The 141721-nt window shown below is 41.0% G+C and overlaps 12 protein-coding genes across 12 annotated transcripts; 9 read left to right on the top strand and 3 right to left on the bottom strand.

The window, feature by feature from the left end:
- Window positions 1–3670: 3670 nt before the first annotated feature.
- lpar6a (lysophosphatidic acid receptor 6a) lies at window positions 3671–6018 on the bottom strand. Its single transcript, XM_069668532.1, has one exon. The coding sequence runs from the start codon at window positions 5178–5180 to the stop codon at window positions 4110–4112; it is 1071 nt and encodes a 356-aa protein (XP_069524633.1). The 5' UTR covers window positions 5181–6018; the 3' UTR covers window positions 3671–4109.
- Window positions 6019–12673: 6655 nt separating this feature from the next.
- rcbtb2 (regulator of chromosome condensation (RCC1) and BTB (POZ) domain containing protein 2) lies at window positions 12674–22483 on the bottom strand. The gene is made up of 12 exons (XM_069668278.1): window positions 22283–22483; window positions 20923–21057; window positions 20099–20249; window positions 19246–19412; window positions 19002–19160; window positions 18398–18505; window positions 18159–18301; window positions 17660–17850; window positions 16805–16931; window positions 14904–15043; window positions 14685–14815; window positions 12674–14570 (listed from the first exon to the last, which is right to left on the bottom strand). Exons 2-12 carry the CDS (start codon window positions 21046–21048, stop codon window positions 14430–14432), a joined length of 1584 nt encoding a protein of 527 aa, XP_069524379.1. The 5' UTR covers window positions 21049–21057; window positions 22283–22483; the 3' UTR covers window positions 12674–14429.
- A 1828-nt stretch (window positions 22484–24311) lies between these two features.
- On the top strand, window positions 24312–68041 carry fndc3a (fibronectin type III domain containing 3A). Its single transcript, XM_069668408.1, has 26 exons — window positions 24312–24712; window positions 27870–28013; window positions 39048–39123; window positions 49458–49534; window positions 49641–49887; window positions 50102–50392; window positions 51560–51618; window positions 52770–52936; window positions 53027–53086; window positions 53164–53302; window positions 53886–53939; window positions 54048–54172; window positions 54359–54533; window positions 55052–55138; window positions 57081–57219; window positions 57777–57845; window positions 57966–58084; window positions 59155–59260; window positions 59485–59660; window positions 59802–59915; window positions 60089–60238; window positions 61675–62021; window positions 62684–62896; window positions 63188–63354; window positions 64418–64542; window positions 65549–68041. Exons 2-26 carry the CDS (start codon window positions 27903–27905, stop codon window positions 65870–65872), a joined length of 3717 nt encoding a protein of 1238 aa, XP_069524509.1. The 5' UTR covers window positions 24312–24712; window positions 27870–27902; the 3' UTR covers window positions 65873–68041.
- Window positions 68042–70998: 2957 nt separating this feature from the next.
- mlnr (motilin receptor) lies at window positions 70999–73799 on the top strand. The gene is made up of 2 exons (XM_069668729.1): window positions 70999–71782; window positions 73501–73799. The coding sequence occupies exons 1-2, from the start codon at window positions 70999–71001 to the stop codon at window positions 73797–73799; spliced, it is 1083 nt and encodes a 360-aa protein (XP_069524830.1).
- Window positions 73800–78781: 4982 nt separating this feature from the next.
- Window positions 78782–91930, top strand: LOC138597197 (capZ-interacting protein). Its single transcript, XM_069668763.1, has 6 exons — window positions 78782–78874; window positions 88252–88338; window positions 88506–88577; window positions 88888–88956; window positions 89989–90201; window positions 90775–91930. Exons 1-6 carry the CDS (start codon window positions 78869–78871, stop codon window positions 91210–91212), a joined length of 885 nt encoding a protein of 294 aa, XP_069524864.1. The 5' UTR covers window positions 78782–78868; the 3' UTR covers window positions 91213–91930.
- A 4538-nt stretch (window positions 91931–96468) lies between these two features.
- Window positions 96469–101009, top strand: LOC138597219 (TPA-induced transmembrane protein homolog). Its single transcript, XM_069668789.1, has 8 exons — window positions 96469–96785; window positions 97320–97394; window positions 97676–97753; window positions 97964–98044; window positions 98261–98384; window positions 99046–99206; window positions 99795–99865; window positions 99982–101009. Exons 1-8 carry the CDS (start codon window positions 96717–96719, stop codon window positions 100163–100165), a joined length of 843 nt encoding a protein of 280 aa, XP_069524890.1. The 5' UTR covers window positions 96469–96716; the 3' UTR covers window positions 100166–101009.
- A 3174-nt stretch (window positions 101010–104183) lies between these two features.
- On the top strand, window positions 104184–105826 carry guca1c (guanylate cyclase activator 1C). Its single transcript, XM_069668983.1, has 4 exons — window positions 104184–104378; window positions 104928–105077; window positions 105454–105541; window positions 105690–105826. Exons 1-4 carry the CDS (start codon window positions 104184–104186, stop codon window positions 105824–105826), a joined length of 570 nt encoding a protein of 189 aa, XP_069525084.1.
- Window positions 105827–108194: 2368 nt separating this feature from the next.
- On the top strand, window positions 108195–108786 carry thrsp (thyroid hormone responsive). Its single transcript, XM_069669106.1, has one exon. It carries the CDS (start codon window positions 108195–108197, stop codon window positions 108612–108614), a length of 420 nt encoding a protein of 139 aa, XP_069525207.1. The 3' UTR covers window positions 108615–108786.
- Window positions 108787–108937: 151 nt separating this feature from the next.
- ndufc2 (NADH:ubiquinone oxidoreductase subunit C2) lies at window positions 108938–110579 on the bottom strand. Its single transcript, XM_069668779.1, has 3 exons — window positions 110332–110579; window positions 109511–109654; window positions 108938–109127 (listed from the first exon to the last, which is right to left on the bottom strand). The coding sequence occupies exons 1-3, from the start codon at window positions 110468–110470 to the stop codon at window positions 109078–109080; spliced, it is 333 nt and encodes a 110-aa protein (XP_069524880.1). The 5' UTR covers window positions 110471–110579; the 3' UTR covers window positions 108938–109077.
- A 770-nt stretch (window positions 110580–111349) lies between these two features.
- Window positions 111350–115411, top strand: rab30 (RAB30, member RAS oncogene family). The gene is made up of 5 exons (XM_069668355.1): window positions 111350–111468; window positions 112724–112822; window positions 112913–112996; window positions 113094–113277; window positions 113704–115411. Exons 2-5 carry the CDS (start codon window positions 112730–112732, stop codon window positions 113952–113954), a joined length of 612 nt encoding a protein of 203 aa, XP_069524456.1. The 5' UTR covers window positions 111350–111468; window positions 112724–112729; the 3' UTR covers window positions 113955–115411.
- A 1395-nt stretch (window positions 115412–116806) lies between these two features.
- On the top strand, window positions 116807–127097 carry prcp (prolylcarboxypeptidase (angiotensinase C)). The gene is made up of 9 exons (XM_069668642.1): window positions 116807–117267; window positions 120036–120176; window positions 120261–120362; window positions 120587–120768; window positions 120916–121073; window positions 122533–122705; window positions 124595–124762; window positions 124881–125068; window positions 126146–127097. The coding sequence occupies exons 1-9, from the start codon at window positions 117088–117090 to the stop codon at window positions 126357–126359; spliced, it is 1506 nt and encodes a 501-aa protein (XP_069524743.1). The 5' UTR covers window positions 116807–117087; the 3' UTR covers window positions 126360–127097.
- A 3186-nt stretch (window positions 127098–130283) lies between these two features.
- On the top strand, window positions 130284–132218 carry LOC138597339 (protein FAM181B). The gene is given in 3 exon segments (XM_069668928.1): window positions 130284–130315; window positions 130317–130384; window positions 130387–132218. Coding segments are annotated over 3 exon segments (1227 nt in total). The 3' UTR covers window positions 131514–132218.
- Window positions 132219–141721: the final 9503 nt, after the last annotated feature.

The raw sequence follows: 141721 nt of genomic DNA, 5'->3' as shown, positions 1-141721 counted from the left end.
GACTGAAGCAAAAGAGGAAGATGTCTCTCACATGTACGTACAGTGTTTGTATTAGCGTCAGAAACACCCTGCAGTGTTCAGAGCTCTGATAGATGAGGATGCTCCTAGGAATCTAATAATAATAAATCTGTCACCCCGAAAATGAGACAGTGTGTGTCATGTGTAAAAGTGTGTGAGCGAGTGTGCGTGGGAATTCTCAGCTGGATTTACTAAGAAGTATTAACCCCTCTTCCTACAAGTGTAATTTCTTGCTGGGACTTGTGGCTTCTCTGTATTACAGGAAACTGCAGATACACTTCTGAGGTACCTCAACATTTTAAATGACACTCTCATGCCCACACATGCAAAGAGAACAAAGGTAATGACTAAATATGCCCTTCATTTAACTCATGCATGACATTTCTTTTACTTTTTCCAGCAATATTACGTCAGATCTATGAGTCTTATGTGACACATGCTCCTGCCAACGCCCCAAACACAAGCAGGCTCTTAATTCTTGCCTTAAGGTAAAGACTCATCCGGTCTACGGGTGACGAGAAGAATGACGGGCACTGTGCACACTCTCTTTGTGAAATGCCCCAATTTCACTTCCTGTCTTCTTTGAATCTAAAAGAGAGCAGCCTGAACTTTACACATCTGAACACGCTGCATACATGTTTTTGTAAACATGACTGCACCCACATGAAGGGAGTGTTTTATCAACACTCTGTTTATGCTTTCCGTTTCATTCCTGAGATGTTGTGTAACCAATAGCTGATCTGGTCAAATAACTCCTGCAGGGATTGATAAGGCCTGTTTATGGAAGGAGGCGACAGGGAGTTAAGGAGGATTACATGTGAGTGGTTGGTGCAGTTATTTAGCCTACCTCCCTCCTCGCAGACACTGAGCTCATTCCAGCGCTGGTTATTAGTTCAGTGCTGTGTCTGATTTTAGAGAGAGCCAGGCTGTTGTGCTCGCACAATCGAGAGCCTTCTTTTTTCTTAAACCACATCCTGACAAATGATTACTTAACGCGATGTTCTGTCTCCCGCATTGTGTGTTTTTATTGCCTTCTCCTTCTCAAGCAGGAAAGTTGTCTTGCAAGCAAATATTCTGCCCCCACAATAGGATGTCTAGCTTTTTATAGAGAAGTGAATATAATACCTGTTTACCCACAAACCAAGGTGGGACTGTAAAACCACGAGATGAGGAATGTGATTCTGGTGTAATTGTGGGAAAACAGCGCAGATATCTAACTGGGCTGCGGCCGTATCAGGGTAATAACGGCCATTTCCTCCTAAATTCATCCTGTGAGCCATGCAGGGAAAATGGTTGATTATCCTCTTGCAGAGACCCCCTTCCCCCCCAAGATCCATTTAGTGCGACAGGCGCTTCCCTTGTCATGTGATCAGAGCTGTGGAGTGAATCTGAGGACGAAGGCCTCACCCCAATCTCACCCCCTACCCTCTTCCCCGAAAGAGCACATTCTGAGGTCCCTGTAAATGCCCGAGCAGAAATCACTCCTGACACCAGTTCTCAACACGCCAGAGGATCTCCGGTCAGTTGGGACTGACAGTTCAAAGCAGCCATGAAGAGGTTCATTGGAGAGAACGTGCTGGATTTACCACGGGGGAGACAGAACCTATACAGCTATGAGTTAGAGGCAGGATCCAGACTTGTTTTTGTCTCCAGTAAGCCTGACTGTGATGACCCTGATGGAGACGGCTACTCAGCCAAAACATTGTTTTAAGTAACCTCGGATTTCAGCTGTCAAAAACGCTGATTGATGAATCCCTAATTTAAGCAGTAAAGAAATTAGAGTATAAAATATTAGATGTCAAACTAAATAATAATTTACACACATCCTCACTCCCTCGCATGATGTACAAGAGCACGTTGATGCACACAGCCTGCCTACATTACCAGAGGATCGTGGAACAGAATGTATGTGACGGCAAACAGTGAGCGTCTGTGTTTTCTCACCCTGCAGCCTGCTGAGAGGAGAGGTCAGGCTGATTAGATAACTGTTGTGTACGCAGAGGAGCCTGCTGGGCTCACGTGAGGGGTCCCAATCCCTGATTCGGAGAACTCATACAACCATGATACTTTAGTGTATACACAACTTCGTCTTTCCGACATTAGGCAACATGGTCATTGTGAAATGGGAACAGGTTAGACACTCGTTACATCAGTCACTGTGGATGGGGTTTAGTCATTTTCTGCAGAAATGTGGAAATGTAACTCAGAATGAAATTTTTATTTCCTTCCCTTATTTAATCACTCCTGTTGCCAAATGCAATAAAACAGTGTAGATAAACAGTGTTTTTACATAATGTTAACTTCAGCAATACTGTGAGCACCTTTGCTTGCTCCTCTGTCTCTGCCCTGACCTTTAACCCACATGACAACAGCTGTGAACAGCTGGTGATCAGATAAGAGTTGTATGTGCTGAATACACACCGTCTGACCCATTCATAGTTTATCATAATGTGATCTTCTAAACAGAGATGTTAACATGTCTGATCACTGCTGAATAAGAGCGACTTCATGATCCTCAATCACAGCCAACCAATCAAGTCTCAGCTTTGAGACGGCCTCCTGACATTTAAGACGAGATCTGCCCCAGTGTCAAATTGTTCTTGTTTGTTTTCACAACAGCCGGGTCTTTAACCCCGTCCTTGACTGGCTCACATGGCCTCAGAAGCAGAGTTATAGGTGGGGTCTGAATAAAGGGCCGCCGACTGACCTTCAGGCTATGTCAATAAAGTTAGAGCACCATGTGCTTCATGTTATTCACTCTCACGCTGCGTTCACTCCTTGCTGATGGCATATCACTTGTCCACAGCCAGACTCTAGTAAACTGCAAACAGGACTTATTCATACTTTTTGTTCATTCAAGACTATAAAATCGTTTTTTTATGCACACAATGCTGTGTGAAAATGCATGATTGTTTTAAGCCACATGGCTGTTTGAATCACAATCCTTTGTTGATCAAAGGCATCCTGACTGATTGTGTAGCTGTACTGACTGTACCGTGCTGCTGCAGAGGAGCAGATATTAAAAACACCATGTTCTTGTGGAGGAGGAAAGAGCATGATAAAGTTGAATTCCTCTCTGGGTTAAGTTAAACATAAGACTGCACTGCTTTATATCCTCTGTAGTATATCAGCTTTATGTTTGAGCAGACATGATGGCACACAGAAGAGCTAAATGTTTGTATGAAAACATGAATAGTCTGTTTATCTGTTGCTCTTAATAAACACTTCCTCTCCTCCAGCACTGGTTGCCACACAGGAAGCTGACAGACTCCAGCAGACTTCTTACTTCCACTTCTTCACCTCTGCATACAAACAAATATTAGAGCGGTTTCGCGGGTTAACCAAAGTAACACCACACCTAAGGAGCCACAGATAGTATACAACAACAAGTCCCTTTTTTTTCCAACATTTAAATGTAATATTCCAGTGTCAAAAGATAAAAAGCACAAGAGGTTCCAGTAGTTTGTTTAGACAGTACATGACTTTTATTCATTACTGTGGCACGAGTGCAGTATGTGGAAGTCTGTGTCAGTGCATTGAAAGGTCCATGAAGACAAGGAGTCTACAAAGAAATGCCGGCAGAACAAAAGAAGGCACTTCTGTGACAAATTTGTGTTCACAATTTAAAAAAACAAAGCCCGGAACAGTCAAAAGCTTTATATAACTTTATGTTAATTTAATAGATACTATTCTACAGTTAGCACCACAACTTACCACAGAAATGTACAGATACAGAGGCACATGTAGCATTCAATATATCACAACCGTCCTGCTGCTCAGTGATCACATTCCCTTCCAGGTCACTGGCAGAGTAATTGTGCTTAACACAATTACAGTATATTCCACAGGAAAGGGAAATTAGTAAGTAGCAATAACAGATCCACAGATGTGAACAAAGGGTCATGTAGCATTAATACTGCAGAGCTGAGGCTGTCAGTGACAGGCCCAAACTTTTGCCCTGAGATGAAGATAATACTTCTTTGGCAGGTGCTTCACAAAGCACTCCAAAAAACGCCGTTCCCATTGTCTCAAGGAGGTCTGTTTTTCTATGGAAGGATTTCAATATCTTCACTGACCGCAGAACTCCTCTGTCACACTGAGGACTCATTGTGGAAGACTTTAGCTTTGAGATTCCTCAGGCTGCACTGCAGGTTGGAGCTGGTTTCTGACTGCAGGGCCTCCGAGAACTTGACGTCATACAAGCGGCTGACCTGAGACTTCCTCTTCATGGAGTTCTGGATGGTCTCTGAGGTGAAGTAGTAAACAATGGGATCAAAGCAGCAGTTGGACACGGCAAGGCAGAGCGCTATCGGGTAGATCGTTCTGACCACCGACTCCACAAAGCAGCCTTTTAAAGTCTTGGTGCGAACCAGAGCATAGAAAACCAAGTTTACGTTGTAAGGGATGAAGCAAAAGCAAAAAATAAAAAGGTGCACGATTATCATGCGCAAGATCTTTGTCTTGTTCAGCTTCCCCCCGCGACTGATGGTTTGGGGTTGACGCAGCGTCTGCAGCACCATGATGGAGCAACAGACGTTGAGAAGAAGCGGGATGATGAAGCCCACTGTCTCAATGAAGATCACCACCTTGGACAGATGAGATTTCCACTGCTTGGAGGAGAAGTTCTCAAAGCAGTAGATGGCATTAGAGTCATTGTTGCTGAGTGAAGTGGTCTGTAACAGGAACCCTGTGGGGAGACTCCCCGACAGCACCAGCACCCAGACGGCAATACACACTATCTTCGCATTGCGCTTGGTCCTGATCCCCCTCGAGCGAAAAGGGTACACGATGGCTAAAAAGCGGTCCACGCTGATGCAGGTGAGGAAGAGGATGCTGCCGTACATGTTGGTGTAGAAGAGCGAGACGGAGAACTTGCAGAGCACGCTCCCGAAAGGCCAGTTCTGGTTGATGAAGTAGAAGACCCTGAGAGGCAGCGTGAAGACGAACAGCAGGTCAGACACCACCAGGTTTATCATGTAGGTGGTGGTCTCGTTCCTCAGCTTCAGGGAGCAGGCGAATATGTAGATAGCCACAACGTTGGTGATGAGTCCCACCACAAACACAATGCTGAACACAGTGCTGTACAGGGGGTACTTGAAGCCATCGTTCTTGATGCAGGCGGAGTTGTTTGCTGCATCAGTCTGGAGGGTGGTGTTGTACATTCTGAGAGAGGACGGATGTTGTCTAATGTCTGTATAATTAACGGGCTTCCCTGAACAGTTAATATACCTTGAACGGAGAGTCAATCACAGAACAGCCCTACAGCAGGATACATTCAAAGACTCTCTGGTGATTCCATTGGCACAAAGGTTTCTTTCCAGCACAGCTGTCCATGTAAGAGAGACCTGCTGCACATGGTCAACATGTTTCCCTCCTCTTGCTTGATGTAGTTATTTGGGAGTTACCTCATGTTGAAAGGACCCCTCCCAGAGGACAGAGATTCAGGCTTGAGTGTCCTCCCCTCCCCCTGCCCTGTCTCCGACCAGGCTGCACCCCAACAAGTGGCAGTCTGAGCTCTACTTACTCAGATAAATCAGTCAAACAAATGTGTCTCCTTTCCTCTCAAGAAGTCTTCAACCACCACGAGCTGCTGGGTCCACAGAAGGAGAGATGGTATATCCACACTTAGGTCCGTCCTCATGGCAAAATCCTTTCTCTTTGTCAAAACTCAGTCCTGTTTTTGTCCTTTTCAGTCCCAAAGCAGCAAAGTTGTCATTAGCTCTCCAGCTCTCACAACACCCTGCCCACAAACCAGCAGCTTCTTCTCAGCAGCACAACTGAAGAGTGGAGCTCGTGCTCTCCGTCTGTGTGTGACAATGTGAGTGTGTTTGTCCCTCGGGTCTGTTTCCTGTCCCCCCCCCCCCACTCTTTCTCTCTCCTTTCTTTACTAAATGACTGAGTCACTCAGTTTCAACTTCTCCCTCAGTTTCCTCAGTCTGTCTCTCCCTCTGACAGCCTCACGAGCTTTGACTCAGCACACATCACGCTCAGACAGCTCCAGTTCTCCTTTGTGCCGGTTTCCCAGACAGTTTTTGTACTTTGAGAGCAGCTGTAGTAACCCCTCCTACTGCCTCCCATACAACTCCTCCTACTCCTTTGTCTGCTACTACAGTTGGAGGAGGAACCGTCCGTAACGGCTCTGCATCGTGGGGAAATTCATCAACATTTTACAATACGGCCTCATAACTACCTGGAATACTATCAGTACTGGATCAACACATTTTGATGCATGGATACACATTTAAAACAAAGGGTTTGACCTGTTCATACTTTAGTAGTGAGTCAGAAAACAATGAACATATAATATTAAGTGTTTTACCACTAATATTGGGCTTTTTAAAGAACTAGTTTTTCTTTAATAAACTTGTGCACCTTAATGTGTGCAAGAATCTCTGATTAAATCCTTTTATTTACAATAACATTTAAAGTAATAATCTGGAAGATTTTCATTTAAATAAATGTCTGTTAAGCCACTACCTGTTGCTGAATGAGGTAACACAATGGTGATTGAGCCTATGGCCCACTGATGAAAGCCTTTGCATTTGCAGTATTACAGACTGGGTGTCTGTGGTGACTTTCGCAGAAAAAAATCACAAGTGGCGCCCAGTTAGTGACGCGTTTTCCATCAGCCAGCAGTGGTTGGTCTGCCAGGGAGGGCAGGCAGATCTCTGCAAGTGTTGCGAGGAAACAGTAATCTACTATGGCTGAACAAACAAAGAAAAGATGGATGACTACAGATACAACTTCAACAATAAGTGAAAATCCAAAGAAAAAGAAACAAACTGGACGCTCAGATGAAGGCAAACAGTCTAAAAAGGAAAGTGACCGTCAGCGAGGAAAATCAAGAGTTACAACCGGAGCCAACCATCGACGTCACACATGCGACGCTGTCTGGATATCTGGGAAGTGTGCTCCTGCAATTACCGTTTATCGCCATAGGTGGCGCCAAAGAGAACAAAAGTGAGGTCTTCAAGATTACCACTTACCATCACCACTTTTATCACTAAACTGTCATGTGATGAGTAAAGATTTAGGTTTGTGTTTTTTTTAACCTTTATTTACACCTTTAATTCCCATACAACAGTGATGCCACATCATGTCAGTCGAGAACGTTTATTTAAACTTTATTACATGTATTTAACGGCTTCAGTTACTAGTTACTTCCTAGATCAGGTTTTTATATGTAAGATCTATGATGAGCAGATAAAACACAGCGTTATAGTTTCATTTGCGTCACAGCATACAAGATGAAATGAACTCTACATCAACAAGCAGCATCTTATTACTCTGCTTACACATTAACATATGGCTGATAATAGTCCAATAATATGACTTAGTCATAATATGAAACCGTATAAAACTGTCTGGATTCATTCTATGGAAAAACAAGCACTTTTACTTTGAGCAAGTACATTTTACTGCTTTTTTGTATGCAGGACTTGTAATGGAGCATTTTCACGTTGTGGTTTTGGTACTTTAAAGTAAGTAAAGACTCTTCTTCTTGTACAGCATAGCAGGGACAACAAGAATCAGAAAGGAAGCACAGGGACATTGTATTTAAATGGAATGCAACTTGATTAGTTTTTTCTTTATCAGTCAAGCTGGAGGTCAAAGTGTCTGAGAAGTGAGCCTGAACCTGAGGTGACTGCCTCCACAGGTCTGATGGGATGCGTAAGAAAATTTAACTGTCTCCTTGTTTGTGACAGCCTGTGTGGGCCGCAGCCGGCTACAGAGGAACAGAGTTTTACTCTGAAAGTCGATGTCGGGAATGAGGCAGAACAGAAAGCTTTCTCTATTCAGCCCGTGTCCGTCCAGGCCCACAGCTTTCTCTCTGCTCTGTATGTAGCATTCAAGTTCTCCTGTGGCAGAAAGTCCCCTCTTGGCAGTCAGTAAAAACATTGGAGCTTTTGTTGTGAGAGAAGTAGCTTAGCATGGAGGAATGTGAAGTTATAAATAATTAGTCTCAGACAACTTAAAAGTGTTCCCAGCTTCTTGATCAGCAGCGAGGGAACACTGTAAACGTTCGAGTGTGTCCTTGTTGGATGTCTGTTACTGTGTGAAAGAGGAAGTACAGTACCTGGAAGGGTTTCCTGTCAGTGAACGAATGCTTGAGTGGGAGATAAAACATGTTTTTCTCTCAAATCCTCTCTTTGTAGTTTACATCTCAACAAAACCACACAAATATTGGAGAACTTGTTGGGCTGCTGTCGTACTGGTTACAATAATATTTCCCCTTTTGGAACTGACTCCAGTCATACAAACATGTGGGCTCTAGCTCAGGAACATGACACTAATCCAAAGATGGTTCATTTTGGACTTCAGAGAGTTTCCAACAATAGCCAAACAAATGAAGGAAAATCTTGCAGAGAATCAAAGAGACAGTGGGTGTTTTATGGCCAGTGTGCCTCTCTTTGTCAGGTCACCACAAAACAAACATCATCAAGGCTAGAGTGTAGCGCTCGAAAACATAGAAAAACCTGCACTATTGTCTTTCTCTCGAAAAATAGTTCCATCCAGCACATAAAAACAAGCTCTTCACATGCAAGTATGTGGTCGCTAAGCAAACACATGTGCCCGAAATCCCTGGACTGTTAAAATTCTCACAATGCCAGGAAGCTGTCTGGCACCCCCAAGGCCAAGACTGAAGGCTTGTTAAAAATACCAGAGAAAAATGCATGTGAAGGATAGTAGGTGACATAATATCGTTGTGTAATGATCATCAATGGCAGTCAGTGGTGTACTCACAAATACGATCACAAGAATGTTTCTCCAACAGTAACCTCTTTGATTCTTCACACAGTCATTGGATAGAAGTTTAAAGATGTATTATTGTTCTATTAAGCTGCAGTTAATTAGTAACAGTCTGCCAGGCTAACAGTTTCCCCCTGTTTCCTGTCTCTGTGCTAAGCTAAGCTAACAGGGTACAGTAACACAGGTTGCTTTATATTTAGGACACAGCCATTATAGTGGTGTCAATGTTCTCATCTTCATCTAAGCAAGAAAGCAAACAGTATCCGCCAACTATGTATTAAAATAGGAAGCGAGTAGTTATGTAACTTCCCTCTGATGACCACAACCAGAATGACAACTTTCACTCGCTGTCAGTATACATTTCATATATCCCACAGTGACCAATAATGGCAGTCTTCCTATTGGCTACGTAATGTGAGGGTGATTAGTCACATCTCAAAAGGTCCTTGAATTGAATTGAGCAGAGCTACTTGTTCAGTTCTTTGACTTTGGACCTGACTTGAGTTTCAAGATTCAGACCCACGTGACTTTCAACACAAGCACCTAATCCCATCTCTTGAAAAAGTATCTAAAACACATCCTTCAGTAGCGAAAACGTGCTGTGTTGGGGCACAGCAACATGAAAAATGAGCAGCTCAAATGAAAACTGCTGAACAATTGTCTAACTTGGCAAAAGGACGTGCTGGACCACGGACAGCCTCACAGCGACTCAAAAGGCCTTCAGCTCATTCTCCTGCGTTCGCCTTGGAAACAGAGACTGCACCAGTGTTGTGCTGGTGTCCACAAACAAACAAGTGAAACCAACCTGATGCGAATGCAGTCCATACACCAACCGATCAGGAGGAGGTGGTCCAGGAACTACTTCAACAACAACACGTACCAGGGAGTCTAGAGCAGAGGCCTTACACTATACCACACCTTTCTGTAGAGATTAAAAAATGAAGCGATGTAAGATAACAGTTTACCAAAGAAACTAAACCTTAGAAGAGATTGTATCTCACACTTTAAACTGTGTATCATATATTTCTAAGCAAACTGATTAAAACACATCATGCCTACAAGAGCTATAAACAGAGATAGTGAGAATGCCAACTTAATGATCTTTATCTTCATCCCTCCTCGGAAAAATGCTCACTTGTGCCTACAGTTTCATTTATCACGAAAACTAAACCAGAGACCTGACATTTAAAAAAGGAGTCTGCTGCTGCTGCAGGTCTTTGAACATACGTCTTATCAACTTTTATAAAACAAATACTCCCCACCCACGAATACTTCCCCCCTTCCCCAACCACACACTGGCTGTGTAGGTTTATATAACGATCTTTTACTGCATTTCTTACCACCTCAGGGTCGACTCAGCACCAAAATACTATGTAAAAAACATACAGAGGTAGATTTAAATGACTTCTGAACAAATCTGTACTTTGAATAACAGAATGAGGAAGTAAACAACCCTGAATGAAGGACACAGTAGATACCAAAGTACTTAAGACCAGGTATTACATGAACCAGTGACTGGGGATCCTGTGTAGCTAACTGTAAAGTCTAACCTACAGTAATTGTGCTCTAAATGTAGCATACAGTGTTGCATGTAAGTAAATGGTATGCGCCTTAAACCACAAGTCTTAAGTTAAGCTCTGCTTCATTTAAAACCAACATGAACAGGGTCGTCCAGTTTCCTGGAAGCGCCAGGCCAAAGTCCATGTTTGGAATTTTAAAACTTGACTGTCGGTCCCCTTTTCTGGATGAAGCTTGGTTTTTATGAATTGAGTAATTCCTCACCGACCAGAAATAGAAGTGCAGATGGTTTCACTTTCCAGCTTCTTTCATTTACATGTCTCAGAGCAAACTGTCACCGAACCCACTGTTAAACCACTGATTTTAATTTAGTCTCCAGGGTAAAACAAGCTGAACTGCATGCTTGAACAGCGAAAGACAGCCGATGTTTGTTTGCAGGTTTCACAGACACTCAAGCATGAAATTCAAAAAGTGCGCCGACATATCATTGCAGCCAGAGAAGTGTATGCTAATACGATGTGGTTATTACTTTGCACTCTCTTAACCAGACCTCCACCTCTCTTCCGTCAGAAGATCAGAACCACTTCTCACATATGAAAGCATCAACACAGAGGCTGATATACTACACAGACTAAACTTTGCTTCAGGCAGAAATACTGTTCTTTATCTCAAATAAGAGGAAATCAAGTTGGGAGGAAGTGTAGAGAGCCCAGTTTCTCATGACTATATATAATTTTAAGGTACTTGTCCTTGTTACCCAAGCATTTACATTTAACACTTCTTAATAATTGTCCTACTCATCGACATTGCAGATGGAACTGGACCTTTTTTGTCTTAACTGTTTGTCTGATGGCTTTGGAGTCTTTGCTGATGGACATTTTAATCGTAAAATGTAAAGTTAGAATTGACTCCAAGCCTAGCAGATACATTTTACTGTCCTCACACACAAATGCATGTTGCAAAACTTCGACTTCTAATTAAGTATTTTTACAAAGTTGTACTGCTTTTCTAAAATTTACAAAAGGATACACACCTTTTTTTTAAGGAAAGTTAACAGGCTCTATTGTGACCAGATGAACCCATAATTAATATCCTGCTTTCATCACAGTTAGGAGGCTTCTGCACATGGCAGAGAGCCAGTCACCGTTGGAAGCTGTTTGCACTTCCTCATGTGAAACCGTTGCGCTTGTGTGTCAGACATGTTAAGTCATTTTGTGTAAATATGCCTAAGACTTATTTTTAGCTATAGGCTTCATCTATATAATAACAGTAACTTGAAAGAGAGACTTATTCTGCATGCTACTATTTAAAGGGCCCTTGCACTAATCTGTTTTCTGGCAACTGTAATGCAAAAGAGAAACTAAAAAGCCATAAAATACAAAATAACCTGCCATTAAATTTGTGTTTTGACTCTTGATGCTGCAGTATTTACAACAGCTCAATCGGAGAATGTGACACCAAATAGTCTTCTACAGTCTGTATCACAGTGGGCGTAATCTGAAAAGCCATATGCAGCACAGAAATGTAACCTCATTTGTTTTTCGGAGTAGCCATTAGCTGAACCAAGTAACTGAATTATTGTCTGTGAGCTGCTGATCTGGTTATCATCACACTACGACCAGACGTTGAGGCTGAGGTTTCCTTTTAGTGGGCGTAAAATCCAAACATTTGTAGACAGCCTATAAAAGCCCTAATATATTAAAGTTAATGTTTACAGCACAGTAACTATGTTGAAGTGCTTTATCTTGTGAGGTGTCCCTCTTACTCTGACTGGATAATGGGACACTTAAAAGCTGCACTTCAACACGAATAACAGACGCTTCCTCTTGCAGGAAGACTTTGAAAATGAGTGAATGTATTTCATTTGACAGGTTCAAATCACCGCCACTACTTCCTGTATAAGTGGCACATGCAGTATTACAAGCTGTGTATTTAGTTTTACATGTCTTTTAAACTGAACGTTCTGCAAGTTTCACCTGCAGTTCACTGACTGGACAGGCTTTAACATCATTTTATATCAAATGTTTTTGGGTAATTTTCAAAAGGAACTGCATTATAGCTGACAAAGTATGTGTAAGGTCAAATTCGTTCATGTAACATGCACTTTGGGTACTCTGCAGGCTCTCAGGTGCAAAACAGCAATATGAAAAGAAGTACAGCACACTGCCCCCTGCTGGCTGCTGCTGGTTAAACTGCTTTCACTGTTAAAGTGTAGCTTAAAGCTAGCTGTACATTTGTCTAAACATGGTGTTGCGTGGCTGGGGTTTTATCTTCAGCATTTATATTGTGCATAGATGAACTACTGTATATATATCAATAATCCCATCAGTGACCACCAATGCTAACAGCAATAACACAAACATCGAATAATATGGTTATTGATTTTAATATATTTAACATTATCAAATGTAACCATTGACGCCACTGCTAGCAGCTTACAGCATTTTCTGTACAAAATAAAAACAGGCATTCGTAGTAATTATCAAAATGTTCCAAAAACAAACAATAATTGGCTTGTTAAAGTAAAAGCATTCTGTTACATCATATTTAGAGGTATTTAAGAATTTAATGTGGAATTCTCTGGTAACTACATATAAAGACCTTGTGGTCCCATATGAGACTTGGGATACATTCAACACAGCTGGTTGGCAATTACACTAAGCCTGTGCCATGTCATCATTACAAGGTGCTACCAGGGGAGAGATATAAAGAAACACTTGTAAAAAGAACCAGAAGATTGCTGCCAACATATAAACAATTGGAAAAAAACAATAAACAAACAAACTTTTGTAAACAATCCAAACTGCAATGATCACAACTGTAAAATCAGCTGCACTTACAGTGTAACATCAAAGATGGGCTACACAGGAATCAATATTATGCTTGTGTAAGTCAGACAGCAGCTGCTCAGACAGGGTTTATCTGAACACAAGTAAACACGCAGAAGGATGTTCTTATCTCTCCTGAAGTGTAACGGACTGCCTCGTTCTCTATCAGTCTGCTGATGGCGGCTAACAGGGACTGTCTACAGCAAAACAGTGCAAATGTTAGTCAATACAAAAGTTAAACAGTAACAATAGGTTTGGATGGCGAAGGCGAATAACTACAAAATAAACAAAGTTGCAAAACTTAATATTAAATTAAGCAAAACAAATATTTTCATTCATCAGATGCGACCCATAATTGATCAGAAAAAAGTGTCAAACACAAGATGCAGTTTTCTAAAACAGAAAAACAGCCCGAGTGTTTTCACTCGTTAAATACTTAAGTTCTTAATCTAGAAAGTTTGAGAATCAAGGCGTCAAAGAAAAGCAGCTCAATGAGGTCAATTCATGGCTGACTGTTTTGGTCTGATCACTTCCTGTGACTACTGATGTTATACGTTGCAGAGGTATACAATGGCATGAAACTTGACCATTTATAATTAAAATACAATTGCATATCTACGGCTTTATTTAATTCTATTAGGACTTAATAGTTAAGTGAAATTATACTTAAGTGTTTATTCAAGCATTAAAAAAACAATGTTTACTACCATAAATAAGAAAGCAAGTGATGTTTTTTGGAGATGGTTCTCGCCCAGTTGTAGCCCTACTTCTTTTAGGGTTCTTTTAAGCATTATTTGTTTTACTAACTGATAAAGGGCAGCGTGATAGAAATGTATAATGTCTCCGTGCCATGACCCTTATATTGAAATGAATTATAATAAGTGTTCACAATGTGGAGCATCCTGTCTGAGCTGGCTCTTACTGTGAGGCCTCAGCACTCCATCTGTCTGTTGATTAGCTTGAACAAACAAATCCGACACAGAATTAGCCAAGCGTATTGTTAGCAAGAAATTCGACAGGAAGAAGACCACTGTAGCAGATCTTTCTCTTCAACCTCTGAGCTGCCTGCTTGTGACTGACAGAGTGGTGTAACCCAATATTTACCCTAACATCAACCTCTGTGTTCTGCCAGTAACACAGAAGCATCAGTTAGAGGGTGAAACCTCAAACCATTTGCCTATCTGTTGCTAACAGCCCCAGAGACAAGGCTTTGAAGTGGTGAAAAACCTTGTGTTCACTTTGGTCTTGGGTCGACTCTCAGGAGCTGAGCTTAACCCTCATTGTGTTACATCCGTCAGTACAGGGGTGTTCTAGTCAGTTTTTGAAGGCCCCGTAGCGGCTGGCTTTACTAATGAAGTTCTTGAGCAGGTCGTGGTCCATGTCTGCAAAGGCCTGGGTCTGCGTGACGGCTGTTAGGTGGTTGACGCAAAACTTGAAGCAGAACTCCTCCAGATCCTAAAAATGAAGAGGGCTGTCTGGTCAGTGCTGAGGAGAACAACTGACTAGCTACTGAGAAGGCCCCCACCACCACCAGGGTGTTTGACTGTGTGCCAGGGGCTATAAGCTTACCCGCGCCTCATACTTGACTGCAGCAGAGAGCAGTGTGACGGCGTTCTCCTCAGAAATGCCCCTCTTGATGGTTTCCTGGCACAACCTCTTCAGCCTCGTCTCTCGGTAGAACGTGGCCAAGTCTAGTAACCCTGCACACACAAGAACAACACACAGGTGAGTGTAGCACTTCTGCACAGACTTCAAAGCTTTTCTTACTGTGGTCCATGCATGGCTTACCAATAGCATCCTCTGGTGGCAGGTTAATAGTATCTGTGTAAAGATACTCCAGAAAGGCTCGGTACACCAGGTATGAGAACTGGTGAATTTCTATGGTGTCGTCGTCTGTTTCATTCAGCAGTGCACGGAAATGCTCACACCTGGAGAAGGAATAAAAGGGGCTGACTACTCACCGGTTAAAGATAGCACACCAATGATTTAGCATGTGTTAGCCTATTTAGAGTACTTAACACTAGTATTTTGATATTCATGCTGGAGTCATTAAAAAACCCTCTCCTACTTTTGAAGACCTCACACCAACATTTGAAAGTTGCATTGTCATTGTGATGTGATAGTGCATTCTACACTTACAGCAAGTATATTACCAGAGTGGAAACCACATTAAAAAAGGGCTGAAACTTGCAAAATAATTTGTATGCTCTGTCAAAATGCAAATAGATACACTGAGATACAATTGTCCATTTATTTTCATTTGTTAAATACAGTGTCAGAAGTGTGTTTGGTTGCTGTAGCTCGCTGTGTGATCAAACATTAGTCATCACTATTAGTTTGAATTAATGTCTATCGTGTTCTCTTCTATCTGAGTCACAGCAGTTTATAACCCTGAACAAATATTCAGAAACAGCTCTGGGTCTGTTTTAGCACACTGTGATTATTACTGCTACAATGCGTCAAAATGAAAATAAAATATATTAATTTATTCTTGCGATCTTACTTAAGATTCACTCTAATACACTTCCTGAGGCAGAGCAGAGGCACTTTGCCAACAACTACAGCCCACAGTCTTTTTCCATAATTGTTCCTTGTGGGCCTCGGCATTATAAATACTCATTACCATTTTTCCTTTTTTTCCCCTCTTCAAATTTCCCTCACTGTTAATCTCTGCTGCCTCAGAACACTGCCTCTCTGCCATTACTTCTCAGGACACGCTTGAACAAACGACAGAGTTTTCATTCTCTAAGTGCATCTCAAACATATCATTTGCATGTGATCTGCGTGTGCGCTAAGGTTGACGCCGCAGACAGTCTGGCTCCGTCCGACTGACAGTGCAAAAGAGCAAGGGACTGGAATGCAGATACTTTGTGGTTATAAAAAGACAAGCGGGAAACAATAGGTCTGTCTTTGTTTCCCGGTGACATTAACAGGAAAGACGAGGAAACACTGTCCCACAGATGGAGTTTAAATATAGGCAGCAAAGCCTTCAGCATGGATACCTTAAGATCATTTTTACAGAAAGATGGCTCAGTGTGTTCGTGCTCACGATGGCTGCACAATTAACCAAACATTCGGTCTTAATTTTGTGTTTCTATAATTAGCAATTATACAATCCTGTAATTTCAGAGTCAATTTCTGTTCCCCTTTATATCCCAGTGTGGTTTACCAAGCGCCTTTATTACTCATGACTCTGCACTCTGGATGTGAAGAACAAACTCATGTGACCAAAATGAAAGTCAGGATGGAGAAGCGGTCTGCTCAGGTGAGGAGGAAAGGAAATTATAGCTTAAAAAAGATATAACAGAAGAGTGCAGTGGGTCTACATCAGAGAGGAAAACCTGGAGACACTGCCTCAGCTCCTACAGGGACTGTCGCATGCATCCAAAAGTCATGCTTAATGTGGTTTTTGTATTCACGCACCATAATGAGCAAAGAAGTTTCCTCTTGTAAGCTAGTATAGTACAATTTTGTACACGTTACAGCCCAGCAGACACACAGAGGCTACCCAAAATGGCATGTGAATGGTTAGGAATTGAGTTGTTTTGTTTGTTTTTAATCAAGATTTCTATTTAATTTCCTATTTTTAAAGAAAAAAGCATATCTTTATTTAGCAAAATAAACACAAGAACCAAAAAGAACCAGTTCAAAAGTTGAGTTTGAATTTTAAGCGTCCTTATTTTCTGTACCTGATTTTCAGCAGGGCTTTGTGAACATGGATACACTTCCCATCAACCAAGAACTTCAGGTCTGAAATCTCTGGGCTGTCAAACTCCTTCTTCAAAGATTGGGCCACAGTCAGGTAGTCATCACCATCTGGAAAATAAATAAGAAAAGTATGTTTTTGTTAAGTTATTTTATAAAGAACGAATAGGTGACAAAATGTATTGTTTAATGAAGCCTGTTTCAAAGCTAGATAAGTGCTAAATACCTTGCTACATGTGTTTTACAGTCCTCTAATGACTGCGGCGTTTCAGTGTAAGGACAAAGCGCTCCTGTTTAAAGGGTCGACAATTACATTCTATATTATTAATAAATCAAATAAAAATACGTTAGACCCTATAAACATGCCTTTATGTTGTTCTCTTTGTAAAAAGAAGATAATCACAAATTTAGTTGGAGTCCCTATTTGTTCCTCTAGCATTAGACAAGTAACAAGAGACTGAATCAGATGCATTTATTACTGTTTATCACAGCACTGAGTATCTCAGTGTTAAGTGAACTGTTTTACAGAGGGATGCTTCATTAACTTAACACAATGAAGTGTAAAAACAATGACGCTCTTACAGCAACATGTTTATGCACCTCAGTCTGAGCTACGTTCAAATGAGATCAAATGGTAAAAATATGTTTGTTTGACACGGACAGGAAACAGAGTTTCCTGTTTGCTTCTTAGACCACTTCTAGGAATGTTTACCGACGACAGACATGTGTCTACAGCATGTTACAATGACTTCTTACCAGCCACAGATTAAATGTGACAATGTGGAATAGTAAAAATCATTCAGGACGCCAGGATTTACATTCCCATCAGCCCCTCTTACCCACTGAGAGGAGGTGCCACGTGACTGCTGGTGTGGCGAAGCATGCAAACACATCGTCTGTGCTGCTGAAATGGGTGAGGTGGGGGCTGGCCACAGCCTGACCCCGACACTGACCCCACATCAGAACCTGCCCGCTTTGGGTCTTGGCAGCTGACGTGTGGCTGGTGTGACATGCAGCCACCTCCACCATCCTAGTGACAAAAGCAGAAGTCAAACCTTTAAGCACTCATTATTTATAGCCTCCTTGTGCAGACAGCAGAATGAAATGACCTGGCTGATAAAGAGGCAGAACAGCATTCTATTATAATAAAATAAAAAAATTGTTTCTCTCGAGTAATAAGTCAAATTCTCATGATGTTAAACCATACATGCTTTTGAGGCATTTAACACCTAAAAAAAAGTCATCTCTGAGGATCTTGTCATGCAGCCCTCAGTGACCTGTTGTCATAGCAGAGAGGTGTCGCTGCTTATTGAGGCGGGTGAAACACAAGGTACTAACCTCTCCTTGTCTGTGTTTATTAGAGTGGGGAGAGCTTGGTTACTCTTATTGCCTGTTCCCAACTGTCCGTACGAGTTGGCTCCCCAGGCGTAAACAAACCCCTCATCTGTAAGTGCCAGTGTGTGTGCATATCCACAGGAAACCTGTATATGGAAGGAAGAGTGTAATCCAGCTGAATGTTAACGGAAAAAAATACTTAATAACAGAGATTTATGCAATGTTTCTCTTTAGGCTCTCACCTGGACAATGTTGACACCTTGGAGAGCAGCAATCCTGCAGGGGGTCTGCTGATTCCCATTATTGCCCAAACCTAGCTGTCCATTGCAATTGTAGCCCCAACCATAGATCTACAAGCAGGGGACAAATTAAACCAAGACATTGTTGGGGGATGGAGTTCTGTTTCTATGTAACTGATTCGTTTAAGTTTCTAGAAGCTTTTACCTGCAAATATACTTTAACACAATTAAAACACAACTGGAGTCCCCATTGCAAGAAAATCAGGGTAATAAATAGTTCCTAACAATCAGCCCATTTCAAAGAATAACAAAAAAAAAAAGAAAGAAAGAAACAAGTAAAAATAGTCAGTAATGTACAAACTGCTTGACTCATGAACATGTTATGTCAATATGTTATGTACAAGTATGCATTAGCCAAGGCCCTAAAGCAACAGGAAAATTTTTTTGAGATATTGCATGAGACGCATAATGGTTTTGAAGTTGTTTAAAATATTGACATAATGTCGCCATAAATAACAACTGAGAGCTGCAGCCAAAATGTGGACCCAATGAGAGCACTAATTCCCTTGTTCATGCTAAACCTCTGCAGATCGATGCGGCCCATTACCTCTCCGTTGTCCAGTACAGCCATAGAGCAGAGCTGACCGCAGGCTATGTTAACCACCACTTTGTTCTGCAGGCAGCTGCTGACCCGCCGTGGTGTTGGCTGGTTGGCAGTAGAGCCTGAACCTACTTGGCCTGAGTTGTTGTAACCCCATGCATATACCTGAACACAGAGAGAAATGTTAAAGGGCCACAGAAATAAAGACATTTACCAAAAGTAACTAAAGAACAGACGCAAGCTAGGTTACCTCTCCATCAGTTGTGAGGGCAATAGTGTGATGGGAGCCACAGGCCACCTCTGTCACTCTCTTGCTAAGGAGGTTGGTGGATACTAGGGCAGGGGTCAGCCCATGGTTGGTCGTGCCGTTGCCCAGCTGGCTGTAGCCATTATGCCCCCAAGCAAACACTTCTCCATCTACACAGAAGTCAGCAAACTTTCATTCATGTTGTCTGAGTGGTTAATATTTCATTAATGGATAGGAACCCGTTGACTTCCAATGATTTACAATAGAGTAAAGACATCTGAATAAAATGCATCATCTGTTTTCCAAATGTGAGTAAGATAAGCCCCATCACAAAAAACAGCAACCTAAAAATGCTGTAGTAAAAGTAAAAGTAAAAAGTAAATCCTTGTTTCTAATGTTTCGAGATACTGTTAAAGTTTTGTTTTTAACCTGTAACTGGAGTAAAATAAACAATATGTGAAATTTGATTGGTTGTTTTATGATTAAATTATGTAGTTGAATATAGCTCTAATTCCATGGTCAAACCTCAGTTGGACCACTAAGAGTTACAGAAAGTGTCTACTGTTTGTGTAGTTTACCCACAAATAGCAAGAACAGAACCTTTGTTCCAAAAGACACTTAACTAAGCTAAGCTAAAATGCAGCATGCAAACCTGTCTCTTGAAACAGACTAAGTGGATTTGCACTGTTTGTTTTAAATGAGGTGATTTTTGCTAGCGTATGTTCAGCAATAACACAGCGCTATTATAAAATCAGGTTTATTTGCATGTATTATCACATTGATTGTGATGTCATTCCTATGCCTCCTGGGGAAATCTCCCCTCAGGGACAAATAAAAGTTTTCTGAAACGGATTACCTGAAGTAGCGATAACCACATGTGGTCCTGTTCCATAGCTTAGGGACACAATCTTCTTTCCACACAAAATATCAATCCTGCGCGGCTCAATAGTGCTTTGAAGATCTCCGAGCCCTAAACAGCCACTGCAGTTGGTGCCCAGAGCAAACACCTGGAAAGAGCAACCATCACTGATGAAATTATTCTGTTTTTTTACCAATAATACATAAACGCTACATTCTGATGTTTACTGATAGTTACAGATACAAACAAAATATTGCCTACATGATTAATGGACTATCCCTTTCAGCATTATTCTTATCCAAAGTAAAACTACCAGTGCAACTGAAATGTAATCTTTAGTGAGATTATGTTTGCAGAATTCTTCAGCGTCTGACTTCCCAGAATGTTTGTGAGTTTTAAGTAATGTAATCTAAAGTAATGACTGTGCACACAGGAAAGGTGGAATGTTATGTACCTGGCTATTTCAAGAGAAACCCCATCTGACTGCTCCAAAACATAAACTGTTTGGGCCACAGGGACAAACACATGAGAGAGGGGAAGAGATGAGGCATGCTCAACACCTCTCCACAGGATAAAAATGGAGCTTGCTCGGGTATTAGGCCTGTATGCCTAAAGATAGCCTCATTCTATCTGCTTATCCCTGGACCTGGAACTGCAACCTGTATCGACATGAGAGTAAGAAGCCTGCAGGATTTTTATTTACACTTCTGAATTAAAAACAATCAAACTGTTATTGTGAAAGGAGAGTTTATCATGTCTCCCAACACATGTTAACGTAAACAAAAGGATTAAGGCATCCCTGCTTAAAGCCCAAGTCTTACCTCATCATTAACTGTGACATAGAGGGCTTCATTCGCAGCGCTGCCAAAGACACAAGCCTGCCGGATAAGCCGTAGTTCCTCAGGAGGAAGGAGTGCAAACACTGGCCACTTCCCCACGTCCAGCATACTACTGAGCTGTGAAACAAAGAACAACACACAGTGAAACAGATGTGCATTTAGTCTTACAGAGATTTTTAATTAAAAAAAAAGGTGTACAAAAGGTGAAAGGGTGGGAAAGATAAGAAGCAAAAAGACTGTCTTTAAAATGTGCATCTTCAGCACTGAACTTTATGAATTATTTAAAGGACGGGATAGATTCATAAGATAAAATAAAAGTCTCAGTCAAGCAGGAAGCAAGAATATGAAGTTGACATGTAAAAGACATTCCTGCTCTGGTTAATACATTTTTGATCGAATACAAATGAATGCTGCTGTTGTAGTTTTTATAAAACAGTTGTTTTACAGAACAACACAAAATTGGCTGCCCTAAGGAAACATTCTGTCTGTAGCAATAAATGCATAAAGTAAACATGAGGGTGATTTATCCACAAGGTTTTTCATGTTTCAAAACTACCCAGCACAGTCTAGAAAAGCTGGGCACAGAGCCTAGTAATGTAGACATTAAGATTAAAACACAAGCTGTTGACCGAGGTAAACCCATTAAAATGTGTTAACTGATGTAATAAATGAAGTCCACCTTAGGTCAACTCTACATCCTTCTTTGGGCTACCATATCTAAAGACAGACATAATATTTTAAGTTAAACATCCAACTCATAGGTCAGGGAAGCTGTCTTACACCATAATGTGCTCAGGGAGGTATAACCACCTAAAATAAATTGATTTTCAATTGGTTGCTTAGGCAGCTGTATTTAAAAGATTGTTAAACTTGATTTCATTATTTTCAGAGTTCAATATATGTTAATAAAACCTACTTGTCTTCATAAGTATAATTGCCCTCTCCATGCACGTCTTACATTAGCAATTCCAAGTGTCTAAACGCTCTTCAGGATGCCCTGTTTTCTTAAAGTTGCTGTTATATTTGGCAAAACTACAGTGAGTGTCTCTAAGTGAACAACTGAATGAATTCCAACACAATTCAATACTGTTGTGACATATCCAACCCTTCAAACCAACAAGTGAAGAGGATACAAACAAACAACGCAAAACAAACAGGGCGTGTTGCGTTGAAAGACTTGCAACCTGGGTTTACCAGCTAGCAGCATACACGTAGCTAATTTTGCAATTATCAGCAATAGCCTAACTGTTAAACTTTCTATAAGAAACTATTAAGCTACGTTAATTAGCGTACAGTGTTGCTGCTGAGGGGAGCCGCTAACGGTTCAAACTGTTGACGTTACCTTGCTGTTGTTCTAGCTAGTGTTTCGTCCGCGATGTCGTTTTCTAATAACTGAACACTGAAACATTGGAAAATTGTCAGAACACATATTTGTCGAATCAAGGTTCTAGTAGAATCATCTCGGCAGTCAGGTGTGACTATAGCTCCATATAAGTTACACCTTGTTCTAGTTAGCTTTAAACGCTACTCCACCGACTGACAAAAACACACCACTGCCTTACTTCCTGTAGTTAGACGGTGCGTTCACTGACAGTCGGAACTGGGAAAATCATATTTTTATCATTGGAGAAAATACCAAAGGCTCAGTATCTTTACCGAATCTTTAGTAGGTCTACACTAATAGGTCTTGTTATACTTAGTCATGGTATGTGAAGAAGTTTTCTGCATATATAAGTGCTAAGATACAATAAAAATCATTGTTTATATTGAAAATTTACAAATAATTGTGAGAAATGGATGTACAATCCATAAAACAAAATATATAATTAATAATTGTTAGCATTGCTGATTGATTGACTGACTTTATAAAAGGAATAGGTTAATGATATTCCAAACCATGATTGAGACAGGACTTGAAACATTTTATGAAAAGCCCATATTGAAAAATTGTTGTGCAGCATTATAAAATTGTATATGGTCGTATTGATTCAAGCGTCATAACAATTCAAATCCAAGACACTACTGTATTAAATTTTGACAATAAAAAATGTGTAAAATCAGAATTACACAGAATATTATATTTTGTTTGTATGTCCTCAGGTGTGCAGGAGCACTTTCAAGACTTTCAAGATGTCTCTTTGCTTACTCAAGTCACTTTGCTTTTCCTTTGCAATGACTGTTTCATAAAATAGCACTGGAATGGAATGGAAAATGGGGGTGTGGGGGGTGGGAATACTGGATATTGTACAGACCAGAGCAATACAAATGTTTTGATGGGAAATAAGACACATGCAGAAACTGTCATCAGTTTGCTCGTATGGATCATCAGGAAATTGAGCTTTGTTTTCCTTTATATTCTAAATTTCTTCTGACTAATTTGGCAAAAACACCACTGTACGACTTAATAGAGTCCAGCAGATGGAGCCATGGATAGCCTAGTTTAATGCATGATGGTGCATTTCACTTTGTATTCTTTTATGCCAAAGCTTTACTTTGACATGCTCATTTTAAATAAAGGTAAAACTCATACATGTTGAATTTGTGACTTTCAAAATATACAGTAAATGTATATTACAAATACATTTATTTCCCTTTTCGTGTTTACCTTTGGATGGATAAATGTATTACAGGGTATGCAAATGTATGTTTCTTGGGTAAAATAAAATCATGTGAATTAAATATGTAATTTTTATGCTGCTAACTTAAATGCTGTACCTGAAGCTGTTTTTCTGTTCCCATAATTTGTAATAACATCAATATTTTTCGACTAAAGGTTGCGATTTAATTAACCGTTTTTATGTTCAAGTGTGTATCCAAAATTGACTTTTAACTAATTTAATCCAAGTGAACTTATTAGTATTTATCATTACTGCACAGTAGGCTACTTATGATTTCAGGACACGGAGATAAATATGAATGAACAAAACATAAGAGCACTTAAAAAGGCAGTATGGTGCATTTAAGGTGGACCGGATATTTTCAACAACAACCTGGCCACGGTTCCTCGTTTTCTTGGGACGTCTGTAGCACGACACGGCAAGAAGGAGCGGTGAAATGTGAAATACACCTGAAACAAACGTACTGTATATGATACCGAAGTTCCTTTACGACTAGCTTGGTGAGCAACCCCATCAGAGACACGTCAACCTTAATGCCTTCCTTAAAATAATGAAAATGGAAGCGGATAGATAAAGTTCATTAGAACGGTACTGGATACTGTCCACGTCCACGAAAGTAACAGAATTAAAACAAAGTGAAGCATGTTCAAGATTAAATATATTTATGATAAATGTTTCTCTTTGCTATCTTGGAATTTGGGATTCGTCATGATTTGCTGTAACACGCATGCGCACAGAGCCCTGTAAGCGATGGCGAAATTCCTGACTTTTATGCAAGGAGCAGGGTTAGATGGAAAGTTATCTCGATAAAATTGGAAATCAGGCTAACATCTATCGATACTTGGCATCGTCAATGTCGCTCGCTAGTTACTTCGATCTGTTTTAGGAGTAGTCAATACGAGCGATCGTCGTTCATATTACGAGTAAAGCACATCTTCATCTTGCTAACTATTAGCTGGGTAGCATTAGTAGCTAACGCTAGCATGTCACATTTTGCCTTGTCTTGTGGTAATCTATGTAGCTAGCAAGTTATCCGTCTCAGGTGTTGCAGAAAATAGCTGGTCACCGGAGCTCGCTGACGTGAAAGATTTCTGGTATAGCTGCATCAGAATCATCACTCAGTGAAGTCTACTGCTGCTGTGCTGACTGACTGGGTGAGTAACGTCAACGTAAGCTCGCTATTGGTACTAACTGACTTGTGTTACTGACTGAATACGATGTATTAACTGTGTTAAATGTAATCTGAGGTTTGTTAATTAGCTGATTACATTGTTACGTTACAGTTGGATAGGGAAAAGCTATGATAACGCTAAACATACACACCTGTAGCTGGAGTAAACAATTGTCTTGGCTGCAAGGGAGCTAACCTAGTTAACTTGGCTATGGCAAATAAAGAATACAAAGTGTGAACATTGGCTTTAGTATTAATAGTGTTACATGTGTAATACAAATGTGTTTGTGTCTGTATGTGTTTGGAACCTGGAAACAATATTGTATATCAGGCAGAGATAGAGTTAGACGGTAAGGCTAAGTTAAATACATACACTAAATTAATAACCAGCTGTTACACCGTGCGAAGCTGGCTGGCATAGGAAAACATTTCTCCAGGTGTTTCAGCTTAACAGCCACATTAGGCTAAAACGTGGTGTAGTACTATACGTTATTATAAACTGACCAAGTGACAACAATTTCCAAATCTTTGTTATGATAAAAAATATAATGTTTAAACGTGAGGTCTTATTTCTTCAACATTATTAACTGTCTGTCTGTGTGTTTGTTTAATACCTGAGACTACACAAAGGTGTTGGATACACAGACTGTCCTATTATTCTACTTATTCATGGTGTTTTCCCCATCTCACCAAAACTGAAAACCAGCTGTGTCCTTGTAAACCGCTCTCTTAGCCACAGTCAAATATGATGTACAGTCAGGGTAACAACAGATGTTAACCACAATTTTCGAAATAGAAGTGATGTTTATTGTGCTGCAACAGGAAAGACTGGGCACAGGCTTTAGTGCAATGCACCTACAATCAGAGTAACTACAGGGTCAGCTGAATCTTTTCCTTAAAGGGAGAAAGTAATTACACTACGTGTTCATATTTTAGCAGAGGTAACGTGGCACTCCTACAACCTCCACATCCTCTCTATAATTACCTGTTTATCCCAATCAAATAGTTTAATATTTGGAAACACCATCAAATCTTCATTTCCTGTGTGGGAATATAATTCCACGAGGTTATGTCAAGTTTCTGAAACGTGGGTGGTCAGGGATCCCCCTTTGTTACTTTTCTCACAGACCCCTAAATAATTTTATTGAGTTGTCCTGTCCTGACATATGCCGAGTGATTTCACTGATTTACCTGAGGGGAAATTACAGCAGAAGGAGCCTGCCATCATCTGAAGCCTAGTGATAACAGGCTAATCTCATGTAGGTCCTCTACTGCAGTAGTTCCCTCAAACCCAGTTCATTGACCATCACACTGTAGACTGACTATGTTGGTTAAGCTTAAGGAGGGAGTGGCTAAAGCTAACAGATAAGCCAGATCACTGTGAGGTTTAGGAGCGCATGCGCTGGATTGTAATTAGGTTCAAGGACACATGTTACACTCTCGTGGTGCTCGGTTGTTTTTTTGACATAATTTTGTATTCTTTTTTTAAGTTTTTAGTCAGTGATCAGTCATTAATATGGCCCTTTTGATTTTTAATTTTCATTTCATTGTGTCTTAAAAGGTAGTGTATTATATACTTAGTTTCTATTGGTTTTATTTTTATGTATAATCTGTCTTGGCCAATTTGTGAATGATTTGTTGATTGAAAATCAAAATCACATGCCTAATTGTCAGCTTTTTGATATTTGTGTTTGTTTGCTATGTGATGGATGCGAGAACACATCTGACAGCAGTCAGTACTTGTACTTTTTATGTGGCCAGAGAAACTGTGTTTTTCCAATGAAGGAGTTATTATTTTTCTATAAACGGCAAGAACTATTTCCCCTCTCATTTCTCATGTGCCCCTACCGCTGAATTATCTTATAAACGTTATAAAGAGCTATTGTTATGCTTCTTTCTAATACATGTCACCTGACAGACATCATGCGCAACACAGTATGTCACCTGATGCCTAGTTTGTCTTTATGACATGAAGGAAATTTATTTTAATCCAGTGATAAGAAAAAAATGTTTTAGTGGTTTTGAAAAAGTTTCCTTTCCTTTTTTCCTATCCATCACCTCAACAAAAAGTGAGAAACACTGAGAGAGCACATTTGTCACTATTGATAAAGTTTCCCTCTATTAGATTGCCTCAGGTACAGGAGCAATAAACAAGCACTAACGTGAGTTTCTAAAAGTCTTTGCCTACATGACATGTCTATATCATAGAGGACACTACACCCAATCTATCCTCTTATTTGTCTGTGATCAGGCCTGTTTAGTTTGCATGAAGCAGCTGGCCAAACCCGACCCGCTCATTGATGCCATCAGAAAATATCTTTCAGAGTCAGCAATCGGGCTTCTGTGCCAGAAAAAGCTGCCAGTGAATGACTGGCAGTGGAAAACAACGGATGTGTTTGGAAATTAATTATGATGTGCGTCAAATTTCCACTCAGTGCAATTCAGCTTCTCATTAAGCCTTTACCGGACACAGTTATACATTTGGAGGTTATTTCTTAATGTCTTCTATAGTAGTAGGCATAATTTAGATCACTTAATATATGATTAGATATTAGTATAAGAGCAGCAACAATGTTTTTCTGGAGTCATTGTTGTATGTATAAGTAGCAATAAACCCTTGCATCATTTCTAGGAAAGATATTTGGTAGTGGTCAGTTATGGTCCTATCACCTTGTGGAACACAAAATCCATCTATCCTTAAACTTAGCCTTCCCTCATTTTAATGACCTTCTTAAAGCTTAGAGCCAGAAACAATAAAGTCCCAAGAATGCCCGTTTCTCTCTGTATTTTACAAAATTCCTGCAGAAAAACCTGTTTAAAAAAACCACATTATTTTCATGGTACTAAGCATTAACATAGTTGATCAAATTTTAACATGCATGTCGCAATACAGATTTTTGTGTACTTGTTTTTCATTATTTTCAAAGCAGTCACATCCCAACAATGTCCAGTTGTGGGTTTGTATGTGCTCATACTGTGAAGTAGGAGAGGGGAGAGAAGCTGCATCCTGTGGGCATTCTGGGTAATTGTAGTCTTCAGCACAGGTCAATTGACCGGCTGGGAGACTCAAGACGATGACACCACAAGTCTTTGTGGTTTACTTTGTACATTTCCACTGACCATGATTGCCTTTGTTGCAGGAGCACCTCTTCAGTGGTGTGAATGAGGGAGACATGGCAGACCACACCCCACCTCTGGAGTCCGGCCAGCTTCTCAGCCCTGAACTCCCAATCCTGGCCTCACCACCACCCCCAACTATGGTCAACGGGGAGGGCCCCCAGCAGGTACTTTCAGACCCCTTTGCCCTTATGTCTTTCTGACTTATGTCACACATGCTGAATCAAGTCTGCTATGTTGCCGTTTAGCAAATGTATGTAGTCTGTTGTGGCGTCCGGTCTACAGTTGTTGAACTGTTGTGTCTTCAAGGAAAATAGGACTACAATATGAAAAATGAGGCATGTGCTTTTTTCTTGTCAGAAAAATATTCGTTGGAAACTGATGCCTTAAAATGCACTACATTCATGGATAACAATTAGCAGGCACACTTAAACACTCTTAAGTAGTAAGACTAAAAGCAGTAGCATAGTTTTTGGTTTGACCAGCACAGTGTGGAAACACTTCAGTCAGTCTGATATGTAGTGCAGCAGAGGCTGAAGCCAGGGTTGTGTGTGTGTCATGCAATAATAAATCCCGAAGGTGTCTGACATCCTGCATGTAGAGTTGTTTTATAATATGACTTTGGAATATAAGGTGTCGCTGTATAAATTGGCTTAATTATGTTATTTTCTCATGAAGATTACAATACCCCAAAGCCAGCTGTATTGTCCATAAAAAAGTCTCTCTTTGTGTTGCCATAAAATTGATCTCCTTTAGTCTTGTAATTGCTGTAACTGAAAACAGCACAAAGTATCTCCCTCTAGTGAAACCTCATGTGTTCAGTGGCTTGTAAACATTTTCAGATGCGGTTCTTACTCAGATCAGTAATGAAAAAAACAAATAATTTTGCTGTTCTCACTTTAGCTGCTAATGGGACATATACATTGTTTCATAGGCAACAGGTGCTCGTTGGTTATGAGCCACATCTCTCTCAGTTTTGATAGCAGTGTTAGTGGATAGCGGTGCTTTATGGGTAGTGGGCATCTCTTGTCAGTGTCGGAGTGAGACTGAGTGGCCCTGACAAGCTTGGGTGATTTTCCTGTCATTTTGATGGTCATCAGTTCGATTTGCTTAAGTTTCCGTGACTTCCTGGGGGATAGCATGGAACCCACAGTGATATCTTTTCCGTCATTTCCTCTGTCTTATGCAGTTTGTCTAGATAAGACTTGCTAATATTAGCGCTGCCCTATAAACATGACTTTCCAGCCGCCTTGTCATTTTCCACAGTGGAAAAACCCTCACCTGAATCAGGCTTTGTTCACGTACAGATCGAATTTTGCTGGTTGTGTTGGGCTGTGAGAGTGTTGTTCTCATGGAATTCAGTTACCTTACCACCTCCCACAAAGGTTACCTGATTACCTGTACTCGTCCCCGGTCAGTGTTTGCAGTGTTTTATGAAAGCCAGCAGAATAACATGCTGCTGTTCCTTCCTGGCTTACATCATTACCACCCTGCTGCTCAGACCAATTTGAGACACTGCATGTTCATGATCGCTGAAATGTACTGCAATGTGTTCCCATGAGGAGGAATAACAAGTATCGGATAACACAGAGCAGTTCTTGTTTTTTTAACCCCAGGTAGATGGCTTTGTCTGTGTAGGCTATTCCTCTCAGATATATCAGTACCCAGACGCAGGGTCTACAATAAGATACCCAACAATCCACTGTTGTAGAGCCAAGATCTGATGTATTAGATTTCCATTAAATATATTAAATGAGGTTTAAGTGGTGGTAGCCGAAAACCACTATTATAAATGGCAACATTTCAAGTATGCCGGAACTAGTGCCTTCATAAATTTAGGCCTTCAGTTACACCAACAATAGCGAACAATGGGCAGTGACACACAGGGCTAATTTAAGGGCAGCCCTCATTACGATGTATTTCTCAGTAATTATACATTGAGGTTTCAGGGTCAGTATCAACCATCAGTGGTAATCATTTTCAACAATGCAATATGGGTGCATGTCTTTTGACAGTGCAGAGCTGGGTGTGAGTGTGTTCATGCTAGCATTGTCACCTTGCCTCAGAGTGACTTCTCCTGTAAGTAACGCTTAGATTTATAGTCAAGGCAGCATAATAGAGATAATGCACTAAGGTTTATGGAGTACAGTTATAGTTTAAATGTGTCTATTTTGTGTTTGTTTCATGTCCTTTATCCGAGTGGGACTTATTTAGATAAGAAGTGGCGGGTCATTCACACGGACACTCATGTTTGCTATTGCATGTTACTGAATTTCCCAGAGGGAGTCATCCCAAAGGGATCAATAAAGTTGAGTCTAAGTCTAAGTCTAAGTTTGAGGCTCAGGAGCAAAGAGACCAAAATGTTTGGGGTTTTTTTGGATTCTGTATTGATTTATCTTTAGTTATGTATTGATGTAATTATACTTTGACTTTTAATTACATTTTTTGACACATCAGTTCCATATGGGATTCTTTTTATTGCAGTGTCTGTGATTTTAACTGTATTCACCCTTTCATTGCATTATCTTTCTGGCTGTGTATATTCTCTCGGGGTGGGACAAAATATCTATATCACAAGATATTGACGTCCCAACTGGTGAAGATACAATTATTGTATCACTGGCGCCAAATATCAATATTTTAATTTAAAAAAAATTGAGCTCTCTGAACAGATCTTTCTGCCAATTTGAGTCACCGCATCATTGTTTATCTCAATTTGTGTCCAAATCTGTGAAACTGACACCCAATTGCACTGAATAAATACATTAATTCTGCATTTCACCTTTTTAGGGGCATTTTGAATTCTTCAGTTAATCAGATATTTCATTATATGATTGTCTTGCAATATATCACTATCGCAGAATCTCTGTATCGTGATGTTATCGTTATCGTGGGCCATGTATAGCATGAGTGAGTTACCCTGCGATTCCCACCCCAAATATACTCTTTGTAAAATGGCAATAGATACAGGGCATTCTCCTATTAAGGCACTTTTTAGTTCCTTGTGAAAGCACACATAGCAAAGGCAGTTTGATGACAGTTAATGAACAAATTTTATGTTTATTTATGAATTTAGACCCTGATGCAAAAACAGACTTCATTTTGCATTATCGGGGCTTTTCAAGAATAGTCGCTCGAGTATTGCTGTGAATAACATACAGACGAGCTTTTGAGTGTTGTGCGTCTGAGGAGGTGTGTAAATATAATGACAGCTGCAGAGTGAGGAGCAGGAACCACTGGAGGGGTCTGGGCCCTGACAGAGCGAGGCAGGGCCGCGGTGACAGTGAAGAGGATTCACAGCGATGGCTGACCCCGCCGTTTCTGACCTTTAGCTGGAGAAGCTGCAAGGACACCTCATTCTTTGTTCTTGGTTTCTTTATCCCGGTCTTGGCTTGGTATTAACGCTCTGTTGGACCAATTATTCTGAGTCAGAGAGGAAGCTGTTGTCTTGGGGTCATTACCTGAGATGATTCCTTTATAGAGATGACTTTGGCTACAGTATGATTCACTGCTTCCATCCATTTAAACCCCCCTCCCCTCCAAGTTTTATCTGCTCATGATGTTTGGTTTGTTGCTAAATTGGTAACAGATGAATCAGCGTGTTTCTGTCAATGTTTAAGCCCAGCTAATGGCTCATGTACTTATCTTTTTTTGTGCTGATGGTTATGTACGTTTTCTTCCATTTGCACATTACTCTTCTTCATTAGACCTTCCATTTACTGTTTCATGTTCTTCTGTGCTGATGGTTTTTAGGTCTGTTTGTTACTCGAGTCTGTTAGTGATAAAAACACCTTTGAGAAAAATTTGATGAGCCATTAGTAGAAATGGTTCATTGGCAGTTGTTTCCACTCTCTGTTATAAGTCGTTGCTGCTGAGTAGTTACTGTAAAAACCGACCTGTTGGGAAATGTATTTAATTACTAAATCTTTAAAGCCTGCATAGAGAATAGTAAATGGAGTAGAAATTCAACCATGGGTTTTTAAAATCTTCTTTTTTATTAGATTTGAAAATAAAAAAAACCTATTATGTTTGCTATGTGTGAGAGAACACTCTGCATTAAATAGTAACTACACAAATTGAACAGGGAGCACACAGCCATGAGTGCGTGGTCTGCTGGTGGCTACGTGCCATGCGTGGGCTAATGTTACTGTGGGATAGTGAGACCTCACTCCCGACTCAGCCGTCTTTGGTGCTGGCCTCGTATGCTATAGCCAGACACAGGAGACAGGGCCTTGGACATGTGCCCATCACAAGTTGCCAAAGGGCTTGAGATGTTGTGACAAAAATGCAACCCACACTGCCTGTCTCCTGGTCAGCCACTGAATCATCTGTGGAGATGGGGGTGAGCCCACTATTTGTCAGCTATCGTGAGGAGGTGGACAGAGCGTGACTCAGCAGTGTTTAGGACACTTTCTTCTAAGTCAGAGAGACAAGCCATAAAATCATTACTGCAGAATATTCAGAGCAGAAACAGGTGCTATGGAATATTTTATCAAGCAAATCAATCAATACTAATACTGAACTGAGTCCCTCTTAATAACACTGTAAGTACAAGTGCTGCAGCGATCAAGAGTTGCCCTGAGAGCTTTAAGCCAGCTCAATAAAACTAACACTAATACATTACGTGTTAACATTCAAGTTTCAGTTTTATTCTTTATTTGAAATGATAAGATCAGAATATTGTCATCAATATTTTACTGCAAACACTGTCTGGCTGGATGTATGGAAGGAGACAAACCTGAGAGAAAGCATGAACCACAAATCTTAGTTTAAAAATCACGAGGGGAGCATAAGGCTTCATCATTAAAAAAAAAAAAGGGGGGAAACTTTGTGCGTGGACTTTGCCTGGAGCAGGTTGACTGACCAAACAAAGTAACCAACCCAAAAATGATCTTTGCCAGGGTCTAACCTGGAACTCAAGGACAACTCTCAAACAAGTACATAGTGCCCTGGCCATGATAAGCGATTCCTCTGGAAAGACTACAGTCTACATTATTTCACAAGTCTGGGCTCTGCGGCCGAGGAGCCAGATGGAAGGTTCTCCTGAGGAGTGAAAAAGTACACGACAGCATGCCCGGAGTTTGCAGAAATTTATGAGACTTTCAGAATCCATGAGCTGAAAAATAATGTGAACACAAAAAGAGTAGTAGTAGAGAGCTCTGTATGAGGACATCCACAACCTATCATCTATCTAACACCATTTCCTTGGTGAATCCCCGGTGGTGTCAGACTGTGGGACATTATACAGGTGATATTAAAGGGAGCAAAGACCAGAGCCACACACAAGTGAATTCAGTGAGTTTTTCATAGTATTCTTATTAGGGTGCTAATCTAATGGTTTAGCAGGGCAGTGATCCTAATCATGCATCAAGGCCAATGCTGGAACAGTTTCAGTCCTTGATTTACTCTGTGAAACGGCATATTATGTGATAGAAGTCTAACCCTATGGAGAAAGAAATATAGATGTTTTTTCTTTTGTACTCTTTCTATTGCCCCTTTTGCACACAATAAGCTACCAGGGGTTGACAATGAGCACAATTTCCCACTGGCACAACGGGCTAGTTACTTTCCAAATTCACTGGCCCTGCCATTAAAACCACTGGTCCTGAAATAATTTGTTATTTCGGTATCATTTTAACATAAAATTTAGTTTCTCCTTATGTTAGTGTTCTTATTCCTGAATATGTGTTCAGTTGAGGAACTATAATAAACTCATACAAAAGCATACCGTCTCCTACTTTCTGTTGGCACACACACCACCTCGCGCTATGTGTGAGCTGCAGGTGTAGACGTTAAAAGTAAACAGTTCGCGACACGACCGCTCCGTGAGCGATCCGTTTACGTGCACCGGGACGAGTTTGCGCTGATAACGGAAATACACACACTTAACCACCTCACGTAACTGCCTGTTTGTCTCGATGGCGCATGTTTACAGTTTACAGGTGACACACAGACTCTGCATGCACAGCGGTCAGTTCACTCTGTGCGCTCATAAAAAGCTGCACTATGTGATATCAGACAGACTTTTCCTGTTTCTATGTGTGGGAAACACTGCTATTGGTGTTTCGCGGGTCATCAGCGTTTGTAAGAACTAAAATGTTTGTTTATCCCGGTAATGACTGTCTTGCAAAATCCATGTCAGTGGCAGATCGTGACACCATTAACGGTAGGCTGTTGAAACTGGTGTACCACCCACCCCTATGTTTTCCTCTTTTTTTCATAATCCAGTGCACTGTGCTTTTTTTTTCAACTCTTGCCCTTTCTCCTGGCATCTGACCAGGAATAGGGGTTTTTAAGAACATTTGACTAGTCCGTGGTAGCTTGCTAACGTCAATTAGCGTGTTCTAGAATGACAGTTGCTCTGGCGTTAGTGGAACAACTAGCGTGTAATGTGTTGTTGACAGCAGTAGTCAAAGTGCCTGCAGTGATGCTGACATCGGATGGTGAACACTGCGGGATTCTGCGTAGAAATCAGTCCCGTCCATCGGGACTGTGAATCTCGGGAGGGCTACTATATTTTGTACATTGTGGGCTAGTGGATCCAACTGGCACATCGGTCCAGTTAAATGCTTTATCTACTGGCCCGGGGGGGGGGGGGGGGGTTACAAACGTACCGTCGGGCACAGGGCCAGTGCTTATGTCGAGCCCTGAGCTACACACTAATATTTTAATGCAAAGCCCAAAGTCATCATCCATCAGTAGTCATTGGAGACCTTTCATAGAAATATGCTGAGACAGTGAACATGTACAGTAATTAACAGAGTTCATAGAAGGTTGATGGAAGATACTGTGTGGCTCAGGTTTCAGATAATGCATTGATGTACATGGTTGGCTATGTGCTTAGGAAACACTTTATGATTTTATGATGGAATACATGTAAGAGATTATATTCTCTGACGTAGTATAGATAAGAAGATAAGACATTTTCATAGGGCCTTGCTACGGCATAAACAGCTCTTGGAAAGATTTTATTCCCCAGCTGTTGTTTCCTACTGTCATGTAACATTTCCAGGGGGGTCACTGAGGGCGGAGAATCATCAAATTGCCTTGAATTACTATTGCACACGTAAGCATATGCCATCACCTGCGTTAGTTCCTGCCAGGATTTTCCCAGTGTCGTTTGGCTCCTGTTTCCGGTCCACCCAGCTGCTATGTCACATCAACACGCAGTAAACAATTAGGAGGAACAAATAGTGAGAAACCTGAACTCTGAGTCACCAGCAGCTGAGAAACGTCAGAGCTAACAGCCATGAACGCAGAGAGCAAGCCTATTCTCCGGGGTAATAAAACACAGCAGCGGCCGTCTGTGTGACAGTGTGTGCTAATTGATCCACACTCTCTTTACACAGGGTTTCATGGACGCAAATCTTTACAACAGTGGGAACTTCGGGACATACTGTTTTATGAATTGGTGGCAGTTTATCTGATTTTCATGCTTCCTGTTCTCTTGATATATTTTTCTTCCATGCAGACCTCTGTTAAGATCAGACCTGTTGTGAATGTGACCAGGAAACCGTCACACATTACAGTGCTTAGTCAGCTGTGTGAAAAGTAACCTTTGCAGCATCCGAGCACTGAATCAGAATCTATCCACTTCCAGATGAAGTCGGTCTGCGTTAGGTTTGTGATAGCAGCTACACATTCAGCGGTAGCATCATCTATAGCAGTGGCTTTGCTTGGCAAGAGCTCTGATGTATTTTGCAATAAATGTAACATTCCCAAATGTATTAGTGCTGAGCTTCGATGGAAATATGAGTTTGGTTTGTGTATGGATAAGGCTAACTATGATAGGTAGCTGCTTCAAGCAGGTGCAGGTGAGAAGATGAACGTGATTAAATCTCTACTGTGTGCTGCAATTAAATATATATTTTAAATATAATCCTTTTTTTTTTATAATTACTGTAAAAATAGAGAATTTGGGAAAAAACTGTTTTTATTTCTTGATTTGATCCATAACACCTTGATTGTGATGTGAGCTATGTTGGATTATAATATATGTATATATATGTAGTGTTGTTTTTTCTACCATTGTTCTTTCGAAAATTAATTTTTACTCCTTTTTTCCCTGAAGTCATATTATTTTATAAGCCTGCTATTCTAGGACCTTGATCGTTGCTGCAAGTGGTTATATTGATCTAATCCCTTAAATCCAGCTTTTTTATTTAACACCGAGTAAAACCAAACGGCTGGATTTAACTCTGTGGAGCATGTGCCATAGGTGCACCCTTTCTCAGCAGTATCAGTGACGCAGAGCGTCTGTGAACTCGGCACATGCTGATCAAGTGATCAGCACTGTCGCTTTAAGGAATGATCCATTTAGCATGAATGAGGACAGATGTTCGGAAGCGGTGAATACTTGCGAGCTCTGTTTATTGTGTCGCCGTACAAATAGTGCCCCTGTTTTGACTGTCAGTGGGCTGCTTTGTGATCTTTGAAGACAGTAGAGAACTGGAGGGTGCAATTGTCGCTAGCGCTGAAGCTCTGCAATTGAACTCCCACCACCTCATCTCCTCTCACATCGATCGGAGTATTAAGAGAGGGTGTATGGCATGTCACTCTGTGAATGGGAGAGGGAGCCAGAGAGAGTATGAGGGGGAGGGAGAGAAGGGAGGGAGGGAGAGGGACTGTAGCGTAGTCGTATATGTCAGCCTCAGAAGCTGCGTGGGTCGCTCAGCTCTCTCACGCCATTGTTGTTGTTGTGAAAAAAGGCAGAACAAAGGACTCCCCACGCTGTGGAACCCTTATACCTTTGCCGGCTCAGCTGTGCTATGATCACACCCCGCTGGAATGCTTTTGAAATTAACCATATTAAGGAGCACAGCAGGCGTTAACTGAGCTGGCACACAGTCAGTGACAGAGGCAAGAAGGAAACTGAATAGAAAACTGAGACATCATCCACTCCTTCTCATATTTGGTCCTGTTTTCTTGGGTTCATCCGCCTCCTTTTCCGGAGAGTGGCCACTGCTGATAAGGTTTCAATCCCTTCTCTGAAGGTTTGGCGCGGACATCGCCGTGGCTTATTTGTTGAAGGGGTTGCTGTGGATACTGACGGTAGGGAGGCTGCACTGGAGCCAGAGGCAAGAGTGAACAAGCCGCCTGCTGCAGAGAGTGCCGCTATGGAGCAGATGAGGCTGAACCAGGCTAAGCAAACATGAGATTCACGCCACACTTTCTGTGAAGGCTACATCCAGCGGGAGAGACTAAGCCCCATCCGCCTACATAGCTCCTGCTGCACGCCTCGCTTCACGCCGGTTTCTTTCTGGATTTTGTGCAGGAGTTGATGGAAGTGGAGGGTGTAAAAGACCAGCCCAGCCAGATGTGTTAGCATCGTAGGTCATGTGATTTCTCATGAGGGTTGGGTGAAGTTGTGGAGGGTCTGTTAGACCCTGGAGGATCTGTGACTGCATAAAAGCAACGCCTGAATGAGAAAGCGATGCGGGCAACAGTAAGTAGCAGTCAGATTTTTTGCAAGCTAAATTTCTTTCCTTTTATATTTTCTGAACATCGATGAATGTGTCAGCACTGATTTCACATGTAACTTCCAACGTGTAGATTAAAGTGTAGTGTAATAGTTTGCTTCCCACAGAATGGGGTTAACAACAAACATGCACATGCACCCGACTGTGAAGTGCCTAGACTTTGATTCAATTAGACCTCCCTCTCTCCTCTACGCCCCCCCCTCCCATTCTCCCAACCTCACCCCCCACCACCATCCACACTGCTGACGCTGCCTGTGTGGGTGTGTATGAACATATGAGCTTCTGTGTGTGTGGCAGTCAAAGGGCTCTTTCCTCTCCCTGCTGAGCACATGAATGGGAGCAGTGTCAGAGATGGAGGTGCTGATGATTTCTGTGCTTGAAGACAACCATAGCCAAAGCCCTTTGCCAGGGGAGTGTAGATTCTATGACAGCGACTTCCACAAGAGTGAGGTAACGAGCGCCCACACACATTGCCGGGCAACTAAAACCTAGTCATGTGTTATTTTGGAGTTTATAAGAACAAGTCAAGAGTGATGAATGTGAGAGCATTCAGAGGGAGAAGTTTCACAGTATCTTGATGTTTATTAATAATCTGACCTGTTGATTAGGTCAGTGAAAAACATTGTCAGTTTATTTTATTATTTAAGCTTTTTCTGTTATTGTCAAAAGAAGGTAGCGTTGTCAGAGATGTTGAAATGCTTTGAAAAGTTCCTTTTTTTTTATCAGGATATTTCTTGTTCTGATGCTCAAGTCTTTTCTTTTAATGACAAAAGCAGCATGACTCAGTGTAGGGGAGCAGTGTGTACCTGATATGTCTAACAGTGATGATGGTCTGAGATAGTAACAGTTAAGAATTGTTAGGTTCATGGTTAAAGCTTATAATTCAAGAAGACATTTAAAGAAGTACGTGGAGGAACAGTTTGATTACAAAGCATAATTTCTTTGACATTTTTGAAAGTTGACAAAATCAATCTTTTAAGACATGGAAGCATGTTAAAGGTGGGTTTGAATAATGATCAGATTCTTTGCTTTTTCCTCTTGAAGCAACATGTTGAATGTTCCTACTATTCTTAGGTTGTTTATCAGAGAAGATTTGATGTAAAATCTATACATTTATCATACTGCTCATTTTCAGAAACAATCCCAGATTCTATGGATGATGTGATTGAAATAGATTAAGTTAATTATTCAGTAACATTATATTAAATCAGGACAACAGTCCACACTGGAGAGCTTGCCACCACCTCAGCCCCCACAGTCTGTCAGTCCTGCTCTCAGTCAATATCTCTGATTCTGTGGTTCGTAACATTTTCTCTAACAATTAATGTAATGGAAAGTTAAATTAAGTGTGTGTGTTTTTTTTTTAAAGCTCTCTTATTTATATTGCTCTTACCTCCCTATGCATTAGGCATTTTAGAAATGCTCTTAATGGACAGATGGGAAATGCTTTTTCCCCCACTATGATATGATGTTGGCCTTATTGTGAACACCAGACAATTTGGTGCTTTTCACAGACATGTTGCTGCTTGTTTTCACACCACAGCCGTGGAGGAAACTTTGCAAGATCTTGAATTTGCACAATGCTCGACCGACTTTTACAAATACGTGTCACCTGCAGTTTCTGTTTTACAGTGAAGTTGTTAATGTACAAAAAGGGTTTCTCTTTGCAGAGCGAGTGTAAACTTAGATATTCAAATGAAATGTTGCTCTGTCTCTCCACAGGTAATCCTGGTGCAGGTAAACCCAGGTGAGGCCTTCACTATTCGACGAGAGGATGGACAGTTTCAGTGTATCACAGGTAAGAAAGCTGCTCTCTTTTTCCATGTATATTCAGTGTGATTCTGAATATATATAAATATTTGAACATATCTGGACACATAACGTATCCACTCATTAACCTCTACTGCAAACAAAGGAAACTGTAAATCTCTCCTTTGCAGAAATCAATGTGTTTTAGTCCAGAGAAAAGGACGAGTGCTTATAATAACAGCTACAACAACATTTTTAAAGGCATTGGTCAATCATACGGTTTGATCATGTGTTTTCATACAATCCAACCGTCTCTAAAAATGTGGTTAAGATATAATTCCAAAAACCACAGGCTGAATAAGATACAAAAAAAGTCCTAGCGTTACCTACTAAATATGAGTAGAAGCAACATTCCATTGCATTGAACAGCACCAGTACTGGTTGTAGCTTTTGCTGCAAAATTCTACCAGGGGTGCAGTATAATCTGTGGGCAAAGCTCTACTGCTCCAGCAGAGAGTGCTCCAGAGAGGAAAGAAACATATTGTGATTGTGCGCGTTTCAGGCATTGTGACCGCAAGACAAATGCCTTCTTGACTGCACTCATCACAGAGCTGCCGAGAGCCCGAGAAATGTGTGGCTCACTTAATATGCTTATTGCTCTGCTTATACCCTGCTGTATATGCAAAGCTAAAATGAGGTGTCTAAATACAACAGCAGACATGGAAAACATATAGCCTGTGAGATATAGTTAAGGTTAATAGTATAAAATAAGTTAAAAAAAATGTTGCGTTGACATATGTCACAATAATGAGCAAAGAAAATATATAAAACTCATGCATATTGTTTTATGCATGAGACTTCACATGTGCAAAACAACGTTTTTTATTATTTTTCGAGCTGCAAATTTCTTGCAATTATTAATTTTGACATTTAATTTGATAATCTGACAAAAACTATTTTTTGCAGTTTTTCAAAAGCGTGCATAGGCTCTTAAAAACAAGGGAAGAGGTTTTTGCTGTACATTTGTCTTTGGCTGAGTATTAAAATGTGAATGAGCTGATATTTTTTTGCTTCAGTATAATTTATGCGTCTGTAAGTGCCAAAAAAAATCTAATGAGAACTCTAAATATCTGTGCCTGTACATGCAGATCATCATGAATCGAGAGGCTGTTTTAAATTCAGTATAGACACCCAAAAAATGTTCATGTAATCATGACATTGATAAATGTTAGTGAAGTTCATAAAATTCTAATTTCACGTAGGTGCTTAAGTCTGAGCATCTTATTGAGTGTAAGAGTTTCAAAAGTGTAAGCCTTATCTGATTTACAGAGCGAGGTTATTGCTTAACCTCAACAGCCTCCCCTTCTACCTTAATTCATTCAGCTTCCGTCAGTGTGTGCAGTGAAAGGGGAGGGGCTTGGTCAGGAAGCATTGACGTATTTTTACAGAAATGATAACAGGATGACAGTCATGTCTCACAGCTCCCAGACTGCTCAATGACATAACTGCACCCAGACAGTATAGAAAAAATGTGCATCCTGAAAGAATGGGTTATATAAGTGTAATATGATTTTTTCACATAAATGCATCCACTTTATTGTTATTGATGTTTTTTATTACAACACTTCCAGTCGTACAGAATGTGTCACCACTACATTTTTATCCTGGACATTTTTATCCCGGGTCGTCATACTCTTGTGTCCAACATGAAAAAAAATCCTGTTTTTTTTTTTCCTTCATTTGCTTTGCTATCTAAATGTTATTTGGGATGCTGCTAATCCTGCTTAATTTGACAGATGATAAACTGTGCACTGATAAGACCATCATATTGTAAAATAAGCATGGTTTAATTACAGTGTGTTGGTAGAGGAGTTGGGACAGAAAGGCGGTGTTTGAGTAAGATTTGTTACATTCCTATTTGTCCTGATGACAGTCATTTCCTTTTCTCCAATTGTTGGTGATTGCTCTGGCTTTGTGACAGCAACAATGAAGTCTGGCTCCAATACGCCTCTGACATTGTAAACGGAAGACAGCTGGAGTAGTTGTAGGAGGCAGAGCTGTGGGGCAATAATTGTAAACGATTATGACAAAATGTAGTCGTCCGGGTTAACACAAACCCAAAACATGATTTGCTTTGTTTATGGTTTGCTCCTGACATCTCTCCATGCACTGACATTTCTGTTAGATCACAGGCCACTTTTTTTTCCTCTTAAACGTTTAATTTGATTTGATAAAGAAAAGTACGCAAATCGAAGGATGACAGCAGATAACGATTTAAGTTGTTGTTCTGTGTGACCACAGTACGTCATTACTTGACATTTCAGCTTAAATGTAATGACCTAAGTATAGAGCAGTGCTTATATCTCATGACTGAGTCACTTGTATTTCTTGTCTGTATCCTTGGACTGTGCATTGCCTTGTGACATATATGAATATCAATGGGGACAATAGGCCTTTGCAACAGGACTTAGGCATTCAGGTTTAAATGAAAAAGGAGCAAAGGCAGTGAAGTAAAGTGATGCTGCCCAGGCAGGGAGCCATCATACAGTTTGATCACGCAGGAACTCTTCTCCCTACTCCTGTCTGACTGAGCTCCCACCCCGGCCCCCCATTACGAGCTGAGTAAACCTTCCTAATGGGGAGCGAGCATACATGGTCTCTCCATCAGAGGAGAAACAAAGAGCTGAGAGGTGCCACATAGATCAGTGTGACTGCTACTAACTGGCCTGTCACAGGCTGCACTCATCTCTCGGTGACGTGAATAGAGGGATGACTCACCGCTTGCGGTGCAAGGAGGGAGGAAGAAGAGTGTGTTTGTGCGGGCATGCATGTATGCGCATGTGGTTGGTTGGTTTGGTTTGTTGTGTGTTCATAACAACATACTCTCCCTGTTCACTTAAGTGTCGGTTGTACATATGCATGCTTTCAACTTTAACCCTCGTGTGTACTGACAGGGACAGCGTGACATTGTTACAGAGCCAGGACGATCTGGTTTACTCGTCTTACTCAGAATTTGCTCCATCCCGCCCCAATGTGTGTGTTCAATCATGTATTTTTAGCAGCTGGATGTGCGTAATTGCTACACTTTAGCGCATGACAGCCTGCCTAATTTGAACAGACAGTCTTGTAAAATGCAGTTTATAGAAGGCAGTTGCCTTTGTGATATCTGCCTTGGAGGAGGGGCCTTTAGCAACGGGGGCTAATTAGAGTGGCCATTTAACATCATCCTGCTCTCGCTATCCTTCTTGCCATAAGGGGAGTTCTTTATGTGAGTGGACATGCCCTCATAGCTGCAGCCCAGACCCCCAGCACTCCATGTGTTGGCCTTTCTCAGCAGCAGCCACGGTAGATCTGACGGCTGTACCACTGGCACCAAGTGAAAGACCACCTGATAATCTTGGTGACTGAAGAGGCAAGTCAGCATCAGGACCATTGGGTTGATTAGATCCACTTCTTCATCTGACTTCGGCTGCCGCTGATTCACATCACTTTGGATGATTCAGTCTCTGGATGATGGCTGAAAGCACCGGCGAGTTCCTCTGGGCTTGTTGAGCCTGATAGAGATGTGCTTTCTCCCTCTAAAGCCAAGACAGCCATTCTGGCATCTCAACAGGGAGCTAAAGACTGTGTATGTGTGCTGGTGTGTGTTTGTGTGTGTCTGTTGCACATTTGTATGTGAACACCTGGCTCAGTTTGTAGCCACGATGACAGTGTCCTCTGCCATGTCTCTCTGTTAGATACTGGTTGGTCATTCAGCCCATCTGTCTACTTATCCCTTATCTCCGAGACCATAACTGTGAAATACCTCGTCTCATTCCTCATGATGCTGCAGCTATGTTCACTCTCATTTCCATCTATTCATAGTCTGTCTTGAAATTTTCAATATTACACTGGAGTTTACTTTTATTAAGCTTTACTTCAACAATAGACAATAGTCAGAATCAGAAACAGAATCGGGGTTTATTGCCAAGTAGGTTTAAACATGTTTCTGTTTAATACAGGTTTCAGTTTTAATGTTTAAGTGAAAACAGTGGTTGAATAGCCTGAGAGTGTTACAGTCTGGTTATTCTCGGAAAGCAGTCAGTTGTACGGTGTGTTAACCAACCATGTTAGAAGGCACACATGTTTATAACTGATCCATACAGCCACACTTGAAAGCGGATGAAATGGCAATCAAGTTTAAATACTGGGATGACCCATATATTAAGACTCTCTCCTGGACCACACTGATAATAATGCTCTCTCACAAAAAGTGTCACAAATAGTTGTTTAACAAATGAAACAAAAGGGGTCTTAAGAGACAAGTTTAAACCCAGCTTACACCCTCATGTCTGCACAGCTGGCGGATCGTGGCGTGAAGTGGGTGTTGATGTCAGATGTCAGTTTCAGAAAGTCGCGGAAAGGGCCCATGCTAGTCTCACATGGGTTTGGGTGTGTAGAGAGCAGTTTTAATGGACTGAACTGCCGTCTATGGAAGCAAGTTATGCGATAAGTATTGTAAGTTTTTCTTTACATCTAAGGTTGGAAGTAGAGTGACTGCACAATTCAAGATCATAATGTTTTGTTGTCAGCAGAGATGAAGTCATCTTATTCCTGCTAAAGAACAAAGGACTTTACGATGATGAATCAACCCTGCCTGCAACAAATTGTACCAGAAATCCAGGCAGGATTTTTAACTTTATTACCCATATTTTATAAGCAAATGTTCAAATTTAATTGAAAAGAAAACATCAGCAGCTAAACTGTCAGAAATATCCATATCAGCTTCTCCAAACAATGTCTGTCCTTTCTCCATACTATCGCTTATTATGTTCAATGACACTCTGTCGCTCCTCCCTTCCCATTATTTCCCACCCTTCTATATATTCAAAGCCTTCATTGAGTGTATGTTGTGGCTGGTGAGTGGGCAGCAAGGACACAGAACCATCATGTAACAATGGCCTTGCACTGGGTGGCTGGTTGCTCAGGTTTTTGTGCTCCCAGTGGCTGGTCCATTATTTTAATAGGGAATGCAAAGCATAGAACATGTGCATGGGTTTGCATGATCATATTAAGATTAAAGGCCATTCGCACAATTGTGGGGTGTTTGCATGTCCCCTCTCCCAGACAAAAAACTCCCCACATATGGTTCACATAAATGGACCGCAAACATTAGACACATTAGCCACATTAGCACTTGATTTTTATACTACCCACCTCCCCCACCTAACACCAAGTATATGCACACAAACATGTGCGTGCGAACACACACACAGACGCGGTTCATTCACAGCTTCTGCAGTGTGTAGCTCCAAGAATGACTGAGCTTGTGACTCATTCTCCCATAGCTGCGTTCATACCATGGGAGAGGGAAAAAGGGTAGAGAGGATGAGAGAAGATGAAGAGAGGGAGGCGTGTTAAAAATAAAAAAGCTTTTGTTTTTCTTCTAAATTTAGTCAAGGGTGGGATGTCCGGAGCAGGACAGTTGCGTGTCCACTCAGCTGTTTTTGTACGCGTTAAATAATCAACATCACCGGGTTTGAGAGGTTAGCTTTTGTAACAGAGGGAGAATGTGGTTTTAGGGTGAAATCGTCATATCCTGAACAGAGCCAAATAATTCATTATTTCAAAAAAACAGTCCCTTTTCCGTTTGGCTGAGAGCAGCAGCAGCAGCAGCAGCGTGGTTTTCTGTAATAAGCACAAGCATGAAGGTTACTGATTCCCTCCCCTTCTGTAAACGTCATTAATGCCAGTGGGGCTGAACGAACCATGAGTTTGCCTTAAAATATCAGGAATTCAGACTTTGTCCAGCACCTAAAATATTGGCTATTTTATTAACGTGTTCTGTTGTTTACTGTCTAGCTTCCTCCCTCAGGCTCCTGTTTGCACACAGATCAACACAGAGTACCCGTTTACTTTGTTTCCACTTGCTTCCGTCCTCTCAGTGCCGGGATCGGCAGCGGTTTGATGCTTACAGACATGTTGTGGAGAAGTAGCCAGGCGGAGGAAGAGCGTACACATCCTTCCTAATCTGCTAATAGAATGTTACGCTGACTGAAAATTACTACCCATTTAATTGATGGAAGATCTCCCCTGCCTGCAAGGGAAGTGTGCCATGCTATATACAGAACCATTTGCCCCAGTATCGTCCCTAAAAATTCAAGGTTAAGGTTCTAACTTGCAATTAGTACTTTTTGGGATGTTGACAGTTCAGTACTTAGCCTGTTTCCCGTGCTTAGCTGTGATTATTAGCCTCTGTCAGTTAATCTGCTCGCCCTCCCTTTCCTATCCTCTCTCCCCTCTTTATTTGTGGATGGAGACAATTTATTAGCTCTAATTAATAATCAAGCCCGCTCCATCTTTATAGGCTCACAGTTCATCATGTTGCCATTGAGAGCTTATTAAAAGCTCCCATATGAAACCACTCTGTCTCTCTGTCTTTCTACCTGTCTCACTCTTGTCCTCCCGTCTGTGTTATTTTCTTTTTGACTCTTCTCGTAAACCAGCCAGGCTTAATCTAACTCGCCTTTTATTCTCCGCATCTAATTGAGGGTTCATTTAAACATCCGATCTAACCTGACAGTCTGCTTGGTTTGTTGCTGTTATTTCAGAGTCACGTCTGGCAGGTTTGCTCCATTTGCAGTAAGCTTTAGAAAACCTGCGTGAAGTCCCACTTGTTTGTTAAGATCTATATCCATTTTCAGACAAGAGGAAACAGGTGGATGCTAAAAGTGGCCTTAACACGCTTGCGCATCTGTGTTTGTGTATGAACGTGTGGACACGTGTCCTTTGATAAAGCCTCTCCCTCTCCCCTTTTCACCCTAACTGAACAATTATCCCCATCTCCCCACGTCAACCTCCAGCCCCCTCTCGACACAGACACGCTGCACCAGTTAATCCATTCGGCCTGCCTCCGGAGGCGGGGAGGTGAGGACGGGTTATGTGATGTTGACGGGAGATGATGGAGTTTCCTAAGTGTTGCCTAGCCTCTGTTTACACTGCCAAAACAGGCAGCTTGTTTGTGGCTATTCCTGGCTCAGTAGCAGCCTGCCGTTTTGAGGAGGAGGACTGATGTTTTTCCCGTGGCTGCTTCCTCTGGAAGGCTGGCACTCCACGGCCACGTCAGCACAACCAATGCTCCAGTTGACTCAAGGGGAGGGGAGGGGAGGGGGAGGGGGATGTGGCCTTTTCTATCTGATCTCTGTCAGCACTCGTGCGTCAGTCTGATGTAAAAGAGTGGGTGTTTTTTTCCCCCATTCTCCACCCTACCTCTCTTCTCTCCTTTTCTCTCTCTCGTTCTCTCTTAAGATGTGTGCGGCTCCCTCATCCTCCCTTCCTCACCCTATGCGTTCTGCTTGTCCTCTTCTCTTTACAGTCCCTAAGTTGGTACATAAGAAGCCTTATAAACAGACAAACAATGGCATATTGAGTGCTAATGTGATTCATCAGATTTCCTGTTAGTCAGCATTGGCACTTACTCGAGTTGAACAAATCAGTCATCAAGCAGGTGCACAGCGGCACCTGCTGTAGGCACATCATAATTTATTAGTCTTAAAGTGAGTGGAGTTAACAGTACGTACTTTGAACTCCCACACAAATGATATTATCTGAAATCAATGAGAGCGGAGGCAGTGTGACTGCCTTCATTCATGCTGAGCCCTCCCATGCTGCCTGATTGGGATTTTGGTCCTCATGCGGGGAAATGAGACTTTGTATCAGTCTGCTGGCTCGGTGCACTGAGAGGGGCTTCAAAGCTTGTTGCCCTTTTGATTTCAGTATAAAAGGCCCACCTGCTATCTGTCCTGGCAAATTAAGTCCATTAGCAGGGAGACTAATACAGTATACTCCCAATGATTTTTGGAAACAGAAAGTAGTAAACTGAGACTGACATTAGATGGTTGCAGTCAAAATAATTTTGTCTTCCAACCAACAGTACAGAGACACAGCGCTCCACTGACTGTTGAGAAATGTCTGTTATGCTGAATTTATTTTAAAAAGAATTCCAGTTTTAAACCCACAGTCGGTATTTTCAGGCTGTCTCATTGAAAACAATAAAGTGAGACGTATTTTGATGTCGTGAAGTATTGTGGACGCATTTGTTTTTTTGCCTTTTTTATAGATAAATAAGTTGTTTACCTGTCTAGTAGAACGCACGGCCTCTTTGTTGTCCTGGCTTGTCAAAAAAGTATCTCAGTCTAGGTAGGAAATGCCATACCAATATTTAGCCTTGTGTTACCTCTCTTCCTGTCCCGTATTCTTCATGGGTCGTTCGCCTGCCCGAGTAGCGACATTTCTAGGGACAAAATGTGGTGCAGAAATAAATATTGCCCCATCATGAGTGACCAGTACAAACAGTATGAAAGAGTTAGCCTTTTCTGTCCTCTATATGGTAAATATAACTTAACTGCTGATTATAAATACATTTCATTGAATTGCCACAGCAGGTCAGACTTTTACTTCAGCTCAGCTCTGTCAACCAAACATGTCGCATCATTTCACCATTGCTGTCTGTCCGCTCTACCATCAATCTTGTTGAAACGAATAATTATTGGCATTTAGTTCATCAACAGCGTTGCCTGTTGGTTTGGATTCCTGTGTCAAGCCATGAATTAAGCACCTATGATCATAGAGCCAGTGATGTGGCCAGTGATGTAGGCACCTGTCACCTGGCTGTTCTTTGTCATATTCTCCCCTATAAATATTAAGAACTGATCCTGTGATGGAGACAGGCAAAAGAAATATCTTATTGCATGTATGTTTTATTGTTCTTATTGTATGGATCATTTTGCGTCGACATTAGTGATGGTCTTTAAACCACTTCAGCTACAGGGGAACACTGGCTGCTGAAATGAAGAACATGATTGGAGGAAACCTGTGAATACAGAGACTTTGAATGTTACAGCATTACACTGAAAGGTGTGTCTTATATTTGTTATAGCCTCAATATAAATGGGATGGACAAAATGCAATCCTAGAGCAGCTCAAACTTACAAAGGACCAAGAAGTTGAATCCACCCTCTCTTAATTACTTTCAACTGGACTTTAGCTGGAGAGTTATGTAATATTTATGGCATTTCTTGTTGTATTAGACTGATTTAGTTCTAACACATTTCGTATCTAACTGGCACCTGTCTGCATAACAAAACTCCCTTGCTGTGTCTCTCCCTGGAGAGCTGGAGCCTGGACTTCAGCACCTGAGGAGGAGGTGCTAGAGGTTAGAAGTGGGAGGTTTCTGTGTATCATCCCACAGGCCAGAGGCCAACCTCTGTAGTCAAAGGCCTGTTATGGCTGCTCTTTGAGTTGTGCCTTCTTTCTTCTTACGCTAGCTTTGACAGCATGAAGGAAAACTCTTCCTCAAGCAGGCTGCCGGGAGGTCAGTGTGTCTTTTTGCTCCCCTGCATGACATCTGGCGTTGGGGCCCTAGTGTTTACGTCTTATGTTTGTAAGAAGAGAAATGTGCGAATCTGCAAACTTGGCAGAGGGGTCCCTCTCTCTTTCTCTCTCAGGCTTTCTGCTGAGCTGTCACTTCTCTGAGCTGAGCTAAGCCGCTGCGCTGGCCCCTACAACAGAGCCACGCAGGAAACTTTGTTGTTTCTCAGCACTTTTCTTCTTGCATTCACCAGTATTTTAAAAAATGCATTTCACTGCCTTTTCTTGCTCATAGGTATTTAAAAATGAAATTGTCATTGAAAATGCAGCTGGTCCCAAAGAGTGATTCAGCCGGATTTCTCCCTACAGAGGCAACCTTAGAGAGCGGCCTTATTAAAAACCTGCCATGTGTCATATGTCCTAGTTGGCAAAATGGAGTTATTATGGTTGTCCGGAATTACGGAAGTTGAGTTAATTAATTATTTGTGTAAAAGGTTTAAGGTTACTGGCAGTCAGGGGACTTTCAAGTCTTTTAATGTGCAGTACAACAAACAAAAGATGAGCAACCGCTCTGAAAAATATCTCTTTGATAAAAACTCAAACACTCTTCAAGTGAAACATTTTGTTCAACATTTAGGAAAGTGGTTTTTATTTAAATACATCAGTTTGTGCAGCGTTTTGATGTGTTCCTCTGCTTGGCGTCTCGGCAGCAGCCACAGGCAGACCTGGGTATTACAGTGATTAAATTAAGATTATTATTTAGGCAATTGCTGTAATAAACTATTAAAAACCTTATTGTTTACTAAATATGTGTCTATTAAATTGAAACATTTAGTTACAGTTATTTTTCATGTTCACAACTACAATGACAGAAATGTTTTTGGCAAGGACGAGGGGCTTTAGTGAATCGGGTCAGACTGGGACTGACGTTTTAGCCCTGTGTCCTCCTCTAATGCTCTCAATACATTTACCACAGATGAAACAGCTGTTCGACCTGAGGGAGAGTGTTTGATCTTGCTCCTACTTTCCCAACAGGTCCTGCTCAGGTTCCCATGATGTCTCCAAATGGTTCAGTGCCTCCAATCTTTGTGCCTCCTGGATACGTATCACAGGTATTTGTTCGATGCTATTTCCAGTGCAGCGTTTCAGATCGGGGACGTGTCGAACTCAGAGCCGCTTTGATATCTGCATTTCTTGCTCTTGTTTGTTTCCTCTTAGATCATAGAGGAGAATGGAGTGCGGCGGGTTCTGGTTTTACCTCAGCAACCAGAGTTCCACCCAGGGGGCCACTCCCCTCTCCACCACCCTCCACCTCCACCCCATGCCCACCTGCCTGCCTTCATCCCACACCCTGCCATGATGCCCCCACCACCCCATCTGTACACGGGCATGGCGGGGGGCGTGGGCGACATGAGCTCTCAGTACATCTCCCAGTACCATCCAGCTCATATCCACTCAGAGCAGGGTGAGCCGGATTTAGCAGCGTCTGTTGTATTAAGATATTATTTGCACACTCGAGTTAAACAATCAAGGCCTAAGTCAATCTGTTTAGTCAGTCAGTTTCTTAAGAAGTTTACTTCACTCCTGCCCTGTTTATTTGTGTAACCTGTGATCTTTCACCTGCTTCTCTGTCTGTGACACACAACTAACTCACAAGTGTTGCTTTTTTCTTCCTGAAGTCTCTGCAGATTCTCACTCCCAACACGGACGCCCCCCGTTTGCTCACAGAGATGACAGAACAAGCAAAACATACGAGCGTCTGCAGAAGAAACTGAAGGACCGCCAGGGAGGTGGAGGGCAGGTGAAGGACAGCCCTCCCCCTTCGCCACAGAAGACTTGCAGCAGCCCCCCGACAGTGGACATTCACAACGGCATTGGGAAAGGGCTGGAGGCAGAGCAGGGGCAGCTCAGCCATGCAGTAGCCGGCCCTGACAAGCAGACAGGCAGGGGGAAAAATGGAGAGTCAGGAGGTAAGTTAAAGAGGTTTGTTGAGGTTTTGAATTTGGCCGACAACCAAAGTTTTCCGGATGTTGGGAGTGTTTTGTGTTGAGGCACTGAGGACAGTGGCTCATTAGGGGAAGCAGCTGGTGGCAACAAGAGATCACCCACAAGGCCACATTATTCTTGATTACATGAACTCTGACTTCTCATTAATCATGGAGTTTAGCTCTGCTACTCGGCGACATCAGTGCGTAATTAAAGTATTACTGTCAATTCTTAAAGTGGAGGAGGAAAAGTTTCAACCTAGGACCTACAGGAAGAGTGCTGAAATCTAGGAACACTGAAACATGACCATCTACCTAAACCCTTCTGTCGTGTTCGTTTCTCCCCTCTTACTTTGGTGTTCCTGGTCAAATTTGACTGGTCTGCTTTAACTGCACTTAAATTAACACAAAAAACATTAATCATCACCAAATTTTATTTAATATCTTTTAAAGCTGTAAACGATGTCTCAGACTAGTGGTTAATATGAATATCTGCAGTGAATATACAAAGAATAGACACTAAGAATGTTTTCCAAAATCCACCCATCCAAGAGACATCCTCCTCCATCTCTGGTTCAACTTCAATCTCCTCTTCGCCTGGTTCAAAAACTGTTCAGTCTGACATGTGTCTCGTGGGGGAATGTGTGGATGTGTGGGTCAGAATGGGGATGTTTTCCATCTGATGGATGAACATAGTCTAGTGTTAACCATTCATTTCCTTTGGCGGTCATTTTTCCCCCGGGAACACCACAGATGTTACAAAGGCGAAACCACTCAAAATTCAGTGACAGTGGTGATCAGCAATTTTATATGTTCAAAAATGCCCAGTGTGGAGGATATCATAATAACTTGAGGCAATTTAGTAGAAAAGGGCAGTTATACCACCATTAAACGTATTGACTAGATGTTACCCCCTTTGCTACACTTAAGCACACAGACATTATGTTCAGAAATGTGACAATAGCAAGAACGATATGACGTGCGCACAAAATCCAGACAGAACAATTCCAGGCAGAGAACAAGCTTTTATTAGTTATTGACATAGAAACTGGCATGTTGTCACAGGGCTTAATTATTTCTTCGCAATTTTGTCCTCATTTCGTAACGACAGTGTTGATGTCTGTACATATTTAACCGTGTTTCTCTCCTCAGAGCTGGATGAAGATGCTCAGGCCCTGCAAGCACTATTGAGTACCATCAGTAAACCAGTGGTAAGTATTCACTCCACTCATTTTATGTGTTCTTAAATCTAGCTTATACCATCTGCATGCTTTTATATGTCTATTAGCTCTGTAATCATGAAAACAAGTAATGATGCAAATGTGCTGCATCATTAAACATTGTATTAACGTTCACGATAAATTCTTGCTGACATCTTGCTAATGGAGCCGGAGCTGCTGACTAGCATTCATGTGGGGATTTCTATTCCCCAAAGGGCCACCAAACAAACTGTGCTAGCAGTTACTAAAAGGCTTAAGCTTTGTGATTTTTAACTAAACAATTACCAAGCTCTCCCATCTTCATGGTACAATTCTTCTTGACTCTTTGACAAGCTTTTTTTGTTATAAAAACCCTCTTTTTCAATGTAATAACCCTTGAAGAAACCAGATTTAATGGTGCTGGGCTCACAGCAGTAATGTGGATACATAAAAAGGAGAATAGGTGTTTGAACAGCAGCTGGATGGGAATCATTAGAACTAGAAATAGAATTTCCTTGACCTCATATAAGGTGGGATTTGTCACACATTGCCTGTTAGGTCTGAACTCCTTGTAAAAGTAGCAAAACAAGTCTATTGAAAAGAAGATGGACAAAGTTAAGGGAGGGCGTCTAGCACAGGGAAGGTTAAGCTTCAATGGAAAGTGGATTTTTTCCCGTCCTGCTGCCACACTGGTTTGTTTAAGGACTGAGAATGTAACTGTGGGAAGTAAAGGAGTAAGGTGGGCCCCTGAGGGCACAGAAGAGGAGGAGGTATAGACCTGACCTGATTGAGTTCTTCCACATATGAATCCCCCCTGCGGTGAAGCTCAGGCTATTTTTAAACCACCTCAAAACAGAATGAAAAATCATAGGGTTGCACAGCACATCCCTGCCAAGTGCTGAAAACCTTTTCGCAAAGTGGCATCAATATTTTGATCTGTTTCTGCTTTCCTCCACCAAGCAAGGTACTTTTTGTGTTTTTTTATGGGAGTTCAAAAATAAGAGATTTTCTTTTTTTAATTTATAACTATGATATAAGAACATGGTGCAGGGCTAATCTGAGTTTTGTAGGTGCTTTGGTTAGAGCTATTAAGCCATGTTTCATGTTTATGTTTGGTGGTGTTTAGAGACTTGATATTGATCCATGCAACTTTCATACAATAGGTGTCAGACATCCAGGCAAGAGGAATATTAGTGAGCTGGAGTGTGCCCACCAGGCCAGAGAGCGAGAACGGTAGTGCGGAAGAGGACTGCAGCCCCCCGGAGCCCCTCAGCTACGAGGTCTCAATCTCTTTTAGCGGCAAAGATGGGAAGTACAAGAGCATGTACTGGTGAGCATTAGCGGCATGATGCTACAAAGCTAATCCCCAACTGTTGTTACAGATTTGTTACAGTTAATTCTCTCTTTTCTTTTGATGCAGTGGGGAAGAACTAAGTGCTACTTTGGAAGACCTTCGACCAGCAACAGACTATCATGTCAGGTTGGTGTAAACCCTATTTTAGAGATAGTTTTACTGCCCAGAGGAACATTTTGTAACCACTGTTCTTCTTTCCTCAGGGTCCAGGCCATTTGTAACTGTTTACAGGGAAGCCCGTCTGAGGCTGTGAGCTTCGCCACTTTAAGCTGTGAGCCAGATCCTCCCAATCCCCCCAGGAAGGCCAGTGGGACCAAGAACACACTCGTACTTCAATGGAAGGTAAAAACAGTAGAATGATAGATGGAGCCTGGATTTAAAACTGCAGATTCAGGATAGAGGACAAGTAGCAACAGCGTCTGTGTGACAGAAAGGATTAATAAAAAGTGAAACATAGATGAACCAAACATTCTGACTATTGGATCACTGGTGTAAATATAATGACAAGGTGCTACCAAATATGTTTTAATGGAAACCATAGCTCCTTTACAGGGTTTGTGTGTGATACCTGCCACTCACTGCCACTCTAATGGCTTACCCTCTGAAAGCCAACTCAGTTAAGACCATCATTCTTACTTGGAGAAAGATAAAGGTGATTTAGAAACAAACTGTGATCCTCAGTCCTCAGCGTGGTTTCACAGATCACCTCCGTCTAAAGCCACCATGGATGCTAAGTCAATTTTAATGAAACGTGCTTATTTGTTATTAGCTGTAATGAAGATTGCTTTTTGTTCACTGTTGTAGCTCGAGGAAATGTTTTATCACCCGATACCAGATGTGTTTTAAATTGCATCTGATCAATTTGTCTGATTGAGATATACATCTAATAATCATAACAATCAAACTCTGTGTGGTTTATCTATAGGCTCCTTGTGATAACGGCTCCAAAATCCAAAACTACATTCTTCAATGGGATGAGGTAATTATGTCTTTAACATGCAAGAAATGCTGAACAATGCACTGCATAACTTCAAATCTCATGTGTGAGATTTGACGTTCTTGTTCTTAAACACTTTGTTCTCTGAAGGGGAAGGGCACCGGGATTTATGAACAGTGCTACTATGGGCCTCAGAAGCAGTACAGAGTGACCAAGCTTTCTCCAGCGTCAAGATACGCCTTCCGCCTTGCAGCAAAAAATGACATGGGTGCAAGGTAGGTGCCTTAACATGCTAGATTACTTCCTGGATGAACCCCCCTGTTTATTTTTATGTTACTGTTTCTTCCATTCACTGTCTCCATCTGTGTGCTATATGTGTCTCTCACTCTGTCTCTCCTGTCTCTTTCTACCATTCTCTCCCATCCTCTGTCTCTCTCTCTCTCTCTCTCTGCCCTCCCCAGCGAGTTCAGTGAAGTGGTGGACCTGTTCACCTCATGCAGTGTGCCATTGCCACCCTTCCCTCCAGAGCAGGAGATGGCAGGGGTGACCTGGCTGTGTCTGAAGTGGCAGAGACCCTCTAGCTCTCCAAAGGAGGATGACATCTACTATATTTTGGAGATGGAGGAAGAAGGCTCAGTATGTCTCTCACCTTCTCTTTTTATAAAATAGAGATCAGCTGCTTGTTTGAGAATGAAACACATACACGACTGAGCAAATGTCTGCAAATATTATAGTATTATAAGTCCTACAACATCACAAACCATATGTTAACCATTTACACGGTGCACTTATAGATTTCACATGTTTAATCATTTTATAAATTACATCCCTTTATAGCTACACACGGATTCATGTACTCTGTTATTAATTTCAACCCACCCATATCAAATCGACATCTCCTCTTTTTGTGTGACACCTCAGCGGTTTGCTATAATAGTTACTTGACATTTATAGCTACTGTCACCTCTGCCTGTGCAGCCTCAAGCAGCTACCTGCAGACATAGTGCCTGCCAGGGAAACACAAAAGTTCTCTCATCCCCTGTAGCTGTTTGTCTCCTGCAGACCACTTTGTTTCTCTGCTACAATGGTTGTCTTGTAAGTCATTGCTCACCTGGTTGTTTTCTTTTCCTCTCTGTCATTTGTCATTGTCCCAGGGATATGGCTTCCAGCCAAGCTATGACGGGGACGAGCTCTCCTGCACCGTCAGGAATCTCCACAGGAGTACCAAGTACAAGTTTAGGGTAAGGGAGCCCTGTGATGTTTGCCGTCAAAGCTAGTGATACATAGGTTTGATTTCGTCTGCAGTGGAGTGCGTATGTGTGGAGGGGACAGGCTCCTGGCAGGGAGGGTGCTGAGGCCCACAGTGGCCCTATGACTCATCCGCTTTCAGGATTCTGCGAGAGGGCAGTGGGCAACCGACAGCATAAACATTAGGACTCCACGGCTCTTCACATGCGGGGCCCCAGTGAGAAGCTTGCCAGGCAAAGCCTTTGAGCCACAATGGCTTTTTGGCTGGAAGTAATGTGACCGAGTTCAGGGACAGACAAATGTCTTCCTCTCCATGTCACTGATTCTCCCTTTGTCCCTATACCTCATTTCCTCCCTCTCTCATACTGACATTCTCTTCTAAATTGTTGACTGTTTGACTGTTTACTGTTTACTCTGATGAATCACAGGCGACCGCCTACCCCTTGTATAGACAGACCATTGCAAGAAGGACACATGATGATCTGGCTAACAGGCTAGCGGCAATCTAATGAGGAAAAACAGGCATAGATTTTTAGATATATAATTAATAATAAATTATAAGTCTGTGATGCATCTGTATGTGCATTTAAATAGGTGGGGTCAAATGTTCACCTTTTTTACTTTGCTATAAGTTTTGTTTCTGAGCTTTGATTAGCTTTGCACGAACAAAAATCTGTTATTTTACAGCTAAATCAGTCATAGGATCAACTTTGAGCCAATTTGTCCATACTAGGGCCGTGGCCTTAAATAACACTTATATAAATTACAACCTAATAACAAGTATTGTCTGTGTGTGTGCCATAGATCCCTGTTGGTGTCCTAAATACATTTAATACACATCAATCAGCAACACCGTGCACCGGGTGACATTTTACTTACAAGGTTACGATTAACACCTCCACTGTTTATGTGATGATCCCACATTTACCATGCTGCCAAAATCACTCAAGAGTGTGTATTAATGTCACCAACAAATGCACTCTATACTCCTGTTTGAGTAACAGTAAGGGAAGTTTCGGAAATGTCTTGGCCCTTTGAGAAACTAATGGGCTGTGGGCAGTTTGCTACAGACAAAGTAGTGAAAATGTTGACGGTCAAATGCATTGGGGTGTTTTTTTGTCTTTTTATGTTCACACATAGAACTCTAAATAGCTGTTTATACTTTGAAATTGAAGGTGAGGTGCAGCACAGGCATTAGAAGGACCCTTCTTCCCAACACGAGACGTTTTCATTCAGCTAGTGATAACAAGCTCTCTCTCTGTCTGTGCACCATTTAAGAACATGAAAAGATATTAATGTATCCACTGATAAGACAATTGGGGAATCATTGTTCATACAAAAAATCTACCAATAAAATCTGCAACACATCGTTTGAAATCATGATACAGACAGAAAGATATTGTTCCCACCATATGCCCAAACTACAGAAATGTTCATTAGTCACTCTCAGGACTCCCTCCCTCCATCATTTCCAATTATCCGACTGCGCAGTGTGAGGGGAGGCTGGGTGCTGTGCGGGTTTGCATTGGTACAGTATGTGGATGAGCTGTACTCAGCAGGCTGACAGAGATCAGCATATTATCGCAGATGTGCAACGCTGAAATAAAATGCCACTAAAGCTTATTGGCTCATTTTTTGATTGCAGTGCTCGGGGTGTAGAAACAGTTAAAATGTGTTTGCAGATGTAAGGAGCTGAATGTTTTTGGTAATGTGGTATTTGTCTGTGACCGTTTCAGTTTCATGCAGAGAGCATACGCTCACTCTGTATGATCCCTTTATTACCTTTCTCTCAGTTTAGTCAGTGTTTGGTATCCAGACACATGATGACCTTTGTATACTTGCCCTCATTCACTCCCTGCCTACGCAAACAGAAGCAAACATTCTGACAATAATAATATGACTCTTATACTGCCTGTATTCATGTGCTTCCTACAGGTGGCGGCATACAACTCAGAGGGGAAGAGTAACCCTAGCCAGGTGGTCGAGTTCATCACAAACCCAGACAGACCCAGCAGTCCCTGCAGGCCTGTCATCAGAGGCAGAGTCCTGCCCAACAGCTTCAAGATGGCCTGGGGTGAGCACTTCCTACTTCATCACTCTTGCATGTAGTTGACAGCTCAGAGAGGCGTTTGCAATATCTCTTTTCTCATTTAGTTCTGACTGACCACAGATGAGTCTGCCAGAGACCGATGACATACCATGAAGTCTGTACAGTAGATGACTGACAGTTCCTATACACATTCAGACATAGGCATGAATCCTCTCCAAACCTCACCGGACAAACACATCACTCACTGCTCTACTTCGTCTCTGCCTCCACTTTTCAAAATAACATTTTTTTTCCTGCAGCTGTGAAAAATGTTTCTATGTCAGTGGTGAATTTTGCTAAGTCAACATTTACGTTTCTTACTAATAATACTAATTAATGAGTTTTGGGAGTTTTAAATGCAGCCAGTTCCCCTATTAACTAATCGCCCCCCAAATTTCATACTCGAATTAATCATTTCTCTCGTAGATTTTTTCAAAAATAGTAGAATAAAAACAGTTTGCCTAACTACCTTGATAAAGAACTTTGTAAGTGCAGTTTTTATTATAAAGATTGTTTTATTTGTTGTTTGTTTTGCATCTCAGAGCCGCCAAAAGAAAATGGTGGAGCAGAGGTAAAAAAGTACGTGGTGGAGCTGTCTGAAGGCTTAAGCGGTGAGTTTCAACTCGTGATAACAAAAATGTTTAATTAATGAAAACAAGTGAAAATGTTTTGGAAAATGAAAAAGTTAAGTGAAATATTTCAAATATATGTACCGTGTGTTTTGTACGAAGGCATGTCATGGGAGCTGGTGTACTCAGGACCGGCTATGGAGCACGTGTGTGAAGGCTTGAAGCCCGGCTGTTCCTACCAGACTCGAGTTTACTGCATGAGTGAGGGGGGGCAGAGCCCGGTGAGTCATTCAGCATCAGCACATGTGCACACACAGTCGCACACACCGTCTTGTGTTTCGCCACAAAATTTTTAAGTTAGCTGATCAGTTCTATATTTATTTAAGAGGTGGGAAGGGATCCCAAAAGTGCCCGTGGTTTTTAGTAATTAATAATAAAAAAAATGTCGTGACTATTTAAACTTGTATCAGTGATGCAGATTTTCCAACCTACACTTTTTATATTTAACTCTAAATTGACTTCAAATTATGAGTCAGGATCTATTAAGACACCCAATTTATATCTCAACAGACATGCTCGCCATATTGGCTGCGGCTTATCGTGCACTCTTCTTCTATTGGCTCTCTAATTATTGACACATTTTTCTTCTGTTACAAATTCTGTTATTGTTGGAGCAGCCGGCGATGAGTCTTACCACACCCCGTGCTAGATCTGATCAATTTTACATGAATAATTCTAGATGCACTCTATTTATGGTGAGTTTTAATAGGAAATTGTCATTCAGCCAGTGTCCTATGTTTGGAGATTAGACCAAGCTTCCTGGTGTGTAAGTACAAGACAAAGCCTGCTAATCGATTAACCCTCCCTGCATGTGTCAGAGGATGTTTTTCTTAATTAGTTCAGTTCACAGACACTCTTCATTAATTTCTTCATCAGCTGTTAGTGCATGAATTTATTCATGATGGAGCTTGTAAAGAAACATGACTCATGGTGGCGAGATCCTGCCTTTTGGTGCAGCGCAATGTGACATAACACTCACATGTTTGCCTTTTGTCACTGAAGTCGAGAGTCTGAAAAAGAGCTATTTTTTAGCTCGCCAGACAATCTCTCTAACGTCATCGTCCCCTTCGTAAGGAATACAACATATTTCTCTGTATGCAGGTATACATCTGAACGAAACATTCACGTCTCCTCTCTGCTCTGATGTAGCCTGACTCAGGCTGATAAGCTGGTGAAGACGACAATCTGTATCCAGTGTGTTTGTGTTGTGTGAGAAAAAGAGAGGGGAGGGGGAGATTGTCAATTTGTTTTTTCTCTGCGTCCTAATTGGTGTGTTGTCTTCCCTTGCAAGCTGTCGGAGACCCTGCAGGTCCAGACTCCCGCAGTGCCCCCAGGGCCCTGCCAGCCCCCTCGGCTGGTGGGCAAGCCCAAAGCCAGGGAGGTGCAACTGCGCTGGGGTGAGTCATTCCTCTCCAACTCAGATCTGTGTGGGATGTATTCTAGCTTCTGTTGATGTATTTATTTGTCTAGCGATCTTCCTCAAAGCGGTGAGCTTTAATTATACAGTTTGTATCATTAAGCTGTATGAACTCTTATCTTTGTGTATATACTGTATCACATTTTCACGGAAGACCCTTTGAAAGAATATTGTTTAAAGACACTGGTTGCACAAATTTCCCAGGTCCCCCTCAGGTAGACGGAGGCAGCACAGTGTCCTGCTACAGCGTGGAAGTGAGTGGGCAGCAGTCTGAGGAGAGCAGGGAGGTTTACCAGGGTCCAGAGCTGGACTGCTCTGTGGGAGGCTTAATGCCAGGCAAAACCTACAGCTTCCGGCTCAAGGCAGCGAACAAGGCTGGGGTGAGAAAACTGTCCAAACTGATCTATCAATAAAAGTAAAAGGGAGTGTTTTTTCATGATTTAAACCCTCTCACTAAATATGGTTTAAAGGTTTAATGTAAATATGTGTATTAATTAGATTTTGTTCTTTTCTCCGGATAGTTTGGACCTCTTTCTGAGCGCTGTGAAGTTACAACAGGCCCAGGGGCCCCTGAGCAGTGCAAGACTCCTTCCACCACATGCAAATCCCCCAGCTGTGTTGTTGTGAACTGGGAGGTAAGACCAGCTCCTCTTCTATTTCCCAGCTGATATAGATAATTATAATATCACATGTATCACTTTGTATTGATTGAGTTTGTTTTGAATACATCGAACGTACCTATAACTACATTGTTATAAAAGTGTGCCATCAGTTGAAGTGCTTATCAGAGTTCTTATTTGTCTTCTAGGCCCCGCCCAGCAACGGAGCTCCGGTGACTGAGTTTCGACTAGAGTGGGGAGCTGCTGAGGGCAGCATGCAGGTGTGTTACAGTGGACCTGGGCTGAGCCATGAAATGAAGGGGCTGCTTCCTGCAACAAACTACTTCTGCAGGGTGCAGGTGAGCACTGATAAACCAACTGAATTTTTTAATTCTCACCTTTACCATTGTTAAAAGGACTGTAAAAATAGAGTCAGATCTCACTTTATAATTAATAATGAGCTCCATCTCACCTTACAAACCCTGTTTGAGTTATTTCAGTACCGTTATTAGTCAATTAAATCATGTCATGAATCCAGGGGGCTTCAAAGAGAATGAAGAATAGTCACTTGTGAATATTTATAGCAAGGTTAGAATAAGAATATTCAAATCTCTCCAACCTCTTCATACGAGCGTTTGATGGAGATTATTTGTTTATTTTTACAATTAATTTCTCACTCTTTTCTCTCCTATTATTTCTCTCTCTGTCTGTGCCAGTGTGCCTCTGAGAGAGTGTGGGATCCAATCCCTCTAAGGAATGACAATATTTAAGTATCCCTCGTTTAAAATATCAGGATCGTTACCCTTCTAGAGTGCCCCGTTTGTCCCATCAGTTCAGGCACACGATTGAGAGACATTCCTTCCTCCTGTTTAGGAAATGCATTTCTCCTAGGTACTCATAATTGTGCAGAAATGTTGCAACCAAGGTAAATAACATCACGCCATCTTCAGCTGTGTTTTGCTTGATATTTAGAAATAATATGAAAAACTGCACTACATTAGAGATGAGATTGTTCAGGTGGGAATGATTTCGAGAAGATTTGTGAACTTTTAACATTTTTTAAGCTGAAATTTTCACTTTAACACAACAGTTTGTTAGTTTTAAAGTATTAAACAGCTATGAAGCAGAGGGTGGCTGCTTTTTAGGATTTGCTTTTTGGCCGTGTGTTTGATTTTGTGTTCTTTCCTTTGATGATTAGATTACTAATGCTTCATAACTTATGAACAGGCTAATAAAACAGCAGGATATGCCATTTCTCTATGGTGCTGTTGCACTGAAGACTTTTTTAACTGTAACCAATGAAGCCAGAGTTTGTGTCGAACAGACACAGACTGGCATTAAAATGTCCTTTGGGTCTGGTTTAGGCTGAAATTTCAGGCTCTGCTTTCAACCTCTTTTAAGGTTTAACAGGGGAGGAAGGGAGCTGGTTGCTTATGGGTTATCACATGCAGTGTGTTTAGTTTTCCCACAGCTGGTCCACAGTACAGGCCGCACTCATCTGGTCAGATGACCCTCCCTAAATATCACATTCTAGTCAGGCTATAAAATCAGACTTTCATTTTACTAGCTGGTTAAATCCCCAACCCGCATGTTCCCTGTATATCTAAAATATGATTTTATTATGTTTGTTTACTTTATGGCTTGGCTAGAAAAAAACTTGTTATGACTTGCTGAAACCCTAGCAGAGATGTTTACATTGGAACTCCACCCTGTGGTCAAACATGGACATTACACATGTGTCCTTTCCCGTCACAAGTGAGAGTTGATGATGACTTTATGTCTTGATGGTCTGCAGGCTGTGAATGTGGCTGGTGTGGGGCCCTTCAGCGAGGCGGTGTTGTGCCAGACACCCTGCTCTGTGCCCGCAGCTGTCAGCAACATCTACGCGCTGAAGGAGTCCGAGCTGCAGAGGTACGAGACCACAGAGGACGCGGATGAAGACGAGGAAGATGAAGATAGTGATTACCGGCCACCACTGTTCTACTCCCCGTCCACCTGCCTGGGTATTAGCTGGGACCCCCCATGTGATCACGGCTCTGAGATCACTTCCTACCTGATTGACCTCGGAGAGCGCCAGCCTGTTGTTGTCGGTCCTGTTACCAAACACATCATGCAGCATCTGCAGCCTGACACCAGCTACAGGTTGGTGCTTCCTCAGTGTGAACTCAGAGGGTTACTAAATGTTGCGTTGCACTTTTACAACACAACTTTACACCTTTCAAATTGCCTTTTCTGAGACTGGGAGATTTTAGCGTGCAGAGATACAGATACAAATCAATGAAACACACAAACTACAGTGTTATATTTACTTAGTGTGTGACGCCAAGGGGACAACTGAGCAAAATATAATTAGTTAAATGTGTTAATAGTTCAGGTTATTCTAGACAGGGCTGGCAGCTGTCTTGGAAATAGTAAAGCCTTCGGGATCTGAAACCCAGACTTTTTTTTTTACAAACCAATCACTGCTCAACCAGCCAAAGATGGCAATTTTCCCTTGTTTGGCTCTGGACGAATTAAACAGAGGTTGAATTAAAGTACTGACTTTCAGCTTTCAGTCAGTGTGTGTGTGTGTGTATATATGTGTGTGTGTGTGTGTGTGTGTGTGTGTCAGCGTTTAGAACTAGAAACAGAGAAACAACACAAAAATAGATGAATTTACACTGACTGCACATTAACACAGGCTGAACATCAACACCTGCCAAAGGGATGAAATACTGTTTATGCCAGTAATCTTCCCGCTCAGGTCAGCTCAGTCCTCGCAGCTCTTTGATCTTCACACCTCCATTCTTCTCCTTCATCCTCAGGATCCGAATCCAAGCCCTGAACAGCCTGGGAGCAGGCCCCTTTAGTCACACCTTTAAGCTGAAGACGAAGCCCCTGCCCCCACAGCCCCCCCGCCTGGAGTGCACTGCCTTCAGCCACCAGACCCTCAGGCTCAAGTGGGGCGACGGCCCAGCCAAAGCCTCCACCTCAGACGCTCTCCAGTATCAGCTGCAGATGGGGGACAAGAGCGGCAGGTCAGTGGCCCATTAGTCAGGCGAGGGGAAGTGACCTGACAAGAGATAAACCGATAAGAGAGGAGGCTGCTGTTTCAGAAAGCTGTAGATGACTGTATAGAGAAGGGCGGGGTATGTTGAAAGTAATGTACCAGACAGAGAGCCTTTATAAGGAGACAGGAACTGATGATCCACTGTATATTTCTTGACAGAGGAGTCACTCGTCTCGTTTGCTTTTTGTCATCTTTACCCTTTTGCTCATTAAATCCTTTCTCACTCTCTCTCTCTTTTTTCTTGTTCCTGTCATTGCAGATTTATATCCTTGTATAAAGGACCATGCCACACACACAAAGTCCAGAGGCTTAATGAGTCTACCTCTTATACGTTCCGCATCCAGGCCTTTAATGAGGCGGGCGAAGGGCCCTTCTCCAATGTTTACACATTCACCACCCCACGCTCTCCTCCAGCCCCTGTGAAAGGTACAGTGGCAACGTTTTCTTTCTTTTCTTTCTCTCTTGTGTTCTCTCTCTATCTCTATCGGTCTCCCTCGCTTCCCGATGTGGATCAGCTCTTATTATCTTTACACTCACTGCTGACATACAGACAGCCAGTGTGCTCAGCTTTTAACCTCAGTTGAACCAAGTTTGACTTCCATTTGATTAAGACCCAGCAGCCGAAGACTCGCTCGTCTGTCTGTCATCATGAGTTGGGTTGTTCAGCACTCCGGTCTGGTCTCAAGCAGCCTCTGCGAAGCCGCTTTTGATCCCACATATTGAAGTCAGTAATGAGGACGTGGGTTTTATTCTCAATGCGGCACCTCCGTTGAATCAGGCATGTGCCAGTTCGTCAGTGTTACTTAACACTGTTTGTCTCCCGACACTGTGAAGTGAACTCTTAACCATTAACTGTTTGACTGAACCAGTAAAGCGGCATTTCGTTTAAATCCTCCCTGCTTTTGTATTTCTTCTTAATGGCCGGGGCACTTTAACAGTTCAAACAAGAAGTTATTTTTATTGTTTTTGCTTATAATGCCTCCCACTTAAAGAGGAGCGTGACTCATAGTTATGGCACTTTCCTAATGAGTAGAAGTTGCATGCAGTCGCTTAGAATTCACACTCAGTTCATCAGCTGAGTCACTGTACATAGTTAAAGTACCCTTATATTAAAGCAAATTGTTTCTCCAGCAGCCGCACTTTGAACAATTCCCCAAAGCTTTCATTCAGGTAGAAAGTTCACAGCACATATGGAAATCTCATTGGGAGTTTGATGTCTGTTTGGTCTTCTGCTTTCCTTTTTTTTATATTAATGAATTCAAAGCTATAAGCACTTTAAGGAAATTTGGTTTGTTCTTCATTCGTTTTTGTAGATTACACTGCGTGAGTTCAAACCTATTAGTTTTGTGGGTATGTTTTGTCCCAAAGTAGTCTTTTGTTTCTTCCCACACCAGTAATGTGGGTCCGTCCTGCACACAGAAGCTCAGATAAAAAAGTATGTTACTGCAGATCTTCTTACCCTCATCTTCTCTTGTCCTCCACCCTGCAGCCCCTAAAGTGGAGCGTCTGGATGACAACTCCTGTGAAGTCACATGGGAGGCCCTGTCACCCATGAAGGGGGACCCAATCATCTACACCTTGCAAAGCATGATGGGAAACTCTGACTTTAAACAGGTATGGACGTTGTTGTGTGAGGGGTTTTGTGTCCTCACACGGGGCTCACCTGCCATCCATCACGGTGGCCTTTTTATGCAGATCATACAGATGGATCCAGGGCCTTAATGTTCTCACCGCAGCTTTCTGTATTTGTCACCGCTGGCTTTAAATTGTCCATTATGCAAAGGTCATTGATCCATGAGGTATCCCAGGTGTCGAGCCCCTGCCAGCACATTCATCCCTCTCGGTGGCCTCCAGCCATGTTAACGTGGAGTAATGGCCACAGCCGGCTTATGCTAATCTCACCACATCATACATGGCGATTGAATCAGGGAGGTGAAATATGTGGCTGTCATCCAGCATGAGTTTGTTTCCATCTTTATTGTCGGTCTCAGTGGCCTAGACTTGAGAGCCCATATTTAAGAAGGGTGAATTATTCATTTACTGAGAGCAGGAGTGTGACTGAGACGCTTTGCTTCTGTCTTTGCACCTCCCGGGCGAGTGTGGTCTTAGATGCACGATTCAGTAGTTCTTATGCTTTTCCCAGCTTCAAACCTGCTAGAAAACCTGCTTATTTCATTGTTAAGTTTACTCTCACGATTTGAATTAATAAAAAAGTCACTCAGTAAATAGAATCAGAAAAATATAACTTCAGCATCCAAACAGATCAGGCTCACTTGCTTTCTAAAACCATTTGGTTTTGTCGGCTGGGCAAACAGCTGAGGCAGATTGCTTCCCCCTTCATCCAAGTCAACAAATAACTCTTTCAAACAGATCAGAAAATACTCTGTAAATTGGGAAATATTCTAACATGACTGTTGTGGACACTTGAAAGTGCTGAAAAGCAACTTTAACCAGGCTGAACAATTTCCCTCTCTGATATATTATCATAAACATGGTGATGAAATGCAAGGATAAATAATAAATGCCTAATTTATTTGTGCAGTTACACAATATTTCACTTCAAAACAAAAGCAAACTGACTTTTGAATCCCTCTTCTTCTCGTCTCCCTCCCGTCCGCAGGCTTATAAAGGCTCCAACACATCCTTCCATGTCCAGAACCTGCAGCCCAACAGTGACTACCGTTTCCGGGTGTGTGCTATCAGGCAGTGCCAGGACGCCCCTGAGCTGAGTGGTCCCTACAGCCCTACAGTGACCCTTTCCCCCCAGCGGAACGACGTGGCTTCAGGCAGCGGCGCGACCGGCTCAGGGTCCAGAGCCTGCACGGAGTCGAACAGATCCCGCCGGAGCCTGACGGACGAGCAGTGCGCTTTCCTCCTCCTCATGGTTTTCGCCGTCATCGCTATTCTCATCGCTTTTGTCATCCAGTACTTTGTCATTAAATGAGCAGTTTGCGCCACCCAGCTGCAGGGTTATAGCTTTATTCTTTCCCCCTCTCTGTTGTTTTGTATTCTTCGTTTTGTACTCACTGTTCTCTGTTGTCAACAGAGGTATCGCATTAGCCACATCGGGGTGCAGCGGGAGGGAGGCCTGGTTAGTGAGAGCTGAGTATCAGTGAAAGATTGGGGATGTAACACCTTAATTGGCACCTTTGCTACCTTCCTGACTCTCCTGCATTTGTCACCCTGCCCCAACTTTGTGGTATCTGTAGTTCAGTTCAGATATCTGTTCCATCATGATCAGCTTCCTGCGCTAAAGGAACTCAGAAAGAGCCGGAATATGGTTTGCTTTTGGGAAGAGGGTTTGGGGAAGGGGCGCTTCGACTCATGTACTTGTTGATTACAGTATATATATATGTGTATAGAAATAGTCATTATTTATATTTCCATTTATGTGTCCAGTATGAAGCTGTTTTTGATAGATGTGTTCCAAAAATAGTATGTAGGTGTGTCTTTAGCCTATGTGCTATTTGATCCTGGGACCTGGTGGGCCAGTGTTTGCACAGTGGGGTGTGTGTGTCCAGATGTGTATACTGTATGTAGTTAGTGCCACAGAGGTACACGGCTGGGAGGGCTTCAGGGCCAGATGAAGGGACTTTACCCCCTGCTGGAGTTTAAGGGGTGTAGAAAGAGAAGAAACGGAAAGAAAATCACGTGTTCACGTTGTAGAACGTTCATTTAGCACTTTCCAACCTTTTTGATGTTCAGAATGTTTAAGGATGCAAAAATGACTGGAGAAATGTTAGTATATTTTTGTACAGTGAAGACACAAGGACCTGTAAGTTTGAGAAAAAAAATGCTCAGTATAAAGTTAGAAAACAAACAAAAACCAAACAAACAGTGAATTCTAATTATTTTTACTATCATATAGTTATACTGCTGCTTTACTCCGAAATATTGTTGTTCAGCACAAAAAATGTATGCTTACATGTATGTTTTGTTTTCTTTCTGTTTTTCCCCAGTAATTGATTTTGCACCTTAGTGAAAGAAAACCTCGACTGACTGCGTCTTGGTCTTGTGATGCATTTTATAGAACACACTTTGAGATTGTGCAAGCCCTACTTGTGTTTTGGGTGTTTTAAAAGTTGTAGTACCACATAATGTGTCACTGAAACAGCTGATCTATCTCAGCAAAAAAAGTTTAAAAAAAACAAAAAAAAAACAGAGAAAAAAGTATGTACCAGTTGTTTCAGAGGCCTTAATTGGAGAGGAAAAAATCTCGGGAGAATTTTCTTCATTTCTCTTAAGTATTGATGTTTTTCTTTTAGTGTTAGAAACACTAAAATGTGTTTTATTTACTTTTACTTTTGCAACATTTATTTGATGTTAGTGAACCTACGTAATCAGGAGAGAAATGGAAAGTAGTTCTATGTATTACTTATGATTTCTGTTGATTTCTTTTGTCCGGTTATACATGTGTGAAGTATATTTTTTTATAATATTGAAGTAATATAAGTTAATACTCTCCAGAGAAAATAATAAATCCTGAGTACCCATGAATCATGGAATGGAAATGGCAGATACAAAATGTGTTATATCATGTACTTCCTGTTCATCTAAATTTGCCTTTTCTCTGTGTGTTAAGTATTCGTAACAGATTGCTCACACTGAGCGATCAGTGGTAATCTGGTTGTAGTGTTGTTTGGTTTTGGGCAGATCACTGCTGTTGCAAACGTGAAAATGAAATACAGGTACCTTGCTAAACGTCTTGGATAATTACATGATTTGGTCTTTCGGACATTCTGCAGATGTCTTCTCTTTGTCATTTAAAGAATTCAAATTCCTATTTTTGATAGCGATTGCAACGTGTGCCATTTTAACACCTCTTCACCCTGGGCTTACTACCTTTGGTTGGGGAGATTAACAAAATGCTACAAAAATGAGTAAAATATGCACAAAAATAGAGACCATTTTTATGTAATTTTAATGTTTGCAGTTACCTCATACACCGTACATTCCAAAATGAAATTTGTTATACTATACATACTACCAGACATATCACTTTAAAATGTTCGTTATGGGAAAATGTATAATCATAGATATGTATCTAAAGTGTATCTGTATAGCCATGATATCTACAAAGGATCCATGCACAATAAAAGATTTATAATTCTTATGTTGGGCATATATTTGTCTTTGAATTACTCATCCAGAATAAGGTTAATCTCCTTTCTATGTCAATAACAGACATTGATTCAGATAATGAGTTAATTAATCAAGAAAAAATGCCAACATGCACTCGTTCCTGCTTCTTACATGTGAGGATTTGATGCTTCTGGGGTTTTTTTCAATTAATTAAGTGAAGCTTTTCTGGGACGGTTTTGACTGTTGGTCTGAAAGAACAACATTCAAAGATTATTCAAACTCTGGAGAACTTCTGTGGACATTTTATTTACAATATTATTATTATTTATGGACTTGGAATAAAAAAAGATAGTAATTGTATTGTTAGTTGCAGCCCGTGTTGACAGCAACAGTACGTGACTCAACATAACATGCAGTGCATTATGGGATAAAGTAAATTCTTTGTGACTATGCCAAAGTTGACAGTGCGTTGAACCTACAGCAATTAACTTAAAACCTCCCATCAAACCAAGACAGAGAATTGTGCATAAACAAAGCATTAACAACATTTACCTTTACACAGATAGAATAAGCAGTTCTATCTGCACATAAAGGACCCACTTTGCTCGAACATAATCTTTAAACTGAACGACTATAGTATTTTAGTTTATAGTGTTTTCATCCTCCTAAACCGCGGTTAAAATACTGTTAATGGTTTAAAGCTGGAGGACCTGACAGCTACTTGTTTGTCCGATTAAAGTGTACTTAAGTAAGAAACACGTCCGCCTGCTCACTTACTAAAAATAACTCTCAGAAACTGAACTGAAATTCCTATTCCTTCAGGCACTTTTCATTCCTTTGCTTCCTCGTTCCGTCCCTCAAGATAAGAAAGTAAAGAAGAGAGAAAGAAGAAAGTAAGGAAAAAGTAAAAAATGCAATGGACACTAGCAATGGAGCACAGAATATTTAGTACTCCAATCCTGTTGCCTTTATAGAGATATCTCTTCTGTCTGGTCTTTATTTTTTTGTGCACTACTTCACCTCACAGTTTGGTGTGTGAAGGTGAGTACATGCCAGTGACACGGTTGATTCAAAGCTTCTGTGTAAGATATAAAAGTCTCTGTTCACTGCACAAGCACACCTAAGTGGTATAAGCAAGAGAGCCATGATTAATGAGGGTGAAAGTGGGCTCCCTCGTCTCTGTCACCATTCTGTGTACAACATTGGTCCTTGTTGAGAGACAGACTGGATCCCTCCCCCAAAAAGGGGGTAAACAAGCCTGCCGTGTTTCTCTGACGGGAGTAAACAGTGATGGAGGAGGGACGTTCCAGCTGCCCCTCGGAGGTCTGAGTGCTGCATCCGGCTGCGGGTCAGCTCAGTGTAGACACACACACACACACACACCCTGGTGTCAGTGTGACTCTGGTTACAAAGGTTCATTGAGATCTAATGGATATGGTGGCTCTGAACCAACAGAGCACACGGCTGCTCATCCAGCAGGTCATCCTGGCTTCGGTGATTAATGTTACTCAACAGGAAAACCGGTGGATCAGGAAGTGATCCGTGGAGCTTGCAACACTCTTTCTCCCATGCAAAAACTTTAAATTAGACTGCAGAAGTTGAATTCAGCGGACTTTAATTAAAAAACAAATGCACCGACTTGTTGGAGGTGACACTAAATCAAAGCTTGTTTTTTAATATTTGAGAGCAGGCCTGGAATAACTAAAACAAAGATCTCACAGATCATCAGATTAAGCCTCCCTTTCATTTATTCATTCATTGTCTGTGGAGCATAGTCAAATGTTTTACTCTTTAGTCCCTGGTTACAGCTCCAGGTACTGTCTTAAAAGGTGCTCCTGTTTGTTGGAGTAAGGTTTATTATAACAAGCCTGATAGTAAACGTGAGGGTGAGGATGCAGGGTAAACTGGTGGGTGTGCGGAGTGATGAAGCCAAGCAGAGAGACAGATGAGAGTGATGCACAGATAGGCAAACACATTACTCATTTTTCAGTGACTTCTTCCATGTATCTTGGCAAACAAGCTGCGATTGCAGTGATTGATGCATTAATTAATAAAGTTACAGGACTCTTAATATGTATATTTCTTATGTATTGCTGCTCGGTGCAGATTTCTATCATCCCTAATCTGCATTTATTCTCTCTGAGGAGCAGCAGTGATGGAGGGGGGTTCCCTCAGCTCTCATTACCTCCATCTTTTGCCTTTTACCGTCATCCGTCCCGTCATTATTAGATTACAAAGATTACTTAGACTCACACACACAGCGGACAACCTCCCTGTTGCTCCCTGACTCCTCTGGGTGCTGTGGAGGAGGTGCTCCTTTCTTCGGCTCTCACCAGAGCTCGACTGGTTATTAAGCATCTGGGAGACCGGCTCTGCCACTTCATGAGATCCTCCTGCGGCTGCTGCTCTCCATCCACAAACAGTGACACAAGAGAGACCGAGGAAAAGTTTAAAGGTTGAGAGATCCAGCTCAAATTTTAAGGTAAGGTCACCCGCAAAGATTTCTTTTACACCAGGATTTTATTTCTGCCTTTAAGGATTACAACCTTTTACTACAACCTGGTGTTACTTTAATTGAAGCTATTAACTATTTTCCAAATATAATGCTATTGTGTTTTCAATGTTTGAATCTTTTTCCTGTTTGTTTCTGTATAGTACGAAAGTAGTAGACACTTGAGATGTGTCAGAACAAGTCAGAGTTTACATTAGAGCTGCAAGAAAATGCAGTGTAATCATTTAAAATCACATTCTTTGCAACAATAATGTAGGCTTTGAAGACTGTTGTGAAAATCTGTAACAAGTTTCAATATACCGCCAACAGATGATCATGATGTACATGAAACACTTGAAACCAAAAGCTACCCGTTATAAATAAAAGTACATTCTTCCCAGCATGTCAGCAGAAGTCTAAAAACTATGTGACTTTGTATTTTCACAATCTTCTGTCAGACTCACACGTTTCTGATCCAGCACTCAGTGCAGGCTGGCATGCCCTGGACCAGACCCCAGGTGGACCCTCATGCTGGTGGAGCAGAGGCCATGGACCAGTACAACATAAGAGACCACCACTACGAGGGCTCCCTGTTCCCCACCTCCACCCTCATCCCTGTCACTGTCATCTGCATCCTCATCTTCATCATCGGAGTGACGGGCAACACCATGACCATCCTCATCATCCAGCACTTCAAGGACATGAAGACCACCACCAACCTGTATCTGTCCAGCATGGCAGTGTCTGACCTCATCATCTTCCTGTGCCTGCCCTTTGACCTCTACCGCCTGTGGAAGTACGTGCCCTGGCTGTTCGGGGAGGTGGTGTGTCGCCTCTTTAACTACATCTTTGAGGGCTGCACCTCGGCCACCATCCTTCATATCACGGCCCTCAGCATCGAGCGCTACCTGGCCATCAGCTTCCCTCTCAGGAGCAAGGTGCTGGTGACCAGACGCAGGGTCCAGTACATCATCATCGCCCTGTGGGGCTTCGCTCTGGTCTCCGCAGCTCCCACACTCTTCCTGGTTGGAGTGGAGTATGACAATGAAACACACCCGGACTACAACACTGGGCAGTGCAAGCACACCAGCTACGCCATCATCTCCGGACAGCTGCACATCATGCTCTGGGTGTCCACCACCTACTTTTTCTGCCCAATGCTCTGCCTCATCTTCCTCTACGGCTCCATCGGGTGCAAGTTGTGGAAAAGCAAGAATGACCTGCAAGGCCCCTGTGCTTTGGCCCGAGAGAGGTCACACAGGCAAACAGTCAAGATCCTGGGTGAGTGGCTCATTTATTTATTCAGTTCTTCAACTCTGCAGACAGATGTTTGTTTCTCTTATGCTGTGGGCAGCCAGGACACTTCATGGTCACTGCATGTGTGTGTGTGAAAGTGTAATCCTTCACATGTGTTCCCCTCTTTTTTCAGAGTACAAGCCTTACCTTCTGTTTAAAGATATATCTCAGAACGCAGATTTGTACAATCAAACACTTCTGTGATTTAAACACAGCCTGTCACTGTTGCCTTAACAAATAACAGGGCTGACAGACTCCTGGTTTTCTTTCTCTTCTTTTTTACATCATATATTTAAGGAAGTGATTTGTACTCCATTTAAAACCTAAAGTAGCTTCACCTCCTCTGTTAAATCCGGCCTCTGTAACTGCTTTCCCAGGGCATTGTGTTGCTTTTATCCTGCAAGTTTTAGGAAGAGAAAGCTGGTGTGTTCATGTCGATATCAGCTGCCGAATTACTCTGTTTCGTCGGAAGCTAATCATGTCCTGCCACTGCACATTCTGATTGGTTTAATTTGCAGCTCTGGCACATTGTGCAGGAAACCCTGTTTTACAGTAAGAGTCCATGGCCGATCTGTATTAACCAAATATTTAATCATGAAGCATCCATTAGGATATTAAAGCTGTTCATTAGCTGAGCACACATTGCACAGAGCCCATGCTGTCAGACTTGTTGCCATTTGTACCCGCATTTGTCGAATCCCAAATTGGATTGTCATCAGAGGCCTCCATAAATCAGACCTAATGGAAATTTGCATGCTGGCACAGTCCTTTTTAATCTGCTCCTGTCACACATCGCAGGAGTCGCTCGGTGATCGCTGCTCCCGTATGACACGATCAATCCTGTGCATCATCTGTCCACTCTCTGAATCACAATGTAGGTGTTCAATTTATGAGGCTTGATATGCCTCTCCTTTAATTATTCAATTGACATTTATTAACCTTAAAATTACTGCCCTATTAGACCAACTGATGTTTTATCTGCAGGGGCTTCTTGATCAATACCAGTGACTCAGTGATTACTTATTTTAGTCATATCTTCTGCACAGCTTTTCTGCTGCATATATGCTCTAATTAGCTTACTTGCCTGTTGTCAAAGCGTCATTTTAATGTCTGAGCAGGCCGCCATCATGTCAGGGAACAAGAGAGGTAGTGCAAGTGAGTGAGTGCGTGTGTGTGTGTGCGTGGGCTTGAAGATAAGTTTTCAGTGTGTGGTCATTAATAAAAGGTAAGGGTGAGCACAGACCATAGATCATGGGTTACTTAAAGGGCCTGAAAACCAATATTTGAATCAGCCTTTCATTACAGAAGAGCCTCACAATGCTGATTATTTCCCATGTGAGATATATATATTGATCTTCTCACTGGTTGGACTCTACGAGGCTCTGTAAAAAACGTCCACCAATTTAAACTGAACAACATAATAGAACAATCAGTGGGTGCTAGAAAGATGACAGTCTCACACTATTCTTAACAAACCACTTCCACACAGTCTTAATGAAAGAGGAAGGAAGGAGCTTTTTATGTAGCTTTAAAGAAGTAGTGTGATATTTGGGAAGTACTATAGTGAGATGAGAAAATTAATCGCACACATATTTGAACGATAAAAACAACCTACCACCAGCAGCTGTTATTAGCTTAGCATGAAGAATGGAAAAATGAACTCATGATATTTATACTTCCTCCTTATTCTGTTTCTCCCTCAGTGGTGGTGGTGCTGGCCTTCATCATCTGCTGGCTGCCCTACCACATTGGCAGGAACCTCTTTGCGCAGGTGGATGACTACGACAAAGCCATACTGAGCCAGTACTTCAACATGGTCTCCATGGTGCTCTGCTACCTCAGCGCCTCCATCAACCCTGTTGTCTACAACCTCATGTCCCGAAAGTACCGGGCTGCAGCCAAACGCCTCTTCCTGCTGCACCAGCGACCCCGACAAGCCCACCTTGGCCAGGGACAGCTGTGCCACATCTCCACCCTGAATGAAAGCCTGACGGGGGTCTGAGATCAGTGATATTTGACTTCACCGCTGAGTTAGAGTTTGCAGGCTTCTTTAAAGTTCAGGAATTGCAGCTGAAGAGGAAACATGCTGAAGATGTGTGTTTGGTTTTATGTTTGAGGGGGAAAGAAGGGCTAAACTCCACTGCACTCAATGCAAAATCAGAGTCACTGCTGCTCAGTTAAAAGAGAGCAGATGAGGATTTTTTCAACATGTTACATTCAAATTATTCTTGTAAGAAAATTCAGTGAGCTCCAAAAGAAAACATCATATTTTCCTGTTTCAGTGTTACACCTCATGCAGAATCTTTCCCTCTTCAGGGTGTGCTTCTAGCTTGATGTCAGCGTTTATTGAACACACACACATCTTGCATTATCATCCATCTGCTGCACTGATACATAAATAATCTCACTTTGGCGTTTGCTACATTTGAAACGACTGCTTCTTTATAATGTCTAAATGTAGTCTGAGTTAGATTCTGTTGTAAGATTGAATTTGTTAATAAACGGCGCACCATCGTTATCATTCTGTTTGTTGGATGTCCTCTTCAATCAAGAAATCAACAACAAGTAAACCTATTAGCTTCGGGCCATTAGTTGTTCAGACCTGATAATGTGTGTGTGGATGTTTGCAGGGCTGTGTCCCCTCTTTCCTTTGACTAGATGGAACATAAACTTGTTAAAGCAGATTACTATGAAAATGGGGCAGTTGTTGTCCATGTGTGTGAAACAGAGGCCACCTGAGCCTTAAGGTTTTGGGGCTGTGTACGTGCTGGACATCGCATGTTATCTGACACTGCTATTACATTACCTGGGCTCTGAGTTAGATTTATGCTGGCAGCCAATGTCCCTGCATCACCATATTCAAAGTAATGGCTGCTCTAAGTGCATTTCAAAGAGGAATAAAGATATTAGGTTGTCAGCAGCGGCACAGCTTATTGCTTTTATTGCCCCCACTTGCATAATCTTGACACTATTGTACAAATCTGCTTTGATGTTGCATTTTAGATTGGAAATTGTACACTTTTGTACCCCATGCAACTCTGGCAAGAAAGGTAAGGTCAAAGTTATGTATTTTTAACCTGAACAATGTCTAATCCAAAAATAAACCCAGAGTTTTCCAGGTTCTGTGTGCCATAAATCTTGTCCTCTAAAAGGAACTGTCATGATTTTGCCCATGAATCATCAGGCCTTGGTTTGCACAAATACAAAGAGACAAAGTCGCTGTGGGCTGACTCATCCTCATGACACTTTTTTTTACCAAGCCATTCATCTCTGCCAGAGGAGCTGAAGCAGCGGGGAAAAGATTATATACCTCAGACCATTCTGCCATCACCTGGGGAGAGATCAGCAAGCAGCACGACTCCTCTGTTGGTTATTTTCTTTACTGATAATGAAGAGAGTGTCTGCGAGAGGCTCGTCCAGCCAGAGCTGTCAACACCTCCCTCAGGCCTTCTTCACACCACCTCCAATCTTTCAGCTTTAGAAATAAACTGTTTGTTTGTTTTGTCTCAACTTTTCAGGCCATGACTTCTACTTCATCAGCACCTCTGACAAACTGCACACCTCTCTCTCTGCTCTGTATCATACAGACGGCTATTTATTTGAATGATAAAAAGAATTCTCAGCACATAGTAAATATGATGTTTACTGCGATATGTATTAAGGTCAAGAGGAGTCAATTGTTCTAAGCCAAATGTTATTGTTTTCAAACTGACAAGAAATTACTGAAATGATAAAAAATTACTGTAGCTGCTGCAGCTGTTTACAGCGTAATCAGTGCTTTCCTTCATCTCGAGGCTCTTAACCAAAATGTCCCGACGTCTGTTGTTAAGCAACGGAGATGAAAGTATATATTTAGTATTTAAGGACCAAACGTTTGCACACTGATTAGCGAGCTGAGTGTTCAGATGGCCGTCTGCCTCGTTTTAGAAGGTATTATACGCCACAATGTTTATGATTTCATGTATTATTAAAGAAATATGCCGGCCTTCAGAGATAAAAATAACCACAAAGAAGACACAGGTTTATAAACTGACTGAATCGACAGAACCTACATGTGTATCTCTCCTGGGAAAGTACGTTTCTGACACAGCTTCTGCACAGGTCTTTCAGTGTAATGCTATTTTCCACCAGAGGGGGGAGCCAAGGAATAGTGCTGTCAGGAGAGTCAGCTGTGCATGTCTGCATGAGTGAAGACACACCACAGCAATATCAAACATTCCAGGGATTTAGCTCGGTCAAACATTGTTCAACACTGCTCGTTTAGTTTAGTTTATTTTACTTCTCCCAGTAAGAAATCTTATCAGCTTCTATTTTCAGTCCATTTCCACAAATTATCAGCAACACATATTCACTTCCTGTTTGGCTCCCTGTGCCTGCTGGTCCATACATGTGGCAACAGGAAGTGCTAAAATGGAGGATGTTTAGGAGAGGGGTTTCTGGAAAGTCTGAAGGGGTTCACTATCTTACTGCTCTTCTTTTGGCCTCTGGTGCCATCCTCTTCCTTCTCAGTTTCCACTTTACCAACCTAAGCTGACTGTGAGGTCAATCGTCTGAAACGAATAAAGTGTTGGCTGTGAAGTGTAGTTCAACCATTTGTAATCAGGTTTCTCTGCCACAGAGAGCCAGAGGTGTGTCAGTGCCACCTCACTCTCACTTTGTGTTCTTGTTGTAACATCTTGGTGACAATGACAATGAACATAAATGTTCCTTCACCTTTTAAAAGCCAGCAGGCACTCTTATAGGGCCTTTAATGGCAGTAATAATGATAAAAAGCCTGATTTATAAAGAGCTAATCAACTTGCCTTCTAATGCTTTGAGGAAACCGTTTCCATTGTTTAATGAACCATTTTACACACAGAGTCAATGCCCTGTTTCTCTCTCCAATACAGTAGACTTCACTGCAGTTTGTTGGCTAATTTATATCCACTTGGAAACTATGAATAGTGTTAGCTTATTCCTACTGAAAGAGCAATGTTAACTCTCTATGGATAAATGAACACTTTGAGTTTTGACAGATTCATGTGAACTGATTCAGCAGTTAATATATCACACTGAAGGAATATAACAGTAATGGTATTTCTCTTGACCATGAGTGTGGACTCAGTAATGTAAGAAATATAGTGTGGTCAATACAAGAGTACTATTGGGCAATACAACAGCAGGAAACAGCCTCTCCTGCAGATGTGTGGTGTTTTGTTGGTGAGTTAGAAACCAATCCATTAGATGGGCTCTCTACATTCCCACACCACAAACCACTTGATGGACTGGCTCTCCTTCCTCCTGACCCCATTCAGGACGGCAGAGTTACTCCCATATCTTTCATCCTCACATTAAGACTGAAAACAATAACACACTCGCTTGCTCTGAGTGCCCTTGACTTGCATCATAGCAAAAAGCAGAGACAACATGCAAAGTGTAGTAATAAAAGAACAAGCAGAATTAGAAATGTGCCGAGGTGAAAGCAAACTCTTGCAATAAACCTGAACATGATTAAGTAGTTGCAGAAGGAAGCAAGGATGCAGCTGCAAGCACTTCAGACACGCACATTAGGGCTACGGTCAGATTAAAACCCTGTGCAATTCATTATTCAGCACGTAACAAAAAATGTTATCCTTTTTTGTTTGGCTATATTAAAATATACATATGATAATTTGCATCAAACTATTGAACGTCTGACCTTTGAAGTCATGTTTTTGGGTTACAGTAATTAAAGATGTGAGTGTTGATATGTTTTTAAGTTAGTCTATTCCAGCAGGAATTGTGGGATAATTATGATTCAATAGAATATGAAAAATAGAGGGCTTGAAACCAACCTTTGGTGGCAAAGTCACACAAAGTGCCTACAGGAATTAATTAAGAGATTTTATATCAGGGTGTATACGGTGGCTGGAGGACCAGTTAAAAAGCTAAACACAACCCCAATAGGCTTCTTATGCACAGCACAACCATACACACTGGAGTTGTGAATGTCCCACCTCACGAAGCTCAGTCAAAACAACCAGACGTTACGAAACAGCCCCTCCAAATTAAAAGTATAAAGAACACACAAAGACATGGCAGGTATGTATCTATATATGAAATACTTAATATAATCCTATTTTCATTTACGTAACGACATTCCAGTGACGGGAGTGATGGTGACCGTTAACCTTTGATGCTAGTTGTGCAATTTGGTGGGTTAGCAACCTTATAAATGTGACTGAATGTGTAGGACAACATAAACATACCTTACTCTTAACAGTGTGAAGTTGAGTTAGAAGGTTGAATTGAATTGGTGAAATACAATACGATTATGATAATCAGCTGATATGAGACCATTTTGTTAATCATAAACAGTAATGTGGGGATTGTAGGTCACAGCAACCACAGGGAGCTAATTCCATGAATGCTAATGAGGATGCTAATTGCTCACATGGTGGGGACTTTCCACAAATGGAGGATAATGAGGATAATGAGGACAATGAGGAGGATGAAGAGGACTGTCAAATCCAGCTACATTAAAACTGTAAAGTAAGCTACTTCTGTTATGTGCTGTGTCTCTGGCTAATGTTAGCTATAGCTGGCAGGCAGGTGCTAGTTAGCTGGAGTTTTGTAGTGCTGTTTCCATAGTATGAAGTATTCCACTCAAGCTGTGCTAGCCTCTACTGATGCTTTTGCGATTACTTTAATTTAGATCTGGACATTTTGGGTTTTTGTTTGATGCTTTTTATGGGCATATATTTTAGTTCATTTTATAAACAATTAAGCCCCCCATAGCTCCCTCTATCACAATTTCCTGACGCCGCTCCAGGCTGTTTGTAAAAAAGAGTGTTTTATTTTGAAAGTCTGTAGCAGAAGTAGTATTTTTTTTAACCAACCTAACTTGACAGCGCTGTGTGAGCCAGATGCGCGTAAAAGTTGTCCACTCCTCCCTCTCGTCCATGAGGCTGATTTGGCTCCAGATATAAACACAGAGCTGCTCTCTGTGCCCGCTGCGCTCTTCAGTCTCCTCTCAACCAGCACGCAGTTTGCTCCAAGAGGCCGAAAACAGAAAAAAAGCACGAGGGGACGATCTCTGGCACATTCCCCAGGATGGAGGTAACAACTATGTGACTCTGAGTGTAGTTTTCTGTTGAAGTCTGTACTTTTGGACTACTTGAGCAGATGTGTTTAACATTTAATGTGGTTGAGTGCAGCAATGTGTGGTTTAAATTGCAACATTACATCATTGGAGCTCATTAAGTGACTTGATGATAGGCTTCTTTTAACGTTCATGTCATTACAGTTACATTTGTGGAAGGGGCCATGGCCTGCTTGTGTAACAAATGAACATTACTTGTTACATAATTTAATTTATTTTAATTTATGTTGCTCCAATTATGAAGTACAATATTAATTTGTTGTTGTTTGCTTCTCATCACTAGACAAGTTCTCAAAGTACGTTTGTCATACGTTTTATACTTTTGACAAATATGTTAAATATTGTGTTTTAACTGAACTCTAATAGATTACTTGCAAAGGATGTTTTTATGTAGTAATTTTAAACTCTATGTAAGGATGACTATACTTCTCTTTCCTGAGGGTGTTGATCTGTTATGAAAGTACATACACACATACACACACTAAAGTACACTACAACATGTAGATTCCCTGAAAGCAACAGGGTTTTGCCTCTGGCACTCTTTGGCTCAGTTTGTTTAAGCTTCAGGCTGATGTAGTTTAAAAGTAGATTTGTGGTAAGGACTTCATAACAAGTAACCACGGTGTGAGAGGAAGGAAATGGAGCTGACAGAACATCAGCCAATGTTTGTGCGCGTGATAAATGTGCGGAGTAAATGCCATAAGTGGATTTTCTCTTCACTATGTTCTTGATTATATGTAGTCTGATTTTTTTATTAGCAACTTCCCAGCCAGCGTGACCTCAGCTGACGAGCCGTGGTTTCTCTTCTCAATTGTCCTTTATTCACTTTATTGAAGCTAAAAAAGAACAAGTGTTCTTCATGGTATACAAGGCCTGTCCGAGCCCTTTCACATGTTTTTCCTGCAGGGTTTGCTTGCAGGTTTGTGGTCTCCTCCCTGCAAAACAAGCTGTTCCCTCAGACTTTTAACATCAATTTAGAGTATTTTATGTCATGGGGCGGATAGGAAGAGAAACACCCATTTTTTCCCACAACACGTGAGGGAGCACATTCGTAATCTACCACAGACGTACTCTCACATACTTACATCATGCAACTTTAGCACTATTCTTTTGGCCTGTTCTGCTTTGATTAAGACGAGAAATTAAGAAGAGAAAAGAATCTCAATCTTACAAGCTCAGTTTTCAATTTTTTTCAGAGACAGATTTCATTTGATTGATTGATTTAAACCTGAAGTAAAACCTGTGCACATCCGGCTGAGACCAGTCAGGGTCATGTGTTCCACGTTTAAGATGTCTCAGATGTTTCAGACGGTCATCTGTCAGAAGTTTCCGTCAAAGTAGCATTTGTTTGCCCCCAATGATGACCCCAAAGAAAGCTTACTGAGTATTGCCACATCACTAAAATGAGTAAGACGACATTTGTCCGCTGGTTATGCAATGGTATGTTGCTGCTGTTACCTGTAAACTTTCTGACACCTGAAATGGATTTGAGCTAAAAGCATCTCTTCTCCCAGGTGTCAGCTGTGAGGGACGGACACTTTCGTCTGCTGCAGCCTCAGTTTGAGTTTGATAGGATGGTATTTTATCTAAAGCAACTGTAAACCAGCGTCTCACTCACTGTCATTTATAAGTGCTTGGACTTGATACTTGACCGACATCACATATTAGTTTTAACTCTGCTGTGTGTTTCCAGCTTTAGGAAAGAGCTGTGCATGTTTGCAAATTTACATCAGCTGCCTGGAGGAAGCCTTAAGAGAAGATTAGCACATGGAAATTCTGAAGTTTTGTGTTTCCCTTGTTGGAACAGCAAGCTAATGTAGACAAACTGGAAATTGTGTGCACTCGAGCGTATTTGTGTACGTGTGTGCATACACCTGAGGACTTGTAATGTGTGTGTGTGCTGGGTTGTGGGGGTTTTGGGGTGGGGGTGGGGTTTCCTTTGATGGAAAAACAACACCACAGCTAGAGCAGTGAGTATTTGGGATTGCCTTGCCAACCATATGGTGAGCACATTTATTATGTAATCATAGTAAAGTTAAGAGACCAATAACACAGGAACTCAGTCTGTACCAGCCAGACGGTTACTAAAGAGTTTTTCCCCTTTTGCTTTACAACATTATGTCATTTAAATAGTGTCACACTGTTATTATCATTACGAGCCAACGCTTACACCCCTGCTACTTGTACTACACCTAATACGTGCACGACAGACACTAGAACCACTAGTCCAGCCACATAGTAAAAAAAGAAGAGAGCACACTGGCTCACATCCTTTGAAGCTTGATGATGACACAGTGTGAAGACATCCATGGGTTTCATGCTCAGAACTTGTCAGAAGTGGACATTATCTGTGACAGATGCAGTCTGAGGTGTTTGCAGAGGCTGTATATTAAACTGTATGGATTTCAGTGTGGGATGAATGTTTCACTCCGTCCTGAACATAAAACAGACGCCTAACTGACCATGAAGCTCGGAGGAATGTAAAACATCAGCATCAAGGAAAGCCTCAGAAACTTTAGAACCGCTCTCTAAGTCACGGTGTGGTTATGGTTGGATCCCTGTTCAAATCTCACCGCAAGGTGTGTAAGCTGATTTTTACAGTTTATAAAATTTGTGCGAGTCCTATGACTTACTGACGTCTGAGTCACGATAAGATGAGCTGCTGGATGAAGAGCACGTAGCTGTGATAGGACAAACCACCAGCATCTCATGTGGCTTTTAAAGACAGATTCCACTGGTGCTTATGTTGTGTTTTTTAAATTAACATCCTGCAAACTACATTCGCTTTAACTTGTGATGTTTTCAAGCATGTTGTCTTCCTACATATACCTTGAAATTAACTCTACCATCTTTTGAAAACAGCACTACACTGGGCAGATATAAGATGTCATTGCAAAATGAGCTGGACGAAAAGCAGGAAGTGTATCGAATTTTGCAGAATCTTCATATTCTTCTCACTGTAGTTCTTTCTGCTTGTCTCCACTGTTTCAGATTTCAAATGCACGTTAAGAAAGAGTAAGGTGATATTCATGTGGGCATCAGAGTGTATTGATAGACTGTGGTGGTAAGGAAAGTGCATTGCACTTAATGAAGATGAGAACAAAAAGACCGGCTGTTCATTTAACAGGTTTCAGGACATTCAAAATCTGGCCTTGCAGAGGTTTTACAATAGAGAAACTGGTATTTAACATTAACATTAACATTTAGTTAAGGAGAGTCACAAAGAATATTTAACTGGTAACTTTGATGTGGTTCTGCAGTGCTGTGTACCCTGAAGGTGAAAACATACAGAACAGGCTCTGACATATAGAAGACATATTAGCTTGCTGTCTTTGGAATCTGCACAGACTTGCTGACTGAAGCATTTACATAGTTTGCAGTGGATGTAGAATCCTTTTAAAATATCAATAGGTTGTGTTGTTATGTGGGAAGGTTTTACTTTCTAGTTAGTTTCCTGTGTTTACATCCTAAAGCTGGGTTCTCTTTCTAAGTAGGTGCGTGGGAGCTTTGCTTGCTGGAAGATATGTGCATCTTTACGACCAATGAAATGCTTCATAAAGCTGCATAAACACTTAACTGCTTAAGCTGATCTTTACGGCAGAGTGGCTGTTGTTTTTTCTCTTAAACATTGTTCATTTTTGCTCCCATTTTGGGACTTTAAACTAAACATGAAGTGTGTGAAGAGTCATTTTATAAGGGATGAGGTCGTGACATGCCCCGCCCCTCTGAGTTTCAGTCTGAAGCAGGGCATGGGGCAGAGAGATAGCCGGGGTGGTGACCACAGAAGAGATAATCAGGTGGACATTGTGATCTGTAAAAGGAAAACACACATGCTTTTGGCTTCGTAGGAAGTTATGTCACGAATGGATACATGTAGACTGAGTGAAATACCTGAAAATATGAAGGGTCAGAGCTGGCTAGGTTTGAACAGGTTGGAGAGGCACACTGAGAGAGGCTTATGAATGCCGATCTGCAGATTGTCAAACAAGTTAAATTTAGTCAGTATAACATACATAAATGTGAGATACATGCAAACAGATAACACCCTCTCCAAAAAAATCATCATGACTTCATAACTTAACCAAATCTCCCTGCAGAACTGTTAACCCTTGTTGCCTGCGCCCCTTAACCACCCTCTTCTAAATCTGGCTTCCAGACATTTTCTTTATTGCCTTTTTTTGGCGGAAAGGAGTGCGAACACAAGAGCTGCAAGCTGCTGTACAAGTCAAGGTTTGCGTTTTTACTTAAAGCACAATTTGGAGCCTTAACTAGATAAGAATATTTCTGATTCATCATGCGTCTCTCATCATTTAATATCCGCAATATTAAATAGTAAAGGCAAAGAAAATGGGAAAAAGGTACTTCAAAATACCCAGCGACCTAAGAGTCTATTCACAACAGCACTCTATCTCCCCCTTGTATGAAGTCCACACCCTCTCACATGTGTCACTCCCCATTAGCAAAGTGAAGCAGAATATTTCCTTCTAAAGTTTGCAGTCTCAGTGGATTAATAGAAACACTATGACTCTGGATCCACACACAGTTTTAATTGGAAAGGTGCAGGGGTCACTGAAGTCATCCCACGTCTGTGCTGCTCAGCCTGAGCGTCAACCATCTGATCCAATGTCCAGATGGTTTTCGTCGTCTTGATTGCTGGATCAGTGTGGATGAGAATACCAGAACACCACGTAGAATCCCCAACAGATGCTCGTATCAAAGCTGTCCTGCTGAGCCTCAAACATTTGGAAGACGTTCTGTCTGCTGCTAGCTGTTTACATTTTTTGATATCTCTCTTTAGACGTGATTCACTCTGCATTACCCTGCTTCTTGTTGCACAACAGTTCAGATTGTCCTAAGCAGGCCGCTGTAGTTGTCGTATTGAAATATCACGATGCATTCCACCAACAGGCCTGGCTCTGTTATCTGTTCACATATCTTCAGAATTTGTCAGTCAAACTGCAGTTTAATGGCAGATTTCAAAAGCCCCTTGGGGCTGATGTGTATTGCATTAAGCACATTTCGGTCTTGTAGTGTTTCTTGGAAAAGTTTGCAGTTCTCAGGTCATCTGGATGTATTTCCTCATTATCCCCTGAAAGCGTATTGTTTCATTGCATATTTGTTTACCATCCCTACAGTAGTCTGTGTCTGCATCACCTCCCATTTTCCCAGAGGAAGAGGCAGCAATGACTCCTAGATGAGTCAGTCCACTTACCTCATTCCTCTGTTTCAGGGCCCTTCTAGTGCACCTTAACACATACGCATCACATACAGCAACACAAACACAGTGCCAGTGAAGGCACTGGAAAAGTGAGATGATGGTTCAGTCCAAAGACACATCATGTTTTCCTGGAGCGGCATCAAGCAAGAAGGTGCCTGTCTGCTCTCATACCACTTAACAAGTGTAGGCAGAAGGGAGCTGCTCACCGAGGTGGTTTTCCCCCGTCTCAGAACATGCTGACTCATGAAAACAAAGGCTGCAGTCTCAAAGTGAAGCCATTACGTTTGGTGAGCTTATTAAACGAGATCTATCTGAACAGCTGTGCTTTGGTGTGTTTTATTTTTCACTTTCAAACACCTCCTCGTTGTTCGGCTCACTAGTGAGAGCTTATGTGGATTGAGATTTAAAGTCATTCCCAGAGAAGGGTTAAAGATCCAGAGCGAGACCTCATCTTCATCAGCTCTATGGTAGATTACATGGCCTGTTGCTCTCCGGCCACCCTGTTATGTCAAGCAGATATGTTAGGATTTACTCAGACTGATATCATGTGCTTCCTCTGGAAATAGGAATCACAGGAACAGACAATAGCAGGCTTTGTGTGATCTGTTTATCTCTGTGTTCTCTCTCCACATCTGCTGGTCATACAGTAAACCTCGTGTCTCCATCCATAGCCTGGAAATTAAGACGCTGGTTAGGATTAACCTTTACTTATCCATACAAAGCTCACTGAGGAGCTCAGCGCAACACTCTGCTTTGCATTCACACTGACGAACAGAATACACGATGGATGGTGTTCTTGTGGTCATTTTAGCCATGTTGGATGTCTTAATCTCAAGGTATGAGTACCTTGATTTGTCAGGTATTTAAAGACACTTCTGAAGTGATTATATCAGCATTATTGTTGTGGATCAGGTGGGGAAGAAGCAGTTTCATACCGGCACTAAGAAGTTTGCAGACGCCACTGTTGATATTTTAAGAGCAGGAAAACTGGGCAAGCGTAAGCATCTAAGAGACATTGCCAACTTGGCCAAATTGCGATGGGTCACTGGGTCAGAGCATCTCCACAACGACAGGTCTTTGGGGATTTTCCGAGAATGGACTGGTTAGTACCAAACAAAAATGGTCCAACAGGGACAACTGGTATACCAGAGTCACGGCCGCCCAAGGCTCATTGACTGGTGCTCATTCGTGTTGTCAGATTCCCCACAACAGAGCTACTGCAAAGAAAAATGCTGATGAAAGTTAATTCTGGCTGTGAAAAGAGGGCGTCGGAACAAACGGGCCGTTTTCAGCAGGATGATGCACAAAAAAAACTTTTCAAGGAGTTCAAGGTGTTAACTTTAAATTCCCCAGATCTCATTCTGACCAAGCATCTGTGGGATGTGCTGGAACAACAAGACCCCACCTTACCACTTAGAAGACTTAAGGGATTTACTGCTAACGTCTTGGTGCCAGATACCACAGAACACCTTCAGAGGTCTTGTGGAGTCTTTGCTCCCGGGTCGGAGCTATTTTGGCACAAAGGGCACCCAGGCTAGGCTTGAACAGGTTTTAATGCTGTGGATGATTGGCATATTTTAATTGAATTTAGGATTTTTTAATCATGCTATTAAATGGAAAAGCTCCTAACGTTTCAAAGTGAAAATGTTTTTGTTAACAGCGCAGTAAGTCTGAACTGTAAAATAAACTTCTAAAGGAGCTTTTTCCAGTCAGTCTGAGTTCAGAAATAACTTGTTTCTTTTTAGAATCAACTCAGGCCTGTTTTTGGAAAACGTTAATCACATGGGTAAGGCGATGCTTTAAGAGGCTTTTTTCGTACTTTCCTTGTTTAGACATGCTCAATTGCACTGTATATGAGATTACAGTATGTTTCAGATGTGGTCTAGTATATCCAGGGACGCTCTCTCTAAGGAGCTGAGGGGTTACAGAGCAAAGCTGTGATCCCGGCTGCTCACGCAGCTCTGGGGCTTTTTCCCAGGCCGAGAGCCCCAGAAATAGAGTTTGCTCTGCTCTCTCCTGCAGTGAACCGAAGTTTCCCACTCTTCCACAGAGCGCGGGGTCCCAGCTGAGTTAACTATACACAGTACTGATAACCAAGTGAAGTCCTTTTATGGCTCAATGAACGTCTCATTTGTTATCTCAGTCAAACAGTTAGAGAAATCATTCGAGTCCAACTGAGAGGAAAATCATTGGTGCATGAAGTTAAACAAAGTCAGACAGGGAAATTATTCAAAAACTAGAAGGTTGATGAAGTGTGTAAAGTCTTCATATAGCTTTCATGTTTAATATAAGTCAAATATAATGAGAAACATAATCTTTGCTGTACAACAAATTAAAGCAAAAGTGCTTAATATGGATGATTTTACTCCCAAAATGCACTTTGAAAACTATTGAACCATGTGAGGAGAGAAAAAGTTCCTCTGGTTGTATATTTTAGGGGGTTGGCAGATATTCCACTTGTGTGTCATTAAAACAAAGTTGGACAATAGAAAACCTGAAGCCTTGATTTTCTTGACCCAAAACATCTGAGCAGCGATTTAAAATGAACAAAGCCCCAACTTCCTCTGCCTGCGCTGTTGTGACTAGAGTTTGCGCTCTGAAGGAGCCATTTGTTTTTGAAGGACAGGAAAGTGTTAAACAAATAGACGTTACAAAATAATGGTGTTGAGAGTGGGTGGTCCCTGATGATTACTTTTTATCATGGATGAGAAAAGAGAACTCAGGAAAAGGGCTGCGATGTTGATTAGGACACAGAGGCAGCACAGAGAGGCAGTAACCGAGGTACTGCGGTGCTAGCTGATGCTGTAATACGTTAGGGTGGAGGGAGCAAGGTGGTGAGGTCATATGAGAACAAAGGGAAAAAAGAAAATAAAGCGTGTGATTAAAATGTGGAATGTGTGTATCTGTGAAGCTTATAGGATCCATGTTTCCATGGGCTACAGCTCAAACAGTGCAGACAAGAAGAGGAACTGAGAGTGCAACCCCAGGAAATGTGACAGAGGCAGGAACTTTTTAGTGGTCAATAAAAGAAGGATGGAAATAAGATGTTGCATGAAAGCCAGAAAGATACAGGGAGGAGCACCACAAGCAGTTAATGTACAACAGAATGTCTAACATTTCAGGCTGCAGTAAACAAACACTATAATCATTGTCCAAATACTTAGCACTAAAACAACTAGAACCTGTAAAACTGAATAACACTAGAGTGTTGTCTTCAAGACTTTCGTTCATGCACATTCCAGCCTGCAGCCATCAGCCAACTTATCACTTAGGCCACAGATATGTGAAGTGAGTTAATAGTCATGAAAGAGCACCGCAGAGGAGGGAAGTGTAGCAATCAGCTTGGGAATAGTGGGAGAGACTAAAAGAAAAGGGGCCAAGAAGTGATAACAGTGTGGGGCTGCAAGGACAGGTCCCTCCTGTCACAGGCTGCAGCGTGATGTTAAACAGCTGTGGAGAGAGAGAGGGGCTCATTTCCTGTTCCACAAAACACGCTCTTCAACAGGAGAAGAGATGAGTTCCTACAAGGACAGCATTGAACCAAACACGCTGGTGGACTCTTCTGAATGTTTGCGTACTCTCCCTTCCTGCAGTGTTTCTCAACCCGTCTGCATTTTCCTGTGAGAAGAGGGAAGTGAAACATGCTCTTCATCTCAGAACGACTCCTTGTTGAGCTGTGAAATAGCTCTCCGCACAAGCCACAATTGTTATTGTAGCTGTCTTTGTTCAGCAAGTCCCTGCCCTAAGTATCGAGCTGAGCAGCTTTGTTCCTCCCATTATGAGTCTTAAACTTCAACGTTTAACTTTATTGTATGTGATTTATAAAACTGCAGAAAACCATCGCACTCATTGCTCACTTGTTCTACTCTATATTAGCTGAGTTGCTCAAACCTGCGCCCATTAAAATGATTAACTTGGGCAGCCTTGTCGTAATCCTTCAAATCAATTGTTTATCCTGGTTTAGTCTAATGTTTCACATATACTGTACTTCCTAGACACGCTCTTGCCCACAGTATATCAGAACTGTTGGTATTTGAGCTGTGAATGTTTATATGAGAAGAAAATACATATTAAAAGTATGTGTACGTTGTTTGATTGAAGGTTTCTCTTTTCCAGAAGGATTCTCCATCCAAGCCATCTGTGGCTGAGCTGGCTGGAAGGTTCAAAGGTCATATTCTGCCAATGCCCACCTCCAATGACGAGGTACTATTTATATCTTATATGTGACAATATCAAACATATACTAAACCGTGTGTTTAATAACCTAAAAGAAGAGTTATTTATATTCTGCACATATTTTATTTTGAACTAATACATATGGACCGCTTGTGTTTCTGGTTTTATTTAGTCTTCCTTCTTTTTGTTTGTAGTTACCGTTTCGAAGAAGACCTCCGTGTTCCCTAAAGTTGCAGAATCAGAAAGATGACAATGAAGAATCAGATGTAAGTAATCTATTTTAACATGACAGACAGTGTACTGTTTAAAAATCTGATCTGGTTTTAAAAAACCTTTGTTTGCATTAAGACAAAGTTAAAGTACAAGTGCAACAAAAATGCCAAAACTTCACAAAAATAATTTTATTTATTGAAGTCTGAATTCTTACCGGGACATGTGCTTGTATGTCCCGGTATATAGTAAAAAGACAATGCATTGACAAAATGAAAGCATTAATAAATGTATTAGTTTTCTACATTTCAAATGACGGTTGTGATAGTTCATCTGCTCATTAACTCTTATTGTGCCCGTTTGCAGAAAACTACTGTTTCCCCAAATCCCTTTAAAATAAAGATGAAGAACTCTGCCATCATTGAGAAGCTTCAGGTAAATGCACCTTGCATTGTTTGAATATTTTGTGAGGGAAACAGGAAACTAAACACATGCCAGTCTCTATTGAAGGATGTAGCATTGGGCAACAAGCATCAGGGGTGTGTAGTCAGGAGATGTTCAAAGCATTACCGCCACCTAGTGTTCAGTTGACTCTGGTGCCCGAGCCCGAAAGAGGAAGGGTTTGTCCTTATGCCACAATCGGCTCAGATTAATGAGCTAATAGGATCATGGGCCACTCAGCCTCTGGTGAGGCTCTAACTCGCCACCATCGTTTCTTTAGTTAGCAATTCACACGCTGGGCAGCGATGGGACAAAAGGGCTGCCGCTTCTCCCTCTTCCTCTTCTCACCTGTGCAGGTAGGATTCTCTCCTCTGAACTTCAGCAGCGGTTGTCCAAAAGGGGAAAAAAACAAGGCTTTATTCAAGTGGCTATTTTATATTGATGTTAGAAGTTATGTTAAAAAAAACAAGCTGAGTAACAACCCACACGTAGCAGCAGAAACAGACTCCTTCAGGGTGTGCAGGTGTTGTTTTTGAACTTACAAGGGATCGTGAGGAGGTGCTTCTAGAAGTGTGTTTCAGAACAGGAAGGTGATGAGTGCAACCAGGGTACAGTCCTGTGTGTATACCTGTACAGTACATCATATTATTATTATTCATAGGACTAAAGTTCAAAATGTAGGGGTAAAAATCTTGACATACTAAAGGTTAGAATGTCTGTACTTACCCATTATTTTTTTTAAAAATGCAACATGTTTATATTAATATGACAACTTAAATCTTTCCATGACTTGTTATAATTCCTAAGATCACATTCAACATGGCTCACATCTCTCAGATACAGTCTCAGATTTTATTTATTGCCTCAGCCAAATTTCCTCTGGGAAAAGAAAGTATGATTTATGTGAACTTTAGAATCTAGAAAAGTGCTGTGAATGTAGGGCAGTGTTTTACAGGCTTTATAAGAACACAATGTACTAAAGAGATTATAGTGTTCAGGCTTCAGGATTTTCCTTCCCCCCTACAGGCCAATCTTGCTCTGTCACCCACATCTCTGCTGCCTTCACCAAAAAGTCCTGACGTGAAGCTCCAACCAGCACCGTCGTCCCCGACCTTACCCTGCAGCCCGCTGAGCCCCCTGAGCCCCACCCTGCGGCCCTCACATCAGTCCAGCGAAGAGGAGGAACCCGTTAGTTTCAGCAATCCTCCCGAGGGCACCCCACTGCCTAGCTTCAACAAGGTAAACATATGGACTCATGTGATCTGAGCTTTTTGTTACATCTCCTTTAAATGCAGTTGGACTGGTTTTGTGGCTTTGTTTTTATGACTTTTAGAACCAAACAAAATTCCCCTTAGATCATGTTATTTCAGTCTGATGCCTTTCAGATTGTTTGAGCAGTCCTGAGAAACAAAATGACAAACATAGGCTGTTGTCACATTGAGTGATTCCCACGCTATCCGCTGAGTGAGCTGTGATGTCACAGCCGGACACATGGCACCCTTCCCCGCTGACGTGTTTCTCAGTGGGTTGTCCTGCGTCTTCTCTTTAAGCAGGCCTCAGATAAGCTGCAGCAAGATGCCCCTGTAGTGCCTGGATGCTGCTGCAAGGGGGATTGAAGTTGTAATCCCCTTAGCCTAGTTAAGAGTTCCTACGAACCATTTGTGAACTGCTCTCACGCATACACTGATTAGACTTATACAGTTGTTACAATTGATTCAGTGGGACAAATTAAATGATATTGAATTCTTTAAGATATGTTTGTTTAAAAACATCTATATTTCCTGTTCAATCTAACTTGTTTCTTACCCACAGACTAGAGCACGACTTTCATTCAAGAGACGCCCGCCCACGAGGCAGCACAGAAGGTCAGCTGGAGAGGAGTCGGGAGCCTTCGGGAGTGCTCTTTCCCCATGTGAACTGAACAGCCCAAAAGAAAATGGGGAAGACCAGGTTTTTTACAGCCCAGCAGAGGAAGACGAATACAGACAGCCAGTCAGTCTTAAAGAAGCCGATGGGGACAGGGACTGTGAAAAAGTAGAGGATGAGGTAGCAAAGAGTGACCCAAACGACAGGGGAGGTCTGGCTGAGCATGAAACAACACAAGCCCAGACCTGTGAGCCTTTGGAGGAGGAAGAGCAGCCGTCAGAGCCTTGCACTGCCAAGCAGATAGAGGGCGATGCTAAGACAGAAGAGGAGCACGAGGAGATGGAGGAGGACTCCAAGAAAGAAATGGTGGGGTGTCAGCTGTGAATGTTTATCGATGAAAAAATATATATATATCAAAAGTTATTCAGTGCTTTGATTAAGAACACTCTTTGAAAAATACTTTTTTTAAAGGTCTTGGTACCAGCTCTGTTTTAAGCTCCTCTGTGGCCCTCTTCCTGCCGTCAGTAGAACAGGTCTATAAACACTGGACAGTTATGAGATCAGCTGTTCTCTGCACATAAAAATAAGCATTACAGTTGATACTGTATGATAGCTGACAGAGGGGATTTGTGTCATGCTGTCTGAATGACCAGACTCCTGTTTTTATGGCTAATAACATTTTCTTTCAAAGACTTTTTTGAGAGTGCACTTCCATGTCAGAAACGTCATGTACATAAAACTTAAACTGAAATACTGAATGCTGGTTAGAGAACGGAGAATTTATTATTAGACCGCACATATATGTTAGCAGATCTAAAAATGTTCTGACATCATAAGTCACGATCACTTAAGATTAAGTAATTTGTGATCTAGTTTTTGTTTTGTTTTTGACATGTTGACAATGATGATGTTTTCATGTACTTCTCTGCTTGTCTTTTATTTTGTATGATACAAAATATCTGAATCATAGAGCTACTGTGGAGTCGCTCAGGTCGTCATAAATATGCTAAATAATGTAAGCCTCATTCTTATGTAAGACAAAAGTTGACTTACATGTGTATGGTCACATTTTTGGATTGAAAGAATAAACATGAATCAAAGTGGTCAGTAATGATGAATATGTTAATTTTGGAAGGCCTTCAAGTAAACACTTGATACTGTAAGACATTGTTTAAAGGTCTAATGCACAATATAGTCTTCAGTTAAATGAACTGTACTTAAATAGCGCTTTTATCATCTTTGCAACCGCTCAAAGCTGCTTTTACACTACATGTCACATTCACCCATTCACACTCATTGATACACTGATGGCAGAGCAACTGCCTTCCTGTTATGCTATGCCACCCGGAGCAATTTGAGGTTCAGTGTCTTGCCCAAGGACACTTCAGCATGTAGACTGAGGGAGCTGGGGATCGAACCTCCAACCTTTCTGATTGAAAGACGACCGACTCAACCACTGAGCCACAGCCGCCCCAACAATGATGGTCTTAAAAAACAGGTTGTTTATGATCATTATGGATAGCATAGCACACGTACGTGCAGGAAGGTTTAAGAAATGTTTACCTCTTCTGGATGCAGTCTGATCAGGCTAATCATATGATAATTATTGGTGACTCATCACATCTATATGCTTATATGTGTTAGACATACAGTACATGGACATCCTCTACATCCTGTATGTAGTCTACATATTTTGTAGCATATCACTTTGTGATGTAGGGGATATCCTACACCTCACCAGACAGTTTTGATTTGTTTCATCTATATTTAAGGAGAAAACGTCTGTTTGATAATTAACTGTGTTTTAGACACTGGTGGTACATGGTACAGGTAAGATACTGCACTGTGTAAAATGATAGATGTCAAAGCAAGACCCCAGACCTCAGAACCGACACCCAGGATTGCAACTGACCCTATAACTGCCCATTTAAACTTAATTAAGAGTTTGATCATTTCTATATTGAGTCACATAATTTTTCCCCAAGGCTCAGTCCAACCTGAGCAGAGGTTAGGTAATTAGTGGGCTGTGCGAAGCACAGCCCACAATGGACACCTATTCTTCCCTCTGTTTTTCGTCCGTTTTCTTGCCCCGCAGCTTTGAGCGCACACAAACAAAAAATATATCAAAACGTGCGGCTCGGTCGGACTCGATGTGCTATTATTTTTATCTCCAGAATATTAATTTTTCGCGTCGCAAGACGCGAAAAACTGCGACAAATTTCTCATCTGGAATGAATGGGACGAGGTACAAAAAACTCGCAAATCTGCAACGTTTTTCAAACATCTCCTGCTCTGGCCTACGTTCACCTAGAAACACCATTCAAACTTTAAAATGTAGGCACGGGTCTTGTCTATTTAAGTTGTATTTGAACTATCATTTTTGAACGGTGACCCTTTAAAGATGGTGAGTTATTTTGGAAAAATTCAGGATTTATAATGGGTGTGTATTGCGGAATGTTCGTGCAGAGCTAACTGACAGAGTGGAGAGACTCAAAAAAACCTCTCAGAAATTCTCTCTCTCTCTGACGACCCCAGCCACAAATTACACAGTAGAACTGTGATTTTTCACAAAGTTGTAGCCACACTTGTCTTCTTTCTCCCAATGTGTCTACTTTATCAGTAGGGTTTACGGTTTTTGATTTATCTGCCCCTAACCGACAAGAGTAGCTCTCAACTGCTCCATTTACTCCAATGTTAATCGGGAGGAGGATTTTCCAGGATTTTCGAAACTGCACCTGTTTTTAACTCGCTCCTATTACCACATTTTAGAAGCTAGGACCACAAAAACTTATGTCTGTGTTCTTTAAGGCCTTTCTGGCTTGATGGTGAAGAAATTTTGCCGATATCATGTTTGGTTTTGAAGAAATGGCAGTAGTTTGACGTCCTAAATGTGAGCCAGAAATCACGCTCACATCAGCTGTCACAGACACCAGCTGTGGTCGTTGCTAGGGCTTTCCGACAACCATCACCGCGGCAACCGAGATCAACTGGGCCAACAGAGACACACTACTCAAAAAAACTCTCAGAAATTCTCTCTTTCCGTGACGACCCCAGCCACAAATTACACAGTAGAACAGTGATTTTTCACAAAGTTGTAGCCACACTTGTCTTCTTTCTCCCAATCTGTCTATTTTATCAGTAGGACTTATGGTTTTTGATTTATCTGCCTGTAACCGACAAGAGTAGCGCTCAACTGCTCCATTCACTCCAATGTAAATCACACAGACAGACAGACAGACGACAGACACACACAGACACACACATGCACAGACACACACACAAGACAGACAGACAGACAGACAGACGACAGACACACACACAGACAGACAGACAGACGACAGACACACACAGACACACATGCACAGAGACACACACAAGACAGACAGACAGACAGACGACAGACACACACAGACAGAGAGAATATTTCTAAACATTTAAACTATATTTAATGATCTTTTCATTCATTCAAGCCAGGAACTCCATTGAAATATTTAAATGTTTCTAATCATCAATATATCGAGATTAATTGAATTTCTCAGTCTGATTCAGAGTATTTGACTCATTCTCACTGTAATATCTCTTCATACTCCATCAGCTGATATAATATAAATAATATATTAATATGAGAAAAAATAAATAAAACATATATTGTTTTATGTTATGTATTTAATAATATATAATATAATAATTCAATATTAATCAATTAATATTACTATTAATTAAGTGTTCTAATTAACATTGATGTTTTTTTAATGTATTTGTATATGTATATATATATATATATATATATATATATATGTATATGTATTTTTTAATGTATTGTACATTCATAAAAATAAATATAAATGATGAACTGCAGCAGAGTATGATCGTCCGGCGTCTGTGTCAAGTGCACAGACATCAGCCATCTCATTTGACAAATCACCTCGGATACAGATGACAGACAACACAGGAGGACTCTGATTGGACAGTTGTGTGTGTGTGGTTTTTTCTGCCATGATATAACCTTCTGCTCCGCGCTGATCGATCCCCTTTGACCTACTCGTAGGTAGGTACCGGTCATGTTCGACATTAGCATACTGAAATCGTTAATAAAAGTGGATTTTATTGAAGCTACACATTACTATCTCTCCCATGATCACGATTACTCATGATTTCGGAAAAATGAATGTACTTGTTTATGGTCGGTCTGTTTCAGCAACATTAATCCGGAGGTACTTGGGTCCGGATTAGCGTTAGCAGTTAGCTTGGCTAGTCGGAGCCCAGTAGCTCCGGGCCAACAGGGGTTAGCAAAGCTATAGGCTATCCATAAGTACAGAATGTGTCTGTCTAGACTGTTAACTAAATGTTATCTGTTACAAAATGACGGTGTATGCCTGTTTATTTATGTTCCAAGTTTAGTTTTAGTTTGTAACAAATACCATAGATGAAGACGCTGAGAATGAATGGTAGGTGGTGAAATGAATACATTGTAGCATTGCATTGTAGTATAGTATCATAGCATTGGCAATCCTCATTGACAATGAATGGGGCTGTGTGAAAAAAATGAAACTTTCTGTTTCAAAAATCCAATTCAAAAAATCAAATCATATTATCAATGTACGTGGGGTTCACACGCGCACACAGACATGCAGCGCAGCACAGCCCACTCTCGCGATTTCCCAACGGGGAATTGTCTAGTTCTATTTAAGATATTAAAAGTTCTGAAAGAAAACAGATTATCAATTCAATGACTTTGCTACATCACTACATCAATATGATCTTTTCAGGTCAAAATGTGCCTGGTATGAAGGCCATTATTAGCAAGGTGTGAAAACCTTGTAATGAAAATATTTCAACAATAATTCAGTTTTCACATGTGGCATTTGTCGACCTCTACTGGTGATAACTTGCAGAGAATTGTAGTAATAGCAATAATTGTAGATTGCCCTGAAATTTTTACTTCAAAATAAAAAAACTTACTTAAACTCAAACATGCTCATGTGCCAGAAAATTACCTTTAATGTCTTTTTTCACTAATCCATGTTTAATTTTCTACTCTAAATAATAATAATAATTTATATATTTTTTGTACAAAAACAAAGTTGAAAGCAGGTGTGGCAGCAGGTGTCACATATTGCGCTCTAAATATGTACTTATCAGAGTTTCCTAATTCGATAAAACCTTGGCTGTATTTATATGAAGCATAACTCACAATAATGAAAACAAAATAAGTTAACAAAACAAAACAATGAATAAATGACCAACAGCAAGACCACAGCTGCCCAACAGCCATTTATCCTACGTAAGTATCCTTATTTGGTAACCTAAATATTTAGTCTGATCATCATAACACCCTCGAGGATTTTACCTGGGGGGGAAGTCACTGGATCACGTGGTAGCATAGTTCAAATTCCTTTGGATAGGCTACACGAGAATACACGTTTAGTATTAACACACAGGTAACCCTGAATCAGTTATGTATCTCAACAGTACGGCATTACCGTTAACATTATGAAGCCCAGGGAAAAGCAGACTTGTGTCATGCTCAGTCGCCTTGTCACCGATAACGTTTCCTCCCCGTTGTCTTTACTTACTTGACAACGCCTTCTGACGTCAGTGCACCGAAAGTTCAAGGAACTCACCTGGCTGTCTGGGAATACGACTATCAGCGAAGGGAAAAGAGAAACCCTGTCCTCTTCTGAAAAAAGGCTTTCCCACGAGTTGTCAGGTCTAACAATGTGAACTCGCTGAGTGACCTGTTGTTTTTGAGGATTCGTTGCCTTTTTGACCCGCGACTGGTGCGTTAAGGGCCACTGCGGACACTGCGGTTTCTGTATTAAAAGTTATAACTAATAGGCACTTCCGGGTTTAGGAGATATACCGCTGGGACTTAGAATCAATCCGGCATGGACATTCCGATGCAAACCTTTCGGACGAATGGGGACCATGGAGTTACTTATTCGCCAAATGAACGGGTAAGTCAGTGTGTAAAATGAGGGTTTATGCTCAGTCCCTTTCCAATAAGAGTCATAACCAGAATAAGAACAATGGTTATTATCTTCTCAGTGTTTTATTAGTTGTAATAATGGGGCTGAATGATATCAGTAACATCTAATAATGCAAATTAACAATTGTGATTATAATAACAAGCACAATATAGCCTAAAGCCTGTACGTATTTGCTTGTGTCCTTGATGAAATCATATCTGTACCCATCACTTATCTAATCAGTAAGTTAATCAGAAATTCAACACAAAATGTTGGCAGTCACCATTCAAGGCTTTCGAATGTGAGGGGTGTTTTTTTTTTCTTGAAGGATATGATAGTGAGCTATAGAGTATATCTCTGGGTTTGTTGTTGCTAGAATGAAATAGACACACTGGTGGCCATTGATGGACATATTTTACTATTTCTGTTTTATAGACACAACACATCATCATCAATTTCCAAAAAGTCCTTTGTGGTTATTGCAATTTATAATAATATTATCCAATATTTACGGGCTCCTAGGTGACAGGTAATGGAGACAGTGTGCCCTATGTGATCCCTGAAGCAACAGAAACAGATGTTTTGCTTTCTGTGCAGGTGAGTTTCTACTGAGAGAGCGCTCTTGTCTGTCCTGTATTTTGTTTTGTTTTGGTTAACAGCCTGAATAAGAGATAACAGTAATACACACATTCTCTTTTGCATAAGCTTTGTATTTTTGTGTCAAACAGAAAATGGAGGTCTTTCCTCTTTAGTAACTTCCATTAGTGACTTTCTTTTTGCACGTTTGGAAGTGAAAGAAACAACATACTATCTTATCCATTTATGGGAAATTGTATGAGGAAACTGACATAATACTGTTTGTCTGTTGTTTTGGTTAGACTGACAGTTGTAATGGGGAGATACCCTCTCTCCATGCAGCAGAGCCTCAAAGGAACCTCGGAAATACTTCTGCAGAGGTATGATGGCTTTTATTAAAAATAAAAAAGTTTCCAGTTTTGTGTAAAAAAAAAAGAAATGGAGGTCTCCTCTCTGTGGTTACTTCTTACGTGACTTTCTTCCAACTCTCTTGGAAGTGAACAAATCAACACACTAACCATAAATAATTATAAATTTATAGTAAAGTACATGAGCAAAGTGACATTGTTTGTCTGTTGTGTTTTTGTCAGGCTACTAGTTATAATGGGGAGATGTTACCTACTGCCGATGCAGCAGAATCTCAAAGTGATCTGGAAAATGCTTCTCGGGAGGTAGGAAGGCTTCCATTAGAAAGCTGTGAATTTCCCCTTTTGAATGAAATAAAGGAAGTGTAGCTTTTCTGTGAATACATGATAACTCAGTGAGTAATTTCCCCGTCCATCTATTTGATGACAGTTCAGCTATAAAAAAAACGTCAATGCCTAACCTTATAATCAGGAAAGGAATGTCTTGTTTCCTGATGCCTGGCAATTTCCTTTTGTTTTTAGATTAGATGTATAAAGAAAGAGCTGAAAGAGATCCTCTTCTGCAAAGTCAGATTATGGATGGCCATCATCCTCGTCTTTCTCCTCATGTTTGCTGTAATCATAATTTCACTGCTGGTGTGCTCAGGTAAGGTTTTGTGTTGTGTATGTGTTGAATCAGTGGTTCTCAACTGGTCTAGCCTCAGGGCCCAACACCACCTACTTAACGGCACTTCCACTTAAATTTAGTGAATGAAAAAATGAGCAGTTTGGACCTGAGATGGAACAAAACATCACAGTATGTCAACTTCACAAAACACAACAGTATAATTTATAAGGGGAAAATATTCCCTCTACAAATCATTCAATGAACAGCCTTTTTTTTTCAATAGAATAAACTTAGAGTGCATACTAAGTGCAACTACATTAGGGCTCATCAAGTTTCAAGAATGTAAATGTAACTGTAGTTGGGATACACAATCAGTGGATACATGGAGTGTGAATAAACTAAGCTACAACTGCATTCGCATCAACTCATGTCCTTCAAAATAAAAGCCCAGCATAAACTTTTTGCCACATCTTTTTTGTTTTTTTCAAGCACACATCTGCGACCCACTGAAAACAGCCCCCGGCCCACCAGTTGAGAACCACGGTGTTAAATGATGCACTGAATATTAACTATATAAGAGTACAAGACAAAGTGTGAATTATGATGCAAAGCTCAGGCTACAACATAACGTCGATACTTTTTGCAATGAGGCTGTAACCTCTTTCAGTTCATAAAACAATGCAATCTTCTTTTTGAGCAGCGATCCATGAGGACGTGGATGAAAGATTTGACAAATCGCTGTTTAAGTGCCCTCTGTATTTCAACGGGAGCTTCCAATTGCCAAATATGGTCTTCACAGAGGAACCTTTCACCCAGTCCTTCAATGAGAGCCAAACACTCGCTGCTGATCTTCAAGGAAAGGTTTGGCCAAAAAACGTTTTTTTTTATATAATGTACTTAATAAATTAAAATTTATCGGTTGTATTTGCAACAGAGTATAAAGGGGCCGTATGTAAGAACTGTAGAAGACGCTGACAAACATTATATGACCAGCTTATGTATGCAGTGTTATGTATACATTTCTTTTGCTGTGGCATCAGTTGTCTCCGAGCAGCAACACCTAGAGAGCTGACTCGATTCATACTATGTAATGTCTTAAGTATAACATATAGCATTATGCACATTAGGAAATAATTAATGTTCATAGAAGTGAACAGTTATTTTACGAGCCACATCTGCATAGCTGACCTGGTCCACAACTTCACATCCAAGAGAAACCCCTTTTCCACTTGCTTAGAGAATAATGCCTCAAGATTCACAAAATACATAACCTGTTCTTGGAGCTGTAAACCTTCTGTGGCTGGTTTAATCTCTTACAGATAATTCAAATCAAAAGCCTTCAGCAGTAGAATAGAGCACAGCCAATGTAAAGTGAAAGTGGGTTAGTAGCAGCCTAAAACATTTCATGCCCATTGTTTGTGTTTGCATGCCTCATCCTGCCCCACCCAGCTCGATGACCTCTACAGATCCTCGCCTGCTCTGGGGCGATACTTCTCAGGAATTGAGATACATGCTTTCAGGTAAACACACATCACAATGGATTGGAATGAAACCAAAGCATGTAGCATGCATCTATATTTTTTTTACAGTTTAAAATGTGTTGAGCTTTAGAGTTTGTGTTTTACTCTCCCCACAGGAACGGTTCAGTAAATGCTGACTACCTGTTGAAATTTGTCATGCCTGAAGAACGACAGGATCAGCTGAGGAACTTCATCCTGAGCAGGGAGATGGTGTACAACGTGTTCAGACAGTTTCTATATGACCAGGAGTCAGACTCAGGGCAGCTGTACATTGATCCAGTTTCTCTCAACATGATTTGAAAACAATGAATGTTCACAAACAGACTGTACAATCCCTGTATCTTCTTGTCCTTGTCATATAAGTGAGACACTTTGCAAACACTTAACCACCTTCAGTCAGGTTGGTGTTTGTCGCATATGATCAGTCAGACTTCTGTGTGATTCTCCCATGAGTCTGCAGAGATGTTGCATGTGATGCAGCTTGACCACAGGAAACTACATGACCGCAGTCGCATAAGCCCATTATTGGCTGTAGGTCATACGGATGATCTAATTGTCTGATCTGCTTAATAGGCTTTTAGAGACTGATCTTAATTAAGAACAATCCATGTCAAAGGAATTGTCAGGTAAAAGAGACATCTGTTTACAGACTCGGCTGCTCAAGTTAACTCAAAAAAGGGAATGTGTAGAAAAATCTGGCGTTTCTGAGTATAACAGTAATCCATGTTGTATTTGAGATTTTACTGTGTATCACTGTGCCTTGTTTAACTGCACGTTTTTTTAAAGGAAAGAGTATTGTTTTAAATGTCATTGCTTATAATTATTTATATATCCCCCTATCACTGTGATCCACTTTTTAATGAAAATATGTTATATGTTTATATTTGCATATCTGTCCCAATGAGTTCTGTGAGCGGACATGATTTGCAAACCAAAACTGTGTAATGCTCTGAAATGTTTGCCTAAAGAGCAACAGACTCAGTAAGCAAATCAGCTATGGAGAACTGTACAGGGAAATTAGCTTGCTGGAGCAATCATTTTGTAGGGGAAAGCTGTGCATGATAAAATGTTGTATTCAACACGAATCTGTACCTTGTTCAGTATGCCACTCAATGCATCACATTTGCTTCTGTATTAATGTTTGTTTGATAGCCACAGCAGAGTTTTTACCATTATTAACCTTCTGTTAAATATTAATTGTGGTTGAACACTAGAGGGCGTGCCAGTCCCACATGAAAGTGAAGAGTTTCTCTCCTTTGTTTTTTTGCCTCTCTTGCCTTCTCTGTGTCTCCCTGCAGTCAACCATCAGGAATGAACACTGATATTTCCCTCCTTATTACTGTAAACGGCAGCCTGTTGTACTTAGCACTGGCGGTATATCACATGATTATCAACTGGAGCTGTGTCAGTACGTTAGATTGATGTCTCTTTCCTGTCAGTAATAATGCCCACAGTTTTGTCCTCTAATACGATTACAGTTGTGATTAAAGTTTATGCCAATTGTCTGGTAACAAAGAGTAATTGTTCCGGCTGTTAAGGTGGCTGTTAATTAGTCCTCACTTGAGCTGGACGCACGACACTCCATGGAAAGTTTTGACACCTGAGCTAACGAAACACCTATTGCCTCTTTTTTATATAAGTTCATTTCTGCCGTAAAATAAACTTCTGTTGTTAATGGTTTGATTGATATGATCATGTAAGATACATGTGTGTGGTCTGTAAATAAAAAAATAAAGATTTTTTACAGAATAAGTTTTTATCACTGCTGATACTTTGTGGTTATTGTTATGCTCACAGTGTAAGAGTCATTTAGTTACACTATAACTTCAGACTTGGTTAGTTATCTTTTTTTATGCAGGACTCATAAATTCACTAAGATATGGTGCCCAAATTCAGGAATTCATAGTTTTCACATGCAGACAAAAATAGAGGCGATTAAAACCCCAAAACCAGTTCTGTTTTATTACGGAAAGAGGATTTTTATTCTCCCGGACCACCATTTCCTTTTTTTTCCTGAAGGGGAAATACTTTTTTGCGTGCACCACCCCGGAGCATGACAGTCACATGCTGGTCAAAGGTTCAAGTTTAAACAGCAATACATGAGTGATATCAAAGAGATGACAAAAACGCATTACTGTACATAAAACAAAATGATATCGCCTGCTCTCTGATTCTGCAGCGTTGGTTTCTTTGAAGACTAGATTTGTTGACTAGTTGACTTTCTATGTTTTATTTTTTGTGCGGGTGTCTATCTCTGATTCGTAAAAGTAAACAGTTTTCCTAATCTGTTGACAGCAGCACGAGCCATGGCACAGGGCCGCAGCATGGATCCTGGTTGTGTTTACCTTACATGCTGATCAATGCTATAGGTGTCTGCTATCTTCTGGTGGTCCTTTGCTGTGCTATTTTGAGAATTGTTAATCTTTTGAAGCCAGATTTACTATAACCGGCACTCTGAGCTTTGATTGCTAGGTTGGTTTGAACAGACTTCACTCCTCTCAGGCCATGATCGTGACCATAATCCTCTAAGGTCAGTCATGGATCAGCTGTGCTGATTAAACATGTATTCACCCATTCTGGTGTGTTTGTGCAATGTTTTATATACTTTTATTGACTGTCACAGATGCTTTAACTCTAAAACAGATTCTTATAATCAGGCTTGAGTTGATCTGATCAGAGTGATGATAGTATCTGATGGAATGCTTTAATATGAGTCTTCCTGTTGTTGTTATTTAAGGATCAAAATAACAAGATTAGTTTCTCAACATAAATAGAAAAGAAGCTGAAACAGTTCACTTCCAGAAAAAACAAACATGAAACACGTATGCGTCCCTGCATGTTGATACCTAAGTGAAGATGTACCCTGTTTGTGGGTAGGAGGTCTTATTCTTTGCAAATGTTAGGCAAGCATAAAGCATCAAATAATATGATGACAAATAAAATACAAGAGCAACACTCCAACCAGATCTGGGTCTTATTCGGCACAGTTCTTGTCAATCAATCAATCAAATTTTATTTGTATAGCGCCAAATCATAACCAGGGTTATCTCGAGACACTTTCCAGAAAGAGCAGGTCTAGACCGACTCTGTGATGTATCTCTCTCCAGTTAGAGATACATCACCTGACGACCCGAGAGGTCAGACGGGATTGTAGGAAGGAAGCAGGTAAGAAGTGTAGTTGAAGGTGAAAAGTGCATTTCCACCTTGTATGTATTTTTCTGTCTCACTATCACTAATATATTTACCCTTCTGGAATATCCTCACTTTTTTGTGTATTTGGTTAAGTTTTTTGTTTCACACATAATTTTTTTAAACATAAAAAATATAAGAGCATGTGTTTGTGAGTCTGGTAGAAACCTCTAAATGGCTTATATGAAAATCACACCCAAGACATACAAGGTAATACAAACATACCTAAACATCAGTGTTCAAAAAACTTTTTTAAAAATTTAGTGTGAAAATATGGGAAATCTAAAGAAGCAAGAAATGTTGTTGTATCCATGGTGACCTACAATTTCTTAGGGAGATTATTGCTGTTCCAAACATAATGCGTTTTCATGTCTTATGTTGTCTTTTGTCCCTTCTGTTTACTGAATGTACACTTTCTATTTATGTCTGTTAGTGTCACAGATAATGACTTTTATGTAATATTTCATGAGAGGCTTAATGTGTGTTTTGTAGGTCAGAAATACCTTCTAGTCTGTTCACGTTTGTAAAGAGGATAAGTCGGCTCCTAGGGGTTCCCCTTGGTAATTCCCTGAGGAATGCAAGTGTGGGGGATAACCATTCTGAAAATTTGAATATATATATATATGTATAAGATTAGATGGGCAATTACAGATTATTATTTTGTTGCATCTCAACAACATGCAATTTGAAAACAGTGGAAACAAAAAATAAAACAAAATAAAAATCTAATAAATACTATATAATACTATAATAATAAATTATTAATACGTGAAATTATAAAACAAGAAATGCAACTTTGTCCCTCAGCTCCATGGCAGATCTGGGTGACAGTGAACCTTGTATTTCTTGAAACTTGACACCAACATTACATGCTTTCTGACTAAAGTGGGCTTCGGTCATAGAGCATGCAATGCCCGGAGGTTCTTGGAAGACTTCTGCAGTTATCCCATTAAGGGGTTATCTCTCCTTTTGGCAGTCTCACGACTTAAAGATTAAGGCGGCCGTTGCTTGAGTATTCTGCCAGACCTCAGTGCTGCAGGTGATCCGTCCGGACACTGTCCTCTTTTCCCCAGACCTTACCGCTGGCTCTCTGCAGGATTCTGGACAAAATCGCGCCTGTGGAGGAATAATGGGCTCCCACTGCTCCAGCCTGGATGATATCCTGGAGGAGGACATGCACCACTGGTACGCCAAATTCATGAGGGAGTCCCCTTCAGGGCTCATAACGCTCTTTGAGCTCAAGACCATGCTGGAAATGAACGGTATGACGGAGGAGGCACACAGCTATGTTGACCAGGTCTTCTTCACCTTTGACATGGATGGGGTAAGAAAACACTTTTAACAGATCTCTTCTTTGCTGCCTGGAAATTTTGAATTATGTATAAGTCTGGTCTGTCTGATTACACTATCCCAACCTGTGAGACAGTTGCTTGGTTAATTCCTGAAGCATGCTGTGCCTAAATCAAATCATTTCTATGGTATCTTAGTACCAAACGTTGCAGCGGCAAGTGAGAGGCTGGCAGCATGATTTCAAATAGTTTAACACGGAGAGAGTGACATTAAAAAGGACTGGGAGATTACAAAGATCTGTTGCATGTTAACAGGGATCAGCGGAGGTTAAACTCTTCTCTGCTGTGTGAGTCTTTAACTCTTTCACAAACCTTGGGATGGAGTCATGAATGGTACATTAGAAGTACATGTTTACAATATCTGCCGTAGTTTCCTTCCTCTGTTGCTCTTGCTTAAAATGATACAATGCCAAATGAAACAATTATCTTTGACATTTTGTGCGGTAGGTTGATGGAAAGTAGCATGCAAACAAATGTATTGAAGTTCCTTCCCCTTACTGTATCTTTCATGTGTTCTTTTGCAGGACGGCTACATAGACTTTGTTGAATACATTGCAGGAATAAGTTTATTACTGAAAGGAGAAATTAACCAGAAACTGAAGTGGTACTTCAAGCTCTTTGATCAAGATGGAAATGGGAAAATTGACAAAGAAGAAATGGAGACTATATTTAAGGTACAGTGAATATTCTTTGAATGTTTCATGATTAGAGTTTCCAAGGAACTGAGCAGCTCACGGTTTCCTGAATCACAAAGCTTAGCTGTCGGGGTCTTAATGTGTGGAAGTGGGTTTAGCTGGACATGGAGTAGACACAACACCTAATCCAGGGTCAGGGGGCTTCTTATCTAACCTCAAGTCTAAAATTGGCCTTGCTAGTAACCCTTTTTACTCACGAAAGAAGACATACAGTAATCACCTTACAGATTACATGACACCATTTCACCTTGGCGCCATCATATTATTAACTATAGGTACTAAAACTATGACTAGGTGTTATTGGTCTTTGTATGTGTTAATTTAACTATGAATAAACTGTAAACTCCTTTATTAGGCTATTCAAGATATCACCAGAAGTTACGAAATCCCTCCAGAGGAGATCGTGACTGTTGTATATGAGAAGATCGATGTCAACGGAGAAGGTAAGGAAAATGATAAAGAATGGTTAATAACAAATCAACAGTGTTCTTAGAAATATTGTCCCTATATTGCATGCATATAAGCATCAATCCTCATTCTTGTTTTTGAATAATAAAAAGGTAATGTCATTTTTACTCTTTGTGTCCTCAGGTGAACTGACATTGGAAGAGTTCATCAGCGGAGCCAGGGATCATCCTGACATCATGGATATGCTCGCCAAGATGATGGATCTCACCAACGTCCTAGAAATCATTATCAAAGGTCAACAAAAGAAAGAAAGTCCGTAATCAACAAGCTGGACTGTGTGGACTATCGGGATCGTTTTTGGTGGATTTCAAAATGAAGCAGGGTTGGAGAAAGAATGAGCTGTATGTGCTGGATTGATGAAGAGAGAAGTCCCATCTGAAACTGCACAGACTGAGCTGAATGAACTGAATGAACAGTCCCATGCAGACAGGATCTCTCTGTACGTCACCTGAGGGAAGCAAAGAATTTGTCCTTCCCCCTCCGCTTGTGCTCTCACTTTTCTGGAACAGTGGCCCTTAAATTTTGTCAATGTTCAAATTACTAGCTGATGTGTTTGGAGTGTCTCCATGACAGGAGGCCTGTCATGCCTTGAGAAGACTGCACAAAGCAAGGTGGATAAATCACTTTGATTTAATTAATTAAGAGCTTATTGAGACGGAAATTGATTGGGACTCTAGTTTGGCAGAGTCTTAGCTGCCAAGGACAATGGGAAGGGGAGCAGAGTGGGTCACCGTTTTCAACAGCTTCAGGTTTATCTTTCATTCATCATTAAAATGATTTTAAATTGATTAAATTCACATATTAATTCTTGTAAATCATATCGAAGACGACTGCAAAACTCTTTGTGAATTTCTTACAAAACGTCAGCATCTTGGTCACTTCCTTTGCCATTAATGACATTACCACAGTATCACTGAGCTTGTTCTATGTTTCGTGTAGTTGCTCTTTTAAGCTCTCCATAAAAACTACACTGTTGCTTGTATAAAAACGGGTGTTAAATGAATAGCCATGTAGTGACTGACGGTACGACTTGAAATGCAATGTTTCACTTTATTTTACAATAACTAAGGTTACAAAGTTGCCTTTTAATTAAATGCAATGCTTTTTTTTTGTTTAAGTCTCTTTGTTTTTCAATGAAAATATAATTCACACTGGTAGTTTACTTAATAATTCTTCAGGTGTTTTTTTTCTTCAGATTAAGATGCAGGAGTATAAGTTATACAACAGGTCCTTGTCCTTAAATGTTACTTTGTTTACCAATGGTTATGCACAGTACAGTAGCAAACAGTGAAGGCTGTGTTTACCCATCAGGAATCGAAAAGTTATGTAACAGGGCTCATGAAACTATCAGATGACACACAGCATGTAAGAGTATCACCAAATGTGGTTCACACAATAACTGATGAATGCCGTTTAAGAGCTCAAGGTCGCCATCTTGTGAGCACAAGGGCTCAAATGATCAGTGTTCATCATACATGCGAGACACACAGATGGAGGAGTTCAAGTTAGACCCTCATATTTAATGGGTGTTCTTCATTGAGGGTTTGACATTTTTTATTACATTATTAACTTATGATTCAATCATAAACCTGTTATAAAGGATAACGGCATTGTAACTATTCAAGTTTATAAAATCCAGTAAAATTCATCATTCTCCTATTCACTTGAGAAGCTAAATTCCATTTCATAATGCACACTGATTCAAAATATAAAATCAATGCCACATGGTGCCCAAAACAACCAGCGTTTTTCAATCTGCCAACATAATGAAAAGCACTGCATGAAAATATTTCATTCCTGAACCGAAGAGCAGCTAACATAATCTACACAATGATCTTTGTCTTTTTAAGTGACACAAACTGAAATTTCACGGGTGGTTCTTGGCTCCTTTTCTGAGCTCGTCTGCCAAGGGACAAACTGTCTGCAGAGTTTCATTTTCATTTGTGCGGAAAATACCAGAGCTTGTCTCACACATGAAAGAACCCTGTCATCAGCAGAGGGGAACTAGACCCCGAAATATTTCGTCTCCCTCAGCCCACCTGTTGATCTGGCACAGCTTCTTTATTTCATGATTGTATAAGGCCCAAGTTAATGCTTCATTACCCTGTAAGACTAATCATCCAGGTTCCTCCTGTGTATGCAATATTATGTGCAAAGAGACAACAGAAGAGCTGGGAGTTCATGTATTTAAGATGTGGAAATCTGAACAGAGCTGACCTTGACTTTACACAAAGGTTCTTTGCTTCTGGTCAAACTTTGACATCCCTCAGCTCATTTTTAAAAAAAACGTATTAATATCAAACCACATTATCCCTTTGTACTGGGGTCATTCCAACATTACACACTGCATGGTTAATGATTTGACAGAAGTTCATTATGGTGCAGACTGGTCAGACAATATTATGTCTTGCAGGTTATGTAAATCAAATAAAGATAAGGGTTTGACTTCACATAGCACTCAAAGCGTTCCTACATGTATCGGATGATACAATGACATCACTGCACTGATCTGCCCACCTGTGCTCATCGTATAAATTCACCAGTATCCGCTCTCATGGCTTTGCACTGCACGCTTTCAGCTGTCAGCCACCACAGCACAGAAACAGTCCTCCACATCCAACTGGAGCCATGCAGTCTGCCGAGGCCAAATTCAACAGAAACAGCCTGTCTTTGGCTCTGAGACGATACAGCTCGGCTGTCAGAGACATGGAGCAGACCATTCTCCTGCCCAGCCTGCTACGAGATGTTCCCTCTGATGAGTTGTGGGATTGTGACGCAGCCGAGGAGTCCTGCAGGGACTTGTACGGCAACTACCTGATGCTCAAGGCCATGAGAAACGCAGCCGAGAGCGGCTCGATTTACCTGGATGAACACAAGGCCAAGAAACATATGACACTAAACAAGACCCTGGAGCCTCTCCTGGACACAGACCCCGAAGCTCTCTTCTGCTTCCACCTGAGAGGATTGTTTTCTGTGATGGGTGACCTCACCAAGAAGACCCAGAGCCTTACTGAGAAATATATGGACATCATTGGAGTGGGAAATTAGAAAACATGAGGGATATTTGGACATTAAGCACTTTATCTGGTGTTTGTTATAAAGCTGTTTATGATACAGTCACCTGCTCATCAAAATCGTCTTAACATTCATAATGTTGAATAAATATGCATTGCCAACACTGATTCTCTATTTCTTCCTTCTTTTCATTACTGTAACAGATCTTTGGGAACTATGCTTTTAAATACTGAATGATTAAATGATCATGAAACAACAAAGTAGTGTTTCCGGCTTAATTTATGTCAAAACAAAAGACCTTATAGAGAATCACGCTTATGGTTTTGAGATGTCAGGAAATTTCCGATAACAAAATGTTGATTTTAGGTATGTTTTTATTTACATTGCTATATTTCTCACAATAAATGACAGAAAGATTTCACAAAAAGACCACTTGAGACAGATGGTGGTCTGCAACTGTTTTCTTTCTCCCTCACTTGCAGCCAGCCCCAGACGTTTAGCGCACAGGATGGAAAGGCTCGACAATCTCTGCAAAGGTCTTTTTTTCTGGTGAGAAAAAAGAAAGAACAAAGAGAGATAGAGTTTGATGACATACATACATAAGCCAACGTGTTGTAAATTTCTCTGTGAGACTTATAAATCTCCTATTGTACTTTAAACACAACACGATCATGGCACAAACTACTCAACATGGACCTTCACATCCTCATACTGATGATTTTTTTGTCAGCATATAATTCTTAATTGAAAAAAATATTGAGGCTGATATGATAACGAGCAATAGATGAGCAGTGATGCTCAATGGAGTTTGCTAAACTCCCATTGTGGAGTACAATAACCGAGTAAGCATGAAGAAACATGCATTAAATACGAGACATGAGTACAGTTGTATTTTGTGCCTTTTGTGTCTTCAGCATAAATTAACTTACCCTTTGCTGCAAATTCCTCTGGATGCATTTTGATATACTCAGTCATATCTCGATCAAGTTTGGCGTAAACATAATTTTCTTTTTTTGTTACGTGGTAACCTATGAACCAACCAATTGTTGCCAGCAGGACTTGTCGATGGACACCTAAAAGAGGAAAACAGGACAGATGATAGTTTATTTAAAGCACAAAACATGACACTACTGCAATATGAACTTTCACTGTAAGCAAAAATACAATACTCTATTTACTTGTGCAAAACCAGAGACTTGTACTTTAAAAAATAAGCAGGAGCGTGTTAAAGAAAAAGTGCTATTTAGGTCTTTTTTTAAAAGTAGTAGTGTGGTAGTGAAATTGAATCTAGCACACAAAATAAACATAGCATACGACTCTTTCCGATTGAGTAAATTTAAATATGAAAACTGTATTTAGAATTGGCACCGCAACACAGATTTTAGAAATGTTTTGGGGCACGTTTATTTTCCATGTTATGATTAGTGAAGCTGATACTTTATCACACAGTGTGCTCTGTCTGTCTATAGTATATGAACCAGGCATTCACTTAATCCCTTAACAGCGATACTACAATTATTTCACATTTGTTAAGACATTGAGACATAAGAGAACAGATACATTGCTGTGGGAGTTCACACAGCTATAACAATGTTAATGCTTCTCTATGACACACCATGCCGAGAGTTGCTTAATGCTCAGTGTCAGGATAACTTTTGATGCTTTTGATTAAATGTTACTAATGCTTGAGAGGAAAGTGCAACCAGGTAGACAGGATCAAGTCTGAAAGCCAGCTGGCAAACATGCTAACCTGATTTTAGCGGCGGCCTGTGGTTAATGGCATTATGAAGCATCGCGGAGAACCAGCCTACACCGGCGAGCCACACCGAGTTCCTGTTGACGACTCCCGGAGGAGGGAGAGACTTTCCCTCGTCTGGTATGAACCCCATAGCGAGAAAATCCCCCTTCGTTGCAGAAATTTTAGTGACCTCCTAGCTGCCTGTGATTACTTTCCGCAATCACCTCTCGTAGGAAGTCAAGGGCATGTGTGCAACCTCACAAAACGTCCGGTCAAAACAAATGAAAACAGCTTCAGTTCCGCCTTTTCTGTTTCCTAGCAACCAAGATAAAACCATACACTTGGCGACAAATGAGAACACTTTTAGGTGAAATTACAGCTATATGATTTTAATAAATATTGCATGTACACAACACTCGTATCCACGTTAAAGGAAATATTTCATTATAAGAGGCTTTATATAAGCAACCACTTTAAACGGTATCACTAGCTAATTTCGTTAAATAACTAGCAATTTAGCTCTACCAGAACTGTATTCGGTGGCATAAGTAAAGTTATTATTATTATTATTATTATTATTATTATTAGTAGTAGTAGTAGTATTAGTATTAGTATTATTATTATTACAGTGGTAGTATTTTTATGTTCAGTTGGCTACTAGCTGACATTATACCAATGATTGTCATTAGAATTAAAGACATTACACGAAGTAGATGTACTGAAGTTATAGCTACTTAGATTAGCTGGAAGTTTAGCCCTACCAGTACTTTATTCGGTGGTATAAATAAAGTTAGCAGTGGTAGTAATGTTATTATTATTATTATTAGTAATTTTATGTGAAAGTAGGCTTCCACTAGCTAACGTTATACCATTGATTTTCATCAAAATTAAAGACATTACACGAAGTAGAAATACTGAAGTTACAGCTACTTAAGTAGATGTAGTGAGTTACTTTGCATGTGAACTGATGACATCATTGAGTGCGGTCCTCCTCCTCCTCCTTCCCTATCAGACAGGCTGCTGCTGCTGAGCTGCTGAGGATACACAGTCAGAGGAATTATGCCCAGCCCAGTGGTGGCTTTGCCTGTTTGATGAGGTGACCTATGCATACGAAGTGGTTTTAAGTCCGGGGATATCCCCGTTTTTCTGGTAAGTGCAAACTCTATCCAGGGAAGATGCGCAGGGCTGACTTTGATTTTCTCTACTGCATCTGCAGATAGTGTCAAAATGGCCCGAGTCACACGGTAGCTGCTAGTTGCTACTGTTGCTAGCTTCGCCCAAATGGCTTTCATCTCAGATTGATTGGAATCATTTTTAGGATGAAATGTAACGTAAACTCTGATTACATTATGAGCAGGCTACTAAAACGTTAGTTTGCGTTTCAAAATAAGATAAGGGCGAAGAAGGAAATGCGACACATGGAAAATTTCATTTATACAGTGAATTCCAATTGAATTAAACCCTGAAAATGGTTTATTATATCAAGGATGAAACTCAGAGATTAACGTCGTCGTGAAAGCAACAGTTTGATTTCTTTATATGTTTGAGATGCCTAGTTTTAACGCACGCACAGGCCTCAGTCACAGGGCTGTTATCGGAGCAGATGTAACGGTGCTGCAGAGAATACTAAAATTACATGTTAGCATCGTTGTTCACATAGCGCTATGTTGTGTGTGGACAGTTACAAAAAATGCACAAAAGAAACTACAACTTTGGGCTTAATTTGGCAGATTATCACTTCATCAATGTTTCGAGGCTCTGTGGCTCCATTATCCCTCAAAAGTGATGCACGGCCCCCCTAAAGTGCTCTGTGCAAAAATAATCTCACACAGTTCTCTTATCAAATGATGTAAATAATTATAATAATAAAAGGGTAAAATCTGTTTGAGAAATGAAACGTATACAAATATTGTGTGACTATATATCGTTTTTCTTAAAGATGAACCTGTACTTTGTGTTTGATGCTTTGGTGGAGTATGGAGGACAAAAAACGATTCAATAAAATATGTTTATTATCATTTCTATACGTAACAAAGATGTGCAGGTATTACCACAGCAATTATAATATAAAATATTATTAAACTTACACTTTTTTCTTTGAGTAAGTGGTAAGAAAATTGGTCATTTCTTCTTATCATAAAATGTCTGTGCTTTCAGTTTATTTGTGCAAATGAGCACAATTTAAACTCATAGATACGACCTGAAGATCTGAACCCAGGCACATTTCAATGAAGATTATTTAGGTCAAATGTCAGCTGTGATTTCTCCTTAGTTTGTCTTCCGGACTTTTTTAGGTTGTGCTAGCATCGTCAACATGCGCTGGAGACATGTTTAACCAAATGCAGTCATTTAGTGTTGATGTGTTTACTAATCACTCATTTCTTTCTTTTTGTTGTTTTTACAGTTTAGCATGAGCATGGAAGATTATGACTACCTGTTCAAAATAGTTCTGATAGGAAATGCTGGAGTTGGGAAGACATGTCTCGTCCGGCGCTTTACTCAGGTTTGTACACATCTGATCGTATGAGTTTGGAGCTACTAATTAACAGAGTATTAGAGAATAAGTTTATTTGTATTGCTCTTTTTGTTTTAGGGCCTTTTCCCTCCTGGACAAGGGGCTACTATTGGAGTAGATTTCATGATTAAGACGGTGGAAATCAAAGGGGAGAAGGTCAAGGTAAGCGAAGATTAAAATTAGTTATTTTCATACAATCAAATGCTTCTAAGTTTTGGAATAGTTTTGATGACCAGCTGAAATATTCTGTGCTTTCCAGCTGCAGATATGGGACACAGCTGGACAGGAGAGATTTCGCTCCATTACTCAGAGTTATTACCGCAGTGCCAACGCCCTCATTCTTACGTATGACATTACCTGTGAGGACTCCTTCAGGTGCCTTCCAGAGTGGCTGAGGGAGATCGAGCAGTATGCCAACAACCAGGTGGTGACTATATTAGTCGGTAAGAAGCTTTAATTTGAACTTTAATAACTGGTGGACCTTCTTCATCATCAGGCTCATTGTTCATTGTGAGAAAAACTCTGAATAATAGTGCGCACCATTTTTTTACTGTGCGCACTAACTGGCCTGATTTTCTGAGCTTAATTTAATGTGAGCGTGAAAAACCAAGATGATGTCAGAGGCAGTTTCTGAACAGCCAGTTTTGTCTTTTAACAACATTTTGTCACGTGATTTTTAAGGGCAGAAATTTTCTGGAATAAAAAGCTCACAGGCTGTCTTTGCTTACATCCATCACAAGTACACCTCCACTTCCATTTGTCCCACTCACACCCACCCAGCACTGTCAGAAAGGCAGTCTGTGCTGTGATCCAAGACGCCTCATTCTTCCCTGTTACTACGTTGAATCTGAATGTTATTTGTCTTTCAGGTAATAAGATAGATCTCGCAGAGAAGAGAGAGGTCCTCAGACAGAGGGCCGAAGACTTCGCTGAGTCTCAGAGCATGCTGTATCTGGAGACCTCAGCCAAAGAGTCCGACAACGTTGAGAAGCTTTTCCTTGACCTGGCCTGCGAACTCATCAGAGAGGCCAAGCAGAACAAGCTGGATAACAATGACACTGCCCCGATGCCCGGCGAGGGTAAAACCATCAGTTATTTGACTTGCTGCAGCCTCAATTAAAGAGTTCAGCCTTCTGGCTGTGGTAACTCAGTAGCCATTGACTGAAGAGGGCAGATGGCTGAGCCACAATGCCTCCGTCCCTCTAAGATGGCAAAAGCCACTTTTAGTCCGTCATTTCTAGATTCATGCCTTTTTTAAGCTGTACAAGGGAGTTAGTCAACTTAAGTTTGGCCTTCCAGGATAAGCATTTTAAGATCCTGTCATCATGGAGAACTTTGTTCTCAATGCAACAGGATATAAAGTGTGTCTGAAACATGCATCCAGGAATCTGAGTAGGGCTCCATTTCATCATCTTCGGGGTGAAATGGCAGATTTTTTGTTTGGGTTTTCCATTTTCATCAAACACTAATGTTCACCAGCAGTATTATGTGAGTGAAAAGGTCAACCAGGTATTTTGTTACAGATTCCACATAACTGACATCAGGTGTCATGATCATTGGAGCTTATCAGTAAATGATAACTATGTTTACATAAAGTAGGTTTTGGAGAGAAATAAATCGGATTGACTTGCAAATACGTTTTGCAAATTTAGCCTAAAATCTGTTGCACAATCATTTGTCCCCACGAGTTCCTCTTGCTCTGACACTATTATGTTTTAGTTCACTTTCAAAATGTCCTTTCTGAGTAGTTGTTTGCACCTGTCATTACAAACTGTGAAATACTGTATTTGTTCCCATTGAAAATTTTTACTTGCTGCTAAAATATGTTTTATGTCAGATAACATAAACTGAAACACAAGTATAAACAGTACATTGAAACAGTATTCTGTGACGCCATAGCATTCCCGCAGTGTAATTAGTCGGTTGATATAGTATGAAGAAGCTGGAAAGGCTCAGATATCATCAGTCATCAGTAGAAATGATAAACGGTTTCATTAATTGACTTTTCGTTTTGGACTGTCAGCTGTTCATTTTATATCCATAGACTGAATATTTCTGCCTTTGTTGTTGCTGCCTAGCCATAAAATTATATCACTTTTTATTTGTTTAAAGGGGTATGTTTATGTAGTTTCGTATATGACTTGTTGTACTTCATATGCTTTTATTGTGAACGTTTTTGATTGTCCAGCATGTTCTGCTATAATTTGTAGTGTCTAACCTTATGTTTCATATATTTGCCATAACTGTAATGTACTGTATTGCACAATGCCATTTACTGCACACTTAATTTTATTGTAACATGTTGTCTTTTGTTGTACAGACACGTAGTACATCCTGGCACTTTGCTTTTTTACATTTAATTTGCAGTAATCCCTTTGTACAACTGGCGAGCGTTTTGTTTTGCCTTTTACCTTAGATTTAACAGCAGTGACTTATTTTTAATTCTTATTATGTTCTTGTCATCGCAACATGGGAAATACAAAGGAAACACTATTGGGATGTTGTGCTTTTTTCCTTTATGTGTACAAAATAATCCCTAAAAATGACTCTGTATAACATTAAATAATAACACTAAAAGTCTTGTCTTTGTCATGTTATTATCAGTTATAACACAGGATTTACAGATACAGGGATGTATTACGTTTTATGTTGTTCTATTTTGAATGTTTTCGCTGGAGACATAAGACTGCTTTAATGTCTGCCTCAACACCTGTGGAATTGATCACCAGTGTAAAAAGAAAACAACGAACCTTAGTATCTGTTTTTAGATATTACTTTGAGAGTCTCTACTACACTGGAAATTTCAATACGAAGACCCTGATGTTTGGACCACTTTCAAACCACTATCAATTACTCCCAGTGCGTAACAATATCTCTGCCTTTTCTGAATACGGCATGTTTTATTCTGAAATAATTTTCCGGAAGTGTACGTATTTGATCAGGTATGACTTGACGGTGGCTTGATTAATTTACTATGCCACCAAAGGGCAGTACACCGTCGTGATTTTAAATACACGTCAATTGGCATCTCCACCCAGCATACTCGCATAACCAGAAAACGGGCAATAATTTCTCCTGAATAATGTAGCATAGGCTTCACGTGCCCTCTCGTGGACACAGTGCGGAACTTCAGTTGTGTTCCATTTTATTCTGAATTTTTTTCCCGGAAGTGTATTTTATCACGTATAATTTTGCTCTAACTTGATTAAGTAACTATGCAGTTCCCCTAAGTTACCGCTAGAGGGCAGTTGACCGTCGTGATTTTAAATACACAGGCCAACCGTTATCTTGCAAAGAGGAAGACTCACCAGAGTGCACTGCTTAAGAACAAACAAGTCTAAATCATCTCGGAAATTAAATTGGTGAAAATCTTGCCTTTTTTAAAAATAAATATTCGGTTGTGTTAAACCTGCTCATAAGTAAATACTCGCATTCGTTGCTTATTTGACCGGAATTCGTTTAGAGTCACCAGAGAGGAAAGGCCACATTAACTTAGTAAAAGTAGCGTCAGTATGGCCTAGACAGCATCCCTTTACTTCCGGTACACAGATCCAGGCAACATTCCAAAATAAAATGTCCGATACAGACAGAACTTCAGGAATAATTTTGCATTAGAGTGAAGTATCTAACCAGTCAGACCACCCTACACATTTCAACCATCACTCCTCTAGTATCAACCATGCCATTACAGTGTTAAGCCGTAGCATTTCCGGTTAGGACTTTCAGAGTAAAATCTCTAAATATAAAAGTTTAATAAGTTTATCTATACACTGCAATAACACAATATGGATATTACGCCCAAAGTTATCAGTGGTTGTGAGTGTAAGTGATGTGCGCATAGTTTTGGCATGTTAAAGGGAGGCATCAGTACATTATACTCTGATACAATGCAGCTGTCCCACATGACACACAAGACTCTGATTCCCATCGACCATTGCGAGCGTATTTACAGTTGGAACCATCTGCTCTCTGCTGACTGCTAGCTAGTTTCATTGAAATGTAAGTTGTTAAAATGTTGGAAAGACCTTGAACCTGATGTTTCCTGTTCACCAGTTGGCCAACTCTGCTCTGCTGCTAAATTTAGCTCACGCGCTGTCTGACAACACCTCTCTGGATTTGCTGACAGGCGAGTACTCACTTCCTCTCTGACGGGACAGGTCTCCTCTTCCCAGTGCAAGCAGGGGAGATCATGCGACCTCATTATTATGAGCTGAAGATCAGTTTGCTGTGAGCTGTGTTTGACAGTAGCAGAGATGAAGGCTGGAGTCAGGATGGAGGCTTTGAACAGAGCTGCAGCTACCTGCCTCCTAGCATTGTGTCTCGGCTGTTTGCACGTGACCGCCCTCAAATCACAACTTTTCACCAGGCATGGTGGGTTGCCTTACTCCACTGAGACCCCCATCAGCTATGAGACTTTTTATTTTGAACAGAGGGTGAGTTTGTCTTCATTTTTTAGGCTTTAAAAACTGTATTTTACAGCTATATTATGTATGTGAGTTCCTCTTTTCATGTTTCTCTTTCACTTCCGTTCTAATGTTTGATTTTAGTGGTGTAGAGGAGTTATATTCAAAATAAACAGAAAATATATTAACAGAAAAATATATTTGGCCCTAAAAGTCTTTAAATGAAAAAAAATACTGTTTCTTATCTGTCTTATCTGACTGGTGTTTTGAAAATATACCATTTGAAGATTCCTGTCTTTTTCTCCTGCTGCAGTATTTAGCTTTATTATATGCTGTTCACTAATATTTGCACCACTTTCTAAAATTTTCTATGCACTTATCTCTGTGGAAGTTGTTAGCATGTTGTGTCTGCAGACAATGGTGTTTCCTCCTGGCTTCCTGTAGTGAAGGGAAAACCATCACAGTTGGCTCTGTTCCTGCCTGCAGGACTGTGACTCTCCTGGCTCCCGGCCTAAAAGGGTCTCCAGGGCCCGCTGAATGTGAAACGCTTTACCTCAGGGGGGTTGAGAGATCTTCATTCAGCCTTCACATTTCCCATTTACTGTTACTTCATGGAGCATCAGGTTGCATGTTGAGTGTATGAGGTGGTGAGCAACGCTGCATCACGCTCGGTGACTTGTGAAGCTGACTCATACAGTCACAAGACTGTGCTTGTGTCTCTGTTACTCTCCTACTCCTGCAGTCAGGGATGTGCGAGAGGTAAACACAGCCAGGATGATGTTTAATAATTTACTACTTTTAGACAATGAGTGGTCACCCTTTACCTTCATTATTTACTGATTAATTAGCTGTTTCAGATGACAAACGGCACTATATACACACACCACCGACCATGACAGTAAACAGTGTTTAATTATTGAAACTTTACACAGGTAATAATGCAGTAAAGTTCTCCATAAAGTGGTTTATCTTTCACAAGTTGCTAGTGCAAATATAAAATGTCAGGATCACTGAGAGCTTAACTCTGATTTATATTTTCATAAATAATAATTTGCAAATGGAGCTTTTCCTTGTGATGTTAAGCGATTAATCAGACATGTTTAGTTGCATATTTTACACTATTTACATACTGTCCATAGCGTGTATGCACTAAACAGTATTTGGATTAGGGGACAATGCGCACACACCTGGCCCAACCCACGGCATCCTTCCTAATCAGCCACACTGACAACAAGATTAAGACCATTTCCTGCCGTCTGACGCCCATTGTCTTGTCTGATGTGGGTGATTTCTTGTCTATTTACGAGAAATGTTGTGCTTCTTCTTGACAAGCCCCCCCAAATATAATCCCTGTCATCCATTTCCCAGAAGCAGTAACGAGTCTGCAGTTGTTGTTTTTTTCACAAAAGAAGGATCAATCATGTAGTTAGTGTTTGTTCTGTTCTCTGTGTGGGACGAGCTGCTGTGAGGAGAGCACCAAGTGATCTTCCAGTCTTCTAGAGGAAATCCTCTTGACTGCTTTTCGCCTCCAGACAATGAATGGAAGTGTCTGTTAGCATCCTCCAAGTTAAGTGCTGGAGTTTACTGGAGCTTGTGCTTCGGTTGTTTCCCTCATTTGCAGGACTGTAACACAGCAGATGCCGTCTCTCTCTCTCTCTCGTCTTGTAGGATAGTTAAAGTTCTGTTCCTGTAGATGTACACGATGTGAATTGAATTTTAATTAAAGCTAACTGCTCCAGCGCTGCCTGCAGTAACCACATGGTGGCACTACTGATCAGGGCGTGGATCTGTTATGAAACCAATCTCATAGGCTCTGTGATTTGCATACTGAGTGGGTACAAGTGATACAGTACTCACCGGTGGTCCTTTTAGTGAAGCACTTTATATATTTAACCACTTCAGTGTGTGTGTTTAGATCACTGAGGATCAGAACATGTTTGTTTGCATTGAAAGAGAATTTGCCTGTCATTCATTTTAACTCCCAAAATCAGACTTCTCAAGTTTAAAAAAGTTGTTATAAAAAGAAAATAATAACACAAAGTTGTAATGAGATATTTTACTTTATACAAATATAATGCTTTGTTCACAAAGCTGTAACTTTCCCTTTGCATGACCATCACCGCTGACGCCCCAATCTGCCGTACTCTTCCTTTAAACTCCCTCATGGTTCCCTCGCACTTAAAAACAGTGCCAAGCGCTAAAGAGTGGAGGCTTGAATAAACACATTGAGGCCCCAGAATCTTTTTGCTGTCATTGGCTCATAAAACTGCTGCCTCCTTTGTATCCGCAGAGGAGGGAAGTGGGCGACGAGGGGAGGAAAAAAAAACAAAACAAAAACATTTTGTGTAAAGTGTTGGGAATGTTTCAAGGATCGGACAACCCAGCACCCTCATGGGGTCGTCGTCCCTCTGAAGTTGTTGGTTTTCTTTCTTCTCTTGTTTAATAAAGAAAATAGTTAAAAGGGGACGATACCCCCAGAATCCCCGAGGTTTGATGAAAGGATATCTCAGAGCTCATCGAAAGTGGAACTAATGTGGCATCCCTTATATGGGCTCCAACATTTTTTAATACAAATTGGGGCTAATTACCCGAGAATCCAACCTTTGGACTGTCGCTTCACACCGCCACAGCTGGCACAGCGCCAGGAAGCAACTGATCACATATGTTGATTTTAATATCAATAAATCAGGAAGTGAGACTAATGCGCATGTTGTTAGATCTATGATGTCTGTGAGGAGTCTGCATGTCTGAAAACATTTAGCATTATACATTAATGTAGTTTTATTTGTTTGTTACAGATCGATCATTTTGGATTCCTCGAGGACGCCACCTTCAAACAGAGATACCTCGTGGCTGACAAACACTGGAAGCAGCCCGGGGGACCCATTTTGTTCTACACTGGCAATGAAGGCGACATCACCTGGTTCTGCAACAATACTGTAAATACCCCATCTGTTACCTTTTAATTTATACTGCACATAATCCTCGTTCTAATGCGACACCTGTCATTGTGTTCTCCGCAGGGCTTCATGTGGGAAATCGCGGAGGAGTTGGGCGCCATGCTGGTTTTTGCAGAACATCGTTACTATGGAGAGTCCCTGCCATTTGGACAAGACTCTTACAGTGTACGTGCATCTGATTACAGCGTGATTAAATATGTTTTATTAAATGTTTTTCTCCTGGTTTGGACTCCCTGCTAGAATAACAGCACAAACAAAAACATGCCACATAATGTCTGTTATTGCATACCAGATTACGTCTGTCTCTCAAGGCCAGTAGATAATTCTACGTGTTATTTCGGACAGCTCACTCTTAATTTGACAACAACACTTTCATCATCCGCTTGCAGGACAGCAAACACCTGAACTACCTGAGCTCGGAGCAGGCCCTGGCAGATTTTGCGGTGCTGATTCAGAGCCTGAAGAAAACTTTACCTGGAGCTCAGCACAGCCCGGTCATCGCTGTGGGAGGGTCCTACGGAGGGATGCTCTCCGCCTGGTTCAGGATGAAGTACCCCAATATAGTTGTTGGGTACGATATTATTACAGTATGAATCAATGATCCTCTGGCTCCCGTACAGCCTTTGTAATAACATTGCTGCAAAATGCTGCACATATATTATAAAGATCACTCAGGATAATGGATGGGGAAATGCTTCTGCTTCTTATTGTGTTTCAGAGCTCTGGCAGCCTCTGCACCAATATGGCAGTTCCCCGGTATGGTGCCATGTGGAGACTTCTACAAAGTAGTGACACAGGACTTTGCCAAAAGTGGAAGCAACTGTGATGCAAACATCAGAAAGTCGTGGAAGGCTATCAATAATGTCTCCTCCACTGGTGAGTTGCACAGTCGTCATGCGTTGATTTATTTCATCTGTGAGGCTTCTTTTAATTATTCAGAACATCTAATTAACCAATTTAATCTCATCTGTGAGAGGAAGGCTTGTGCATGTTAAGATTTTCTTCATGTTTGTCCATATGGTCACATTCCTGAAATTAATTAACAGTCTATTAAAGCTTGAAACCAGACAGCTGTTGCTCAGACTTGTAGGGCTGTTGGGTATAAAGTCTGGAGCCTCTCCACAGATTGCGAGGAGAACCTGCACATCTCAGTTCTTTAGTATTCTGCTCAGATCAGAGTAAGAAAGTGTGCCTTTACAGGATCCCCTGATACTTCTTTCCATTATCACAATCTTAAACTGTCGGAGTAAGCTTTATTGAGCCGAGCGGTACTTTTTCCTCTATCACAGCAGCATAGGTAATAATACACCACTGAAAAAGGCACATACCACTTTCAAGGAGCCCCTTAGAGATGGGTTTATAAGCTTTGATTAATGGTTGGACTTAATGTTATTAAACCACTTATTAATACATTAAAGTTATGATTCTAAACTGGTGGGTCGGGACCCAAAAGTGGGTCGCAGATGTGTGCTTGTAAGAAAAAAAACAGATGTGGCAAAAAGTCGACGCTGCGCTTTTATTTTGAAGGACATAGGTTTCCTTTAAAGTGCCTGCAGTGGTTGCATTCATGTTGCACTTTTTAGCATTTATAAGTAACGGGAATATTTTCCCCTTATGCACTGCCACCATTTTGGTTGACTGTTATACTGTTGTCTTTTGTGATGTTGACATACTGTGATGTTTCGTTCCATCTCAGGTCCAAACTGCACCTTTTTTCATTAAATACATTCGAGTGGTTGAAAAAATCTGAAATTTGGGTCGCGATTTGTCATTAAGGAGGAGGTGGTGGCTCCTGAGGCGAGACCAGTTGAGAACCACTGCTTTATAGAACGAACAATTAACAGGAACACTGTAGTATTAGTTATTTTCAGGAGTTTATTTTGGCCTTGAAACCATAAAGGGCCAAAGATCTGCTCCACTTCAGGTCATCAGCTGTTCCCCGAGCTTTCACTTCTGTGTTTCGTTTATGCTGAAGCATTTTCTGTTACTATTCCATTCTCTTGTTCTAAACTAAATTAGTTTCTGCTCCTGTTCAGGGCTGTTTAGTTTGAGCACCCCATCACCTAAACAGCGGTTGAATTGTGGTTATTTTATTAGCTTTCATTAGCTAAAGCTGTCATGAGGTTTTAGTACCACACCTGCTAAGACCCATGGGAGCTGTAGTCGTTGAGTGCAAACTAAATAAACACTGTTTTATCTTGGGTAAAACGGTAATGTCAATGTCAAATTTCAGTGCACAGTAGTGCAGTAAAGATGAAGTAGTATAAGAAGATTATTTGGATGCTGCAGTTCTAATGTTTAGACTTTTGATCTTTTTTTTCTCCCTCTTCATTAGCGTCTGGTCTTCAGTGGCTGTCAGAGGAATTCAGTTTATGCGCCCCACTGAAAAACAAGAATGATGCTGGGAGCTTCAAGAGCTGGCTGCAGGAGACCTGGGTGAATCTGGCCATGGTGGACTATCCCTACGAAGCGAACTTCCTCCAGCCACTGCCTCGCTGGCCGATCCAGGTACATCCAGCCACTAATAAAACACTGTGTCTAAGATGCAAAACTGTATTTCCTAAACTAGGTGTGACAGTGGTTTCTTTCTAGCATGAGACAAAGAAATGATCAAATAAAATCCTTTGTTGTGGTTTAACTTCTAATTGATTTCCTCTCAAAGGTTTTAGTTAAACGCGGCTTTAATTTTTGTTTGCCTTTAGTTAAGCGGCTGATTTGGCCTGACAGCCTGTCCTTAATTAAAATGAATGTTTGATTCAGCCGATTGTGTTACAAGTGTTTGTTGTGGTCTTCTCAGCTTTTGTTTACAACAGCTGTCAATTAACTTCATTAATATTCATAAGGATCTAGTTTCTTTTGGATTTTAAGTATTCTTTAGATGAGCAGCTACAAGTAAGCCACCAATCTTTTCTTCTCTCGTAGCAATGGTCCTTTCATTTGCACACTCCGTCAGATCTCTGAGGTGTTCCTCTCAGGACGCTCACATGGCACCACAGAAAGAGGACATTTGCCCAGAGCAGCTCATGAGGCCATTAAAACAAAGCGTCACCACTCTCATTTGAATGAGACTGTAACAAATACTTCACTGCACACTTGATGTGAGAAAGTGTTCGTGTTACTTGTGCCAAAATACAAAAAAAAGCCACCATGTGATGCGGCTAAAGCAAAAAATGTTTTAAACTTTATTAAATGCAACACTCTCTGTTGTTAACATTACCAAACTTCTTTTGATTCCCTGTAAAAGAGCTTGAAACAGTTCTGTTTTTGCAGACACTGATTAACTCGGGTGCAGTATATTCCTCGGAGTCACCTCGGCATGTCACGTGCACAAACCAAGCCCTGCTATTGACCCCAACTCTCTGTGTGCTGCTTCCCTCCGAGTGCCCAAACAGTCTCATAGCCAAACTTTCTCTCGTGTGATACATTTTTTGTTTGCTTATTTGTTTATAATTTAACCGCTGAATAGATCCTGGAGCAGCATGTTGGGAGGAATAAACACTAAATGGTCATTTTGAGTTTTTTGGCTCCTTGCCTTTAATGTATGCGACCCCTATGGGTGGTTTAAGCGGTTTAGGCAGTGGGTGCAAAGAGGAGCTTTTTTAATGACAAAGCTAATGTGATTATCTGAGTGAGTGTGAGAACGGGGTATTGAGGGCTTAGAGGAGGGAAATCTGTTGGCAGAGATGAATGTATAAGCCTAATCCTATCTGAAAAGTAAGGAGAAGATGCTTTGGAGCAATTGCAGTGTTTTTTTCACGGTATAAATCTTTGGTTGGACATGTCTGTGGCCCTCCTCATCCATCGACCACCAACTCCTCCCCGGCCCGCAGACAAAAGCCTTAGTAACAGACTCCACACTAGCGCAGCTCCCCTCCAACCTCTAAACAAGAAAGCCCAGTTTCTCTGCCGCACAAAGAGTGCAGAACAACAGCCGCGGCCAACTCTGCTGCTGCAACCATAACAACACGCAGCAAAGTTAAACAAAAGCTGAAACTCAAATATTTATCATCCACGCTATTAATTCTGAGAAATCAACCGCGGCCAAACAAAACAGTGTAAGGACTTTTAGATTCAAATCATTCAGATCATTGGCTTTAGATAAGTTGATGTTTTCTTCTCGTGCCAAGATTAGAGCGATAAATTCAGGTTCATTCCAGGGAATTTCATATGCAAATCAGGCGCCACTACTTTTTATGTGGAAACACTTTATGGCCCACAAGAAAACCATCTTCAGACTTGTAAACAACATGGATATAAGGGAATTAGAGGTTTAAATTTCTCTCTTTAATGTTATTAAAGAGGGAAATTTAAGAAGTTGTTTATAGCGATAAGAGCTGCTTAATCTGTAAAGTGTTCACAAACTTCTTTGTGCTTTGTTAATGTTTTATTCTTTCAAGGTGGTGTGCAAGCATCTCGCTTTTGATTCGTCTGTGTCTGACTACAAGCTGCTGCAAGGCGTCTCCCAAGCAGCAAAGGTGTACTACAACTTCACCGGAAGCTCTCCCTGCCTCAACACATCTCAGACAGCCACCAGCAGCCTGGGTTTCCTCGGCTGGTTCTACCAGGTGCGGTAACACAGAGTGCAGGGATCAGTCTCGTCATGATGAATATATCGGCGCCCAGATGTGTCGGTGGGCAGCTTTACCTGTCTCAGTGAATACCTGCTCAATCCTTCATCCCCAGGCCTGCACAGAGATGGTGATGCCCATGTGCACAGATGGCGTCCAGGACATGTTTGAACCTGAGGAGTGGAACTTCCAGGCCTTCTCTGACGAGTGCAACGCCATGTTTGGTGTCAGGCCGAGAGCGGACTGGGCGGGCATCGTCTACGGAGGGAAGGACATCGCCTCTCACAGCAACATCATCTTCAGGTAAACATCACTTGTAAAATTCCAGATTGAAGCAGAAGGTTCCCTGTTTCTTTTAGGTTTGTCTAATGCACTGAGGGCAATTACAGGGCGGCAGACAAATTAGGTACCAACCTGGATAGAAAGCAAAGGCAGGTAGAGAGAGGTATATTAAACTTTAATGAAAAAGCACCGACTCAGTCGATCCAAACAACTGAGGTAGGTCACGTCAAGTGGAATACCAATTAGATTAGATCGGCCGGGCCGATTATAGGCGCTGATATTCAGCATTTTGACGCATATCGGCATCGGCCTTTTTTTTCTTTGTTTTTTTGTTGTTGTTTTTTTAAATCTGACGGCCGATAAGAGTTCATTTCTTTGCAAATTTAATTTAACTTTGTTTTATTTACTTTATAAAACTACAGGAAGTTATTAATTTATTTATTTAAATTTTCAGTTAACTTTATAAGAGATGCTGCTGACCCTGGGAACTCCCAGCGCTTTGTGTTTGATTGTTTAATAAACATATGCTTAAAGGCATTTAAACAATGTTAAGTGTTGGAGTTTGTCTTATTCAAAATTTTGACGCCAATATTTTAACTTTTACTGCAAATGAATATCGGCTCCAAATATCGGTTATCGGCCTCCTTGACTACTAATAATCGGTATCGGCCCTGAAAAAACCATATCGGTCTATCTCTAAATTAGATTATAAACATTTCAAAGCCATGTAAAGGTCTTGACAAATTTTGATTTTGGAATTTTCAAAGCAACTTGAAAATTAAGCATTTGTAAATCATTAAAAAACAGTTCACGTCAAAGATAACAGCACAATAGCACATTTTATGGTAAAATAGCACATTTTATGGTAAAATATCTATTATTAAATGTGCTTTAACTCCAATGTTGATGTCCTGACCTTAGTTTACAGAACCTTTATGTATTAGCACTGAAAAAGCAAACTATTACACCAAAAGTCACCGATAATGATAGTGTGCTGCATCATGACACACCATGACCTAAATGAACATCAGATGATGTTGCACACAAGCGTCTGACCGTATATTTTCTGTGCTCACTCTCTCTGCTGCTGTTTTTCAGTAATGGAGGACTTGACCCTTGGTCGGCTGGTGGAGTGACTCACAACATAACAGATTCTCTCGTTTCCATTATGATTCCTGATGGAGCGCATCACCTGGACCTCCGCTACAGCAATGACCATGACCCGCCGTCAGTCCGCCAAGCCCGGGCGCTAGAGGTGAAGTATTTTCGAGAGTGGATCAGGCAGGCTAGAAAGAAACATCGTCATGCATGAACCCTGTAGCATCTAAACGCAGCAGAATGTTACACAATCAGGAAAACCACGATATCCAGGATTGTTCAGCTTTATGACATCATGCCAAAGTTTATCCTTTTTTTAATTCATGTTTAATACGATGTTTTTTAATTTTTTAATTTCAAAATTTGATTTGATTTGAATAATTTAAATCTGAACAATGTTCGATGCAGTTAGACGCACTGCATTTCTTTACGCCGAACTGCAACTTTTCCAAGAGCTTGGAGACTGACGGGTACTGCAGCATGAACAAAAACAGATTTGTTTTCATTTAAAATGATGATAATCTTATTTTTTTCATGTAATCATGGTGTCAGTAACAAAAGGCTGTCGTACCGCTTGTTTGTTTCTTCCATGTAAACTTTTTCCAAAACCAATCGAGGCCTCTCAAATCAGGGAAACATTCAGAGTTCTTCTTTCAGTTTCATTTTTTATCATTTGTCTTTGTTGTCATTCAGGGGTATTTGTTCTTTTTAAAATAAGTGTATTATGAAGCGCTTTTTAAAACTCAGGAAAAATGTTTGACACCAAGGAAAATCTAATAATTTGAAAATGTCAGCAGTGTGTTGTTAAACCTGATTTGTTATTGTTCACAGGAGAACAGTGCCTTTATCGGTTTTTAAGATTCCTAGTTAGGTCTTATACCACCTTTATTTAACTGCTGTAATTCCCCACAAACACGTCTTCCAATGAAATTGATTAAAAGCTTTAAAAAAATACTGTCACATATTCTTTCTTATAGTCTTTTAATCACATGTGGATGAACTGTGGCTCTGTCAGAGCACACTCTTTGTCATGTTTTAGGGAGACTGGGGCTTTTAAGTTACTTCCACCTAGCAGGAACAATTGCATGTGCTCGAGATTTAATAAAAACCCAATCGGAGGAGGCCAATAAAGTGAGTGGTGGGAGGTTATTGCATCTACGCCTGCTGACCTCACCCCTGTGGACCAACCTGTGGGATTCCCCCTGGCACGCATTCATTCACTGGCTGCCATTAAAGCTCTAAATTGTGGCACCACGGCAGCCTGTAGACCTCGGTTTGTTCCCCCCTGCTAGTAATATTATTAATACAACTCCTGGGGTGCCGGGGAGGTTGAGAGGAGTTGATGGAAGGTTAAGAGAGAAGTGATGAGTGAACGCAGAAACCAACAGGGGCCAAGAGGCTTTTTGTAGTTCAGCATGAAGTCACTTTTTATCCTTTTTTAAATGTCAAAAAAAAAAGACCCAAATGTCATAAAAATACAGATTCTGAAACACTTTGACTGGCTGTGACAACACGTTTTCTTGCTTTGTCATTTTCTTTGAGCCGTTCTGGCCGATTCCTTTTCTCCCCCTCTTCCTTTAAAGCGAAATTCCTGACATGACATGACTTTGTGAAGCAGATGGGGAACATGTCCTACACTGGTATGTGGGTTGATTTTCTACCAGGACACACAAAGCCCGACTTCTCAACATTTTGTCTCAGGCCTGACTGGTTCCAGGCACCCCAGTAGAAAGAAACGCAGCTAAACATGGGGGAGGACGGGGTCTCCGCCACTAAATGCCATGCTTAAACTTTTCTCAGGACTTTGAGAGGTCATTAATTTTGCCAGCCCTTTCTAAGTCTCTGACACTGGCCATCAATCAAAGGTGTTATTAGTATTCGCTCGACCCCAAACTCCGAGTATGTCCCTTCTCAGACAGGGACCACACACTAGTAGGAAGAGATTAAGCCTGTGTGTGTCACATCACGTTGCACTTAGCACCCCAATCCCTTGGGGTTGGGTGCTGCTGAATAAGTAAACTCTCAGGGACAGAGGGCGTGGTGGTAATGTTTAACAGAATTTCAACAACAAGGGTCTGTGTACTTAACAACATGCTGTTAGTGTGAAAAGGAACAACGGATTACTAATTATTTTCTCCAATTAGAATTTCCCTAAGGTCCAAACATAATGAGTTTTTCAAAGTGTAATCAAAAGTTTGACCTCTGTTATTAACGCTTAAATAAACACTGGTTTATTATTGAAATTTTAAACACAGCGATTAACCCCACATTAGTGACAGGAAACAAGTCGGAGCCTCCTCAGTCGTGCTCTCGGTTCATATATTTTTTCTGCTCTGGCACAGCCCATCCCCTCTCACCCTCTCAGCCTTTATGCAACAATAGAAACTTGTTTCCGGGATCCGTGCGTCAGGCTCTGAGATGTGAATGACCCGCCAGCACAAAAGCCAAAGCTCCTCGACTGAAAAAGAGGGATATGGCTGCCATGACTGTGATGATGTCACATTGCCAAAACTGTGCGGCTAGCTAAGAGAGGGAGGCACAATCACTTTGGGCAGGCGTTAAAACTCCTCCGCTGAACTCGTAAGATGTTGTGATACGTCTGAAGCAAACCTCCATTTTCCTCCCACACATCACTGCTGGACACAGCTTTGAATGAAGGAATAAATGGTGAAATGAGCACAGCTGAATATACAAAAACTCCCCATGTTTTTTCCTAGACGATAACATGCTTTTCTTGGCCAGCTCTTTAAACCGACAGATATATATTTTCATAACTATTTGTTGGCCGTAGATTTGAGTTCCTTTTCGGGGGCAGACTTGTGTTGGGCCACAGATAATTAGATCAGTGCTATCAGTTTCACTGTCCCCTTTCTCGCCAGGAATTTACATAAGAAAGAATTTTTTAACGGCCTCACTCCCTCGCTGCTTCAGACCTTTTTTTTTTTCTCCAACTCTTAAATGAGGCACTGCCTCACCTCAGCGTGCACTTTCTAAGAGGAGTGATCCTCTTTCAGTCCTTCAGATGCAGCATTTTTTAACCTAAAATAAGAGCACGAGACTTCTGCATTCTCTTCTTAACTAACAGAACATATGCAGTGTAACATTAAGTTCCACATTTTTATTGTATAGTTAAACTACGCTCATTGTCCATTCAGTTAAATTCACTTGAAATGTGATACAAATTCCACTTAAATGTTAAAGTGCTGGCAAAAACAATCCAGCTCTCGGACACATCCTTCATTGTGTTCCCTGCCGTCCAAGAAACTTCCTGTAAATTACGTTATTGTTTACTGCACAAGTTTCATACCCAGGATTTCTTAAGGTCAACATTTCTTCTGGCACACTGAGCCTGAACTGCACTTTATTCCCCTTTAATTTAACAGCTCCGGCAGCTTTTCTAGTTAAATCGACTGTTCATTATTGAGACCCATTTTACGAAGGGGCTGTGAGGTGCAATTTAATGAATCTCTGGCACAAAGCTCCCTTTCACTGCCGGGCGAAGAATAGAGGCTATTTAGACCCTGTAGGGCTTTATGTCAAAGGCAGCCCATAATAGTTGTCAGGCCAGGGCAGAAATTCCCACTGGCCTGGGAATGCACTAGAAATCAACTTTTGCCATGAGCAGATTAAGACACAAGCAAGCAGTTGGGAAGATTCTCCTAAATGGTGGCATCTGTTTGGGCACAAAGATTTTCCCACAGAAAGACGCCTTTCTCTCTACTGTATGGCCGGGATTTTATAGTCGGGGTTAGTTTTAGAGCACAAATGGACAGTAATTAGATTAAAAGTTTACTTCTATTTGCTCAACCAGACGTTTTAATGATAATTAGTTACCACTGGTTTTAGAAAATGAAACAGTAATAAGGTTTTTTGGGGGGGATAGTTAACGTAAACATTTGAATATTGTGTGTTTAATAAACGTTTTTAATAAAAACATTTACTTGTGTAAAGCTGTCCAGTAAAAATACTCTCTCCATGATTTTCAAAGATTCTCAGCTCACAGTTACAGTAACAGCCTCCAGTTTCATGAAAGCGTATTTGGTTCAGAGCACACACAAACAGTTAAACTGAGGGGGAGAGTTCTGACGGAGGTTATTGTCTTCAACTCAGCAGGGAATTTCAGACAAATCCCTCTTAGATGCAGGTGGTCGGGCACAAGCAAAGAGTTAAGTCCTGTGCTCCCTTTGCCCCTCCTCTTTGATGTTCTGACATCATTAGTCCAGCCCCCTGAAAGATCTCCTTGCGTTCCTCAGAGCCCGTCACTTCTACTCGGGAATGTTTACAGGAACTTCATGAGCAGCATCAGGACCAAGTGTTTGTCAGAGAAAAAAAGACATGCTTTGAAGAAACTTTTGGTTCAGGGATCACAGTTGGAGCCACAGGTGTAGCCGCTGGGCTCAACAGAGTAATGGCTGTTCAGACTGCAATCATGAACCCCCAGTTCATGAATTTCTGCTTCCCTGGTTCTGTGATGGAGTACGACGTGGAGAAAAGTCTGGATGGGAGTCTCCTTGGAGAGGCAGAAAATGATGAGGACTACAAAGAAACCACGAGGGACCTGCTGAGCTTCATAGACTCAGCCTCCAGCAATATCAAGCTGGCTCTGGACAAGCCAGTGAAATCCAAGAGGAAAGTCAACCACCGGAAGTATCTTCAGAAGCAGATCAAAAGGTGCACTGGCATAATAACACCAGGAAACGTAGCAGAAGCCCCAGTTAAAAGACAGGGTTCCCCCCTGGCTCAGCCCAGCCCTTTGCAGAGCAAAACGCTGCCTAAGCGGGATGGGGTCCAGGCCAACTTACAGAGCAAGAGCTTGGCAGCCCTCTTCAGCCCTGTGAAGGATATAAGGGGGGAAAAAGCCAAGAAACCACCCTTGAGGCATCGCAATCTGCCCCCCTCTTTCTTCACTGAGCCTGCCAACTGCTCCAAAGTCAGCTCCACATCTGGGATGACGCTAAAGGACCTGGAACGAGGCAATCCTGAGGCTGCAGAGTTCTTTGAGCTCCTGGGGCCTGATTACAGCAACATGGTCACTGACCAGGACCTTTATCAAAGCATGCCTCTCCGGCTGCAGCCAGAGATGGGAGGCCCAGATCCTGCTTCTTACGATGCTCACCATTTGGTTGGTGGTCTGCTCTACTCCGAGCCCTGGACTAGCTGCTCAGGACCCTCTAAGAAAGTAGGGAGCAGCCTGCGTACAGGCCCAGCCCAGCCTCCTGTCTACTGTCCCTCTGAGGCTGCGGGGGCCGTAGAGGACAACGCACTGTGCACTTTGGCCTTCCCCAACTTCTTCACAGACTGCTCCATACCTCAGGTCTCTTATGATTTAAGTGGTGGCTATAACAGAGCGAATTATTCATCTGTATGAGAAACTATTCTGTAGTTAGAAGTGCTGGAAGAGAAAAATGCTGTGACAAGTTTAACACTAGAGTTTGATATTCCTGTATCATTTTTGTGTGTCTGTTGTCGAAGTAATATTGCAACTGGATTAAAACATTTTGTGTCGTCCCCAACAACAACGTGTCACTTTCCTCAAGAGAAACAGGAACGTTATTTTTACTTTAATCAGAAAATGTCCAAAGCTTTTTAAGGAACTGGATACCACCGACTTTCAACACTCATCACGACACTGATCTGTTTAATGTTAAATAGTTTAACATGTTGATATGATTTTCTTTATCTCAGGCAACTTCTGGTGGTTGTGCTTTGTCACTAGAGTATGTTAGTCTGCTCGTTAGGATGTACTGTCATAATTTGGGAATCTGTTAATGAAGACATTTCATTCCATCATTTCCAAAAACAGAAATAGTTTTTTGGTAACAACCGCTAAACATCACGTATTGCTAGGAATGGTAATATAGAGCTATTTGTCACATTTGACAAAACATGCTGCAACAATCTCTCAGCAAAGCACTTTTTGTTCCTGTTAGAAGCAGATCTGTGCAGAGACGAGGAGGGGAAACTCATTCTGCTGGAATGATGATTATAACAATGTGTGACGCCATGTTTGTTTCACAACGCTCGGATTCACCACTTGTATACATTTTGTTGAAAAAGCCTTTAATGTATCTATTGTGAGAAGACAAAATAAAGCTGGCCTTTATTACTGTGACGACTGTGTTTGTGTCTCTGTTCGTGGTTTGAGATATTAGACAGAAGAGGAAACCAACACCTGAAAGAATCCTACAACAAAAACGCATGTGCACGGAGGTCGAGATTTAAGAGTAAAAAACTGTTTAACCATTTTGGCGTATAGGTTAAACAACGATTAATTTACAGCGAGCCAACTGTGCTAAATTAAACCTCACAGTGTCGTTAGATAAAAAAGTTCATTTTTGTGTTAAACCTCTTCACATCATTACCCTTAATTAACTCCCCAAGTTCACAACAACATGTTTTTATTTCCGCTAATGAGCAAAGATGGAGGAAGTGTGACATTAATTTAAATGGAGTTCACACTTTTGGCTGCTTCACTGATCCATGTGGTGGCTAAATGTCTAAATATGGGCCAACGCTTATAATTGGTAAAGCTTGATAAAATTGGCTGCAGTTTTCAAGAGGAGTTGATTTTAGATCAATTTCACCTCCACACGGAGGAGCTCTCCCCGTAGATTAGGAGGCTATGACCCGACTGAAGCTATGCATTGTTATCTCCCTCTGCTGGCTGATGAGGGTTCCTTCATCTACCTTCTAACATGGAGGCAAACCTCATCATGTTGCAGAAGTTCCTGCTCAGGTGTGAATCTTAAGTCTGCATGAACTCAGTGGGACATAATAACAGTGATTTAAGGAAGTGATTTTTCCAGGGAATTCTATCATAAACTACAGAAGTGGAAAAATCAGATCACTATTAATTTTAAGTTTGAGAAACTGAGAAATATAACTATTATACTACTATTAAGATGACTGAACATGCATGATCTGTCTCTGTGCTGTTTCACATTGCAATAACACATTCATGCTGACATCTGACCACACAGTGTTTACTTGTTTATCATTTGGCTGCTGAGATGAGTTTACTGATGTGTTGTTGAGGAGGATAAGACCAATGTTCAGTTTGTTTTTTTACAATTCATGACCCAAAGCTTTCACCTTTTCCTCAGTTTTGAATCAAACACAACAAACTATCTGTCAGTGCTATAGCCTCAGGCATAAAAGCAGTTGCCCAACAAGCCCAGTAGATGGCAGTAATGTTCCACTGAAAGCCCGGTGTCCACCACTCCCCATTCAGACAGAAAGGCACTTATATGTGATGTATGAGATTATGCATGAAATGGTAGCTTTGTGTGGTGGTAGGTGAGTGGTTTTCAGATGTCTTTCCATAAAATGAATCTGTCCTGAATTTAGTAAGCGATAGGGGAAAGACATCTTGTTGATTCTCATCCTTTATCTTTTTCAAAGCTGGTCTAAGGATATTCTCACTCACCAGTGCTGAGATGCTCACCTTGTGAGGGTGTACATATACGCTGTTCTTTTATCCTATATTGTCTGCCAGGCGTCTCTTTCTTACCTTCTTCCAGCTGGCTTTGTTTGCAGAACAGTCAGCACTAAATGCCACACGCAGGACAAAACAATAGCTGTCGGTTTGCAACACGGCAAACTCTACATACAGAAGGCATATGGATTTTCTGTCCCTGAGTGGATACCATCTGATACATTCAGATTAGGCCCTACTGATGGAGCCACAACTGTATGCTGCTTTGATTTATGGCACACTGGAGATGCTGTGTTTGTCAAAGCGATTAACAAGATCTGGGCTGGAGCAGACCTGAATAACAAGAGCCAGATATCTAGGTAAACTAGATAATGCACAGCAGATTTTCTCCGGCATGGTATGTGATGTCCTATTAAAAAAATGTGTACCCATAGGCGATATAATGTTTTGTATATGCACCCACATATATACCAATTGCAAACAAAGGAGCGTAGCAAAACACAACCACTGCTGAACCTGCACAGCAGAAAAAGTTTTACATTTTAATGTCGTTTACGTCATTGTGCGGAAACTGGAAATTGAGTATCCATCCACACATGCCCTCTCGCTGACCTTTCACAGCTAGTCCTCATGTCTTGTTAACACCACCGGGGTAGAAGCACATTGCCAGATGATATCCACGAGACCTTTCAGCCTCTCCCGGTGACGTGCAACTTTTGTCTTCAAACTCAAGTCAAAGAATACTTTTCATGTAGAAAATCTGCCTGTAAAGATTACGCTAATTTGGACACTTTACATTTCTCTTTGCCGACATACATGCTAATATCATAATCCAACTTTAGCCGGTCATTTCACCGGTGTTTCAATATCCAAACTGTGCCTTTCTATTATCAGCACAGCAGCCCACACAGCAATTGACATATTCCTTCCATACTTCCTCGGTCCTTTTCAAAGATTTCCTATCAAAGCCCTCAGATTAGTCCTTTGTCATCACAAACTACACTCTAAACCTTTGACCTGAGAAATGTTATTTCATCATGAAGGGTATTGTAGGCTGCTTTCCATCTTTCAAAGGCCTCCTATAGCAAGCTCTCCAAGGACTGTGATTAAAGTCAGTGCAAAGAGATATGACCTCACAGTACACATTGTATTTACTATATCATGTATTGTAAGACCTCAGTTAGTATTAGGGAACATTCATTTAAAGTTAATGCTGTATCCCTGCCTGTCCCTTTCCTCGTCTATGGTAGTGAGATTACCCAAAAAGACAATTTGCTTACGCACTATATTTCTTTCTGTAGGCGTTTCATGTCTCACCGCTTCCCATTTAAGTATGCATTCATTTTCAGCAGCTATGATGCACTGTTTTCCTCCTCGGGGTGTTGTGGGTATGCTTGCTTACATCTGTGTGTTTTTGTCACTGTGATAACAATTGCAAGCTGTGCAGCTGACAAAAGTCTTGTCTAGATTAAAGACAATGCTACTGAAATTTCTCATCTCCAGTAAATGAAAGCCACATTGACAGACATAACTCTCTCACGCAAATCGAATTAAAAAATATCACTCTTAAAAACACTCCCCACTCAGACGACACATTTTTTAAGTTGCAGTTGCTGCTGTTATGACAAAGACAACTCCTTTAACTCCAGCATGGTTGAATGGACAAACCTGAACTAATAAAAGAGTCTCGGAAAGCAAAATGAAAGTGTCACTGTAGTAAATTTAATCTGATTTGATTTGTTTTTCTTATTTGTAGGACAGGCCTGGTGATAGACTTTTCATCTCGGCACGTGGAGTTGCAGGAATGTAACTTGAGTTGTTAGTGCTCTGATACAGTTATTTTGACCTTATTATTGAGGACTGAGCAGAAAAGTGAAACTTGAAAAATGAAATATATACCTATTTTTTTCTGACTCATGATCTGCTGAGTCTTTTTCACCGTGAGAAACCCATCCGTCCATCTTTATGCTGCTTATCTAAGTCGACGTCACGCTTGGGCGCGCTGAGTATCGAAGGCGTGTTCCACCCAAGCAGCTTCTTCAGCTTCCTCTCCACACAGCTGGTCATGCCTCATCAGAGCCACAGATAGAAACGTCGGCTACCCTGACAACAGCTAAACAGAACCTTTAACACGCTGAATATCTAATCACCCAAGACCTCTGTCCAGCTATGGTGCCCCTGAATAATTCAAGGGCCCCCCCCCCCCCCCCCCCCCACCAAATAGTGAGTCTGTCCTCTGGACACCTCAAAAGAGAGGTGACTCTGGCTTCCAACTGAGGTCAACTCTTATTGATGACCCCCTCATCCTGTCAATATCAGCCATTTGTCACTGCCATTGGGTCACTATCGAAAGCATGTGACCACAGGTGAAGGTCAGACAGATGAACAGCTGCTGAGTCAAGAGCCTTGCTTTGTGCTTCCTCATTATTTCACTAATATGATGCCTATATTACTGTAGCTGATGTTTCTACCTGGCAGTCAAACTCCCAATCCTTATTAGCCTTGTAATGGTCTTTCACCTGGGAGCTGACCTTTATCTGGGAGAGAGCCACTGCTTAAGATTTGAGGTAATGATCACCATCTTGATCACTTCCTGCTGCAAAACTTTGGAGTTAGCTGGTTAACATTGGAGGGAGGACATCCTCCCCAAAACAGCAGCAGAATCCTCTTTCTGCTGGCCATTGATTTCTCTTCTTAAAGTCTTTTAAATTTCCGTCTTTGAATATCACAAACAGGGAACAGAGTGTAGCTGGGATCTCAGTCATGCTCATGCAATACCCCTGGGAACATGGTCATTAGCTTTTTTCAAATCCTCCGAACACATATGGACAGGATTAGCATATTCCCATAAGACATCGAGTCTCTTCACGAGGCTAAAAAGCATGCCCATGTTAGTTAAGCAAGGCAGAAATGTGCGGTTTAATAGTTGCTTGGAATAGTCTCTTTCCCCACACTTTGGCATTCGCCTCCTGTGGATAAACTTGCAGAGCTGGATTCTTATAAGCTTAAGAAAACAAACTCTCATCTGCTGCATCAGAAATATCATCTGTTCTTGTCTTTAATTGCCCAGAATTACATTCAGGAAGCAGGTGTCTCTACGTAATGTCTCTTTTAATACGATGCAGTCCATGCAACTGTGCACTGCCTGATGTCTCGCCTGAGTGCTTACAGATAAAACAAATCATGACTGTTTGTTTGCTTACTTGTCTGTTTGTTTGGTTTTTCCGCTGTATTCCAGCACTGTGCGGCAGTGGCTGGTGTTAACCGCATGGAAATGAATTTGAGCTGCAGTTGATGCAAAGTGGTGAAGGGAGCCAAATTCCAGCCAGATTCCTCCAACAATGACGTGAGTGGTAAAATGGACAACACTGATGTTGCTCGACATCCTCAGCATCCTGTTACACAACCTGTAGCGGTTCAGTAAAGAAGAAGAAATACCTTAGCCAAAAACAGCTAAAAGAAACATGTACATTATCTTTAAAAGTCTTTAATACCAGTAATTCACCTTGTTCTCCTTCTCACTGTCCTTGTTGCAATTTTCAAAGTTAGCAATTAAAAGAGCATCATTATAATTTGCAATGGCAAACAAAATTAGCGGTGACACTTACTCAGCAATCTCTGATACCTACCCTGCAGGCAGTTCTAATGGTGTCCAATAACTTAGAGGACACAACAAAACACAAATGCCTTTTATTCCATTATTATTACTAACTGGCTTTAGGTAGCAACAGACTCCAGATTGTTATTTAAGACATCAGCAGAGGACTGGGTATGCATCGCCTGCCTGTGGAAATGAATGCATCTCCGCTATCCGCGCAGCATGATAACACTTTCTTTTGTTGAATCTTGTCTTCATGCAAAGTGGGAACGTGAGTAACATTCTCACCTCAAAATAAACATTACTTTGTGAAAAATCATAAACAAACTGGCTGCCAACAAGTCACGCAAAGCTGTTCATATTTTGCTACAATTATCTCTCTATGGGAGGTCTCGAGTTATGACTCATAACATCACTTTAAAGGAAAAAGAAAAACATGGCTACTGTCAGGTATGAATGTTCAGGATGTAAGGACAGAAGTGCATTATGCAGCCTCTCTGTCTTTATCATACTGAGGGCTGGATCTGATCTAAGGATATAAACGATGTGCCTATCATCTGAAGGAGAGGAAGTTGTATTATACCACCTGTAAATCCCCTGAGAAGCATAATAATCTTTAAAAGCACAGAAAATCCCATTACCTGTCACAGATTTCTTCTCTCATAATTGCCAGAGCCTCCCCTTTGGGAGGGAGTGGGGGTGAAGGACGCCACACACGCTGATACCAGACTATCTCAGGAAAAATCTAGGGGACATCTATTTCTGTCTTGTCATTCGCAAAGCCAGGTTTGGCCTTTCTTGAGCCTTGTAAAAGAGTTTAAAACATTACTGCAATGATTTGATCATAGATTATATCAACCAACACACTTGTTTGCATGTTTATACTTGTGTTAGACAAAAATATTAGTTTGCAAATATCTGTCTTTAATTTCGAATTTAGTCGACTTTAATAAATAAGTAATGATTTAAGTTTAATTCCCTGTACCCATGATGTTATTTTTATTTGACCCTATGATGTGTCACGGGATCTCTCAGCAACTTGTTAAAGGATGTCAGTGCTGCGATGCACCTACTGCATTTGGTTCTGGCCCCTGTCACACAACCATACACAACATACATAAAGAAACCTCCAGTGGCGCCAACCCCAGACAACACAGAATGTTCACTTACCCACCGAGCCAGAAAAGGCAAAGTTAATCACCTTGGTTCACAGATTCGTTCCCCTCAGGAGCAGCACAAACCCGCTGCCTCGGTGAGACATTAGAGACTTAATGTCGTCCTCTCTGTCACCAAAGATCACACAGTCCAGACGGTTGTTTTTTCTGTTCTACCAGCTCCGTTTGTTCGGCTTTATATTTGAGTCAACCCAATTACAGAGTATCACAGTACCTGTGGTCTTCTTGTCCACTAAATGGCTGAGTTTTTCTTTCCCTGACAAGACCAAAAACAAGACCTAGTTTTTATGTCAGTGGAAATAAAAAGGAAAAATAGAAACCTGCAATCATCTGCAAGTTATGTAAGAATCATGAGATAAATGTGCTGCAGCCATTATATAAGCTCCAGTCTCTCCAGAAGAATTCAAACATATTAAATCTATATTTTATCAAGCTGCTTACATTTCAAAATATGGTCGCAGCATTAATACAATTTCCATGCAATAAATCGGTTTAAAAGAAGAGCTCATTTCTGTTGTGTGTCTGCCTTTCATCGCTTAATCCTCGTCTGTTTAGATGATCCGACTAATGTTCAAGAAATAATTCTGTCCAGGTGTATCCTTGCTTTGTTTGTTTACCTTGTTATTCATTCTGCATCATGGTGCAGGTCTAGTGGTGCGACTCTGTGAATGATAGCATGCCCCCATTTTTAATGAACTGTGTGTCTTTTGTCTGGATGCTGGCAATGTTTGATGTTTGCTCATGAAAAGGCAGGGAGAAAAGGCGACGGAGAGAGAGGACCTGTGACACTTTTTTAAAGGTAATTCTCATGTACATGTTTTAAAGTGCAATAAAAGATAAAGGGACTAATGTAGGAAGTCTCTTAAATAATTTATAGGATTCTGACTATGGAGCATCGACTCCGACGGTATCTAGATGTGTTTTAGTTTCTTTGTGACCTCGCTGTAAGTTAGGTCATCTCTCAGTGTGATTCTGTGCAGTTCCTGAGGATAATAAAGAAAGTTTACTGATTGTTGAGGAGAAACTGGGTCATTGCAGCAACAGAAAATATTGCAGCTATAGCATACTTACAGTCCAGTGATGAAGAACCAATTTTAACACTTTAAAGACGAATTTAGGCTTTTTTTGGGCCTTTTTTTCACTAGTTTATACACCTGAAATGTAGATTTAGTTCTTAGAGGTGTGAAATGAAGAGACATCATTGACTAATATTAGACAATATAATTACATTTATTTATTTTTTTATCATAAGTGCCATTTAATGGGAACAATGTGTCCTCCATACATGTTCAGTTACATTTATTCAATCACTGTTTGCATCCAGAGTTAAAGCGATGAAGTTATAAAGACACGGTGCCTCTTTATGTCCTTGTTCGTTTTTCTGATATGCTAATGTATGCAGATTAAGGGACCATTAGCATCTTTGTCCCAGGAGATGTCTGCATGTACTGATTGTATTTCTGGGGCCAAAAAAAATTCACGTAGCCCAGCCAAGTTTTTCCCTCGTCTGGTAAATTGTTCCATTAGCTTTCCTCAGAAAAAATAATTCTAGGCTTTCCAAATAACCAGACAGCCTATTCTCCCGCAATATCAATAATTATTACTAGTTTCCGACAACACAATTACATGTTGGAAAGATATGCTTCATAAGTGCACTGTGCTGTGGATTACAGTCTGCGAGAGAATCAATTTTCTCTATGAGGTGAGTAAAAAATTGAAATCAACTTTATTTATTTTATTTCTCTTTTCAACTGTTGTTTTGCAAGTAGAACTTTATCAAGGAGAAATCTCCGTGCATGGCGGCGCATCCCTTTAAAAGTCTGCAAGTACCTCAAACTCATCCACAGAAAGTGTAAGACCAACTCCAAAGCAGACATGTGTAATAGGTGAAATCGTCGGGAGCAGCTGCATTCAATACTGGTTCATTGACCATACAAAGACAAATGACTAACAGCTGTGTTACAAGCAGCAGTCACATTCTCAGAAGGTGCATTTCATTCTCTTATCTGTCCTCTCTTTTCTTCAGTATGCACACTGCGGTCTAACATACACATCCAGCTCCAGCTCACTCATGCATGAACAGTGTTATCATAGGCTGGACACACTGAAAATAATCTAGCTTCATAGTTCACCTATATGTGTGATTGTTAACAAAAAACATTTTAGCATCTCACACAATGTGAGTACTTTTTTTCTAAATCTTAAAACCTTAAGATCCAGAATCTTTAACTGATTTAGTTTCATGGGTTCAAAGTTGTAACCAGGCATTAAAAAACAAATTTTTCTGTACAGGCAGCACACAGATACAAAGCAGCGCCCCACACAAACGTTATGCTTCGCTTGTTGTGTGAACGTAGTCTCTGTCTCGGCTGATAGGGTCGTTTTGTGCTGACTCATGAACTTCCAGTCAGAAAAGACAGCTGAGAAAATGTTGAACTCTGTCCAAAAGAATAAGTTTGCACACTCGCCAGAGTAAAAGGATGATTATTTCTCTGCCGAACATAATGTATTTTCTTTCTTCTTTAAACTGTTATTGAATTATATATTAAACAAATTTACATGTACAGTTCTGCCTACAGGATTTACAGCATTAAACATGTCAAAGATGTATGTAATATAGATACAGATATAGATTATGTAAAGCTACTAAGCGTTTTTACTTCATATGGGGTAAACAAACATTTGAATAGCTTTCAAAAACAGCTGTGACATGTTTTGGATGTAATATTCCACATCTATTTAATATACTGTAGTAAATGTAACAGAAGTTACAGTAGTTAAAGTGAAATTGAACCAAGTGTCTCATCTGAATTTCCACACACAATGCTACCCATGAAGATACAAACAGTAGGTGAATGGCGCAGTCACACAGTGTCTTGCAGCCCAGAGCAGCCAAAGCCCTCGTACATGCCTGTGCAGGGTTCAAGGTGGGTGTGGGGAATATGGAAAAAAATCTAGCGTAAAACAAAGCGTTAATTTACATGCACAGCAAGAGAATTATTGACTAATCAATTAATCTTTATCCCAAACCAGTAAATCTGTCAAATGCGTAATCAAATGAAATCTCCAACCAACAGCATCTGATCCCCAACATGAGGGCGCATTAATGTGTTCTATTGACATTAACACAGACGTGCCACTCTGCATACAAATGGTGCCAAATTAAAGCTGGTGCAGTCGCGGCCTACCTGCAGCATTCAGATGAAATATTTAAAACACTACAAGTCAAAACAATTACAAACGTGATTACTGCAATCAAAGCTGACTGCACTGTGGAGAGTAGTAGAGTTGGCTGCCTACCTTAGATCCTTGTGTACATAATAATAGCACTATTACGGGTAAAGATTATCTTTCTCATTAAATATTAA

This window comes from Semicossyphus pulcher, unplaced genomic scaffold (assembly GCF_022749685.1).
Source record: "Semicossyphus pulcher isolate SPU_LCO1_2020_fin unplaced genomic scaffold, fSemPul1.0.p SCAF_19, whole genome shotgun sequence".
In the NCBI taxonomy this organism is placed as follows: domain Eukaryota; kingdom Metazoa; phylum Chordata; class Actinopteri; order Labriformes; family Labridae; genus Semicossyphus; species Semicossyphus pulcher.
The sequence above is the reverse complement of the archived record's forward strand: the minus strand, read 5'-3'. Positions and strand labels throughout refer to the sequence as shown.

Excerpts from the sequence above, each read along its gene's own strand:
- lpar6a (XM_069668532.1), bottom strand. The coding sequence starts at position 5,180 with ATGTACAACACCACCCTCCAGACTGATGCAGCAAACAACTCCGCCTGC.
- rcbtb2 (XM_069668278.1), bottom strand. The coding sequence starts at position 21,048 with ATGCTGGACGTGGGGAAGTGGCCAGTGTTTGCACTCCTTCCTCCTGAG. Across the intron at positions 20,250-20,922 it reads ATGTCACAGTTAATGATGAG|GTGTTTGCTCTGGGCACCAA; the intron begins GTAAGACTTGGG and ends TGCTCTTTCCAG. Across the intron at positions 16,932-17,659 it reads GTGGCACCTCCTCTCAGTGG|ATGGTGATGACTACCTGACT; the intron begins GTAAGAGGGGCT and ends TTTATTTTCCAG.
- fndc3a (XM_069668408.1), top strand. The coding sequence starts at position 27,903 with ATGGCAGACCACACCCCACCTCTGGAGTCCGGCCAGCTTCTCAGCCCT. Across the intron at positions 52,937-53,026 it reads AAGTACAAGAGCATGTACTG|TGGGGAAGAACTAAGTGCTA; the intron begins GTGAGCATTAGC and ends CTTTTGATGCAG. Across the intron at positions 54,173-54,358 it reads AAAAATGACATGGGTGCAAG|CGAGTTCAGTGAAGTGGTGG; the intron begins GTAGGTGCCTTA and ends TGCCCTCCCCAG.
- mlnr (XM_069668729.1), top strand. The coding sequence starts at position 70,999 with ATGCCCTGGACCAGACCCCAGGTGGACCCTCATGCTGGTGGAGCAGAG. Across the intron at positions 71,783-73,500 it reads GCAAACAGTCAAGATCCTGG|TGGTGGTGGTGCTGGCCTTC; the intron begins GTGAGTGGCTCA and ends TTTCTCCCTCAG.
- LOC138597197 (XM_069668763.1), top strand. Across the intron at positions 88,339-88,505 it reads TGCCCACCTCCAATGACGAG|TTACCGTTTCGAAGAAGACC; the intron begins GTACTATTTATA and ends TTTTGTTTGTAG. Across the intron at positions 88,578-88,887 it reads ATGACAATGAAGAATCAGAT|AAAACTACTGTTTCCCCAAA; the intron begins GTAAGTAATCTA and ends GCCCGTTTGCAG.
- LOC138597219 (XM_069668789.1), top strand. The coding sequence starts at position 96,717 with ATGGACATTCCGATGCAAACCTTTCGGACGAATGGGGACCATGGAGTT. Across the intron at positions 98,045-98,260 it reads TGGAAAATGCTTCTCGGGAG|ATTAGATGTATAAAGAAAGA; the intron begins GTAGGAAGGCTT and ends TTTTGTTTTTAG. Across the intron at positions 99,207-99,794 it reads CTGCTGATCTTCAAGGAAAG|CTCGATGACCTCTACAGATC; the intron begins GTTTGGCCAAAA and ends TGCCCCACCCAG.
- guca1c (XM_069668983.1), top strand. The coding sequence starts at position 104,184 with ATGGGCTCCCACTGCTCCAGCCTGGATGATATCCTGGAGGAGGACATG. Across the intron at positions 104,379-104,927 it reads TCACCTTTGACATGGATGGG|GACGGCTACATAGACTTTGT; the intron begins GTAAGAAAACAC and ends GTTCTTTTGCAG. Across the intron at positions 105,078-105,453 it reads AAATGGAGACTATATTTAAG|GCTATTCAAGATATCACCAG; the intron begins GTACAGTGAATA and ends CTCCTTTATTAG.
- thrsp (XM_069669106.1), top strand. The coding sequence starts at position 108,195 with ATGCAGTCTGCCGAGGCCAAATTCAACAGAAACAGCCTGTCTTTGGCT.
- ndufc2 (XM_069668779.1), bottom strand. The coding sequence starts at position 110,470 with ATGGGGTTCATACCAGACGAGGGAAAGTCTCTCCCTCCTCCGGGAGTC. Across the intron at positions 109,655-110,331 it reads CAGGCCGCCGCTAAAATCAG|GTGTCCATCGACAAGTCCTG; the intron begins GTTAGCATGTTT and ends TTCCTCTTTTAG. Across the intron at positions 109,128-109,510 it reads AGAGGAATTTGCAGCAAAGG|AAAAAAAGACCTTTGCAGAG; the intron begins GTAAGTTAATTT and ends TTTTCTCACCAG.
- rab30 (XM_069668355.1), top strand. The coding sequence starts at position 112,730 with ATGAGCATGGAAGATTATGACTACCTGTTCAAAATAGTTCTGATAGGA. Across the intron at positions 112,997-113,093 it reads TCAAAGGGGAGAAGGTCAAG|CTGCAGATATGGGACACAGC; the intron begins GTAAGCGAAGAT and ends TGTGCTTTCCAG. Across the intron at positions 113,278-113,703 it reads GGTGGTGACTATATTAGTCG|GTAATAAGATAGATCTCGCA; the intron begins GTAAGAAGCTTT and ends TTTGTCTTTCAG.
- prcp (XM_069668642.1), top strand. The coding sequence starts at position 117,088 with ATGAAGGCTGGAGTCAGGATGGAGGCTTTGAACAGAGCTGCAGCTACC. Across the intron at positions 117,268-120,035 it reads CTTTTTATTTTGAACAGAGG|ATCGATCATTTTGGATTCCT; the intron begins GTGAGTTTGTCT and ends TGTTTGTTACAG. Across the intron at positions 120,769-120,915 it reads TACCCCAATATAGTTGTTGG|AGCTCTGGCAGCCTCTGCAC; the intron begins GTACGATATTAT and ends ATTGTGTTTCAG.